At 38.8% G+C, this 144,179-nt stretch overlaps 2 protein-coding genes across 2 annotated transcripts; both read right to left on the bottom strand.

Annotated features, from left to right (window-relative positions):
• Window positions 1-441: 441 nt before the first annotated feature.
• Window positions 442-22,295, bottom strand: hs3st3b1b (heparan sulfate (glucosamine) 3-O-sulfotransferase 3B1b). Its single transcript, XM_058406142.1, has 2 exons — window positions 21,344-22,295; window positions 442-2,952 (listed from the first exon to the last, which is right to left on the bottom strand). The coding sequence occupies exons 1-2, from the start codon at window positions 21,958-21,960 to the stop codon at window positions 2,334-2,336; spliced, it is 1,236 nt and encodes a 411-aa protein (XP_058262125.1). The 5' UTR covers window positions 21,961-22,295; the 3' UTR covers window positions 442-2,333.
• Window positions 22,296-28,424: 6,129 nt separating this feature from the next.
• Window positions 28,425-71,703, bottom strand: LOC131363520 (protoheme IX farnesyltransferase, mitochondrial). Its single transcript, XM_058406141.1, has 7 exons — window positions 71,584-71,703; window positions 68,677-68,819; window positions 67,920-68,181; window positions 67,265-67,389; window positions 38,335-38,405; window positions 31,247-31,479; window positions 28,425-29,858 (listed from the first exon to the last, which is right to left on the bottom strand). The coding sequence occupies exons 1-7, from the start codon at window positions 71,612-71,614 to the stop codon at window positions 29,419-29,421; spliced, it is 1,305 nt and encodes a 434-aa protein (XP_058262124.1). The 5' UTR covers window positions 71,615-71,703; the 3' UTR covers window positions 28,425-29,418.
• Window positions 71,704-144,179: the final 72,476 nt, after the last annotated feature.

Genomic DNA, 144,179 nt, shown 5'->3' with positions numbered 1-144,179 from the left:
GGTGGTTTGGGTTACTGGGAACAAAGTGGGGGGATAGAAACTGGAGGGTGGGATGACTGAAAGGTCATAGTTGTAGCTTATAGGTTATAGCTGCTGTCACTGAATGAAACTATAAATAGACAAAAATCATGTCATTCTTTAAAAAAATGACATTTTAGTAATTGGGAAATTGCTGTATTATGTGCAGGACACCATCCACTATATATTACTCCTAAGTTGTAATAGTGAAATAAACTCCAGGAAGACATGATTCTGCAGTTTTTGTAACTCAAACACAGTTGATTTGAAACCAATCACAGGACTGACATGAAGAAAAAAGAGAACTGGCAGTGAGAAGGAGGAAAGCAGATGTCCCCATACCATAGGCATGGTCTGACAAATTGCCTGGACTTAATCAGAGGTCTATAAAACATTCAGTGGAGTTAAGACAGGACAAGGTACTTTTGGTAAAATATATATTTTATTTATTTCTTCATACAAAGAAATATGAATGTTCAGTATTTAATTGTCTAGAAATATCTGCTCCATTTTGCTCATTCATGGTGTAAAATTATTTTAGATAGATACCACAAAATACTTGATTTGCTAGCCTATTTATTATATGTGGGGTAAGACAAAACATCACTATCTGAATATAAGGTTGAATAAAACTCAACCATAAACAGATGCATCATGACCGTGAGCAGAGGTTTCAAAATTCTCCCCAACAAATAAAAACTAAGGGCTTCTCAAGTAAATCTGTCAGCTCGAGAAGTGATTTGCAAATCATTCTTATTACTGCTTGAGGTCTTTGTGGAAGAGATGTTTCTGCAAATAAAGAATAGCATTGTTGAGGTAGCAGAAACTTCCATGCTCAACCACTGTACAAATGGCCCACAATTAGGTCCAATCTAAATGCTGGAAACAAGTGATCCCTTTATGGTTCTAGAGAGATTTAGCAAATTTGGTTTGTTTGTGTTATTTTTAATAGAAGAAAATAAGTGATGTTTAAAAATTTGTGCCTTTTCTTTTCTGCTCATTTCCGAAATCCACATGTGGTGGACGCTTAGATTACGTCCTCACAGCTGATTTGTATTATAATCCCCCTCCTAAATGGAAGGATGTGGACTTGAGCGTTATACAGAACTAGTCAGAGGCACAAAATTCACAAAATCATCAAACATAAAATCAATGAGGCATTGCTGACCACATTTGAGTTCCACACCCATCCTCTGTGTATATATATATATATACATATATATATGTATATATAAAACTTAACCCTGCCTTATGAAAAATCTCTTCTTTCAAGACTAAATTTCTCTAGATTTCCTCTGCTGATTTTTCGTTTAAATTTTTTTCCCAAAATCTTCCAAAGTCCAAACCCTCAGGCTCAACCAATCCTGCCACATTACTTGTAGTAGATGCCTTTTGCATAATGGTTTGCATTTAAGAATTAGACACAACATTGTGGAGTTACTGATTCGTTGTTTTCATTAGACTGAGGAGTAGCAGATAGAGCAGGGCTATGTTGAGGTCTTTCTTTCAATTTGGAGGCTATAAGATATATAACAGATGGCTAGCTAGACAGTTTCTTCCTCTTGCATAAAAAAGTATTCAAGTAGAAAGAGAAAACGAGGTTTAAAATATGCAACAAAAAAAACTGAGACAAAAACATGAGGCTTTATAATGAAGTTTCAGATTTGCAAGATAATTTGGCAACATAAAAGTTAATCGAGTATTCAACAGAATATAAGATGCTCGTTTTTTTGAGATGTAGATGCTTATTGGTCCCTTCCACATTGAGATTTTATGATAGAGGAACCAGATCATCTACTGACTGCACTTTACATCATATCACACCATCTGCATGACTGCATCTCTGGCACCCACCCAATCTGATTCAACTCATTATCCCAAGAAGCAACGAGACCTGAGAAATCGAATCAGGTTCATGTTATGTAATTAGCATAATGACATGTTGCCTCAGTGTATTCCACCACACAATTGCTCCTTTGATAAAATGCCTATTCATAGAAAAAAAATATCTGAGGGATACACTATGCATGAATCAAAGACACTGTGAGTAGCAATTAGGTCTATTGATCAATCCGTTGTTATTTAGCAGGAGGAAGGAAAACAAAGTAGGAATGTTGTGGGGCAGGGGTGTAAATGTGAGCCAGATGCACTGTACAAATATGGTTAGGCAGCTTAGTGAATTAATTGCTTAAAAATTAAAAAATAAATTATTATAAAATAGATTTCTGTACATTTACATATATATAGATAGATAACAATTGTCACATCTTTTGCCATTACAAACTCAAATAGTTTTCAGTTTTTGTAGTTCATTTTCAATCCCAACCAAAGTTGTGTCCAGTCATCTGGTAGAACTTCATATTAAAGGGCCGGTAGAAGTCTCGTAACCTCTGCACCACCTCAGGGTCGATGTTGGGGTGTGTTCGGCCTTTGGTTTTGCCCAGGCAGTGAGGCTTGCTGCTTCCTTCAGCCTTCTTCAGGCATGGAAATCCCTTGGTCTTGTTGAAATAGAAGTGTTTGTCTGTAATGATCCTCTTCAGGCCCAGGAAGTCCTGCACACGGCCGAGCTCTCCGGCTGGGTCACTGATCAGCCGCTCGCCGCTCACAAACAGGATCTGCTGCATGGGGAAGAACTGGAGCCAGTTGTCAAGGTGCTTGGCGTAGATGCCGATCTGGATGGCACTCCATGAGGTGTCGATTAGGCCTGTAGTCCTGTTTTTGAAAGTCAGGCTCTCAAAGGTGGGAATGTCTGGCTTTTTGGACAGTGTCTGTGTATAGTCTGAGATGGCCCGGGTGACCGGATCCCTCACCACCACTATGAGTTTGGTGGAATGCGACATGGAGTAGATCCGAGCTGGAGCCTCACGGGTCACAAAGTAGCTGGGCGTCTTCTCCATGGTGATCTGACCCTCCAGGGTTTTGGGCATCAGGTCTCTGATGGCAGAAGACAAAAGGTTAAGATGGCGGTCTAATGAAAGCAAAATGCATGAGTCTATAACCATGATGGAGTATGCATGGTGACTATCAATGAGGCAATGCTTCTGGGTTTAAGGCAATTAGCATTATTTGATCAAAGATCCACTAATGAAAGCTAATAAGATGCATGCTATCCATTTCCTGGAATTACTGCCACTGCTGTCTGGACCACAAAGGTCATCAATATAGAATTTATGCAAACACTGTTATTTAAAGAGGTCCATCAGCACACTCCACTTTGTGGTTAGCTCAGTGTAAATTTAGCCAGAACTCTTTACATTATTAGCCACTTAAGAACATAAAGGGTAACAGACTCTTTCCAGTAGTTAGCCAAGTTCTTAGTCTAACCTTTCATATTCATTTACATTACAGATGAAAGCCGATCTGCTTTGTTTAAGCAAAGAAATCCATTGCTTGGAGTGGTAAGCGGGTGAAAGGGATATGTTACATGAGTACATATAATCAAGGCACATTTGAGAACAAGTCTTTTTAAATGAAAAGGCAACATGGACCAAATGCCAAGCAGAGTCAAGTTGCAGATTCGGGTAAAGTAGGGAAGAGTGGATTATAGTGTAGTGATAAGAGTAAGCTTTGATAGATAGTTATGGATGGAGGGGGGGACGTACCATTTTTCTTACTGCGTGTCTGTATTCAGAGACTCAATAAGCTGAAGAATAAAATTAAACATGCCTGCTTTACAGGAAATTTTCTATTCAACACCCTAAAGATACCCCATAGAACCAGACAATGGGGGTTTCCCTTTCCAAGCAGAATCACTTTGAGAATATAATAACCACTAACCAATCCCTGAAGTGCACATTAATACAGCAATGAACCTAACAAAAGAAACAACTTGCTCATTAAGATTTAGCCTAAAGTGGCTAAAATTACACATCAGGAACCTCCCAATTAGTTCATAGTTTTGCAACAAGCAGGCAAAATATATAAGATTGTGTTTGTCTGAGAAGATGTGGTAAGCTAGTAAATCTCCAATTCCCATGGATGGTGTGTTCAGTCCAGATTTGGAGTACCCAGTTCTAACCAGACATCAACAAAACCAAAATAAGCCCCACTTCCCTTAGAGTATCGGAGCACACACACCAATAGGACTTGTTGGTTTATTGTCTCAGGGGTAACAGGCAATGTTCTCAGTTCCGGAGCTAAGTTACAGACGTATTGTCAAAAGGCTTGTCAGTGTCTAGTGTAATCCTGCTTTGTGTGTTTACACCCTGCAAAAGCAACACTACATGCCACTTCAAGAGGCCACAAACAATACACAAGTGGTATCTGCTTTCCCCACTTCAGTAGCTAGCAATTCGGTTTATCTCTTTCAGCGATCTCTTTGCAAAAGGCTTGGTTAAGAACATGTCTGCTGACTTGAGAGGTGAGAGATTCCACAGAAAGGAAAAGGTATAGTTAATCACATAGGACATAGAGAAGTCTTGAGTGGAAATTTTTGTATGCTGCCATTTGGGATAAGAAGTTCACCTAAAATAGATTTGGAGAACATGTAGCGCTAGATATCCTCAGTGAACCAGGGATGGAAAAAAAAAATCTGTATCTTTGCAATGTGAATCACAAGGTGTCAATCCCGAAATGGAAAGCAGCCAAGGGCAGAGCGAGGTGAACTAATGATGCAGTGCATTTAATAGGAAGCTGTTGGCAGACTGGTGTATCCAGCCTCTTAAAAATAGTCAGCCACTGATCCAATTATGATAATGTCCGGGTGATTTCTGCTGTCTCACAAAAGAAGAGTGGAAGAGAAGAAAGGCCGGCTAATTGTCATTAATAGTCTGGTAAACAGATGAGCTTAGCACCTACTTATGGCCCAATGTCAAGTGGAACCCCAGGGTTCAGTTTGTCTTAGAGTAGCTTAACATTAAGAAACTTTTTAGACAACTGAAAAACCCAGCAGAGGTTTATTGGTTTACATAGCCCTCAGACAAGTGTTCAGGAAATATAAACTTGATGTATGACTAGTGTTAAGCTCGTAAGCTTGCGGTTAGGGGGTAAGAGTCACGTATTAATTCCTAATTATCAGGAGTAGAGGAAACATTTGTGTTTGTGTGTGGGTTTGGTAATGAATGCCAACATTGGTGGTTTCACTGCTAAATGAACCCCCCACAAATTCATTCACACTAATGTGTGTTCTCAGCCTCAGGGATAGAATTGCACAAAAGAACACCACAAGCAGTGTTGAATCCATCCTGTAACCTTTCATTTAACCATGTTTTTTTTTTTTTTTTACTTTTACCTAAACCAAAACCCTCAAATAGAACTTTTTTCTCAGAGCACAAAAATGATTTAAATGACTAATATTGAGGCTTGAAATTTCAAGATGTGGAGAAAGAATATTGATGGTGGGTGAAAGGTTAGAAATCCAAAAGAAAAAAAGGCAAACGGGGAGGACCATGACAAGCCTCCACCCATCCTCTTATCCCTTTACTGCTTCTCAGAGCAAAAGGAAAAAGAAGGAATGGAGAGAAAAGGGGGTTGAGGAGGACAAGTGGTCGAGCCCTTGGAGGAACAATGCCCATTCTCACCCATTTTGATTTATGAGGTGGTTCTTTTTGGACGTTCCATCGGCAAACAGGCCACGCTCTGACACCGGCGCCCTCTTCTTTCCCCCCTTCTTTACTTTCAAACAGAGCATTGTGCTCGAGTGATCTGAGAGAATCAGGGCCAGAGCAGAAAGGGGGAAGGGGCACTCACAGAGGCCTGAGTGGGGCACTTCTCGCTCACTTTGGGGGAAGAGAAAGAGAGAGGAAGTGGAGAGCCCTTGAGTGGAGTGCACAGCAGCTCGAGTGCCTCTGGGGGAATGGCCCAAGCGCAAGCTGCCAACAGAGAGGGTTAAGATATTGGACTGATTAATTATTTACCACAGGATTAGAAAGGGGATAGGTGTGCTTGAAAAAAGATTCTCCTGATAAAAGAGGGGTGTACCTCTGAACAAGGCAAGGTCGGAAAGTGGTCATGTTACTTGACGGTTTTCTAAGACTTCTAAAGCATTTATTTTCATCGTTTGTAATTTAAGCATTGCTGTATTGTATGCATCAGACAGGCAAAATCATATCATCTTTTTTTTTACTTTTACCACCTCCAGCTTCATCAGTGTTGTTAGAGAACAATCCTATCCGACCTTTCCTAACTCTCGCAGTTTGTCCTAAGACCTTCATCTCCCATAAAAACTCCGCTTTGGACAGCTTCACACAGGCTGTATGTGTTTATTCTCATAACACAGCTTGCTCTTTTCAGTAGCAAGGTCAACTGCCTCTTGTGCAGCGGAAGACTCATCCAAGTTGAAAGAGATCCCAGAAAGAAGGAACACAGTTATCTACAGTCTCCCTCTTTCACATTACTTCAAATGCAGCAATAAAACACTCCTGAGGCCTGACTCGTGAGATCAACAGAGATAAAGTCAGGAAAAGAGAGCGGGCGGGAGGATGACAAGAGCCGTTATGTGTTGCATTTCTTCTCCTGTTTCCCATTTCATGTCCTGATGTGCTGATAAGACGGTTTTGCTTACATAAGATGATGACAGCTTTTTTTTGTCTGTAAGATTTCATGCACAGCTTTCAAGAGACATATAGCTGATTTTACATTTCGGTTTATTTATTACAGCAACAATCTGAAGGACAAAGAAATTTGCCATCCTTAAATGTATGACGGCTATGAAGTTCAGAAAGAACAAAAACACACAGGTCTGGGTGCTGTATACACAAGGTATGGTATAACTCAGCCAAGCACATCAAATAAACCTAAAATCAGGCATGCAACAGTGTGTCCATCATCTGAAATACCAGAAGAGACAAAGTCCAGAACCATGGAACACTTACATACTCTCAAATTGCACTCAAACAATCAACACTGCTCTGTGTGAGCGAAGTGACAGGGTGTGTGACAGATACTCTCAAGCCCAGATACAGCTCTTTGCCATGGGTTCCCACACTCTGGCCTGGTTCCAATAATCAGGCTATTGATTACAGTGCCTTAACCCCAGGCTAGTGGGGCCATAGAGATCTAAGCACTTGACTGACACTTTACCCAACCAAGAAGGAAATACATCCCTTCTCCCAACTCCCTTACTCATTCGATAACTTACTATTCAGAGGAATAAGAAATCTCACTCATTCCTCTGGTAACGAATCCCAAGCCTAGTTTTCCAAGTTAAAAAAAAATAACCATTAAACCATTAAATGTACGAGACTCTGGTCCAAGATGAAAACCACAGAGCGGTGCTTTATCTCTTAATTATGTGTCTGTCTTTGTCATGTGCAAGCTAGTTGGCGATGTATGGCACAGAGCCCATATCAAGCAGTCTTCCTTTGGCGTCTTTTAATCGCTGTTCCAGTTTTGTATATAACGGCATTTCCAGAACTCCAGATTCATAATAATTCAATCAAATTCAAACAAAATACTAACACGGCAGTCTTACTGTGTCTATTTCCTATACTCTTGGCTGCACCGTGTCTTGTCTCCAGTGTTAGTAATCACACAGCCAAACCAAGCCCTTTGTTTAAAAAAAATTGATTGTTATTGCACAGGACAAGCTAATAGTCTACGAGTTTAGGCTCGCCTTTGCATCAGTGAATAATCTCCTCTGGATACTGTTAACGTGTACGTAAAAACTGCTGGTGTCATCATAAAGACTGCCCTGTGTTCATCCCAGGACTCCTGTAAACACAGGCAGGACTGTTCACTGTTCTACTCCTAAATCACACTATCCACCTGTCACCTAGAAGACAGGTTCCATTTTAAGTCCTGAAAGGGTTCTTCCTCATGAAATTTCAAGAAATTCTTGGCTTGTTCAAGGATCTAAATCTTGGGTATATATGGTACAGAGTATATAGAATACTTTTGACCCTTTCTTGCAATGGAGGCATCAGGCATCCATCCACTTAAAGTCTCCTGACACGTTTCCAGAGTGAAATAAACCAGAGATCTGCTCTTCACCTGTAATGCCACAGCCAAGCTACTCTACAGGGCACACTGTCTGTGTGTTTGTGTGTCCTGTCTTTGTTTTTGTTTTTTTCTCTTCTCCTCTTGGCTCTCCGTCTCCTGCTTTCTCTCTTTCACCCATCCTTGGCATGTAACCCTTCCCCTGGAGTACGGTAAAGAGACGTAATAAGTTACCTTTCCTCAGATGTGTGTCTGATCTCTGGCCGTCTCGGGTGCAACTGTGGCTGAGTCGTGTTTCTTTCTCGAGAGTTCACTCTGCGAGCACGTCACCCTATCTGTATCAGCCACACTCACAGAGCCTCTTTAGGAGAGTGTCTGCTCCGAGGGATGAATAATGGAAGAACATGGAAAATCAGAGATGCTGACCTGGTGTTGTCCTGCAGCTGACACTGACGCGTACGCGCACCGAGGCTCTTCTGACAGAAATACTTTTGCACTTGGCTAGGATCCTGAAAACAGCATTAGCATTAACCGGTGCAATTTTTTTCCTGAAAGTTGGATGGTAAAGCAATGCTAAAGGAAAACTCAGTACAACAGGACCCTATTGAGGTAGATGCAAGCAGCTGTAAGTATCATTTAAGCTGTATGTTTTGTCTAACAGCCTATGTGGCATGTGGCCCAACGACTAGCTTCGGGCTAAACAGTTTATCTCCGCTGGGAAAACACAAAGGATTTACAAACCAGAAAATAATGAAGATAGACAGGCACTACGCAAATATGCGCATTGACAGATTATATCTGTAAAAAAAAGAACCACGACCTGTTTGGTGCTGTGGTGCACTGTGCCAGCCACAATTTCAGCAATTTCTCTCACACAAACTCAGAAAAAGACACGCACTTTCGGCTGCGAGTACAAACTCGCTCTGAACCGCAGCGGTCTCTGTGAGAAGTGCATAATGACGTGCATAAATCACTGGCTGCTCAACTTGAATAACTCTCCATCTGCAGCGAGTTTGTTTCAGGTTTATTTGCTGCTCTTCAATGCCTTGTGAAAGCTCGCTAAAATAAAACAGGAGCTCCCGAGCACCACGTCGAGTTTCAGCGTCTCAGCTGCGCCAGCTGAATGGAATTACTAGTCGCGAGCGGCTCGGCATGTGCTCTAAATAAAACATGCATAGAAATGAAGTGGCACTCGTGCCTAGAGTTCAAACATCAACTCTAGCAGTAGTGTGTGTCTGTAGGTGTGCACCGGCTGTGCTGGATATATCGAAGTATTGGGATTGTTTAAAGAAACTGTAGTGGATGTGGATATTTAAACAGAATGAAAGAAACCAGATAACAAAAAAGTATGACTCAATGACACTGAATCATTTTTAGTTAAGCTAACACTCTTCGTAACTTTTCAACATTTAGGACCGAAACTGAACTGAACTTGACTTTCAGCGCTTAAGTTTCCCAACTCAGTAGAGCATGCAATCTTGGAGTAATTAATCAGCCTGCATAAATAACCTAGCAGATAATGGCCATTTGTGCTAATCTGGCTTCTTCGCTCCTTAGCGGCCATCAACCCAGAGCTCTAGTGTTTGTCCTGCTCAAGTAATCCGCTCTGATAAGCCTGTTTGCTCGGAGTGTTTGTGCAGGGTGTTAACGGACTCCATTCAAATTCCAATAGAGCAGTAAAGCAAGCCTCCAATGTAGCAGCTTGATCAGAGAAATGCAAGAGTCTCAAAACGTTAAAAAGTGAAAAGCCATATAGGTGGCAGCAAGACTTTTTCTTGAGTGATCTTCAATGTCCCGCTTTTCAAAGCCAAGACGCAAATCCCCCCTTCTTCTGAAGCGAAACGCTCTCGAGAGAGCATCCTGTTTTGCTTGGCATGCATTCCTCCCCAGCTGAAGTGTGTTTGAAGACAGGTGAGCGTTAAGCACTGGGGATTTCCTGTGTCTATCTGTCCATCACCACCAGGCTCATGCTTAAACATTTCAGCAGTCTGCTGGCATTCTCCTCACCCAGCATATAATTAGCTAAATTGTGCAGGAATAGCAACATAAGTGACATTTAAACTGCTTGGTTAATGCAGGAAGAAGCACAGTAGTGCGCTCTCCTCCGCCCGTCACGAAGCGCCTTCGCGGGTAGCGATTTCCATCGAGGGAATACGGGCCAGTGCATAATAAAAAAAAAGACTGGGTTTCACTTTTCGAGCCTGTGTTATTACGGAAAGGATGTCCGAAATATCAAAATCTCAATGACAAATGTTTTCACTTCCCTCTCTCATTCTTTTCCCCACTGTCCCTGTTCCAAGATGCCTCACGGTTCCACGAGAAACAAGATCCGTACCGCCCGTGCCAGGAAGACATGCCGTTCCAAAACCACAAAATGCGGACGCGAGTAGACATTTGAGAAATGAGCTATGACATGAAGAAAAAGAACAAAAACTACCGCTTGGCTTGGCTTGTTTTCGTTACGACTTTAGACTTACATATCGGGGAGTGAGTCAGTAAATGATTTTAATGTCTATAATCGCGCTCCTTGATGTTCACTTATGAATCCAAAGTGCTATAAATGGCTAATGGAAACAGAAACAGTTATAATTCAGTAATGTTGCAGCGCAACATGAAAAACATACCAAACAAATGATGATCGTTTTTGGTATACTGGTAAGCACAAGAGCAAAGGAATGGTTTAGTGGAGAAAAAAAGTTGATAAGTTGGGTGTTTCCTTCTTTAGTTTTTCACCAGAACTTCTTTTTGGGTCAGAAAAAAAAATCTGTATTCAAATCTGCTAGCAAGAAAATATTAGCTTGCAGAAAAGTGCAACATGACTTATTGAATGAAGGCAATTTTATTTTATATTTTATTTTATTTTATTTTATTTTATTTTAAATGTTCACCAAGCAACAGTAAGAAAAATATCAATGCAAAAGTACTTAATAATTAATCACCCCTCGATCTTTTTATATTTATTTATTTATTTATTTCCAAAGAAACCATAGTCCCACCTTCTTCAACAAATCAACACCTGTAATTTCTGTTTTCTTTCTCCTTCAGAAAGTTGCCTCATTGCTAAATTTTTTTGATATTTGGTTTGTTGATTTATATGAAAAAAAAAAACAATAATTATTTCTGATATTGCTATAGCAACAGTTTGAAGATCATCCGATCATGCCACGGCTAAAGCGGAAATGTTAACATCTCTATTGATCAAACATCTTGGTCAAACTTCTGCCCACAAATCTGGGAAACTTTTTCTTCTCAAAATGCCATGCTTTTAAAAAAAAAAAAAAAAAAAAAAAAAAAAAGTGTCAGTATTTATAGACTCTGCTTCTTTTGATAGCAGAGAGGGAAAAAAGATGAAGGAACATGAAAAGAGAGAAAAGGAATGAGTGAAGACACAAAGGAGGAAACAAGCCCTGGGCTCCAAACACACACCAGCTCTGTTGCCTGGGAGCTTCATTCATCTGTGCTCCAGCAAGCACATCAACACTCGTTTGTGTATGTGTGTGTATGTGTGTGTATGTGTGTGTTCCCTTAATCATCTGCTCTTTCTTGCAGGGGTTAATGGAAACCTCAGGGGGTCTCCCCTTTCCCCCAATCCTCTACTTTTTCCTTGCTTTCATTCACTCTTCATCAGAAACACACAGACACACACACACAGACACACACACACAGACACACACACACAGACACACACACACAGACACACACACACAGACACACACACACACAGACACAGACAATTCTATAACTGACACTGTCGCATCACCTCACTACGGAGATTCAGTTCAATGTGATCACTTTGCTCTCACAGCTTTTTCTCACTGATGATCCCACACACATGGGGTTTCTACGATTACAGTGCAATTTGTGTTCCACTGATCTTTCCAAATATGGAGGTCAAATAAATCTTAAGACATTTTATACACAGATAAAGTGTCCTTAACACTAAGCTATATTTATATTTCAGATAAATAACTTACAACATGAATCGAACATCTGCAGTACTTGTGCCTTTTCCAGCCCATGTTGATAGAGCATATTAGAGCTCTAATATTTCACTTTTATTCAGCAAAATACTTCAAAAATCTTGTTTTTATTTATTTAGTTAGTTAGTTAATATCTATCTATCTATCTATCTATCTATCTATCTATCTATCTATCTATCTATCTATCTATCTATCTATCTATCTATCTATCTATCAATTATTTTAAATAGTTAGTTAATAGTTATTTATTTATTTATTTATTTATTTATTTTGTTGTTGTTGTTGTTTGTTTGTTTTTTTGTTTGTTTGTTTATTACCATCTTCAATCAGACCTCCATTACAGGTTTCAAAAAATTCCACATTTTAGTTTCAAAATATTCCCTCAACCCTGTTACCTGTAAAAAGTCAACGGGAAATTGCGGAATCATTTCCTGAAGCTCATAAGCTCCAGTTTTTTTCCAAGTTTTTTTTTCATCCGACATCCTCTCCACCATGTCATATAGAACTAAGGAAGAAACAAGGTCTTTCTCTCCACAGGCTTCTGGATGAAGAGACCCGACTATCTAACTGCCTGACTTTTACACTTTTCCAATTTGGGGAGTAAATAAACTTTTTTTCTAGAAAGAGTACAAGAGAGAAATATATATATATATATATATATATATATATATATATATATATATATATATATATATATATATATATATATATATATATATATATATATATATATATATATATATTATATGTGTGTGTGTGTGTGTGTGTAATAAGCATGAGAGCCTTCAGCATTCAAAGGAGAATGTCTTACGTGTAAATTTCCATTAACACCAATCTCGAAGCTCACAGTAGTGGCTGATATGTAATACGATGACCATCTCTTTCGTTTTCTGAAAACTTCTGTCACTACGTTGTTTAAAATTAAAGTTCCCCTGAAATCAAACGTAATGTTTCTGAGCTTTCAGTGTCAGTCCTTTAGCATTATGGACACAAATACTAACCTATATCTGGGAAAAACTTACTTATACCCTTAAATTAGCTTCAAATTACAGTCAAAACACCGTCACTGGAACTTCCTGTCAGGAAACAAGTTCAAAACAAAATTTTGACAGTTCTTCAGGACATAAGATGTGACGTTGGCATGCTTTAACCCTGGGAGCTGTATTAGTCAACATTACACTTCATAACCTGAGCCCACAGTGAGCCAGCATTTCACTACAACATTGGCTCTATTAACGATACTTGATGCATCGCTATTGACAGTATAAAGGAAATAAACCTTATAAATGCTTCTTTACCGGAACTTTTAGGCTTGTGGTTTTTTTAACCTCAATGGCGGCTGACCACCTCAGTGGCCCACCAGACTCTCCTGTCCCCAGGCTGCCCCATTGCATAATTAGCCAGAGGTAATTTGGGGCTTTTTTCTGCACCCCCCCCCTTTGCTCTGGCCACCCCTGTAGTACGGCCATGCCAGCTTAGGCAAAGAAACTGGAGGCCCTTTATTTCCCCTCAGACACAATTTCTCTTTCTGTATGCTGAACAAGCCCCAATGATCCATTGGCGAGTCGCATACCCATACATATACCTAACGTACACATATACTTATTCTTCCTCAAGTGGAAGTTGCACCTAATGCTTCTCAGTGGATGTAAGGATAAATGCAGGCGTGTGAGAACAAGGGGACGGTGGGAGGAGACGGAGAGAAAGCGAAAAGCGAGGACTCAAAAGAATAGTAGCTGCTCCATAAAGGAGGTGTTGGGGATGGGCTGCTTTGGGGGAGGAGAGGGGTGGCGACGAGGCCACAAAGGAGAATAATCTGCCGGTTAGGAAGACGCTGAGCAGTTTAGCCAACACTAAAGCGTGCTTGGGAGCAGCTCTTTGAGTTTGCCCAGCGAGCACCGAGCCAGCCTTTCAATAGAGGATGTCAACCTGCTGACTGCTGAAAGGCCCAGCGGTCAGGGTTCAGCTCCAGCTGAGCGCAGGAAGTCTATTTCACTCTCTGAAAGCACGGCGCTTCTGCTGGGAAGCGATCGTTAATGCTGACCTGAGATCAGCCTCTGACTCGGAGTCTAATGTTATCTTCTTTTTGAGCAGAGGGTCGCTGTGAGGCTGAACTGTAGCGTGGAAAATGTTACAAGAAATACGTTCTTTGAAAGGAAACTGGCAGTTGACTTGCTTGTGTATGCAGTGCTGTAATTACAGGGGTCACAGGTCATGGGGTGCTGAGAATCAGTTACCTCCACATCATTTATTACAGGGGTTCTAAAAGAAGTGTTCTTTCTTCTTTTTTTCTATCTATCTATCTATCTATCTATCTATCTATCTATCTATCTATCTATCTATCTATCTATCTATCTATCTATCTATCTATCTATCTATCTATCTAAATAGCATTTGTTGTTTTAAAATGGACTTTACAAATAAATTTGACTTGACATTGACTTGAATGAATGAATGAATGAAAAAATAAAGATGTTTATACTCGTCATACAAGTACAATAAAATTAGGATTGCATCTCCACGTAGAAAAGCTTTAAAAAAGTAAATAAATAAAATATGGATTTTAAATTAATTAATTCAGAAATTTATTTATTTATTTGGTTTTGCATTTATCCATTCATTTCATAAATAATTTATTAAAATTATTTATGTTATTATTATTTATTACACATTTAACCTTTTACTCATTAATTTAAACAGAAGAGTAACAGTTCAATTAAATCCATCTGTATCAATCCGTATTGATAATACGATTTTTTTTTTTTTAATGTAACAGTGTAACGTTTTAAAGTTTAGGAACAAAAAGCTCTTAACAAAAAGTTCGACTACATTTATGACTGATATTATTTTTGCATTTTAAGATTTTATTTCTGCTTTAAGAAGAAGAAGAGTGGAATGGTATGAGAGTATTCATGCACATGACCAGTTTCTGTACAACGAATAGCGTTCGAACGGCAAAGACACTAAAAGGAAGTGTGTGGGTGTGCGTGTGTGTGTGTGTTGGGCATCTGACAGGTCTCACCTGCTGCGCAGATGGTCTTTACACAGTCAGCGCTGTATGACGGACTGCCTGCTGACCCTTATCCACACAGCATTTGACCAGCCGACACACACCACCTACTACACCCCGAGCTAATCGATACGTTTTCTCCCCTAAGGATACACACCGGCTTGGGTCATTACTGTGTGTGTGTGTGTGTGTGCGGTACCAATCATCAGACCCCTGTGCAAACATCACACGCTAATCAACAAAAATAGCGTCTAATAACAAAAGAAGCAGCTTTGTTTATGCATCTTTATGATTCGCACTTCCGCTAATCTAGGCCTACCATGAAGGCAGGAAGTGTAGAAGTGTGTGTCCAGGTCAGCTCCACTGTGACCCTGACTTCCTGAACCTGGTGGATAAAAACGTCCCGAACGCTCGGGATGGATGGATGGATGGATGGAGGTCCTTGTCTGGATGATACAACAGGAGGGCTTTCAAGCAAACTTTCAAGTAACAGACCTCCAAACACTTCCTGAGGCAGATAGCAGAACGCTTTTTCTCCTTACAGTAAAACAACGCTCCGCTTGTCCTTTCGTCAGGTGGCGCTAACCAGAAAGCTCCTCTTTAATCACAGCATGGACTCGGAGAGTGCACACTAGACACGCTGTTCTCTACCACATCTCTCTTTCATGACTTTGATAGGTCAAGGCTTAAAAAGCTGAGAAAAGAGAAGACTCGGGGGGGAAAGGGGATGAGGGGTGATTAGACATTCCATCTGATTTGATACCTTCAAGCCACTCATAAATTATTGTACAAGGACTTTTAACATCACTTCAGAACCAGGACATTAAATGTCACACGCGTTAGTCACTATCTGAGGCTCCTAAAACTTTATCTACAGTTCGAATCCTTATGAACACAACTCAAATTCTCGATTCTGGTCAGAAAGTGAATCATTTTCTAGACCGACAGCTGATCAGTTCCAGCTGTGAGGCAGAACAGATGCTCCACATTATCTCAAAGTAACAAAAAAAAGTGAATTTTTGAAAATTGAATGAATGAATGAAAATGAATTTTTCCTTTAAGAAATTATATATATATATACATATATATATAAATTGTTGACATTTAAAGTTCAGTTCTGAAACATTTAATGAAAGGAGTCTCCGGTGTCAGTGCTTTTCCACCACAGATGTGAACTTTTCAATGATTTTCCACAAGATTAAATGTACTTACATGGATAAAATCAGACGTTCTCTGACGTTTATTAACAAACATCATTGTCAAACATTTAGCAAGAGGGCTACAAAACTGTTTTATTTTAGGAAAATAATCAACTCTGCTTCACATCAGGTCACACCACACCATGGCATTATTAATTATTTTCCTCTAAGCACATGCCCTGTAGTGTTAAATTCCTCACTCGTATTGATTTTATCACACATCAGTATGTTTAATCACGTGACATCACCATGTACAAAATCACTCTTACGACACTCTTTTTTTTTTATACAGAAAGAGTTCTGTATTAAGCATTCCTTCACACTATGTCATTCACGGCAGCAAGCCTTCCAAAACATTCGTCTCGTCCGAGTCTGGGTGGAACGTTGGAGAGGTGAACTCTGGATTATTAAATGCTCGGAGTGTGGAGTGTGAAAGCAGCAAATGCAGGTTCCAGCAGACCACACAGAGCAAAAACATTACTGAAATGTTACACCACTAAAGCGCTGGGATTATTCAACACACTCCACAATACACACACACACACACACACTAACACATATTCCCACAGAGATGTGCAGAAAATTGGGTTAAATGCCAGTGTAAAGGATTGCGCAGGAAATCGCATTGTCGAAAAGCCAAGTAAGGCCGGGATCAGAACTCTTTTCTCAACTCAGGTCTGTACTATTCTTCAAAATATACATTAATTAACATATTATTATGACTTTTCGTTTGCCACATAACTTGTCTATCAAGATGTTCTACATTATTACATGTAGCTATAAATGGATTAAAAAAAATGTAAAAATTAAAATAAAAAATGTTGAATTTTTAAACTGCTCTGGTCAAGAGGAATTTGACGGTTTGGGATGTTATTTTGTTAAATAAATAAATAAACACTAATAATAATAATAATAATAATTATTATTATTATTTTTATTATTATTATCCTTATACATCATGTTTAATTCTTTACCAAAACATCTCAGAACGTTTTTTTTTTTTTTTTATTTCAAGACTTTCTCCATAAGGCGTCTATGTCTTGCCAAGAGTGCACTGGACAAATGACTTCAATAAAATGAGATTTTTTTTTTTTGTTAACTCCGCAACTACAGCCGAATCATGACAAGGGAAGTCTGTCTCACCATAAAAAGTGTTTGTTCCCTTTTTATAGATTACAGTAAAGCCATGAGGCAGATATTCCCAGAACAAAAAAAAAATTGGGTGAGACATTTCCTTAACATCTCAGCCACATTAAACTCAAAGCTCTGGTGTAAAATCAAGAATCCTGCTAACAAAACAATGGCAAATCTGTCTTATAGACAAAGTGTTGACTAGATTTTGCAGTAGTTTAAGTTAAATAAATAAATAAATAAAAGTTTAAATGGCAAATGTTTGGGGAAATGTTTTAAAATGTTCAGGGAAGGAATTAAACGTGATGGGTTAAAATAATCTTCTTTTTTATTTTTAAAAAATAAATAAATAAATAAATAAATAAAACAACATCCCAATCTGTTAAATTCCACCATCTACAGCAGACAATAACATTTATAGCTACATGTAACGATGTACAACAAGCTATTTTCAGTTGAACAAGCTATAAACACTATCTCCAGCCACACAGCAAAAAAGTGAAAACTTCCCCTGTCATAAAAACTACAAAACTCTGGTACTGGAGACTCCTTCTATAAAAGTTCATAAGTGTCTCATTACAGCAAACCTCACCATATCCAACATCACCAGTTCTCTTTGTTAAGTAACAGTTTTAAATCAATTTATTATTAGTCTTAGATTATGAGGATGGTCTGTCAGGTAAAATCCCTGTGTATGCGTTGCTATAGAAACAATCACAGATCAGCATGATTTAATATAAACCTGGGATTTGTGTAAGAGCTGCTTTTATAGAAAATTAATAAGCACCTACTGACTAATCAGAACTGAGAATTTAACAGCGCTGTGGTCTAAAAGTTAAACGTCTGCAGCTGTTCTTTGTCTCACACACACACACACACACACACACAGTGTGTCAAGGTACCCTTAGAACAAATAATCACATTCATACGTATAAAGTGACATGATAATTAGCCCGGAAAAGTTAACAAGGATTTAACAGTCCAACCCAATCAAACATCTCTCTCTCTCTCTCTCTCTCTCTCTCACACATACTTTATAAAAACAGATTTCTCCCCAACACACACCGTATAAAGTCATCACCTTTCTCTCCATCCCCACCTTCTGTTTCAAACCCCAAAATCACTTCATTTATCACACGTGTTCTACAACACTGCTGGATCTCCATACGCAATCAATGGGGCGACGCTTCACGAACACCAAACTGCGCCCAGACAGTTTATCTCCCCTCGTGACAGAGCTCTAGGTTCAGACGTTCTGATTGGACCCGGAGCTGAGCGAGCAGCTGTGTTTGAGCAACGCTCACTCATGAAGAGTCTGGAGAGCGTCACTGCCCTTTTTCTCTCCTCTCTCTCTCTCTCTCTCTCTCTCACTGAGCAGCAACATAAAAAAATGAATAAGGGTGTGCATTTTGTTTGTGCGCTGTGCTTTCAACCCAAACAGCAGCTATAGGATTTCAGTGGTGTCGCATGTCTCGGTCAAAGCAGCTGCAATGCATGAGAGATCAGTAAAGCTACACACACACACACACAGTAAATAAAAACACACACTCCTTGGAGCACTTATGTCTTAAAGTCATTAATAAATTATATCTGTCTGGTTCTGGTCACACACGTTTTTGTTAAATCTAAAATATTCCGATTGTTTTTTTATGATCTCAGCTATGAAAGTTTACCTTGATCTCTAATTAATTCCAGCTAAGAAAACAAAGTGAAGAGGTATATAAACCCTGAAGGAAGGTTGTATTCAAGCTGAAAAAGTTTTCAAAAGATTTTATTTTAAAACAAAAAAGAAAGGCTGTTTGTCTCATAAAGCCACACTTGGTTGCGAGTGGTCCTGTCACGGCACAAGAACAGATAAAGAAAAGCCTGGAGGCTGAGATTTGAAGCAGATTTAGTGGATCAGAGCTTCAGCCTTGGTGTTTTCTTTATAAATAAAGGATTAAAAAAAAAGGCCTCTTCTTAAGCGTATAGGGCTATGGGAATGCACGATGCTCCATAATCGAGGCCAGCTTGACCTGGAGCATGGTATCAGGCATGTTTCCGCACACGTCGATGTTGTATTAATTCCATACCACTGTAAGGATCCGAGGCTACATTTAAGATTAGGAATTAATTTCCATTCAACCTACGCTTACATGCGAGCTGATCTCAGTCTTCCAGACAGGCTCGGTCCTACCCCAGAGCAACAAATGAGCTGTTTCTGGCCTCAGGATCCGTGATATGCATGACCACAGTCTTCTTTTCATCTCAGCTCGATCTCTGTAGTGCTCGACTCTTTCACTCGGTCCCGTTCCTGTTGAGGGCCCCCGAATGAGGCGCATATTGAAGGCGCTGCACTTTCTTCTCCAGACTTTGACTAAATCCCCAAACTTTAGTAAATCCCTTTATTGTGACAGGCGTGCTGCTCGAATGCTTTAGCAACTTTGTCAAAGTGAAAGAGTGGCAGAGAAGATCACAGGTGCTCTAATGTTCCCAAAAAATGACCTCTTTTTTTTTTTTTTAACCAGACATTAAAAAGCAATATGCAAAAAATCATTAAGAAATCATTGAGAATGTAAAATGTAAGTGAGAAAGAGACAGGGTGAGAGAGACAGGAAGAAAGAGACAGAGCGAGAGAGAGCGAGAGAGAGAGAGAGAGACTCAGTACAGAGACATACAGCTAAATCAGTCCAAGTGTCAGATTTAAGTGAATTATTTAAAAACTGCTCGGCTCGTTGGATTTTAAAAATTCTCCTATACCTCAAATTCCTACAGTAAACCAAAATTAGGAGAGACACAAACATGGTCTAACCAAGCTTCCTTTATAAAAGGCGTTAGCTAAGCTCTTTGTGAGGATTGTTTCAAGGCCAATTTGAGACTATTGTGGTGTAAATTAGAGTGAGTTTATTATGCTGTTTATTTATAGCCTGGAGAGATTGAAAAGGCTTTTCAAACTTTGAAACGTTCAGTCTGATTCCCTACAGAATAGAGAAGCTTTATTAAATTTAACCTTCACATTTTAGACAAAGTCTCAGAGTCTCTCCCTTCACATATTCTGGCATTAAAACAGTTGTGGGTGTATTTCTGTTTAGTTCTGTTTATCATTTTATACTCAACAAACCCACAAACAAGCCAACAGCTTCTCGGAAAATAGCACTGAACTGAATTTACGTGACATTTTGAAGATTTTTCCGGATTGATTAAACTCTCGCTGAAACCGAATGGAATTAACGGGAAATATTAAAGCAGTTTCTAGAAAGTTTCTATAAATTTACTCTTGCATGGATCTGAACAGCAAACAGATTACGTGGCGTGTTTCATAATAACAATCATAATAATCTGCAGTTTCCTAAACGTTTAAAACACGTGTATAAAGGCAAGAAAAAAAATACTAAAACCGGATTATTATAATATCGGATATCAGCATTGCAATGGACGAGCACATATAAGCGAATAAGGCCTGGTGCTCTAAATAAATAAATAAATAAATAAATAAATCAATAGGACAAACCTGACGTATATATTTCACACTGTAGGTGGCATATTTTAGATATTATCCGAATATTGCGGCAATTACGTATGTATGTATGTATGTATTTATTTATTTATTTATTTACTTGGTTAGTTAGTTGATTAGTTAGTTAGACAGCTACTTAGCTGTTTAAAATAATTTGCTCTGACGGTATATTCTAAGACAGTATCAGCTTTTCACAACCCCAGTTTTCAGTAGAAGAAATATCCAAAACATTTTTTTTTTATTTCTTCCGTCTGCAGCGGCAGTTCTTTTTTGTTTGTTTGTTTTTTCGTTAGTCTGTCCATCGCTAGCTAAAGCATGTAAACTTGCTTAAAAGATTGCAAATAAAAAGATAAAAACTCCAACCAAATCCACTGATATGAAAATGTTTGCTTTTGATGTTAAAACCGGGTCATGACGGGATCAAGGAAAAGCTTAAGAAGAAATAGGCTTAAATACTATATGTATATAAAATCTAAGGAAGGCAGAAGTTTACATTTCTCTTTCTCTCGTGCACCTGCGTTCACGTGCACCAGCTATCAAAAATATTATAATGCTTAATCTACAATAAACCCTTTAGAAACCTTTTAAAAAAAAGTACACAAAAAATGAAATAAAGGTTCTGATTGGAGCTTACCTGTACCAATCCAAACCGTTGTCATAGAAACGGTCGAAAAAGTGCGGCTCGGCTCCCGCCGCCCTCACGTCCGGGTGCACGCGGAGAAACTCGAGCAGTGCGCGCGTGCCGCCTTTCTTCACCCCCACGATGATGGCCTGCGGCAGTCGCTTGGTCCCGGAGCCGTTGGAGAAAGTGGACAAGCCACCGCTGTGCACCGGGGACCGTCTCTCTCCTCCTGTGTCTCCTCCTGCGTCTCCTCCCCGCCGCTCCGTCTCTGTCTCCGTCTCGGCCTCGTTGCCGTTCAAGACATCACGAGGAAACGTCCTGACATCTGTTCCGTCGTCGCTTTTGACGTTGTTCAAGTCTCTAGAAAACACCCCGACGCCCGTTTGGTCGTAGTCCTCCCAGCCGCGCGCTCGTGGAACTAACCGGGACTCGATTCCCGACATTAAGCCCGCGTCCTCGGGCCGGCGCCGGTTTGCGCGTAAACTCGGCACGGTGGCGCACGAGCCCACGCACGAGTACAGCACGTAGAGCCACAGCACGAGCATGATGCCGAACAGCGCGAGCTTCCGCCTCACCGGACTCGCTGACAGAACATACGGATGATGTGTGCGAAGCAGGCTATATTCCATAAGCCTCGACGGGTGCGACGTGGACCGTGCTCCAACCGGACATTTTCACACGGGAGGGGAAAAAGTCTCTCCAGGGCGCGCGCGCGCGTCAGGATGCACAAGCCATTTCAGTCCTCACGACGAATAAATATCAAAATACAAAATGTCAAACTATTCTAAAGTGGTGGGGAAAAAACGAGGGGAGAACTCCAGAACGAAACGACTTCTGATCATAATGTCCCGAGGAGAAAAGTGAAGAGTAATAAGTGAATAAACACAGCGTGCGCGCGCTGCTCTCTCTCTCTCACACACACATACACACACTCTCTCCGTCGTTTTATTCACGCTTCAGGCTTCAGCGCTGGACCTTTATAAAGTACTGAAACATTTAGGCATCTGTGATAGGCTGGGGCGGTGGCCAATCAGAGCTCCAGGATCCCATAATTGCAAGTTTGTTGACATAAACGGACCAATCCGAAAACGGCAGGGGAGGAGCTTTTGAGAGAGAGAGAGAGAGAGAGAGAGAGAGAGAGAGAGAGAGAGAGAGACTTGCATCGAGAGAGACATGCTCTAATACCAAGTTTTATTGAAGAGAGAAACTTTGAATAGAGATAGAGTCCGCTTTTTCTTTATTTATTTATTCAGAAAATCCGAACTCTCTTTAAACTGTAAATAAGAATACAATATGAAATACTTTTACCTTCGATTTAAAATAATAAACACGAATACATTAATAAATTATTAATTAATAGCATAAATAAATGAAATATTTCCTTAAAAAAAAAAGTAAAAATCAGCGCTTTAACTTAGTATCTATCACATAATCTGGCAATAATAATTCAACTTTTCATTATTCGCATTTAAAATGCAAACTGTGTGGTTTAAAGTATTCAACTGGATCAGGTCTGGGTCGCATAATATTTATTCATATTTATCATAAAAAATAATTTAGGTTTTTAATAAAAACGCAGAGTAATCATTTATATAACTAATTGTTTTATAAATTAATAGGGAGTCCTGTTTTTGAGTTTTCTTACCCATGAAGAAACAGAAAGGTATTGTTAGTTTAAAAAAGCAGTCTATATAATATAAGAAAAGGTTTTTCTTTCTTTTTTTAATTTCACCCCCATATTTGTGACGACCACTGGTCTTGGACTGGAGAGAAATGATTAAATATCTATTACAATATGTCATTTAACCATGATTTTTTTTTAAATAAAAAAATAAAAAAATAAATATATAAATAAATAAACTGTGTAAAAATGGAGCAACTTTAACCCACACTCCGCTCAGTCCCGATATTTAACTTTGTGGGGAAAAAAATGATTAATTTTACTTAAAAACTTAGATGTTTAGAAAACTGAGGCTTGACAAATAATCAGGCAGAGGAATAAAAATATAAACTCATTTTTAACAACGATTAGACTTTATTAGAGGTTTCATTAAGTAAGTAAATAAATAAATAAATAAATTCAAAGTTTCCGCAATTACCTGGTTTCTATATTTCAATTGCCTAAATTATTTTCCAACAAGTTAATAAACTTCCAATATCAAAGTGAAGTCTAAAGGTCAGTAGAGAACAAGCTGACATTTCTATTATAGCAATGGGAACGCATTATTCATAAACTTATTATGCGCTGTAAACTTAATAGTACTTAAAATACTTATTTTAAAGCAATTAATATCTTCAAACTACCTATTAAACTCGAGCTGTGCTTTCTGAAATGGTCCTGTGGATATTTCTGAAGTTTTAAATTATATTATATTATATTATATTATATTATATTATATTATATTATATTATATTATATTATATTATATTATATTATATTATATTATATTATATTATATTATATTATACTGTATATACCCGAACTATTACACTTTAGCTAAACGTCATGTTAGATATATTAATAATTGATTAAAGTAGATAAATAGGAAACACAGACTCAGTCGCTAACAAACAGAAATGAGTGAAGATGTCAAGTGAAGAAAATAATTTAGAAGCTATATTGAAAAAAGTGGAAGTCACTGTAGTAGATGTGCGCTTTACTATTATTATTATTATTATTATTATTATTATTATTCAAGCGTATATAGATTATCTGCGACTGGGTAAACCATAACAATCGATGTGTGTGACATTAAAAGCCACTTCCCTGAACAGTACTGAAATACAAGTCAGTGCTGCGGAGAAGCTGTAAATCACATGGAAACTCTGATGTAAAGCTCTACACAGATAGAAGGCGTGTCTTACCTCGGACCTGCCTGTCCGGGTGTCAGTGGTTCATCGTGGAGATGCTGAGGTCTGCTCTGAGGGCCAGGCAGTAGGAGTGCAGGTGAAGATTAGACTAGACCACGTTTCTGTGCAACTCTTAAAACAGCTAAGAGATCAGCTCCAAACCAGCCATGTGGACAAGGAAAAAATTAAATGTTAAAGAGCTAAAGAACAAAAACCTCAGTCTATAACATCCATGAAACTTACAGAAGTAAATAGGTGAGTAAAGAAGTAATTCAGGTACATTAAACCCAGGTAATTAAAAATTCACAAAGTAAGTAAATAGCTGAAGTAAGTGAGTGAGTAAACAAGTAAGTAGCTAAATAAATAAATAATTAAGAAAGAAATTGCGTAAATATGTAAGAAAGTAAGTAAGTGAATAAACAAGTAGGTAAATAAGTTGGTAGTAAATAGGTATGTAAAAGTAAATAGGTATGTAAATAAGTAAGGCTGTGAGTAAACAGAAACAGTAAGCCAGAACACAGGTAACTGAGTAAATAAGTGGGTGAGTAAATAAATCAGTACATAATATTTCAAAAAGTAAATAAATACGTGCGTACAAAAGAAACAAGTAAATACATAGGTAAGTACGCAAGTAAAAATAAAATGTACAAGTGTCTATTTATTTATTTATTTATTTATTTGTCAATCTATTTTGTTAATGTTTTTCTAATGTTTTTCTCCACACAGCCAGAAACTCTGAAACTATTAAAGAAAGTTATTAAAGAGAACCTCTGTTGCTGCTGAAATGAATAAATAAATAGGTAAATAAATAAACAAACAAACAAATAAATAAATAAATAAATAAATAATGTACATAAATGTAAATAAAAAATAATGTACATAAACATAAATAAAAAAATTAATAATAGATATTCAGGATAACCATGAAAACCAGCACCACCACTGATGTCACCAGGCTTACCTTATCACAGAACACAGAACTGGGACACTTCTCCTCCTCCTCTTCCTCCTCCTCCTCCTCCTCTTCCTCCTCCTCCTCCTCCTCCTCCTCTTCCTCCTCCTCCTCCTCCTCCTCCTCGGGTTCATCATAAGACTTTTATAATGTGGCATACATCAAAATAAAAAAAAAAATCATAACCTTGTATAGTGAGTGAGCTCAAGCAACCAGTGTGTTTGCAGTCTACAGAAAACGAAGAGCACCACAGCACTGACCCGTCTGCTCCTCACCAAACTACAAACTAGTCTCATTCTGGTGTCGACATTCAATCTAGACACACAGCAGGAACAGCTGCCTCCATCTCTCTTTCCCTCTCCATCTCACCCTGACACAAATCACGCTGCATCCGGACCAGGCCTTTTTATGAGGATACGTCTCGCTCACATCCCTCCATCCGGGTTAAATTCCTCCTGTGGAGAGCAGAAAGGAGGAGGAGCAGTGAGGAGAGCAGGCCGAGGTGCTGACGGAGGCTGCTCCATGTGTGTGACCATGGAAGAGTGGATCAAATGTTGCAGTTGGACAGGTGCAGAGGTCGATCCTCCACTGATCCCGAGGGGCGACATGCTACCCGAATGTGGCTAGTGAACCCGGAGGCTTCTGCAACCACAAAAAAAGGAAGGGAAAATGTATCAGTGTTGGGGGGAAAAAAAGCTCCAAGGTCCAGGAAGAAGTGAGGAGATTAAAGGAGAAGTTCAGCCAAGAATGCAATTTTCACAAACGTACTCCACCAGCCAACACCCAGCAGTTTTCAGAGCACATGCTTAAATTGCACATTCATTTCACATCAAGATATTTAGCTCAATGGTGGCATTTAAGACTAAAAAATTAAATATGCAAATGAGATCAATATCCTAATGTACAAGTCCACTGAGGAATGAACATCAAACTGTGCACTGATTTAATTTAATTTAATTTAATTTTTTTATAATAAGCACAGTCAGAGATGAGCATGTGATGAGTTAGGTATATAGTTTGCACTATACTAAACATAACTTCCTATTTGTTTTATTAAAACTCCAGAGCAAAGACAAAAAGCAAACATTACACACTATGTACACTATAAGACCAAAAGTTTGTGGACACTTGACCATGACCATCCTCAGTTGCTGTTATTATAATAATAATAACAATAAAATAAAAATAAAAACAATAAAAAGTTGCTTCAGTCATCTCTTCTGGGAAGGTTTTCCACTAGATGTTGGAGCGTGGCTCCAATATCTACTGAGGAGGTCTGGGGTGCAGTCAGTGTTCCAGTTGATCCCAAAGGTGTTCAGTGGGGTTAAGTCAGAGCCAGGGTTCTGTCCAGGACACTTTAGTTCTTCCAGTCCAACCTTAACTTCTACACCATGTCTTTATGGAGGACAGGGGACTTGTGCACAGCTGCATTGTAACTCTACAGCACTTTCAAGACAACTGTGTGCGTTCTACTTTGTGATAAAAGTTTGAGACAGGACCTCAAACTGGGTGTGATGGTCAGGTGACCACAAACTTTTGCCCATATACACTATATTGGCAAAAGTTTTGGGACACCCCTCCAAATCACTGAATTCAGGTGTTGTTTTTCAGGAGCTGGGCTTGGCCTCTTAGATCCAGTGAAATGAACTCTGAATGCTTCAGCATACCCAGACATTTTGGACAATTTCATGCTCCCTACTTCGTGGGAACAGTTTGGGGATGACCCCTTCCTGTTCCAACATGACTGCACACCAGTGCACAAAGCAAGGTCCACAAAGACATGGATGAGAGAGTTTGGTGTGGAGGAACTTGACTGACCTGCACAGAGTCCTGACCTTAACCTGATGGGATGAATTAGAGCAGAGAGTGCGAGCCAGGCCTTCTCGTCCAACATCAGTGCCTGACCTCACAAATGCGCTTCTAGGAATGGTCAAAAATTACCATAAAACTTGTGGAAAGCCTTCCCCGAAAAATTGAAGCTGTTATAGCTGCAAAGGGCGGGCTGAACTCCATATTGAATTCATGTGCATGTAAAGGCAGACGTCCCAAACCTTTCATCTCGGAGTTTTTCCTTGCTGTCGCCTCAGGCTTGCTCATTAAAGATGTTAGGGATAAATAGTAACTTAACATTAAACATTTTTTTCTGTTTCTATACTTCTGTAAGCTGCTTTGAGACAATATCCATTGTTAAATTGCTACACAAATAAATTGAATTGAATTGAAATATATACTGTATTGTGCATATTTTTGTCCACTAAAAATACCAAAAATTTCATTATATTCGTGGATATGTTGGTAAATGCCAATCACCCATATTACAGTGTGTTCACTTCACAGCTGATTAACTTTTAATGACAGCTAAAATCTCAAAGCAAAGTCTAAACTGTGAAAGATCACATCCTAAGTAATGTGTGTGAAATATTTCATTATATGTTTCATTAGTTCTGGTTTCCATCATCTATATTTTAACCATATAGTACCGAGTTATAGAAGAGAAATGATGGAAAGATTGAAAATCACACTCTCCGGTATCTGAAGCATGAGGCTGGGTTTCCTTACGAGTCTGATTCCTCTCAAGGTTCCTTCATTATATCGTCTTAGGGTCACTTGTCACGTCTGGCTTGCTGATTATGTTGGTCCCCCTTCTGTTGCCAGAACAGCCCTGACCCGTCATGCACTGTGTATTCTGACAACAGAACCAGCATTAACTTCTTCAGCAATTTGAGCAACAGTAGCTCGTCTGTTAGATCGGATCACACGGGCCAGCCTTCACTCCCCACGTGCATCAATGAGCCTTGGCTGCTCATGACCCTGTCGCCGGTTCACCACTGTTCCTTCCTTGGACCACTTTTGATAGATACTGACCACTGCAGACCGGGAACACCCCACAAGAGCTGCAGTTTTGGAGATGCTCTGATCCAGTGGTCTAGCCATCACAATCTGGCCCTTCATCAAACTCACTCAAATCCTTACACTTGTCCATTTTTCCTGCTTCTAACATCAACTTTGAGGACAAAATGTTGACTTGCTGCCTAATATATCCCACCCACTAACAGGTGCCATGATGAGGAGATTCACGGCACCTCTCACTGCTCATAATGTTTTGCCTGATCGGTGTATGTTACTACTTTGGCCTTGACTGAATGATACTTTAATCAGATGTTAATGTAAAAAAACAAAACAAAAAAACTTACCACTAAGCAGCATGAACTGCAGTAATGGGTAAATAAAATAATTCAGCAAAACAGATTGAGTTATACGCTCATAAAACCACAAAAACATGAATGATTAAAACACATTTATTTTAAACACCACAGATTTTTTGTTTCAATATCACACGCAGGTGATTCATTTCTTCATTGAGGTCAGATGTAGACGTTACACATCAAGAGGTGTATACAGTATGTCGGACGGCGTGAAAGCCAACGCCAAGGTGCTCGCTCTCTCTCTGGAGTATCACAGAACCCGTTTCCACCTGGTAGGTCAGTGCTGCTTCTTGATTAAAGTAAATAAGGACTTCTGGAGTGGAGACTCTGCAGCAAACTGCTAGAACTCCTGAGAAAACGTCCAGGTTTTGCGAGAGAGCCTGATACAGAAGTCTCTTTAATTAAGGTTTATAAGGGAGGGAAGTGGACAGCCAATCAGATTACAGTATTCAGGATTCTGAAGTGTACAAAATGATTGTGATTGAAAGACAGCATGAACAATGAAAAACAATTAAAGCAGATCAGGCACTGAAAAAGAAACATGTTGAATAGCAACAAAGTGAACGTTTATGACATTGTCTGGTGTACTGACTCCTATATTCAATCACACACCGGATCATGTCTTAACCTGGTGGAAACATGGCTCAGTTGTTCCAAAGACGCTCCAACACTCCAGCACCAGTGGCAAAGGCAGGGTGAAACAGGCTGCAGTCATGACACAGATAAAATATAGCAGCGTGGCTGGCTCTGTTAGCATACGAATCACAGGATTAATGCATTTTTGGCTTTACATCTGAGCTGCAACTCAGGACAGTGCAGCATGACATGCACTCCGCATCTAATTTCCTAGAATTTTATTTTGGTAACTCAGAGTCAATGCTATAGTGGCTTCTGCTATTGTGTAGATGAACATTTAATTAAATAATTAACATATTTACACACTTTTCAATACCTGAGTGAGTCCAGGAATTTTATCTTTTTATCAACCGTATATATAATCAGACCTTTACTCGGCGTACGTTCTTCCTCTGATCGATCCGAGCTGCCATTCTCGATGGAAAAATAAAAATCAAGCTGATTTAAGAAGAGGAAGCGTGTAATGTGATAGCTTTCTCAGTGGACCCTGTTGGCCCCGCCTCCTCGGCCGGGCGTCTCTTCTTGCAGGTGAGTGCGAGGAGAAGCAGCATGGGCAGGTGCCAGAGGCTACAGAAGAAGAGCTTGCGGGCGCTCTGGCGTTCCCCACGCTGGTAGAAGCGGAAAGCCAGGTAGCTGATGTACAGGTTGATGGGCAGAGAGACGAGTGGGAAGGTCCAGGTGGTGACGTCCAGCACGGGTCCGAGAGCGGACAGGCCGATCAGGGCCAGGCTGTGGCGGAGTGCCACCTGCTTGCACAGGGTGGGGTGGGTGACGGACATCATGCGATAGCCACCGCGCGAGTAATCCTCTCGTAGGTTCCAGCTCAGGGAGTTGAAGTGAGGGAACTGCCATGAGTAGAGGAACGCTCCCAGCAGCAGAGCACCTAGAGAGCAGAGGAGAGAGAGGGAAAATGGTCAGATACATCAGAATAAATATCCATGACCCACAGTATCAAAGGAGGAAAGAGTGTGAAAGAGAAAAGAGATAATATAATAAAAATTCATATGCTCAAATTATAAACGTAGCAAATGAATTAGATACATGGCAACAATAAGACAACAATAGACACTGTCTAAAACGCTTACAATCCAAACTGCCTACATCACACCTGTCAGCCAATCAGAAACCAGCACTCTCATTTCATTAGCATATTTCCAAAGCCCAGTAATAAGCTAATGCCTAAAATGTAATACAAGCAGCCTAGGGACAAATAAAAATAAGTTATTAGACACATGAAGAAAAGACAATTCTCTCACTCTTCCTGTGCTAGAGATGAGAGAGATGGGACAACCGGGTTTGTGTTTCAGCTCCTGTGTTGGAGAAAAGCAGCAGCAGCAGAGCAGCGGCCTGGGCATGAGCACCAGAGCATGAAACGTTGCATCGCCCCCGTGTGTGTGTGTGTGTGTGTGTGTGTGTGTGTTCGGCTCTGCTTGTGTAAACACACGCGCAGCTTAAACCCTCTGGGAAAACAAGGGATCTGAAAGAGTAAGCTCATCTTTCCCACCACAAAGCACACAGCAATTAGCAACACAGGCGCTGTTTACGACGAGCCTCGTGTCGCCCTTTACACTGACCACCATTAATCACCATTTCTTTCCATTTAAATAAAAAATAAAAAACAATTTACTGTATAATTTGTAGAATTTTATCACATTTTATCACTTTTTTTTCCTAAATGAGTTTTTTAATCACTATTTTTAAATCTGAATTTAATCAGGTTTATATTCATAATTTTTTTCTTTAATTATCAATTTTTGAGTGCTGGTGAGCGACGGGACCGCCAATCACAGTAAAAGAAGCAGAACACATCACAACACACCGCCATGTTGACCATTCATATGAACTGCTGAGCCAGAGATGTACACACTTCACTAGAATCCTCCAGCTGGAACAGTCAGTGTTATGGTTTAAAAATAAATAACATAAAACTGAGACAAGTATCAGCTAAGTGCATAACCATTTTGAAAGTACTTCCTGTTTTGGGGAAAACGTTCCCAAAATGGGAGTCGGAGTCCTCGACGGAACAGTTTTTCCCTTCCGCAGCTGCTGATGTCATTAAACATGCAGTAAATGGGTGTGGTTTATGTTAAAGCCTCATGTCCAGATCATGGATGTTTGCACCACATGACACATTTCAGCTGTCTGCTCTCAACTTATGGCCGTCATGACACACTTGACTCGCAGCAGGCCAACACTTGTGTAATATGTACATACAAGTGTGTGGGGTCTATGTGTGTGTGTGTGTGTGTAGTATGTGTGTATTGGTCAAACCTGGATCGAGTGTGCCTGTAGCAGCGGTCCAGCCCATGATGGGTGGAATTGCCCCCACCAACGAGCCCACCCACGTGTTGGTGATGCTGAGCCGTTTCAGTGGCGTGTAACAACATGTGTACAGGAAGATGTTCAGAGCCCCCAGGAGTCCTGTGAGAGGATTCACAGCCACGGTCAACAAGGTCACACCAGGGATCCCACAGGCAAGAGCGAAGGATACAGCATGGAGGGGGCTGTGAGAGAGAGAGACAGAGACAGAGAGAGCAGGGGAGAGATATATGGGAGGAGAGACAGAGATAGAGTGACAGAGAAAGACAGAAAGAGAGTGAGAGAGAGAGAGAGATGAGGGAGAGCGAGAGAGAGAGAGAGAGAGAGAGAGAGAGAGAAGAGGAGAGGAGAGGAGAGGAGAGATTGAGCAGAGGAGAGACAGAGTGACAGAAGGATAGAAAGAGAGTGAGAGAGAGAGATGGGGGAGAGCAAGAGACGGAGAGAGAGCGCGAGCGACAGAGAAAGACAGAAACAGAGTGAGAGAGAGAGATGGTGAGAGCGAGAGAGAGAAATACAGAGTGATAGAGAAAGTTGGGATTAGACAGAAAGGTTGGGGGGGCAGATAGAGAGAGAGAAACGAGGAAGAGAGATGAGCGAGAGAAACAGAGAGAGAGAGAGAGCAGGGGAGAGACAGAAAGGAGAGGAGAGGAAGGAGAGAGAGAGAGGAGAGAGAAATGATTATTCATCTTAGGCAACTTTATTTATATTCAATTCATATGACATGGTGTAATACACACAGGATACAACCTCAAAAAAGGATAAATACCGGTAAATAACCTGAGAAATGAAGCGCATCTGCTGTGTGTGTGTGTGTGTGTGTGTGTGTGTGTAAAACAAAGGTTCAGGCGTGTGCTGCAGATCAAACCCTGCCTCACCACACTTCTACTAGTTAGGCACGTCCGCTAGCCCTTTTTTCTTCCCTTTCTTCATAGAAACAGCCGAAGCCTGGTTCAAATTCACAGCTTAAATACTCCATAAATTAAAGGGAGATCCAGATAGAGACCAAAGGAGGGAAAAAAAGAGCCTTAGAGCTGGAAATTCCACAGAACTGTGATTACTGCTCTTATAAGCGTTTTATGTGGTGCTTTTAAGCGGGTGTCTGAAGAGCGAGGGATCGGCGATCACCGATGGAAGAGAAGGCACTACGCTCACTTCTATACAATTCTATTGTGTGTACAGTTCCTTTAACAAGAGACTGGGACAATGCAGATTTACAGAAAGCAGATCCCTAATTAAGTTAAAAATAAAACAAAAAACATTTTAATCACATTTTCTGTTGATATTTCAGAACGTTGGCTTAACTTTTGTGAAATACAGGCATTTTATGTGGAAAAACATCTTAGTGTTTTAAATATTTAAGCAGGTTAAGTGATGGATTTATTTATTCATTGTTCTTTGAATGCCACGTCAGCGTCGGTGTCCATTTTCATAAGATCAAGGAAAGTAAAACAGGAATTTTTACAATATTACAGCAATAAAATCTTTAACCGTGTCAACTACAGCAGCAGCTATATAAAATCCTCATCTTTAATCCCCAAGGTTCTTTATCATTCAGTAGGAATGCCGGTGTAAGTCCTGAACGTCTTGTGCACTCGGTTCGAGTGCGTCAGGTAGTTTTTAGTGCATTAAACCTGCAGATATTTGCATTTCATTCATAAATAACGACACTATATTCATACACCAATCAGCCATAACATCATGACCACCTGCCTAATATTGTGTTGGTCCCCCTTTTGCTGCCCTAACAGCCCTGACCCATCGAGGCATGGACTCCACTAGATCCCTGAATGTGTGCTGTGGTATCTGGCACCAAGATGTTAGCAGCAGATCCTTTAGTTTGTGAGGTGAGGCATCTATAAATCGAACAGCATATCCCACAGACGCTCGACTGGATTGAGATCTAGGGAATTTGGAGGCCAAGGCAACACCTCAAACTGGTTGTTGTGATCATCAAACCATTTTTGCTTTGTGGCATGGTGCATTATCCTGCTGAAAGACACCACAGCCATCAGGGAATACTGTTTCCATGAAAGTGTATACATGGTCTGCAACTAGGTAGGTGGTACGTGTCAAAGTAACATCCACATGGATGGCAGGACCCAAGGTTTCCCAGCAGAACATTGCCCAAAGCATGACACTACCTCCACCGGCTTGCCTTCTTCCCATAATGCATCCTGGTGTTGTGTTCCCCAGGTGAGCAATGTACCTATACTTTTTTTTTTTTTTTAATATTTTGTCTATTTTTTTTAGCCAATTCCATGTAATTGCACATTTTATTTCCACTTTATTTTACTTTTTAAATCCCATGTTTCACGATCTTTAATTTGACTCCATTTTCATAACATGGACAGTCGTTAAAAGCATTCCACAGCCTGTTATAATGAGTACGATTGTGTATGTGAAATAAAATTGGAATTTGAAGGTGGGATTTGACAATCTGTAATTCTCAGGCTGAAAGCTTCCTTAGCAGCAATGCCTGCTTGTTCATTGCCAGACAAAATGCCAGATAAGTGATGGGAGAGGGGGGAAAAAAAAAAAGCATTATGAGTAATATTTTAGAAAAAGTCTTACTTTGTTCTGCTTTCATTATTATAGTGGAAACTTGAGAAAAATTATATAGAACAACTAGAAAGCCATGCTACATCTGGAGTTAACAGGATATGCCACTAAAGCACATTAAGATGGAGGATTATAAATTAAAAAATAAAATGAATTAATGAAATAAATAACAAACAAACAAATAAATAAATAGGTAAGAGCGTGTCTGGTATTCTGAAAAAGTGTTTAAAAAAAAAACAAACAAAAAAAAAGTGAAAGTCTTGCTTTGTGATTCTGAATAAAAGCAGCTAAAGGAGCCCTGGTCTTAATTTACAACTATTTATTAATTTAATAGTAAAGGTGGGTCGAGGTGATGGAGTTGCTCAAACATCAGCGACTGTTCTATTGGCCGATTCATAGTGCCGTCGCTGGAACCACTCAGGGTCCGATTGCATCTCCAGTTGGAGAATATTTGGACTCCTGATGCTGCTCCGGACACACGGATTCGGTTACGCCTCCAGCCACAACACTCGTAAAGAAGTTAGCCGGCTAATTCGATTTGAGCGGTATACTGATGTCCTTTTGTCCTGCACTAAATCTCATGGACTGCCTTCAATCACGGGCTTGGTTGAAGTTTCATAAAACAATTCCATAAAACATGTTAAACACTACCCTTACTCAACATACTGAATGCGTTCATGCTGCTTAAAGATTTGTAATATTACATGTGGAAAATCCATTTCCTCTCCTGCTGAGAGGAGGAAGAGGAGATGGTTACTCTAAATGTACCTTTTATTTTGGAAGGGTTTTAAACAACTTTGAAGCCGTATTAATCTTCACACATCCATCATCTGAGATCTCACAACAAGATAACTTAATAAAAGCGAGTCTTTAGTGACCATTTTGGTGATTAGTGGTCTCTGAAATACAAGAAACAACCTCCAGATCCAGAACATCACAGTAACTGTTCGGACCACAAAGAAAAAAAAGATAGCGATAATGGCTCCATCAAAGGTTTCAAGTCATGTTTTGCTTTTTATCACTGTTAATATCTGTGGCTTTTTTTTTGTTACAGATAATATTCAGTGAATATTAAGGCTGGGATCTATGACAAATTTTCCCTCTCAATTCTCACACGCATTTCGTTGATAAATGATATGCCTCACAATATACAGGCTGTCAAATTATTTCCCTTCAAATGCTTAGTGTTTATTTATTAAAAAAATCCCATTGCTGCTATTTTATTATGTCTACAAAAATGACTTCTTTTTTACATTAAAAAAGTTGTTTTTATATTTTAAATATTTAAGATTTTTAATATAAAAAATAAATTAATTACAAAATAAATTAGAGTAAAAAATTAAAAAAATCTCTATAAAATCTTCCATTTTATAACTTAAAAGATTAGGTACCTAATTTCACTTTAATATCAGCTATTTCCAATAAAATATTAATTAAAAACAATTAAATAAATAAATAAATAGATAAATAAATAATCAATTATTGAAATAAATAAATAAATAAATAAATATTTACATTTATCTGATTGCTATTATATCATATCGTGTCATAAGTGTCTTGATTTTTCAACCTTATCATGAGTTTCAGAGGTAAAAATGTTAAATAAGTCCTGTAACTAAGATCAGACAGCTGCTATAACAAGTGATGAGAGGAAAAAATTGTCTTTTTCTGGGATGTAATGCAACTACAAATGGATAAAAAGTACAAAGGTGTCTTTTTTTATTTTTAAATAACAAATGCAAAATTTATTTTTTTAATAGACACTTCAGGATATGATTAATTGACTTGGCTGAAGGGTGTACAAACTTTTGCAGTTCACTCTAGCCCACTAAAGGCGAGTAGTAAATGAGTACGGAACATATTACTGCATGATACGGAGTATCATTACAGCAGTCTGATGTAGAGCCGTGCTGAAGGACGTTCTCGGCTTGCACGCTGGTGTAACGTGGCTTCACGTGTCACTCCTCGTATCAGAGTAAAACTTCAAAGCTTCCGGAGGGCATGATGCTCAGGGCTGACACAACAAACACTTGACGAAATGTTTGTGTTTGAGGGAACAAACGGCTCGCTCCATGTCAAGGCTAATGGATCTAAGGATGGGTTTGAAAGGTGACGTTTGTGTTTGAAAGCGTGGCTTTGTTTGTTTAAGGGTGTCGGCTGTTCGTCTACCCGAGCTCGTTATATACATGCCGACTCTATGGCTGAAAATCTCAACAACAAGCCTTAAATCAATTGATTTCTATTGTACATCGAGTAAAAATTAGCTAACTGATGGAAATATTGTGAAATGCCATAGGCAGAAACAAACTCTCCGAGTTCTGGATGGTTCTAGCATTGTAAAGGTGTTTGTCTGAATTTCTCAAAGAACTCTGCATCCTAATTTCAAGAAGAGAATTCTAAAATGTTGAAAAATAAATCACACAACATAGGCTAATTCTAAGACCTTTCTAAGACGTGTGTCATCAGCCATATTGAATCACAAACTATAATGTGGTCTAGAGTAGTGTATACGTATGCGATTTGGGATACACCTGAGGGAAAAGGGATCTTCACTTTGCCAGTTCCTATGCAGACACAGAGAGCAGAACTTCCAGGCTTGCTTTTCAGAAAAATAAAAAGATTTTAACCAAGCTATGAGAATCTGATGACCACGCCATATTCTGTCTATTGACTCATCTGTGGCAAATTGTAGAAACAAGTAGAACAGTTGCAGCTTTATATATAAAAACAAACAAGGCTTTGGAGTAGAACTCTGTTATAAAGCTACAACTTTTAGGAATCCAAAAATCCAAAGCAAACCTAGGCTGTAGAGTTCTACACCTACAATCTTTAGGGATGCATTTTAAACGGAATGCCGCCAAAAAAAATCGGTCATAAAGTTGCCTTCACGGATTTAGCTTCCAAGTACATTTCCCAGGAGAGATGTTCGAGCTTAACTTTGAAACCTGGAGATTAACAGACGCCAGTTATCAGCCATCAGCTCGCGTCTTTATCGGCGCTCTGAGAAACGCTTTGTCACTGAAGCTGGAGGTGTTTTCACACAGCTGCTCTGGATCCAAACTACAGCTACAGAACTACTCAACCCTGCTGTGTTGACTGTGAGAGACAAGTAAATGAGCCAACACACACAAAAAAAAAGCATAAGTGAGTCATCTTGAGCATTCCGGCACATGATCCTACAGTGTGAAACGTGTTTGCGTGTGTATTCACGAACAATACGCATGCACTGAGCAGAGGGATTAACTAGCGGTTTGGGTTGATCTGTTTGGATTCACTTGACTGCTAATCTTTACCTTGTCATGTTGACTGATTAGCTCTTTGTTGTGGAAAGTGACTCAAGCGTAGGTCAGGGGGCTTTTTGCTATCAGAATCTACTAACAAACCTGATTAGCGACCAGCAAAGGCTGTTAACCTCGAGTGCGTGTTTACGCGGCTTTACGCAAGCAGCGATATTAGCTATATAACGGTGAACGGAATAACAAAAATACAGTGTCTACCAACAATCTAGCATCTGATCACAGTGTAAGACACACAACTGCACTCGACTTGAGATGTATGGAATAAAATCGTCTCCTAAAATCACGTGTCAAATTAAAAAAAAAAGAAAAAAAAAAAAGGCTATTTTAACATGAATATGGCATTAATATATGGCATGCCATCATATCAGACCCCGAATGCAAGAGGAGACAGCAGCAGGTCAGTGACGGCTCAGGCACCTGGATCAGGTTCCGCAGGACAGGTGTGTGAGCGGCCATCAGTAGATAAACGCTGGCATAGGGCCGCTAATACAGACAGGCTCAACCTTATCCAGACATTACACCGCCTGAGGTCTTCAGAGTGTAAAAAGAGAAGCCGACGGCAGCAAGCTGACCTTAGCAATGTGTCCAGACTCATAGTTTATTCACAACCTACTTATTATAACGAGAGCCCCGAGAGCAAAAATGACATTGGCTGTGAAGGTTTAACAATGGCAGATGGGTGAACAAGAAAAGTGAAATTACGGTACTTATCAAAAAGCATGACCAGATGCACATGCTATTTTTGTCCGTTTTTGAAGGGCATACATGCAGACTATGACAAATTAAAGGAAAAGCTACAATGCATGCATCTTGGCATTGATTTTCAAAATCCCTAGAACTGCAATCCCTTTTAGAATGGTGTTGGACTGTGTTGTCAAAAAAAAAAAAAAAAAAAAAAAAAAAAAGATGCTCCAAAACTTAAAACTGTTCAATGTGGATGAGATCTAGTCTTAAGGACCTGGAAAACATCTTTATAAACCAATTAAAAGAGTCCTGTGTGTGAGGGGGTGGAATCATTCTGTAAGAGAACAGCCACAAGTCACACCCATCGGGATATAAACACCATCATAGAATAAAGAAAGAAGACAAGAAGCTATGACAAGACAAGAAACTATGTCCTGTGGCAGAATAATTAAACAATACAAATCCCAATCCAGGGCTTTAAAATTCAGTAGAACTCACCTTATTTGTCCTCGGACCAACGGTCTGTTTTTCGTACGGTTCATGTTGGAATCAAACGGCACCTCGAAGTACTGTGGAAAAACAATGAGGGAAAAATCGGTCAGGACGACGATTAAGACAAGACACTAGACAGTAATACAAAGTGATGAGACAAAATGTGAGAGCCTTTATCCAATAAACTAGTGGTCACACACTGATCAACTCATAATGCTTTCACATACTGAAATAATGTGGAGGAAAGACACAGCAGCTTTGGAAACACTAGTTCATGGCAGGAAATGCAAAGGAATGCTTTAAATTGTGTTCATTTAGACTTGAAGGCTGCAGAAACCATGTAAGCAAAAAAGTGTTGTCATTTCCTTGACAGGAACCCTTTGTCCTCTGCCAAAATACAAACAAGAAGGCTTCAGAAACAAGACACTTATCCCTCAATGCCAAGAGCAAACATCTGTTCCCACCACCATTCTGTCTCACACCAGTGAACGAGAAGTTTATTGAACTGGCACAAACTGAATCAATGGAAAAAAAACTGGATCAATCGGCCGGTCTGTGGACTCATCAATGCTGCACTTACTGTGGGAGAATCGCTACAGAGGCAGAACGCTGCGAGCGATGCATAGTCAGACAGTTACATGTGTGCATGTGGGGTTCTCGGTGGTGCATAAGGGGACGATTATGACGAAAAACTGCTTATTCCTTTTGTTTTATGGCCTTCTCCTGGGGAGTCTGCTTAAAAGCCACCCCTGGGAAACCACAATGTGTGGCTAAAATGCAAACACATGGGGTGTCTGAAGCCAGGAACTAGTTAATCTCGGTGTGCAAGTCCACACCTAATGAACAAAACAGATAGCAGACTATTTCAACCAGTGAATCCCAGGATGAATTACACATGAAATACAGCTCATATAAAAGAACTAATAAACAGTTAACCCACTTTTCTTTCCCCCTCTTTAATTTACGGTCACACATAGGAGAAGGATCTGTGGTCAGGAACAATTTACACTGAAAGCGCATGTTTTTTCTTGTATGCACGTCTTGGAGAAATGAGACCTAACACTTTGCCATAGAAAAGATGATGAGATATATGACAAGTGTTTGCTGCCATAGGTATTCTTCTGTAATTAACTGAAACCTTGAAAGAAAACTCCATCCAATAAGTTGCTTATTTATCTATTTATTTATTAATTATTCAAAACCACAAAATGTTCATTATTGTCTTTTTATTTATTTATTTAAACTTCATTCACCATCAATATTAACCACACTGCAAATACATGACCACCAGATGATGATAAAGGAATTTGTCCCCTGGTTCATATCCACCTAAAGAGAGCGATGCAGCAGCGCTTTAGCCTTTAAACCTGTCCAGGTCTCTCACCTCTTCATCTGTACACTCTGCTCAAACAGATCAACTACCAAATCTTCAAAGTTTGATGCTAATATGGCTGTTATGCCTTCATACTCATCATCCTGTAGCAAACTAAATAACCAAGCTTAGCCTCTGCCATAACGCTGTATAGTTGCTATGTATTGTGGAAGACCAAAATTTGTTCATTAGTAAAACATTAAAAGTGGCTGGAAAATGAAAATGGTGAAAGTCTCTTGTTCTTATTCGAAGCCAGACTGTTAACACTTGTGTTTTAGTTTTCATCTCCTATTAAACGTCACTGTGACTTGACTACCTGTTGATAGTGGTGTACTGGGATTTAGCCCTTGCTTCTTGCCACCTAAACAATAATACCCCCCGCAATGTTGTGTGATGGGTAAAAAACTTCTCATAATACAGCACCAACAAACAAATTCCACCAAAAATGCCCCAAATATTTCACCATGTTTAACGTATTTCAGGATGAAGTTTTCCTTTAACAAGAATGACAGGGATTGTTTGTCTGACATGTCACACAGATGGCTTTAAATTGTATAAGCAAGCCAGCACAACTTCTCGAAAGGAAAAAAAATGAACAGTGACAAACACGTCCAAGAGGTGACACTGGAGATTGATGGTTTTTCATTTTCCCCTCAACAGGCTTTGGCAGCTCCATCCAACATGGACCGATGTCATCCGAGATGACTCGGGGAAGCTAAAGCCCAACATCTGCTGTGTAAAAGTGCAGTGTAGGATCTGCAAAGCCTCAGTTTTATTCTTTCAGCCATTAGAGGCATGGGGCAGGACCGCAGCAGCTGCGGCCCACGCTGAGGGAGCTCAGTTTGAGGGCCGAGGTGTTAATTCTATTTCCTGGGTCAGAAATCGCGTCAAGAGGTCGGAAAAAGAAATGGGGTGAGGGTTCTGGCTCGGGCTTGATCCTCAGGAGTGCTGGCCAAGCTCTAATAATGCCTTTACTTGAAGAAAAAGGCTCAAGGCCTGAATGCTGATGTGTCCATGGTGGTTTTGGAAAGAGCGCCTAGCCCTAATAGTATGTAAGCATGTGTATTACCAGCATCTGAAATATTTGAGAAAAAGCAATAAATCTGCACTGGGTGGCTCAGTAAACCCAAAAGACATTAGTGTTAAATTAGGTATGGGAAGGAGTACAGACCATCTGACTGTAACATAACGAGCCAATTCAACTGGTAACTTCAAAATATTTTGAGAACAAATATGGCTTTCACACTTTGAGCAAATAGCCCCAAGTTCAGGGGAGGGAAAATAAAATCAAAATCAAAGTGTGTGGTACGTTTGGTGGAGTGTGAAAGCTGTATTTAAGCCTGGAAACAGTCCAGACGCCACCACAGATCCTTGGGTCCTCTTGAAAACAGTGGTCTGGGGCACAATTCGTCCCCATTGGGGTGCGATCTGCATCATGTTCAGAAGCTATCCACTCTTGGCACTGCAAAGCATGTAATGTGATTGGATGTCTACTTACGTCATGTTTCAGGGATTCTTAAGTGTGGGGAAAGGGTTATGTTCAGCGGAGGAGATGGAATGCCTGATTGATATCTAAAAACTTTCATAGGGCTGGAGTGCTGTAATTTGGGGTGCGAGATCTTGCAGTGAAGAAATAGTAAAAATAATAATAATAATAATAATAAATAAATAAATAAAAATAAAAAAGTAGAGCTTTTGTCTTACAGCTTGGCTAAAAACATTATTTAAAAAAAAAATGAAAAAATGAAATAAAAAAAATTAAATTAAATTATTAAACATTATTAAAGAACAGTAACTCGTTACGGTATTCCTGCAGATTTGTTCGTCACTTCTAGATCGGTGGTAACCAAAAAACCACACAACCCTCACTATGCCTACCAGTTTGTCAACCATAAAAGTGATAAATTGTGCAAATGATCCCCAAAGAATTCTTCTAGCAAGCAACTTTGTTATAAGCCGAGCCCAGAATCAGTCCTGGGTGTGGACTAAAACTTTCAGAAAAAATAGGAAAACTCCTTTGCTGCTTTCAAACAAAAAATGCACTACAATACTAATTAATTAAAATCCAATAGAAAAAATATTATTACTTATTCTCATCAGTGAATATATTGGGCAAAATAAGGTAATAGAGGCAAAGGCAAAGTATTTTGTTCAATATGAGTTTCCAAACCTAATAGGTGGATAATTGAGATATACAAGTTGAGTGCTTCAACATTTAAATAATAAATCAGTTAATGGAAAAAAATAAAGCAGTATGATGCATGTGAAGGTCTCATGCTTGGATGCCAACATGACTGTTGGTTGGCAGCAAATGAAGAATGAGCAGTGTGTGACAATACAAGCCACAGAAAAGCAAATTTATGGAACTTTTGAAATGAGCATGGCTCCATTAGAGACTGAAGATGTAAGAAAAACAGCTGGATTGCAGCTCAAGCATTCTGCTATTTTCTGAGCTAGACAGAAACTCTAAGCATCCTGGCAGTGTGTCCTCTCACTTTGTCCATTCTCATTCTTGCCTTCAGTCATTTAAATGTATGGATCATCTGGTTCAGATCATCATTCACTCAGACTTACTGTCGTTCCCCTTAAAGCTATTCCATCTACACAGTACTCCCAAAAGCAAGGCCTTGAGCTTAGGACTGGCCATTTTTTAAAAGTCTATAAGAAAATGATCTTTACTAAGCCTGAGACAGAAACTGATGAAGTACGTGTCTCTTCTTATTTGATTTTCAGCTAGCTTGAAGGGAAACAAATGTGTGTACATATGCAGTGGAGCCGTCAACTTGATGAAAAGCTGATTGATCAATGTGACAAGTGTGAGCCAAGTGTAGATATATTCTGCTTAAAATTGCAAGCACATACACGCAAAATAAAGAGCATCCAAGAACAAGCTGTAGGACGTAGTCTGCAAACAACGTAACCATATATGCTGTGTTCACCTGGGTCTTCATATCGACCAGGTGATCAAACAGAAAGAGAATTTGTTGCTCAAATAATTCATTTACTTTATAACAAGAGAATCCATCAATCCATCACAGATCCCACTGAAGTCATAGAACAAGCCCATGGAAAGTCTAAATCTCTTTGTCAACCATACAGACAAAATTCCTCGGATGTACATGCTAGCGAGCATAAATAAAGTTCACAACAACTGTGTACATTTGACCACCTGGCACATAGCAAATACATCAACAGGATCTGGAAGATCTAAACACCAAGTGTGGAGACACATCTCCATTCACACAAGCTCAACATGAAATGATCCAAGAGTTTAAATCAACAAAAAACAAGGATCAACAATCTAGAGCTGTAACCAATCAAAAGCCAGGTGCAGGGACCAGTTTCTGGAGTTTCATGGGTAACAAACACAACACTTTCCTGATGTGTTTCCAAGGTTCACAGCAAGCAGCAATCTGGCAACAAGGTCCAGATCATCTGGACATAAGATCAAATCAAAAAAGTCTGATACAGTGTGTGTGAACCAAAGCACTGAAGAAGAAAGCTTCCAGATCTGGAGTCTGTAGAGTGAAGTCCAACATGCACAAGAAACAAGAAGAAACCAAATCAGTGGAAAATGGAAGTGATTATACTTTAAAACATGCATGTTAGATCTTTACAGACCCAAACCCCACTCTCTGGTAGTCAGCTGTAAGCACAGATCCCATCCACCTGTTAACAGTTGTGAACAGGATAGAAGCAGATGTTCCATCACTCAACCAACATGTTGACAAATGCAGTAATCAATCACAATGAAACTCTGGCCTGGTGTAAGCTTTTATATACTGATTAGTCATACAATATATTGCCAAAAGTTTGTGGACACCAGGCCACTTCTGCTTTTCAAACACCCTCCTTTGCATTTATAAAAACCTCTAATCATTTGGAAAAGGTTTCCACTAGATATCTTCTAGTGTGGATGTGAAGATCTGGCCATTCAGCCTCATGACCATTAGTGTTGTCAGGTTTTGGTTCCACGGTACAACAAAAAAAGACTTCCTATAAGATTATGTGCTTCTAACTTTATGGCAACAGTTTGAGGAAGAATCTGATTGTCAGGTGTCCGGATACTTTTCTGCCATTTGGTGGAAACTTTAAGGGAAGCAAAAGCACCGCTTTATAATAAAAAGAAGACAAAGGACAAGACTCAACCTTGGTATTCTATATGATTTATATTTATATGATATATATGATTTTGCTTTCACACTGACATCTGTGGTTTTCATGGTTAAATAAAAAGGATATGATTGGACTGTTACCTTAAAAAACCTTGATTAAAACCTGTTACCTTAGGATATTTAGCCTATTAGACAATAGATATTAGTAGAAGACTACTGGCCAATGCCTACAGTGGACATGAATTTGTGTTTAAATACAATCAGACTATATTAACCGAACCATATGTTTGGTGCAATCCAGCTACAACACTGCTACAAGATCACCAACCTCCTCCATCCCTCTCACCACCATGAGGTCCATAAAAGTTACAAACCTTGAGCAAGGAACAAAAAACACAAAAATGGACTGAGAGCCAGTGGGAAAAGTGTGGTTCAGGTTTCTGGTGCCAAAAAGAAAAGAATTCTTTGCAGGGGAAAGGTACAGTAAACATTCCTTAAAGGGATCAGGCCTTCTCATAACAGTGAGTTCACTAATGAACCCGTCTCCTTGTGTTCCATACAATAAAAAAAGAAAATGGGAAATTATCAGCGCTCCCGGCTAACTTCACAGGCCAGGAGTCAAATGATGTTAGACAGTCTCTCCCAGCACTTTTGAACTTTTGATCATTTATACAGAGCTCTCCCTTGAGCCTGGGAGCACTGCTGTAAACAACCTGGCAGAGGGTCAGCTGGCATGCTGACAAGCCTGATTAATGGTTAGATTGATGTGCTAAACAGCCGACATGCTAATAAGCCAATTACTGATGTCCGGGAACATGTTATCGTTAAGTCGATGTTAATCGATGTGTGTAGCCATCGCCAAAGTTCAGCTTAAATTAACATCAAGGAATGGAATATGCATGCAGAACAACTGCTGTCATATAGATACAAATGACAGGAAAAAAACCCTGTATTTGAATAATTTGACATGTTCTTCTGGCTTCTTTCTTGTTCTACTCAACAAGACAAAAGCTCCACATTCCTCAACATGTCCCATTTTCTCACCCTTGCCTCTTGATCTGGTTCCAGCTGCAACATTTGCAGATGTTTTCCCCGCACTTGCTCGAGTTAGGACAACATTAGCATATGTTTCAGGATGACGACACAAGATAGATCACGGCAGTCTGTGCTGGTCGGGAGCTGGACCTGAAGGATAAGCGGTGTTGCTTTGGGGTTCATGGGGTTAGGAGACTTGCATGGGAGAAGGGAAGCAGTTCTTCATCCTTAACCTGGATGTCATCTTAAATCACTTGGACCATCTCTTAGAGTAAGCCATGTTACGCTTTCTCACCAAAAACAGACTGTTTGGCGGTACTGTAGGTAGCACAGCCATGCCGTCTCTATAACTGCTCAAGCACATATACAACTCTCATAGTTCATAGCACAGCTTCCCAAACTGGTCCTTTAATACCCTGTGCACTGCATTACTTGGTTATCCAAACACATCTGTTTCAAATTACTAGCTTATTAACAGCCTTCCTAATTTGAAGTGGGTGTTTAAACAGGAAATGTGGAGAACAGGGGATACCCCAGTTACTGGAATTTGGAATCCAGGACTAAAATAGCTCTGCTTTGCTGTTCTGGCACTAATTTGTTGGTTGGTGCTGTATTTGTATCATTGCCAGAAAAGTTAGTAGCTGAGTGCTGTACACTTCACAGGTTTACTTTGACATCATACGCTGACTTACAATGCTGAGTCACAGCCGAGATCCAAGAAATGAGGAAAGTGATGGTTTAGAGGGCATAATTAGCATGAAGGCTGTAGAAACTGATCTGTTTGCAAAAATTTAAAGAAACAAGAAGCTGACCACACTAAAGGACTCATCACTCTTTTTAGGTAGACATGAAGCAATGGCGAAATCCCACTGGCACCCCTCCGTAACAGCAGGTAGTCGAACAGCATTGTGGGTAATGCAGAAAGCCACTAGCCATAGTGAAGTGGCCCAACATCTCAATAAAATAATCAATGCACTTCTTTATATTGTAAGCCCTTTGAAAAGCATGTGGTGCAAGGTGGGGGTTTTTTCTCCGGCAAACACTATTGAGTCAAACATTGTTCAGTCTGCTTTTAACACAAGAATTTTAGAACATTTTTCATTCTCAGACTATAATAAGAGTTCTTCATGTGCCACGAGACAGCCCTGAACATGCAATGTGTATAGTGAGGTCTTTCCTAAGAGCCCCATTAATCACCAATCCACCGATCAGCCCAGTGCTGAAGTCTCTCTCAAACAAAACACAGACGCCAATTAGGTGATACCATTATTTTCACTCTCGAGGTAAACACATCCATTGCGCTAAAACGACAAGTTCCTTTCTGGGAGAAAGCTCCAGTTGTGTGTGACAAACCCTGATAAGTCTGCTGGCTTTTTAATGAGAACATTCCGAAGCACTTTCAGATAACCATTACGGCTGTGTACACTGGACAAGTTCATGCCCGGTGTTTCACTGGATAAGCGAAATTATTATGAATCTTACGGGTAGGCGACAAGGATGTGGTCGGAAATCAGGGCGCTCGTAAAAGTGGTGGGAATGGAAGTTGGAAGCTGAAAGCTTGCTTGCTCAATAGGCAAAGCTGTCTCGTTTCAGCATCCACGAGGAGAACGTGATGAGTAAGCAGGCATGTTTATCCGACAGAGTTTAGATTATATTGGGATATTCCAGCTGTGCGCTAGAGGAAAAGGCTCGGGAGAAGTCGGAGTGTGGTCCTTTAAAGATAGTGCTGTGAAGTCATCGGAGATGTGGGTTGTTTTGAGACCAGCAGTACAAAAGATTCTAAAAGTAAATGAATATTTTGCAATGGTCCAATCACCAGAATTTACATCTAAATTCCAGATGCGGTTAGAAATATTCAAATGGAACACAAATGTAGGTTTAGACATCTTCCTTATGGATCATTTAAAGACGTCTGGATTTTCTTATCAGCACCCGCTCCATTTACAGACCAGTGTGATGGAAGGGTTTGCTGACGGAACCACTCCATTTTTACAACCCATTTCCAATCGGCATTTCAGCAAATGTGTTGCCCCACTAATCCCCCCCCAACACACACAGCACAATGTTATGTTACAGAAGCTCCTCTCAATGTGTAATCTTGCTTTCTCCCTCTTCATTCTTTATCTGCTGTTTTGAAGACGTGCTGAGACACGGGTCAGAAGCTTTTGCTTTTTTCTGCAAATCATATCGCTTTTTCTCAACAACCAACTTGTGCTTCAGATCCAAGACCCTGTCATACATTTGCATTCCGTAATCAGACTTCCAATTCAGTCCGTTGCCATCTTTAGGCCACCTGCGTACTCTGTACCGCAGACAACTGATAACATATACAAACATGCGGCAGACAGGACAAAGACGGGAGATAGCAGGAAAAGACATCTTCAAAGACAAATCCCTTTTAGTGTCTGCCATAAAGCAGGCTGGGCAGTTGATTGAGTCAACAGGGGATTTTTTATTTTAAAGGTGTGCAAGACAAGCCCAGATCAGCAGCAGAAGGCGTTACAGATGTGTGTGCATCATCTTCAGCAAAACTGTCACCAGCTGAGTGTAGTGACATCGCAGTAAAGTGTGTAAAGGAGAGGAAAAGAAAAGGCTGTGTGGAATAAAAAGAGGGAGACACCCCTTCATCCTGTCCAGCATTAAGCCAGCAATTATACAGCACGCTCTAATTGTGGTTTCTCAAATCCATATAACAGGCTTCTGAGATGCAGACCTTGTGGTCTCCTACCCTATTATTAGCTGTGTGCTAATGGATGAGGTACGGGCCCAGTTAAAAACGTGAGGCCTGCTCGAGCGGGGACCTCACATTAACCTAGACATAACGTGACGCAGAGCATCCGCATCCTCTTTGAGCTTTGAGGACTTGTAAAAGCACAACTGTGAAACAGAAAGATGAATAATCCATGTTTTAAGTAATGCAGGCACGAGCGGCAACAGATGGAGCTGGGGAGGCCTTTCGAAAGAGCTCGAAGACGTGTTAAGAGTTTCCTGTCATTCTGTGCTCTCCCTGGCTCCATGCTCTGGGCCTCAGAGAGCCCCCATGCTCATTTTTCCTCATCCCTCACTACAGCGCAGCCCTGTTAGCTCCTCCACCGGGTCCTCGGAGTGAGCAGTCAACCATCTGCCCGTAAAAAGGAGCAAAATGGTTCCTGTCAGAACATACGCAGGATACAGACAGGCTGAGATGAGGGAATGACCTGATGGCCACAAATAGCATAATACAAATGCCAGCCGAAGGACAGCAGCCAAGAAAGCCTGAACGAGAAGAAACATGGGGAATATTTCGATCAACAAAAACAAAAATATAGCACTTTCCAAATGACATTCCCTGGAATGTCTGAACCCCCACCTGGTGTCACAGACCTCAATAAACATATATTCACAAAATGTCATGCTTCAGTATGCTTTTTAAATGGACAGCTTCATCATCCGTTAAACTTTGTATCAGGGTTCTCTTCTATATTTCTCTTCTCAAATCAGATTGATCAAAATGTTTACTACTTTTAGAAGCATCAAATCTTGTAGAACAGCAGTATTTTCTACTGCATGACTAAATGACATCGTATTAATATGCTTGCTATGATCTGTTTTTGTAGTAACAACTCATTCACAGGGATTTCTATGGAGGATAATTCACGTCATGTTTTCTTAGACTAATAAACAAACTGAGAAAACATAAATCAAAGTATAATTGTTGGCACAGGGAAGCTTTTGGTGTTGCTGTAAGAATTAAAGTATAAGACACATGAAAATAATCAAAGAATTTAGAACTAACACCTTAAACCTAATAAATAAATAAACAAGTAAATAATTACATAAATAATTAGATGAAATTAAAATAAAAGAACCATTAGTTAGTAGGCAACCAGGTAAGTGAAATATGCAATTTTTTGGTGGACTTGTTAAATTAAACAAACAAGAATGACTGAATAAATAAATAAATAAATAAATAAATAAATAAATAAATAAGTGCTGTGATGTTCTTTTTTTCTCACAACCAGGCAAAAAAGAAACCTAACAAAAAAAAAAAAAAGTCCCAGACTTCTTTAACCAATGGTTGACAGTGGTAAAAGCAGGTCATTTTTTTTATGTAAGAAAATGTCAAAGCTGTCAGACTAGCAGGACTCTAGATACATTCAGTTGTAATGCATCTCTAATGAAGATTCATGAGAAGACAGATTCCTTAAAGTTTCACCTGAATAAACTTTAAATACTTTCTTCATAAACCAGTGACTGCAGCAGCATCCTAAACTCAAGTTCAGGACAGTTGATTTACTTAAGAAAGAGGGGATAAAAAAAAAGGAAATACCCGGAGGCTTGAAACACACTCGACATGAGCAGCTGTAGCACCCAAAACCATTAGCTTTGATTTGTGAAATTTTCAGAACACCATCTACCGTGGTAACAAATCAGTCAACAGGGGAGAAGAAGAAAGGAAAATGGATGTCAGAGCTCGATGCACTTGAGAAACCTAATCCTCAGATTCAACAAAAACAGGCCCTGAAAACTTGGAGCTTCAACTTTAAAAAAAAAACAAAAAAACAAGCAAACTTGTGTCTGGATGCATCACGGTAATGTTTTCCCAAACTACTGTTTCTGATCAGCCAAATCGTCTGTGCACTGCTACTCAGCTCTGGTAAGTTGGTAGTAAAAGCAGCTGTTCGGCGGCACACAAAGGCACGGCCACCATCGATCACTGCCACCCGCATTTCCACAACAAAGGACACACTGCTAACAAAGTGCTTCCGCTTCCTACACAGGATACGGCTGCCCCTGACTCCATCATCTTTTAATCCCAATAAGTGAGGGAGGAGTGTGACTTCTGAAGAACACAAACAGCAGAATAGGGAAGGGGAGGGGATGAAAAAAAGAGAGAGAAGCCTGGAACATGTATAGCTCCAGACGTGTATATGACAAGGTCAAATCCCAGTCTTGAAACGTATCAGGTTTACACTGGCTATCCATCTGGCTATAGATACAAAAAGAAACAGCGAAATGGCTGCGGCGCAAGACTAAGCCGTGTTAATCTGTTCGACTACTGGGCTGTTTTTCAAAAGGTTACTTCCTGACCTGCCAAGTTAATGACGGTTCAGAGCCATTCAGCCGAGTCACACCCAGTTACAAAAAAATGACATGCTTCACTGTTTTTCTGATGTTGATGTATTGTTGTGCGTAGCAGCCCATCCTCCTGTCACTCACACACATTAATCAGTAACTACACTGTCTCAGGATGCCGGAGACCTCTGGGCTAAGGCAGTCACGGTACACAGTAACCACAGACACAAATATTCTGCATGGCAACTATTCACAGTAAATGTTAGCAAATAAACGATCACAACTGATTGTTTTGTAGTATCAGGACCTCGTTATACTTGATCAGAACTAAGAGGAAAAACTTTAAAAAGCCGCCGCCCTTTCGTAAATCCTTTAAATGCGTCAGAGAATTTTAGCAGCCCATTAAACAATGGGGTGGAGCAAAAAAAGAGCAACAAAGGAAAATGCCTTGGTGTTGTCCATTTAAGTATAATGGTTATGCAGTGCAAAAGAGATAAGGATATCATTATATATATCTATATATATCTACAGAGAGAGAGAGAGAGAGAGAGAGCGAGAGAGAGAGGAAATCGTTTAAAAGCATGGTTCTTAAAATGACTTCCAGCTTGTCACATAGTCTTGAATATGAAACATAAGTTTAAATCCCTAAACACTGATTGCTTGCAGCTTTACGCTGACCAGTAAGAGAAAAGCAGCTGGATAAACTCATTTACACCACAGCACTGATGAATTATGATACTGACAGTACCGTAGTTCTGACTGCAAGGCAAATCAAAGCTTTCATAATCTAATACGCTTTAATTTAACAACTTAGACAGGGAACAGTATGGTCAGATCAATGCTTCAGGTACAAATATCTAGCATTTTTAAGGAGTCTCCAGTGTCCAGATGTTTCATCTACTAGTCATCTTTTTTTAAAACATGTAGAATAGATAGAAATAGAAAAGCAGAAGCTTTTCAAGAAGGTATTTCACTGATACCTGAACACAGGCTAGACTAAATCTGTACCTAAAACCTCCACAAACACACAAAGGTGTGTGTGTGTGCATGTGTGTGTGTGAGGAGAAACAGCTATAAACTGCATCGCAACATGACCCATCTTACACATGCTTAACAAAATTAGTTATTGGAAAAATAACCAAAATGTAGCTTGAAGAAACACTGCTTGAAAATGCACCCAAAAACTGAAGACATTATGGCAAAAATAAAATAAATAAATAAAATTCACTCAACAGCTTGCTAACACTGTTTGGGAAAAGCCCAAAGGCTGAGCAATGCTTTTCTTCCACTTAGCTTCAGGAGGACTCGAACAACTTGGCCCTTAAGTGTAGTGCTCGAGCCGTGCCTAGACTTTCAGGCGAGAGTTACTATTAGTGCACAAGCAAAGGGCTTGCGAAAGAATGCTTTTAAAGACATACCGGAATGTGCCTCCTCATTTCAGGGTGGACAAGAAAATGTGCAATTGCAAAGCTTAAATGTATGTAAAGCTGTCAAGACCTCTGGGCTAAAGCGGTCTTCATAAAGAGAGGCTTACCTTATAGCATCATATGAGAAAAACAGGTGGAGAGAAAAAAATCATGATAACAGCAGTTTGATAACACACTTGATGTTAGAGAGGAAAATTAGAGGACAGAGCAGAGGTACTTGCGTAAACGATACTTAGCAAGCTGAATGAAAACCATAATCTATAAGTTCCACAATAAATGTTCGAGAAAAAAAAAGAAATCTGAAAGACCGCTTCCTGCTACAGAAAGAGAACTTGCCAGCAAGCTTGACCCCTGTAACTGGAGGCTGTTAGGACATTCTTACTCACGGTGAAGCTCCATTTCATTTTTCACCAGTAATGGCCCTGACCACAAACAGCTCCAGTGGGTTAAAATTAACATTCAGCGCTAGCTTGCAGGCATGGAGCTAACAGAGCTGCTTTTGTTAATTAGACACGCATCTCAGAAGTAAATAGAGTGTTCCGATTGCCATTGAGCGTCACCTCCATCAAGTGATGGAGGGAGGGTGATGCACAAAAGGAGGCTCAGTAAACATCTACCTTTAACTGACTCGAAGTGGGGGGAAAGGCTGGAATTCACACTTTTTACAGCATCCTAATGCCTGCTCATATATTTAAGTCAACATGCAAATCCCCCTGAAAACCTAGCAAAGTATGTCTAGTGTCTTGGAAGAGAAAAGAGATACTGTTGTTTCCTTACGTTTGCATTATTAAGAAAATGAAAAGGTACCATTTAAAAAAAATAAATAAATAAAACTCAGAAATTGACAGTTAAGGCCTGACGGAATCCAGTGGTTAAGCTAAAGTTCTAATCTACACAAATCTCAAATACAAGAACCATTTCCAGGCATATCAACTGTTTAAACATACTCATTGCCTGATGAACCAACAATGTTAATGGTGAGGAAACTGGGTTAACACTGCAATCTCCTCATGTTGAGTTCCACTGTCAGTGTGCAACATATCCCCTTTGTAGATCAGATCACAGGGCGTTTTTTTTTTTTGTGGCAGTGCCTGATCCTTGCACAATGTGCCAAGAAACTGAACAAAGAGCTTAGCTTTCAGTTTGGTGAGGGGGTTGCTGGGTGCATGTTTACCTGGCCCCAAGAGACAGAATACGGTCAAGAGGTACCCTTGATCAAGGGAACAAAAGTAAAGGCAAACTAAGGAAAGTAAAATCTGAATATTCCGGTTATAACTGACTGAAAATGTCAGAGTAACAGGAGATAGGAGTGGAAAAAAAGGTGAGAGGGGATTAAAAATCCACCATCTACCGTTCTCAAGACGGATGTGTACAACAAAGGCCATGAACTTTTGCCTTGGGGAGTGGATCAGATTAACCCAGGAGGTCATGAAAGACAAGAGCGTGTTGCTCCGCTGGTATCACAGTATCCTCAGGGAGTCTGTCTCCAACTCTAGCTTCATCAAACAACAGAATATATATACTCACATGATTTTATGGGGGGAAAAGGTTTGGGCAGATACCTGTCTGCATTAAGTTTTCACCAAGTTTAGTAAAGTATGGTGAAGAAACCTTAGATCTCTAGAACCTGTAGATCTGGAGCCAGGTTCTTGAATTTGAAATGAAAGGTACCTTCAAGACTAGACTGTCTATAAGTTCCAATGGGACCAAGGGGATTTCACTGACTCATGGAACCAGACAATGGCAAAAAAAATGTGGCTGCAAGGATTATGACATTTAGGCATCATTTTGAAGATGCTTCAAAATTGGTTAAGGTGTTGGACTACTGATCAGAAGGTCAGTTCCACCAAGCTGCCACTGCTGGGCGCCTGAGCAAGGCCCTTAACCTTCAATTGCTCAATTGCATAAAATGAGATGACATGTAAGTCGCTCTGGATAAGGGCATCTGCCAAATGCCAGAAATGTAAGTGCTTTGATATTCATCTTTTCTGGTTCTAGAGATCTGCAACAAATAATGAAAGTTAACAGAACCATATAGAAATCCTAACACTATGTGCTAGGGTTTTTAGATCTATGAAATCTGGCCCTTCATCTTTAGCCCTACAAGATCTGTTCTCTACAAACATCAAACAGGTAGTGATGTGCTACACTACCTCCTTGACAAATCTCTCTTTCTGGGAGGGGTCTGGGTAAACAAAGGCTAGTGATGAGACACATCTCATACAGAGGCACAATCCTTACAGGCAAATACCTTTGATCATGAAAAGAAACGGCACACGACTTCAACCTTGGAGTCTGAAAGAAAAGGATTAGCCGAGAACATCTTTTGTCTGGTTTGCCAACTGCAGAGGAGACGAACTGAGGAAACTTCAAGAGATGCAAACAAGACTGGCAAGGCAGGTTCTTAAGTTTGAGTCCAACATGTGTGGCAAGAACCTGGAAGGGGGCAGAGGGGACCACAGACGCTGAAAATCTTTGTGAAAACAGGCTGAAAAACAGCTTGAGGATAATAAAGACCACAAACCGGGTTTAAGAAATAATCTTGACATGATTGGCACTACATTTGATACAAAAAAAAAACTGAATCAACTTATGCAACTGCATTATCAATTTAAGCCTATTTTATCAATTTTAGTTCACATCATTCTCCTGCTTCACCAACCCTGTAGCCGGACTTTTTCCCCCAAACGGTGATCTCGAGTCACAGCATTTGACAAAAAGCCAGCTGCATAAAGATGCAACAGTGCATTCATTTACCAGCCAATGACCTTTTTGTGACCGTGGCGTGCAAAAGACTAACAATTTTAATCAGGAAAATGTTCAGGGGCTGCAATATACATGAGATATGGCTGTGATATTGCCCGGACGTGATCCATGCTATAATTACGTCTTCTCAGATTTGCCCCTGCTGAAGCAGTGCTGCCAGAAGCAAATCTACATCATTGCACACATTAGGGATATAGTTGATATTTTATTCATGTACACGTACCGAACAGAACAATGTTATTCCTGAAGAATAGGGACTTACTGTACAGACGCTATTGTTCCCCAAGAGACTGTAATGCAAGTTTCTTTTCAATATGATAAAAGGGGGAAAGGTCAAAGATGATGTCCCCGACTTTAACCTTGTTTTATTCAAAAACGCATCGAGCCAACTGTACCGCTGCCAGTCAATGCCATAACTTAAAAAGCTTAGCAGCCAGCTTCAAAATGTGTCTTCTGCTGAGAAATTCACAGCATCGAAAGCAAGGATTCATTTGCTGCTCATTAGACAAAGCACCGGGTTCCATGTGGAGCTAGCAGCATAATTTGCCAACATGTCAAGTTTGACATAGATTGCCACCGAGAGGATTCTGCCACCAAAGTCTTGCAGAAAATAAATTATTAAACAGCCCCATCTGGTTAAATATTAATTTGTATCCAAACTCTATGAAAGTCTCCCACCATGCAGGATCCTGTTCCACGGTGCCAAGTGATTAGAGGAAACCTGTCTTTTAATGCCATCTATAATTGCGTTGAGAGACTTAAGCAGAAACTGGAAAGTCAGTTCTCTGGAAACAGTGCTGGCAAAAGGTCTACTCTCCCAACTGTAGCTTAGAACAAGGAGAGCCAATTTGTTTTGGGGGTACACACCTGTTACAAGGCAACCATCATGCTTCCTACAAGCCGTTTAAGTGGATTAAGTGGAACCAACCTGTTTATTGATAGAGTTAAATGATTAAAGATATAAACAGCAAATTCCGGTTGAACATTTTGGGCAGCTTTTAATTTAATCTCAATCTCACCTCTAATGGAGACAAAGAAAAATAAACTGGGTTAAAACAAGGATGAGGATGGAAAATTGACCGTGAGTGTGACAACTGCAACATCCAAATAATGTCCAGCAAAGCCATGTTGCCATGGCCATGAAGTTTCAGACCAAGTGAAAGCTCTGCATCTCACTGAGTAACCTCGTTTTTGAGGCTTATAGAGAATAAGGTGCTTTTGAATACAATTTGGGGAAGTGAGGCTTCTAGCAGCTGATTCAGAACTAATACTGGTCCCATAGACACCAGACGAACATGAAGAGCTGACAGAGGAGGATGAGCTGGAAAGTGCACTAAGATATAGAATTTCTCAGGAGGCAAAAGAACAATGTATGCCAAAAGAGCTTCTATTTACAAATCATGTTTAGATTTGGATCGCAACTCAACTCAATGCAGCAAGAGAGAAGCAAAGGAAATAAAAATAAAAAGTCATTAAACCTGCTCCACATGGTTGGCCAATTTTCAGGCCTGTGCCAAGGTCTTAAACATAAAATCATTAACTTGTCACACACACTAAACATGTAATAATGTACATTTACAATGTTGGAACTAGTAGTGGTATGGGGGTGATGCAATTCCAGCAATTTAACTGCAGCAACAAAACAGCATGGCTGATTTATTAAAATTGTAATTCACTCCAAACAATCGCTGGTGACAAATTAGAAACACAAATTACAATACAAATAGTTCAGAATGTATTCAGAGTCTTATTGACTGTAAAGGATATAAAAAAAAAATTATTCCAGGAACTCAATTTTTGTTGATGTCCAAAAATCCCTACTTTATCTTTGCATGCAAATATGGATTACAAAAATGTATTTGAGCAACATTCGAGGCGACTGCCAGTCTGCCTGTCTATGACTAGCGAGATCAAGTAAGAGATGCTTGTCATCATGGAGAATTCTCATGGGATGTTAGACTTCGGTTTTTCTAGCTATTTGAAAGCCAAAAAAAAAGAAAAACACTCCAGATGTCAATGTACCAGAAAACAGGAAAAAAGACAAACGCCAAAGGGTGTGTTCTCATCAAGCCGCCTTCTCTGGAGCCAACTACAGTTCGAATTCGTACGCTATGACTGTATTCGCAGGACTGGAGCTGCTCCATATTATCAAAAAACATGTTGGCATGTCAAGCAAATGATAGATTAACAAACCAAGGATTTTTTTTTCCCCCCAAATAACAGCAATCGTGCTTTAGTATTCAATTAATGATTAGAATTCTCAGTAATGTCTGCCTTGGTTCATTGCTATTAAACAAAACAGGAATTTTGCTGCACATTAAATCGATTCCGAGCGTGATTTGATATGCTTCTTTTTTTCCCATGGCAGGCTTTCAGATTTGCATTATAATAGCTCCGAGTGCTTCTTGAGTCAAACGCTCGAAAGGTGGGTTCACTTGGGGGCAGTTTAAAACATCTTATCACACAGGGCAATTTCCAGGCAAATTCCATTTTTTCAGCTGGAAATGTGCCAATTTAAACCATGTGAATGTGGGAATAGTGAAGAGTAATGGAATGGTTCATTTAGGAATAAAGTATTTTAGGGAAATCGTTATCACCTAATCAAGCATAGCTATAAATGGCACTGTTGCTGCATCAATGTATACTAAGGACTGCTTGGGCAAAGTGATTAAGCTGGGTATACCCTATACGTCTATATGCGGTAGATAAAAATCTGCACATCATGAAAGAATTCTTTGAGACCAGCAGTCTTAAAAAGCCTAATGTAGAGCCCACATGCAAATGTTGAAGATTTATTGAACAAACTTTTTGATGCTAATAAGCTGGTTATATTATCCATATGGCTCAGTACAGTTTCATATAAAAATTTTTTTTTTTTCCGAAACCATGTGTACTTAGGGAGCCTGGCACAACACAGGAAATGTCTATCATGAGTATAGTGTGAATAGAGAATACTGATGTTTCAGCACATGCACATTAATATATAGGGCATAGTTTGTCAATATTTGCACACGACGAAAGACAACATTTGAAAGAATTTCGACTTGTTTGCTACACCTGCGTGAGAAGACAGGCTGTCACTGACATAATACTTCCATGTCATTAGTGGAGCTTTCATAACCCTGGTGACAAGAAAACTTTGGAGAACCTGCAGTCGTGTTGCATTCTGGTGTCGACTACGTCTTAACCCGCGTTGACATGTTCAATCAATAACGACTTGCTTCGTCCCACAGCTGCGCGAACACAAAAAAATACCAGCCCTAGAGCAAACAAACACTGCATGAAAGACTGCAGTTGTGCCTCAGGTTGAAGAGAGCAAATCGAACAAACTGCTTGGTATGGAAGAAGGATAAAAAGAGGGAAAGCGGAAGAAAAAACAAAGTTAGTCAGACAAGCAGTGGTGCTTTGGTTGTCCAGAGGGCATAACGATGTGCTGGGGCAAGCAATAGTGAGGTTTCTCTAATTTATGCATAAAAAAAAATCAAAATGCTTAGAATTTGTTGGGGACAAATTACTGAGCTGGAAAAGCTGATGCTTTATAAACAGAAAACAACTCATGGCACAGTATTTCAGGCTTTGCGAGGAATTTTAGATTTTTTTTCGGGAATCAATTCCAGCCTGTCCTATTGTATGCCAGCAACTAAATGGAGAGGGTGATGGCATGCTTCCTGTGAGACATGACAAGCCTGCTGCACTCACACAATATCAGCTGAACAAGTTTGGTAGCGGACGGTGACTGCTCTGTTCTGTATTTATGAGCTAATCGAGAGTAGTCGATGGTTAGCATCGCTTGGATTGGCAAGGCTAAGAGGAAGGCAATCTCTCCCATCAAGACAATGGCCATGGCATCCCTGGGACTGTAAAATCCAGTCACTAAAGTCACTTTCATAGCTACCATTAGACGGTTTGCTTGGTCTGACTTATAATACCAATAAAAGTAACTGATGCGTTTACTTTTGGGTTGGTTTCACACTGCACATGATGAACCAAAAACAAAGTACCTTTCCCTGAGGGGTGTGAAAATAAACCCGCTTTGTCCTTCGGCTTGGTTTACGCCTCGCAGCTCGGTTTTACATATAAAAGCGTTCCCCAAAGTCATGTTTGTTTTATTCTCTGCACACCACACTGGAGTTCAGCTGGAAGCAGATCAAAACCACCTCGCTCAGGCGGTTTTGGAAGAAATCTGCTGCTTTGATCTGTTCTTTGGTGTGATTGGCTGTGTTCTCACCTGCCTAAAGAACCACACTAAGGAGGTGAATGCACCATCACCTTAAAGGGACAAAACACTGCACAGGTGAAAGCACTTTTAGAGAGTCAAGGGGGTTCTCAGGGTACCTGAAATATACTTGAAAGAGTTTTACTCTCCATTAAGAAACTGGATGCAGGCTTACACATATAGAGAACATTTAAGGTCCAAGATTCTAGATTTAAACCCACACCCCAGAGCATAAGTGTAAATGACCAATGGTAAAGATTCTGGTAGACCATTTGGACATACACTGAGTAAAGTCATTTTTTATGTAGTCTAGATGCGTTTAGTGGTTCACCCAAAAGTACAAGCCAGAGAAGTGTGCTACATGGAACATTCTTTGCCACAGGCGCATGAGTGGTGGTGTTTTGCTGATCGCTTCATGCAATATTTCATAACAGCAGTTAATGGAAATCCACAAAATTCTCATTTTCTTTCACCTACTTATTTGGAAATTTGGACAAAAAGATGTCTCATGAGAATATTTGTACTGGCGTGCTTTTTGGCACATGGTCACTTTCGCTAAAACCTGAACCTAACCATGAGACATCAATCAGTGGGGAGTGACATGGAATACATTGAGTGGCAGGAAGGTTGTGTACATACTGGATCTACTGCGCAGAACTGAAACCAGACTCCACTTCTTCCCTGCTTTCTCAAGCATGGGGTAAAGTCAGACACAGACATGCTATCGTTCAGTCTGTGGGCTCTTGCACCATCCTTGGCAGTTTCTTTACAAGGATCTACTTTTAAAAAAAATAGAAACCACAACATTACTGTGTGGCTCCAGCCAACTCCCTAAGGGTGTTCAAGCAGCTTAAGCCTCCTCAGCAGGCATGAATGTATGGGCCTCTGCTTTTCATGTTGAGTGATGACAATGAATGCACGCACACTAACGTGACTCGTGGGATACCGTGACTGATTAGCAGTTAGTATTTCAGCACCCTTAGTGTAAAGACACACAAGCCAAAGAAGCACCAATTATTTAGCTGGCTGTCACACCGGTGACTCAACCACAACACCTGAGCACTAACTAACTGAAAACCCTTTATATAATGGGAGGGGTAATGTGGGCAATTATCAAGCCAGAGGTCAGCAGTTCAATTAGAAGCAGTCAGAAGGTACATGAACTTTCTGTTGTTTAGGTCTGGATGAATGGATTAAATGACCAGATTCTGATCAAACTGTTTGGTCCCACATGTCAGGGGATCCTTGTTCAGGCTAGTCATGGGGCAAATCCCTCCCTTTTCCCCTGCCTTGGCACTAGGGGGAGCAATATTACATTTAGACACCCTTATCAAGAGCGACTTACAATTATCTCATTTATACAACTGAGCAATTGAGGGTTATGTGGCCTTGCTCAGGGGCCCAGAAGTGGCAGCTTGGTGGTCCTGGGATTCAAACTCACAGCCTTCTGACCAGTCCAACACCTTAACCACTGAGCTACCACATATTGACAAAGTTCAAATCCCAGAGGTTCCAGTAAACCACCTCTGGTTCCTTGAGAAATGCATACAACTGTACAACTAATGGACTCATCCATACAATCAACAGGCAGTGCCTAAGTTTGATACTGATCCAAGCAAGTACCATTTAGCACAAGCCACCTTTGGTTTGCTCTATTTGTTTTAACGTTTGCAGCATTCCAGGCTTTGATCAACCAGACTGCACGAAAGCGGTGGCAAACAAGAAAGGTGGGATGGAAGGAAGGGGAAAAAAAAAAGCAAGCTGGCACCACATCAAAGGGTGTCTCTTTCCACCTTGTCTTTTATTTTCTTCTCTGGACATGTGAAAACAAAACACAGAGCGAGTGAGTGAGTAAGGTGTGGTCATTTAGCCAATGCCCAGGTAAAGATCTGTCTAGGTTTGCATGGTGGAGGTGTCGGGACAGCGTGGCGCACTTCAAAGAGTGCCTGTGTCGCTTCGCAGCAGGTGATCGGGTGTCGCTCGATGAGTGCCGAGCCTCTGTGTATGTAATTATGCCAAAAGAAAATTGCACTCTTGGCCAAAACAAAAAGGAACAAAAACAACTCGCTGCACGCACTGTAAGCAAATCTAAAACGCATACTGCCTTAAGGGTGAGAACTAAACGTCCTTTTTTTTTTTTTTTAATTCCTGGCACTTCAGTGACTTAATTACAAAAATATTTCCAGGCACCTATACATTTTAATGTGTTTGTTAAAATGAATAAACATTATATGTGAGATGTAATTTCACATAAAGCTAACTCGTCCCTAGAGACATCAATACGGAAGGTTTCGATGATCATTAGATCTAAGTGCTTGTACACATGGAGCAGTAACTGAAGGAGCAAGATAAAGGAGCAGACAAGGTCTCGGTCTAATCCCACATGTGTGGAGTGAAGCTTTGCTGCAAATGTTACATGGCCAACCACAAGAAAGCTTTCTTCAGAACGCTATACGTCTAAGATTGAATGACCTTCAACATCAAGCACGGCATTTTAGTCTGGAGCTCCACAAGCTTGGAAAAGGCCATCTCTGCAGAATAAAGCAGAGCTAATTAAAAGCCTTGTAAACCAAGATCGAGTCCAGTTGTTTGCAAGAGGCTATAGCTGACAGCTCGGACCGGCTGGGACTTTACGTGTAAACTATCGCTTTGTTTAAATATAGTGAGTAGATTTCACTTCATTTGTCAGCGATGTGCTTGCTGGTTTTATAACAAATGATTGACGTGGAAAAATTTGTAAGTGTCGCTCCCTCTCAGTGTTAGTTCACAAATACTCGAGCATGTCATGTGACCAGGGTGGTTGTTCTTGGGTTCGTTCTCATGGATCCAACACTTACCTTCACTTTAATTTTCCTCTTATTTTAAATCAGTAATAACTCATACAACAATACAACAATGCATTTCTATAGAAAAAAGTTATTATAGTTGCAAAAGTTAAGGAATTTTGTGTCCTGTTTGTCCCTGGAGAAGATTTATTATTCAATCCGTATATCAGGCTTGAAATTTCATCGGGTGTGGGGGCCCTTTCTTCACTTTTTTCAAATAAATTTATAGTTTAATCCTCCCTTTATATTTGATTGGTTGGTTTTCAAATCTTTTTGTTTAGTTTTTTTCTCCTCCCCCCCACCTTTCTTTACATACCCTGACTTCCAGCTCCAGTTTTTAATTTTTTTTAATCTATTTATTTATTTTTCCTCTTTTAATCTTCTTGAGTTATGTGTGGTGTTTAGCCTCTCTAAGACATGTAAAGCTGGCTTGGAGTGGTGGTTGGAGTGGGGGGGGGTATAGGGGTGTGTGTAAAGGGTTTATAAACCAGATAATACAATAGTGCCTTGAAACACACACTACACAATTTACCTTGTATGTCTCTGTTTAAAAATCAATAAAGATATTATTGAATCAAAAATGTTAAGGAATTTCTGCTTTAGTATTCCAATGACCAGCGTTTGAGAGCCTCAAAGCCTCAGGTCACCAAATAGTTTTTTGTTGTTGTTAATTGATTCATCAGCAAGCTTCTGATTGATGACCAGATCCAGCGGCAACACTAACAATCATATCACGAAGATAGATAATTCAAAAAATTACTAATTTTGTTATCGAATGAGAGAGCAGCTGATAAAATGATGACTTGATTTTATTATTTCAAGGTGTCTTGAGACTCTGTGAGCATGTGCTTTCTCCACATTGGACTGTAAATGCATTTTTTTCCACCAATTTGTTTTCCAACTATCCATTAAATGAGGTCCAAAACCCAAGAAAAGTGAATCCACAACCAGAACTTTTCTTCCACGTTTTGGTGCCTGGGCTGGAATGATAGCGTTTCCCCCCGCAGTCTTTAAAGACCAATCTCTTCTTTAAAAGACGGATGTAATCTGGCTTTATAATTAATATTCCCTTGTATCAATATTGACTCTTGTTCTTGGCAGTGCCTTAGCTTGTCTGTGTCTTTAGACTCTGGAAGATATAAACTAGCAGACAGATGTGTTTTCCAAGCATACAAGGTGATTTGAATACAAGCGGCTGCCAGATGCTATTAAAATGTCTTCCATGCTTGGAATTGGATTGGAGATCACAGTCATGCTCAATATCCAGGATATGGCTGAGCATGAACAAAGTACATGTTGTATTGCTGAGATGTCGTCCAATAAAATACCAATAATGGCTCCAGCATCACAAATGTGTGTTTATTTGGAGAAAGAAAAAGAAAAAGAAAAAAAAAAAAAGGGCCCTGCCTGATTCATCCAGATGTTCTAGATATGCCTGGGTGCTTCGGCACTTTGGACCGACTCACCTTCGGCTGTTGTGGTTGCACACAAAGATGTCTTCCCAAGAACTGCTGCTGTATTCATAAGACTTTAAGACTGTATCTGCTTAAACTCAAAATCCTTTCAGCACACCACACATTAGTCCCAAATGTTCCAAGTGGTAAAGATTAAAGATTGATAAACGCATGATCCAGGGTCGCTCACAAGTTCTGTCTGGAGTCTGGATCCTCTAAAATTGACTTCCTCATGTCAGGGAAATTTTTCTTCCCCATGACCCTTTTACTTATTAGTGATCACAATCTATATCCTGTTTTGTGGAAGAGGAAAAGCGCTACATGAACTTACATGAACTCTACCGTTCTTTTGTTTGTCACTCTTTCAGGCTAATAATTTAACTAAACAGAAGATACAACACATGCAGAAATCTCCATTTGCTTCCCCTAATCCCTGAGGCATTGGCAAGCTTTTAAGTAATAACAACCTCAACTTTCATTTCAATTAATCTTAACCCGAAGCCCCTGAAGCCAGGGTGGATTGTGCCATGCTTAAGGCATCGCAGGTGACAGGTACGTTGATCTGGTGATATTTGTACCTGTGGTTAACAAGATTGCGTGCATGTGGATTAAAGTCAGGCGTGATTCACATTCAGACCGCTGTGGAGTCAATAGCACCAAACACAAGATAATGAGAACAGCCGAACGGGAACTGCTTTAGCCACCCGTTTTTTTAAACGGATATTTTTGTCATAGCCGACACCTATTTACACACCGGTACATTCAACATTTTAGATTTAGATTAATTAATTAATTAATTAATAAAAAGACAGTGGTTAAAAAGAAACAATGGTAAAAAATAAATACATAAATAAATAAATAAATAAATAAATAAATAAATAAATAAATAAATAAATAAATAAATAACACTGGTTTAAAAAAAATTGGTAAAAATAAATTAAGTGAACAAATAATTAAACAAACAAACAAAAAAAAAAAAGCAGCCAGACTGGACTCAAGTTTCATTATCCGTTGAAATTAAACATAGAAAAATACAAAGTTTTGTCCTTAATCTGGTAATATAATACAGCGATAGGTTTTAGATGTGAATATGAAGTTTTTGTTGTTATAAATACTAATCAGGGTAATTATCAAATTAGTTTGCACACATTTACACCACACTTGTTGAATTCTTCCTTTTAAATAAATAAATAAATGAATTTTCTAAACAGCGGAAGTTCATGTGCCCTGGTATTAATATTTAGCACTGTTATACAACAAAGAAAAGATATATATATTCTTTGATATGACAAAAATTTCTATAATAAATACACTTAACATTTTTAGGAGTCTCCACTGTCAGAGAACTTTCTGGATTCCTGATTGCAGAAAGTTAAAATGACCTTTTCTTATTAATATACAGAGAGAAAAATCGAGCCTGGTAAAAGGAAGGGCTGTAAGTGATTGATGAATGTAATGAATTTGATTTTTTTTTTTTTTTGGTGTTTCATGACAAAAAGCAACTACAATCAGATGAAAACAAAAAAACTCATTTAACCAGACTTTTTTAAATGAATTTTTTCTATTGCTATTTTTAATTCATTCATAAAACTGCCAGTGTCTGCAAACTGCTATAGAGTACAAGAAATAAAACCTGATACAGAAAAATAATTTGCAATAAAGCAATAAAGCAAAAAATTCCCATCATGCCCTGCCATTTCCTACAACTGCACAAGCCCAAGGATTTCATTACTAATGTTTCTGAAGAATAACTAGAGCAGGAGACGGAAATTGCAATTGAAATGTATTTTCCAGCTAATATAATTTCCAGTTACATTTGGAATTTGTACATATTTTCCTGGCTAGCAGAATGTTAGATAAAACATTAATTCATGTTTATAAACTGGATCAACAGAGTTAAGTCACATGATCCTAACAAGCGCAGATTTAGGTATTTTACTTACTCTTTTGTGTCTAAAGACAAGACCGCTAAAATATTCATTTAGAAAGACAGGAAATGACCTAATTGTGAGATAGCTGGTGATATGAATTTCTCCTTGTTTCTTAAAGTGATGCCGACAGCGTGAAAGAAAGAAAAAGAAAGAAAGGAGAGGCGAAAGAAAGAAAGAAAGAAAGAAAGAAAGAAAGAAAGAAAGAAAGAAAGAAAGAAAAATTTGATTTGAATATAGTTAAGGGTGCTTTCCTGTATAGGGTTCAGGGTTCAGGGTTCAGCACATACAGGAAGTTCAGGTGTAGTGGTGATGTTTCAGGGCAGTAATAAGCAGCTACAGTTGCATAGCTGAGATGTTGCTGGGGTTGAGGATGAGGAGTAAATAGTGAATGCAGGAACTTCTCTGTGCGCTCAGAGTGACGAGGTGAGCCGCTTTCCACCCCCGAGGGCAAAACGTGGCGTTCCAATCACGACCTTCTTTTAAAATTACAGAGCACGTCCGGGCCTTAATGGAGTTCAGACCGGGGCTGACGCGAGTGCCGGCTATTACTCTGATATTCTAAAGGCGCGGATGGCATTTCTGTACGCAGCGACATCACGGCGATGAAAGAAGCTCGCTGATTGCGGTGCAACTGAACATGCTGCTTTACAGTCACAGTCTCTGTCTTCTTTATTTTTTGTCTGGCAAAGGCTTTTAGAAGGGGGGGAAAAAAATAACACAAAGCGGCGCACCATAGCGCGGCGCACATTTCTAAGCTCCGCAGCAGGACAGGAATGCAAACGAGTCGGTTAAAAAGCAGAGAATAAGCTCCCCTGTCCGCTCAATCCGTCTGTCTAAATTAAATAAAAATAAAAAAGAGCTCCATGAGAGGCCACACGGAGTGTTTGTGTTTGCGTAATGCGCAATGAAACTCTATTGGGCGTTCAGTGAAGTCGTGCCAGCGCTGTAGCGCCGCTTCATCCATCTCGCTGCGAGGGAACAAAACAATACAGAAATCACAGCGCTGCCAGAGGCTCATTACTGCGGCGGGAGCGCTCGAGCAGAGTCGGGGTTAAATACAGGAGAGACGCTGCTTAAAAGCAAGGCTTTTGTAAACTCCAGCTCATTACTCAGTGTGTTATTAGCTACGGTACACACAGACTCCGACCATTCACAACACAGCTCTGACACACAGCGCACTGAGAGCATACGACTGATCTGTCTCATGCTGTACTTCAAATTTTTTAATGGGAAAAGGGTTTTCTTTAAAAGGATTTATGTACATAAGGGGAGATGATGTTAGACTAGTGCAGAGAATTATTATTATTTAAAATCAATATAATGCAACATATCCGGTAATATCAGTATAACAGACTACAGTACAGTAATGTGATGTTAGAATTTTACTGAAATATTTTCTTTACATTTATTATATGCTTTTTTTTTCTTCTTAAAAGTGCAATACTACTTTTTTCCACAGTTTTATGGTGCAAATGATCCATCAGAGTATCATATATAATATATTTTGACTCATATCGGTTTGAATTCTTTTCCAAATGTTCTGGCCAAAGCAACTCAACCAAATCGATCTCAGGGCATTTATCTTAGAAATCTGAATGAATGATGCAAGAGGAAACACACAAAAATCATTTGCTGATGACAATACATCTCTAACAAAACTTTCCTACTGGTCTGGAGCTCATCTATAAATGACCGTGTAATAAATATTAAATAAACACACACTATATAATGATCAGGCATAACATTATGACCACCTGCCTAATATTGTGTTGGTCCCCCTTTTGCTGCCAACACTGCCCTGACCCGTCGAGGCATGGACTCCACTAGATCCCTGAAGGTGTGCTGTTGTTTCTCACACCAGGATGTTAACAGCAGATCCTTTAAGTCCTGTAAGTGGCGAGGTGAGGCCTAAAGGATACTTACAGGACTTAAAGGATACTTTTGAAAGATTTTTCAATATGATCAGATTTTCTGCAGATTTGGGCAGAGACCTGTCGTGTGACATCATGGCAACACACACTCAGCCAAAGCCCTCTTTCATGCATGTGCAGCGAACATGAGTGCAGCCATCACAGAAAATCAGGTAACGAGGGGATTAGTCATTTTTTCTTATGCAGTTCTAGGATTCCTTATGATGCACAACGCTGCACTTTGCATGTGTGATGCACCAGAAAACAAAAACTAATAGTATTCTTAAATGTCCATCAGAACTTTATTCCCATATACACAATGCAAGTGTTATTTTCTCGAATGCTTCTGCGATGCCGAGACAAGGCATAACAGAAATTTCCTAGGAACTGTTGAGTTCTCTAGTGCTGTGTTCACAAGAAAGAAAGCACGCCCACAACTCAGAAATCCTACTCAGCCTACGTCTACACTAATCCGGATAAATTTTACGACCTCCGTCATTTCCACCTGGTGTTTATTTACTTTCTGGCTCTTCGAAACATCGCGGCAATATGTAGAGGAGAAGCACAAAGTCGCCCACCATCTTAGCTGACTAAAAATGTGTCATCGTTTTCGAAAGCCTCCGTTCTCACAGTCCACACTGCGATGCAATTTATCCACTTTGGAGAGTGTTTTTCTGGCCTGCCTGCTACAAAACACACAACAATAAAGCCTTTTTCCTTTCACTTTGTAAATTAAATTCATGAACTTCAGAAACACTGCTTTCTGAATGCAGCAGAGTTCCCTGATCATGACTAGATGTGAGTGGTTGATGTTGTATAAAGTGACTGACCTGGTTAATAGAATTAGCCATACATGAAGAGAGACCTGTTCCAACTGTGGCCAGCATGAAGGTGATGGGGTCAAAAGGTACGGGAGCCATGGCGTATCCCGCCGCTGCTGTCGTGACCACGAGCGCTGATGTCATCAGGATAGAGAGAGAAAAGAAAGAAGAACGTTGGGACACAAAAACACACATGTAACAATCGGCATTTCAATAAAATGTCATTTTAACCAAAAAGAAAAACAGGCCTGCGCTGTTAAGTGCAGCTAAACATCATCATATTGCGATGGAGTGATGCTACTTGTTACCGTGGCAATACTGATTACTTTCCTATCACATCACATCCCTAGATGTCTTATTCTTCTTCCTCCCTGTAAAGCTTTACCTCAGACACTGGAGACTCCTTACACAAGGGCAATAATACTGTTACTATAGCAATGTTAGTGCATCAAAATGACCTAAAAATCTGTTTATTACAGTCAGAGTTGCAGCTTGAGATTTTTTTCCCCCATCTCATAATCTCATAATAAGAATTGTGATTTCTGGCATTAAAACAAAATACGAGAAACCTCCTACACATTCGAAAACTTTCTAAAAGGAGAAAAATTCTTTTCTCCAGATTAGGCCACATTACTCCAATCAAATCTTCTGTCTCCAGTCATACCCGTGAGTTTGATTTTCGAGAGCCGAGCGTAGATCCCCGGTAACTCCGAGTAGTTGACGCTGAGCTCCTTCCACTGCCGTGCCTCGATCCGAGCCTGTCTGACCGCCTCGGGCTCGTCATCCGTGCTTGGAACTGCCACGTGAGGCACAGGCTTAATGTCTGGGATCTCCGGAATCTGTCGGAGCACCGCGTCTTCTCTTTCTTCCAGCGGCTCCTGCTTCGGCCGAGCTCGCTGGCTCAGAACACCACTCGCCTTCACATACTGATGGACAAAAAAAAAAAAAGAAGGTGCAACCTGGTATGTTATAATTTAGTGATTTAATACATGAAGATTTAGCAAACAATATAATAATAATTTAATCTAGAGACATTCTTTTCTGATCAGTCTTTCACAATGACAAACTTATTCATTAAAAAAAAAAAAAAAATTAATTAATTAATTAATTTTAAAAAGCCAAACAATTCTATACATGTCTACTCTAGATTAAAAACATAAATAAAATAAATTTGATACAAATTCTAAAAAAAATTCCTTCTTGTTACAAAGTCTTTCAAAGTTTCCCAATAGAAGGTGTTGAGTCATGACATTTAAATTGCACTTAGATAAGTTCTCTGTGAAGAGACAGTAACCTCTATGACAAGTGCCCCATGTCTTCCCCACTTTACTAAACTCATCCCTGGTCTTAGTGCTGAGAAAAATGTGTCTCCAGTATCAGTGTATGAAGGTGCTGGAAGATGAAAACGCTGGAAATCGTACCTGACGCTTGAGGAACCGCAGATGCTGGAAGGTGATCCATTGCGCCGGGTCGCTCCTGCAGAGCTGCGCTAAAGTCCGGACGCTACGCTGGTTTCCGCCTACGTTTATTAAGAGCGTGGGGGTCACGCCGGCACAAACCAGACCTGCAGAACGACAAGACTGTCAAAGTAAATAAAGTGACAGAGGTAGGCTGCATGGGGCAAAAACCCACCATTCTTTAAAAAAAGAGTCAAAAATTCATTCTATTAAATTAATAATAAAAATTATTCATAATTAAGGTTAATAATAATTACATGCTATTAATATAAATAAATAAATACATAAATAGATAAATAAATAAATGCAAATTAAAAAATATATATTTAGTGATACTTTAAATGTATATAAAAGAAATTATTTAACACTGAAAAAAGGGAAAATGTGAATAAGAAACACATGATTTTAAAGATACAGCATGAATTTACTAAATCAGCTTCTTCGAATAAAAGAAAACTTTACGCAACCCACCATGTCTAAGAAACATGCGTCATCAAAAAAATTAATATACCTTTGTGGAAAAGTGAACAAAATATAGTCCTTCACAGATTTCACAAAGTTGCAGTCATAGAAAAGACAATAAAGCAAACTCTGATATTGTGAGGATTTTGCCATTTTTCAAAATGACAGCATTTTTTATAGACTTGGGCTGAGATGCAGCGTGTGGCGTCAACACAACACAAGTTCAGCTGAAGCTCTCTCTCCAAATGACACGTATGGAACATGAGTACAGCCATTTTAGACAGTCATTAGATTAGATTAGATATTGTCATTGTGCAAAGTTCACGTAGAAAAGGGAATGAAATGCATCACGTACGTTTCTTCAACTGTAGGAGTTTAGAAGATTCCAGTGCTTGCAGTTTAGCCAGTTCAAGTTTGCCAATTGAATAAAATAAAATAAATTAACAAAATACAATAAAATATATATATATATTTTTTTTTTAAATGATGAAGTTGAAAATTGTGGGGAAAAAAGCCACAGCAAAATAATTTATGCCAATAATCTCACATGCAATACAAACCTCCAGAATACATATTTTTAGATTTTTTTGGTGGGGAAGATTTTGATGTGGTTTCCTATTTCCAGAAATAGTATTTATTTTTTCTTAAATGCAGCACATCTGGCTCCTACATACAGACAACATACGGCTGGGTCTAAAATTCCGAAAGCAATAAAAAAATTTCAGTTTCATAGAAAATTGCTAATTAAATACAACATTTTCCGTTGCAAATTACACCACATACTGAGCAAAAAGTAGAATCTTATAAATACTTACATGAATTTCAGAGTTTTTTAAATAATGTTGTGCATATTTTTTCCATCATTTTTTCCATCTCTACTAGAGCATCATCTGAGATACTGAACATTTACTTTCTTAGTTTTAAAATATTTAAAATTTCTAAAACCTGTTCAATTTCATTAAAAAAAATATCCCAGATTTTCAACACAGTCTCAGAATTTTGGACCTAATTTTATTTTACTAGTCACAGTAAGAAACTGGTTGTATACTGTTATTTCATCAAGCCCATGGCGCAACATACAGTAGCTTGTTCAACATGAACACAGGAACACAAAACACTAACACACAGGAGAGACGAGCACTTCAGTCAGATCCACTGATGCAGTCCATACTGCGTATGTGTGTTATGATGAGTGCTAATACAATATTAGAACAACGCTTATGGAGAAATGACAATTTGTTCCAGTGTGCAGACCGATGCTGATTCTCACAATGTCTGTCATCTGATACTCTGTAGGACAATGATGTGACTAGACTATGATGTCTCTATACTATGATGAGACTATTCTATACAAGGATATGACTATACAATGATTACTCTATACTATAATGACCATAGAATGATGTCTCTGTACTATGATGTGACTATACTGTGATGACTCTGTACTATATGATTATACAATGCTGTGACTATACTATTATGACTTTATACTATGATGTGACTATACTTTTATGACTCTATACAAGGATGTGCCTACTACAATGTCTCAATACTACAATGTTACACTATACTATTATGTCTCTATTCTGCGATCTTACTATACTATGTGACACTATACTATACAGGGGGCGGTATAGTATATAGTGTGACACTATATAATATCAGAGGATCTGCATGGTGACTGTAATATCTAGCAGATGCCTCCAGCTCCAGCAGGGTTTCCTCAGGTCGACACTGACAGATAAGCATGAAGCTTACTATAAATACACTTCCACATAAACGCCTTGTGTTTCATAACAGGAACTTAAGCTATACCTGATCACTACGAAACTTCTGCTCTCGATATTACCAAAAAGGAAATAATTTCGTTCACACTGTTTAGATTATGGTAAAAAAAATCTTTAATTGTCCACTACACAGGCGTTAATAAGACGTTTTCAGCCACAAATAAGACGGTCGAATTAAAATATATTTGGTAAATATTAGCATTAAACACAAAACAAATGATTAAGCTAATAAAAAAATGTGTAAGTGATGAGAAATAATGGTTATAATTAAGAAAATTCGGTCATAATTCTCCTAAAGATACGTGGAGTAAGGTCAGCTAGGGCTGAATTACAAACTACTCCTTACGTCCTGCACAGCTGCACTACATAGAGTATGAAGTAATGGCGTCTGTCGCCCTATGTAGTGCACTACAACAAACAAGAAACGCATTCAGGACTCAGCCCCGGCTCATAGGAGAGAAAGCTAAACCGCAAACTCCATCCCAATACAGCGCTATGGCGGCTAAGCTAACCGGCTAACACGCCACCCACAATACATGCTATTTCTGCGTTTCTAACCGCAGATATAACTTCGCATGGGCGTGATTATAAAGGCCGTGGCGTTACACAGACGCTCACCCACCTGCCGCACGGCTACATGGCGTCTTAAACATGTTCTCCACGTTCCAACCAGCTAACGCTGGTGTCCTCTTCACGCACTGTACGCCGCCATCTTGACCGACAAGGAAACGTCGCTTCCTGTCACGTGACTTTAAAATAGACCCCGGATACTCTGGTAGTGTGTGGAATATGGAATATAATAGAGCATGAAAAAATAAATAAATAAATAAATAAATAAATAAATAAATAAAATAAAATAGTAAAACTAAAGTAGTTGTATCAGTATTACTGTTTAATTAGAATAATAAAAAACATCTAATATTGTTTAAATAAAAACAATTATTATTATTATAATTAGTATAATAATAATAATAATAATAATAATAATAATAATAATTATTATTATTATTATTATTATTATTATTATTATTATTATTATTATTAAATGTTAAAAATAGAGTAAAACAAATAATTAACCATCAATATCTAAATATAGCAACATTGTTTTATATCATTATAATTAAGGTTTAGGTAAAAAAAATACTTTAAATATTTTATATTTTTTGTATAAATATAAAAACATTGAGTGATGATTAAAAGATTATTATTATTATTATTGTTGTTGTTGTTGTTGTAGTGTTGTTGGAAGGAAAGAATGTGCATTTACAGTATACAATGAGTTTAAGGGTCATAGAGGGTTTAGGGTCATAGAATTTATTTATTTATTTATTTATTTATTTATTTATTTATTTATTTATTTATTTATTTCCATGGACTGACCTTGGTAATTATGCTTGATGGAAATTTCCTATCATAAACTTTTTTGTAGCTATTTTATTTTAGCCATGTTCTTATTTTTTTCTTCATTGCTGCTCTAAAACTTCGGCATCAAAGCCTGAATAGTTAAGTGGGCTATAAATCCTGCTTTCAGTGATCCATGCTATGATTCAATCCTTCACAGTCATAACGCCAACTCATAATTAATAGAAGCTCATTTCCCATGCCAGCATGTTTAATCTGCACTCTAGATTAGGACCTTGCCATTTCTACACAGCTGGATGTGAAGGTTGCGATCTAGCAGTTATGTTACTTTTCCTTCCTCACTTTATCCCTCACCACATTACAGTGGCCTACCGTGCGGTTATCCGAAATCTGGGCTGCCAGACAACCCCTGTCGCGTGCCAATAAATCTGTGTCGCCGATGGGATTCGTTTAACTCTAAATTGCCATCTCATTCAATGTCTGGCCCTTTGCCTTGATGCCCTTGCCTGTCCTCTGTGTGGACAGTTATTTATGTGTGTGATCACGCTGGTGGCCAGAGCTGCCAATAGACCGCTTGCTGATTACTTTGACTTTGTCTTTCTGGTGGACTCCAGCTGTGCTGATACACACTCATGTGGTGTGTATAGGATCAGATCAACTGTACGGTAACACACTGTTTTTTATTTTTTTCAACTGTTTACATATTTCTGCTTTAATTTATCAAAACAAATCATGATGCTGTTCACTGACAAAGTCAATAAATATTAAATTATGCACATATGTGTAACATTGTAACATATGCACTCACTCACTTCCAGAGCAATTCCTGCACATCTGCTCATTTATGTAGTTAATAAATCAGCCAATCACATGCTTTCAATCTAGGGTGAAACTCCGCCCATTGTAGTGTCAGATTCCAGATATCATGTATTCTCCTGCTCATCTGCCTCACTGTTTAATGTAATCTACGTCCTGAGATGCTTTTTTGCTGACTATATTTGTAAAGAGCAAAAGAGTAAAATCTGAGTTGCCAGAACCTTCCTGGTGGATTAAATCTGATTGGTCATTATTCTCTGACCTCTCACTTAGCAATCTGCTTTAATGTTTTTTTGTTTTTTGGCACCATATATGAAAATCACTGGAGAATTTTATTTATTTATTTATCTTAAACCGTCTTATATGGCACTAAAAACCATGCCACGGTTATGGAGATTTCAATTTTTTTCCTCAATTCTGGAAAATTCTTCTTCCTTCTTTTATTGGGGTGAGATTAACTTAAGCTCTTGAGCCAAATCTGCATGACTTCCTGGACTGGCTGATTGACCAACTGCACAAATGACTATGCAGTTAAAGTGATTTATTTATTTCTGATAAGGACACACCTCTTTTTCCACCTACATTTTCTGTTTCTCTTCAGCTCCTACACACTGCCTTACTTCTTATCATCACTAAAATACATGAAGTTGTGCTTTTATGATCCTGGACAGCTCCATCTCGAATAAAATGCTGTTGAGCCCAGACATCCCATTTCCCTGATTCATCTCGTTCATTACAGTGGCTTCCTGCCCAGCCCTTTGCTCTAGTCAGATTATACGCAGTAATCTCACGCTTCCATCCAGATGCAGGACTGATAAATGTCAACGATGCCCAGCAGCGGGCAATAACATCCCGCAGGCTCCTGCTGTCCTACAGAATGCCATTACAGCCTCGACGGTTAGATTTGATTTGGGCTCTGACCTCTTTGACCTCTTCCTGGGGGAAGGTTTTCACGTGCATGCCGAAAGGTATTGTTTGATTTATCAAATCCCATTGTGGGCTAAAAGGTGAAAAATGCTCCGGTCGACTGTCTGTTCCAGTGCACAGATGGCCGTGAGCGTCCTTGTAATGTTGCTGTTTGTAAATTGTTTGCGCGTGTGTTTACATGTGCATGTTTGCATTACGTGTCGTCGCTGTAAATGTGCTGACATTGTGCACAATGCGAACGGATGCAACTGAGGATGTGCACAAAGATGGATAATGGGGTGTTTGTTGAGATAACCACACAGAATTGTCCGTGTTTATGTGTGTGTGTTTATGTGTGTGTGTGTTTGTGTGTGTGTGTGTGTGTGTGTGTGAAAGAGAGAGAGAGAGAGAGAGAGAGACAGAGAGAGAGAAAGAGAAAGACAGAGACTATATTAGATCAGACCTAAGATCCTACTGGAACTAGCAAAAAAGTTTATTTATTTAAATTTACTTACTTATTTGCTTATGCTTGATTATTTATTTTTCATTTATTTGTTTGGTTATTTAAATGTTCTTACTTATTTGCTTATGCATAATTATTTATTTATTTAGATTTAGATTTACTCAGTTATTTGCTTATTAATGCTTAATGAAATTTTTAATTTATTTGTTTGTTTACTTACTTACTTTTTTATTTTCAATATATTTTTACTGTGATTCTTTTTTACATGCACCACTTTTTTAACTTTACAATTTCATATGTATGTTTTATTTTTTCACACCAGATTTTTATTCATTATGTTTATTTGATTATTTATTTTGATTTTTTCTTCTTTTTTTTAAATTTTTTACTAGGCCTCTAGGACTTGATTGTGTTCATGAACTTTATGTGATTTTGTAGTAAGGGTGCAGTTTTAATGGAGGCTGTCGGATACAGTGTAGCTGCTCGGGTAACATGGTGGTGTTATTTTATTTTATTTTATTTTATTTTATTTTATTTTATTTTATTTTATTTTATTTTATTTTATTTTATTTTTTATTTTTTTTATTTATTTTTTTATTTATTTTTTTATTTTTTTATTTTATTTTATTTTATTTATTTTTTTATTTTTTATTTTTTTTGGAAGAGGGAAGTAGCCATGGAGCCATATATTAACATATAGAGGCCACAATGTAACATTTCAGCATATTGTTGTCCCTGTCCCTGAGGCCATGTCTTCATGCATCACTCTACGACTAAACTAAAGTGCAATAATACCAATCATCTCACTGTTTACGTTCCTGTGGTCACAGGTCTATTGATTTATCGTTCATCATTTCATATTACAATAGCTGGCATGACTTAAGTACTTTGTGGCCATGAAATAGATTTCAAGAAGCATAACTTGTGGTCTCAGTATTATCCTGTGGTCTCAGTATATTGATTTGTGGCCACGTGCTATTAAAACACAACCTCTCTGTTACACCGTAAGACATTTCAAGATGGTTAAAATAAGTAACAAAGTAAGTTCACCTGCTGCCTGAAATATATGTCAAGAAAATAAGCTTTGTTTCAACTCACAAGTCAATGAGGTACTATAAGTTTTGATTTCTGAGAATGTATAAACTTGAGTTCGATATCCAAAACTTGTCATGAGAGTTGGAGTTAAAGAGTAGAAATAAGTTCACATTGTAGCTTGCAGCTCTGTGACACACAAAGAAATGCTACATTTATATAGATAGATAGATATGTCATAGGTGTATATTGGGGCAGTGGTGGCTTAAGTGGTTAAGGCTCTGGGTTGTTGATCAGAAGGTGGGGTTCAAGCCCTAGCACTGCCAAGTTGGGCCCTTAAACAAGGCCCTTAACCCTCACTGTTCCAGGGGTGCTGCATCATGGCTGACCCTGTGCTCTGATCCCCAACTTCCAAAGCTGGGACATGTGAAGAAATAATTTTACTGTGCTGTAATGTATATGTTACAAATAAAGGCTTCTTCTTCTATATAATATGATATATAGGCTACTTTTCCTTATTAGTTGCACCAGTAGACTGTGAAACATATTTAGGTTTATGTTTACAGCTATAGATTTCACTCCCTAGATGACTAGTGGTTAGGCCTCGGTGCTCCCACTGAGATGGCTCAGGTTCGATTCCCAGCCAGGGAACACAAGACGACAGTGACACCCTGAGTGACGTTCTCAGGCCTGGAGAACTTACAGATGGTTGTGTAAGGAAGAGTATCTGGAGTAGAGCCTGTTCTGATTCAAATATGTGGACCAATGAGCTGTTATGGCAAACACAAACAACAGAACAGGAACAAATATATATATGACAGCTATAGTTGATAAAGCAACTGAAAAATATTTGTCATCACTGAGTCTGAGATTTGGTGGAGAAGCTTCTCTGTTTCATCCAGACACAAGTTGAACCCTGACCAGAAGACCACACTGTACTCATTGGAGAAATTCTATTTCTGTGTGAAAGCCAAAGACACACCACTTTAGAATTATAAATACTGGGCTTAGCAAAATTTCTAAGAAATGCATAGCAACATAGCAACCTTCAGACACCCGGGCATTTAAACAACCATCATTCAGCAGAGAAACAAAACAAATTCCACCATCAGGTCCTCAGGACTGTGAGGTGTGCAGCAATAAAGCCTATTGTGTGATGAAGGAGTGTGATAATTGAATGAGATGCTTCAGCAGAAGAGGACTAAAGATGAGCAGAGGTCATAAACTGAGACGTGCCTTCACATCGTATGTCCTGAGCACGGAGACAATGCAAGCAGCAGATGGATTCATTGTGGAAGACGGGACTGTAGAACAATATGGTGGCACTGAGAAGGTCTGTTCGACATCCGTCGCTGTGGTGGTCTCATCGTGCGGCTCTTTCATCACATCGTCTTGAAAAACGACAGTAAAAACATTGTGTGTGTGTGTGTGTGTGTGTGTGTAGGGTCAGCTGAGGGTTACTGCTTTTAACAACATTTGCAGATTTCTAATTGAAACATACAGTAAATAGGTGCACAACTTAAAATAATAATTATGAAAAAATAATTATGTATGTTGGATGCATATATAAATATGTATGTTAATATTTATATTTGGTATACTGTATATTCCATAAATAGATAAAAAATAAAAAACAATTTTATGAAAAAAAATTCATTTTGATTAAATCTTTTTTAAGGCAATCCTATCATAATAAAATGATTGTATGTCATTGTTAATTATGTGTGTGTGTGTGTGTGTGTGTGTTTCAGCCATTTTATCTTAAAATTTCATTATAATATACAAATGACACAAGAGAATATTAAATCTATTAAATGTGTGTCATTTTTCATAACACAAATATATACAATACAGAAATCTATACAAAAAAAACTAAAATTGTATTAGAACTATATTCATTTATATCAGCTATACTGTAAGTTTTCTGAGGAAAAAAAAAGTCATTTAAACTGAAATCTACTCCTATAAGATATTACGGATCGGCTCCTACGTTAAGGTTTGACTTTAAGACAGATGATGTGGAGTGTAAAATGTCATGGCTCATTGAAAACAAGTCATTTTGAGTAAACGCACAATAAACATAATACCAGTAACCACTGCAACGGTTTCAGCATGAATTACTGAGGCACTGATGGAAATCTCATGTAAGCAACATAACATTATCCCTCTATCCATTTCCTGTACTCTGTAATATGTACTATGAAGAGTTGCAGGAAGTCTGGAGTCAGTCCAGGAAGCTCTGGGCACAAGGTGGCAGGGGATGTGCTAGACGGGGTATCAGTATGTAACATGTTTTAGAAAAAAAAAGAAATTCAAAAAAGAAAAAATGGCACCAGTATGGAATACTAGGATTAGCCAGCTGAATGGGATTGGTTTAGAGCGCACATCTTTAGAGATTTGGTGGAAAAACCCTGTCTCCAACTCCTCCATGGAATTTCAACTATTCATATAGATCGTACATGACCCTTCACCAGACCAAAACTAAGTACAAAACTAAAGAAAAGTATGTATCATCAAGCATCGGAATTTTGGGAACAAAAACAACCTTTAACCTGCATAGGGATAACATTTTAAAAATAAGCATGGATCTTAACAAGCGTTAACCTTTTGTAAGATATTATAGCTGTCTGAAAGTACACTGTAAACCGTTCAAACTCTGTAAGGAAAACCGCTTACATTTTTAGCTTTACTGCCCGAGTGAGAAACTTCACACATCAGGTATATCCAGCAGCTCAGCTTCTACGTGTGTTTTCACTTTAAACATTCGAAACGAGCCGCGCTTTCATAAAAGATGAAAAACCACAATCCTCGCCGAATGGGAAAAGTGCTTGTTAGTGGGACTGATGTCCAAGTGCATGCTTAAATTCTCTGCAGTTGGCAGAGTTGCTGTGAAATTGGTTCAGTGCAAAGAGAAAAAAAGAAACAGATCTCGCCTGCCTGGAATTTGCCGTTACTTTTTAATGTAAACACCAGACTCCGGCACTCAGTGGTGTAAGGGTGACATACTGAAACAATTGAGAGTAACTCCAGGCTCTGGGTTGTACCAGCTGAGGTCTGAAGTGCCATTAATAGACATCACTAAGTGTGAACCAGGGTTTGCATTCCTCTTAAAGCTTGGCGATGGCGTTTTTTATTACGGTCCGGCACAAGCGCATGGTGCTAAGCAGTCACAATGAAAGACTACACAACTGCTCCCATAAAACTGACCGTCCACAACAAGTGAAGGCACCATGACCTGTCATCACCCCTGCTGATTTATATGCTATGTTCTGGTGGGTTTCAGGAGGAGCATTATTTCTCGAGAGATAGCCAATTGAAAGGCAGCAGTTGAGAGAGAGAGAGAGAGAGAGAGAGACAGACAGACAGACAGACAGCCAGAGAGAGGATCAAAAAAGCATGCCTAGACAGACAGTGCCAGGAACAGTTGTGGTGGCACTCCTATGTTTATAATTGATTTTCAAGGGCAGCATTCTTGTTGTCAGAGTTTGGTTAACAAGCTACAGACTGGCGCCCCAAATGCCTGTCAACCGCCGAGTGTCCCGAACCCCCCTCCCTTCGCACCCGGATGGCACCAGTGCGGAATACTAGGATCAGCCAACTGAATGGAATTGGTTAAAGGGATTGTCTTGAGCGCTCATCTTCAGAGATTCGGTGAAAAAAAACCCTGTCAGCAACTGCTCCAAGGAACTAATTGTAAAGATGGTACAACACCCTTGACCAAACCATTGAGCAAAATAACAAAAAGTATGCTGAGACATCAACATCAAGCCTATCACAGATCAGAATGTAGGGAACAGATTGTAGGAACATCAGACCTGGATATTATCTGATAGAGAACTTCATTCCACTTTGTTGCCCCACAGGTATTCCCTTTCCTTCCTTTTTCACAGTCTACAGTATGTTTACATCTAAAGCTCCGTCTTTCTTTGTGAGACTCAGAAACTAAGCCAGTAATTGGCCACGCATCATCAATCTCGCTAAGCCGCCCCTTTCACCAAAAGTCCCATCCGAGTTTCAAGAAGACAAATGGGACCGAGTTGACTCCCAGTTGCCAGCAAGCAGACCCTGGGTGGAGGAAGCAGCCATGCGGTCTGTGAGAAACCACAATGTGAAGTGTCCATCTGGTTTATGTCACCAAGATGGACTTTGTGTCAAATCCAAAGGCCATGAGACTTTATTTGTCCTTTCGAGGAAGGGAGGCACGCAGAGACAGTAGAAAGGATGGGTGGAGAACAGGCATATTTTGAGGCCTGTTGCAGTCATTAAACATTTCTTCTCCTCCTGTTACGTAAACTCGGTTCTGTGGTTTAAGATCTCTGCACGATATAGAAAGACTCCTTAGGAACTCCTCTTTTAAGAAAAAAAGACCTGCTATCCACTTCCAGCCTAGACATCCTTCCATGTTGTTGCTCCTCAAACATCTCAAATTGATTTGTCTGACAGGTTGTTTTGTCTGTATTTGCAATTGAAAAATGAGTGGAAATGTGTGTCGTTTGCTGCAAGTCTGAATGACATTCAGCAAATCTAGATGCCAGAGTGAGGTCATTGGGGGCTCAGTGTCTTTTGCGCAGGGTGTGCTTGGTTTGGCTTGCCTCCATGTGTCCATGGTTTGGCTGTAAATGTATGGGAATGAAGGCTTTGTCATAAGAAGAAAGGGTTTGTCGAGAGGCTTCCAAAGACATGTTTCTATAGACATGGGTTGGATATACTAGAGTATAGAATACTTGTACCTGGAAGCTTAGGTAGCTTAGTGGTTAATCTGTTTGACTACTGATCAGAAGGTTGTGAGGTTGAATCTTAGGTCCATCAGTTTGCCACTGCAAGGCCCTGATCCCTAAATTGCTCGGTTGTATTGGATAAGGGTGTCTGTGAGATGTAAATGTAGTGATGTATTTTCTCTTGTATTTATCACCAAAGTTGCCCATGTTGATTCCACCGTTGCCGTCCATCAGTTTATCCCGTTGAATCAAGACATACAGACCCATATTCAGACCTGGACTGTCTTCTTGCATGTGGGAACAGACAAGGCTGTTCATCTACTGTCTAACCCTGTTGTAAAAGATGAACAGTCAGAGGGGAAAAACACTGTCCAATTCTCCTTGGTGTCCGAAAGTAATCAGGTATGTCACTGATGTTGTAAATCTGTGTTCCAGTGGTGGCCTGAGGCCCGGACGGGAATGCGGTCCCTCTGCGCTCCGTACTTGTCTCGGTGCTGTAAATCCTGAAGCATCTTCACAGAATTGTCCATAATTCAGAGCGAGAGCTGAATAGTTCCAGAGACACCAGAAGACTGCAGTCTTGCAAAAAAAGCCAATTTGTCCATGTCTATGTTCTCAAATTGAAGATGATCTGATTGAAGTTTTATATTTCACTTAAAGTTTATGTAAAAGTCAGATACAAATTGCCATATAATCAGCAGCAATCCTTTTCAAGCATTTTCCATAGAATGACCTTTTTGTTATTGTAAGCATAGACGCATTGTGGAAAGTAAAAAAAAAAACTGTGAGGAAAATCAGATCTGCAGAAATTCCTACAGATTCCTTCGTGTGAACTAGGGACTTTATTGAAGTCTTGCTCCGAGTAGCTCTGACATTTATTGGTTGGAAATTGAGATAATTTCCGATCAATAAAAGCAGACAACCAAAACATTATCCCGCTCAATTGGAGAACCACAGCGCCATTTGTTTTTACTCAATAACCTCATTTTATACATCTGAAATGCAGGGTATTGATTGTGGAGACACGCAACCCGACTGTTGGAAAGCTTTTTGTCTCCTAGAACTTTCCATAAGACTTTAAGGGGTTCGAAAAAAAAGTCTATATAAAACATATTTGAAGCCATTGAAACAACCTAAGACACATCACGTACCAGTAACAAGCCGTAGAATAGGCCTCTGGTGTATGAGGGGTGTAAACACTTCAGAAAATTTGCTGTTACAGAAAAATTTTGATGGAATCAATAAAGGAATGCAGTGATCACATGACACATCAGACTGTTTATCTATTTATAGATACGTTTAATGCTCTAGAACGTCCATGAATCAAGTTCGTTCTCTCATCATGCTCTCTTTTTCTTCTCTTTCATGACATTAATAAGATAATGTAGCTTGTCATCTTACAGAGAAGGATCTGAAGGTCTGGCAAAAAGCGTTGATATTAGACACTCCTTCAATCAATGTTATATAAAAAGTCTCCTTTTATAAAAGTCTGTCAACATGTTAACGAGTAAATCCATTTTTATTCTTATCCACCATATTGTTTGTCAGTCCAGAAAGTATTAAAGCGCTTTTTAGGGTTAAAGAAAACTAATGATTCCTTAGGTACTATTGGTCCCATAGGACAAATCAGAATTGAGAATTCAGCACTCCCATGATTTAAAGAAAGATTTTTCAATTTTAATATTGCTTTATTCAGATTTTATTGCTGTTAATTGTATAGCAATAGCATATCTCCTGGATCTATAAAGCACGTGTCTCTCAGGCAGGAGGAAGGATCAGGCATAGCTCCAAGATCAACGCTATACTGTATAAATCGTCACTCTGAGCTCAAGGTCACAGTCTGCTGTATGTCTGGATACTGAAACCAAACAGCTGGGATACGCTCCTGGACAGACGCGTTAGAGAACAAGGCCAGATCACGTTAGCCATTTAAACTTTCCCTTCCTGACTCCAACAATATCAGTCCAGGTTTCCTTATTATCCTCCAAAAAAATCCTTAACACACACACACACACATCCAAAGTGCTAAAATGACCGAGTGCAAACAAGAAGCACAGTGTCAGAAAAAGCGCTGGTTCGCATCAGTGCATGACTTTAATTATCAAACCCACGCTTACGTATAATAGGGAAAAGGTGGCTATGCAAGAAGCCTCTATCATTCATTTCTCTTCTCCCCCCCAAACCCCCCCCCCAAACCCCCCCCCCCCCACACACACACCTTTGAAACTTCTTTTCTTGTTCCATCCAGGTTTCTGCAATTTGGGGACACTAATTTCGTTTTAACAAAAAACATTTGCATAGCAGGAATTATCTGAGCGCTACGTGTCACACAGAAAGAATGTGCTCAGCTCCGGAGCACAGGTGGTGGAAATTAGTCTTTATGTGCTTCTCGCTTGCTCTCTCTCCACTCCGTTCTCTCTCACTGTCTCTGCATAATGGATGGCAGAGTGCTTCTGCAGTTTCCACCCTAATACTGATGAGCAGAAGCTTCCACAACGGAGCAGGTCTTGTGGGTATTTTTGTGCAGCCCGCATGAATTCCGGTACAAATGAAAGATCATTATGATCTACTCTATCGTTACATCAAGAACACTTTAATTAAATTTACATAATCGTAGTCATTAGCGAGATGGACACATCCATTAAGTTCAGCTACGTTATGAAGTTTTGTTCTTGTTTATAGATTAAAGTTAAAAAGTGTTCTAATACACACACACACACGCACACACAAAGATGAGGTTTGAGAAAGAAAGTGATGGAAAAGATTTTTTTGTATTCAGGAAAAAGCTCTCAGATGTTATAAGTTTTGAACCAAATCTCTGCCAATAACATACAATATTTGACATATTTATATTTTTTACTTTCTAACCTGTCTTCCAAGAAATCAGGTTTAAGAAACGTTGCTGTAATGTAAGTCTGCTTAAAGATGTGTTCATTGAATATGTAGCTAGCTTTCAGTGGTTTTTGCTAACCCGGTGTCAACTTTCACTGTTATTGCTTCTATGCCATAACAATTCAGTCAGTAGTCAAATCAGTTCAGTTTGTAAGCCGTATAAATGGTTACTACTGTATTTACAATGTTAGCCTTGGTGCTTGGTATAAACTTATTAAGGTCCACCTCTAAGCTGATTCTGATAATTATTATTAATTATGCATACTCAAGATGGCCGCCGAAGGTATCCCGAGGCATATCCGCATATTTCAATACCAATATTACATTAAAGAAGCGGTGTAGTGATACTTCTGACCATTCCTAACGGAATAAACAAACAAATAAACAAACAAACAAATCGCAGATTATTATTCACTGTTACTGAGTATAACGTTTTCTAGCCAATCCATTTTGAGTCCCATCTATCTATGTACTACCATCTACACAGGGTCACAGGAAGCCTATCCCAGGGGTCTCAGGGCATGAAGCAGGGGACACCCTGGACGAGTTGCCATCACATCACAGGACACACACACGCATTACAATCACACACACACACTGACATACTACAGACAATTTAGAGATATCAGTCAGTACAACAAGATATCTTTGGACTGTGGGAGGAAACCAATAAGCCACCTAAGCCACCATGCCCTACCTACTCATGGTTTTGAGTGGATTTACTGGTTTAATAACTTTGTTTGAATGTAAGGTGAAGGTTTTTGATTTGACAATAAGATAGCAGAAAGCTTAAAAGGGAAATTCATCAGTCTGTTGTTGTGCGTGAAATCACTAAACAATACAAGGAGGTTTTTTTTGTTTAGTGCTATATGAGCTGCATGTACATACACATGAAATAGACTATATTGCTAAAAGTTTTGATTTGGAGGGACTCCAATGATTTGGAGGGGTGTCCTAAAACCTTTGGCAATATAGTATATGTTTGCACCAATAGTTTTAAGATCAATCCTTCCTTCTAAATCACATTAGAATAACTAACCGAAAGGCTTACTGAGGCTGTAATTGTTGTTTTTTTTTTTAAAATTTTCATGTCATGTTATCTAAAGAGCTCCTGCTTTCTCATGACAACACCTTCGCTATTAACAAAGCGTCTTTCTTTACATGAATGACAGACAATAAATCATTTTAAAAGCCACAAGCATACAGGTTTACAATTCATCGCACACGGTGACGCAAAGCGAGTAAGCGAGCTGCTGTCATCCCGGGTGTCACATCCCGGAGACATTAGAACAACAGTCTGAAGTGCTAACAGCAGTTCTCAATCATCTCTTAGACGGCTCTGCTCTTAAATGCTGGCTCCAGTTGACCTTATTTATAGATCATTAAAGGTTTCATTAGACTGAATCCCAGCCCTTGTTATAATAAACGCTCAGTTGCGCACAAGAGCGCATTCTCAGAAGACACAGTCATGTGACGGACCTCACTATTACGTTTGTGTGTGTGTGTGTGTGTGTGTGTGTGTGTGTATGTCAGCACATATGTGCTGGTGAGGGCCAAAGGTGACTATTTGAAAATGGATACGGTGCTGTGTGAAGAATTCTTCTGAAGGATCTTTTTCATGCGGCGTGTCCACTCTGAATTAATGTTTGCTTTCTCAAACCGAGTGAAAAGCTTCCTTATGCCAAGTGTTTACTTATTACTTAGGAATATTAAACAAGCTTGCACTGTGTGTGTGTGTGTGTGTGTGTAGTCAAATTTTATGTGTGTATGTACATGTGTGTGTGTGTGTATGGTCTCTGTTTGTGTGTATATGTATGTATGTATGTATGTATGTATGTATGTATGTATATGTATCTGTGTGTGTCTGTGTGGTTGTGTATGTATGGATTTATGTGGCTTTGTGTGTGAATACTGTATGTATGTATGTGTATATACAGTATACATATATGTACACACACACACACACACACACGTGTGTTTATATATATATATATATATGTGTGTGTGTGTGTGTGTGTGGATGCCGCTATTCTAGCTAGGTAAGAGGAGGAAATACAGCATCTTCTTAAAGGAGGTGTAACTGACCTCTTAAACCTTACATCATAACAAAAGGAGCATTATCATAAGCAGTATCATTAAAGCAAACACTGAACACTACCACAACAGCACCTCCTTTCCCTTTGCTCGCCAGCTGCTAGCTTTTGCTCATAGGTTACGGTACAATGATCAGAACATAAAGCCAAATGACATGTTTTTGTGAATCTAGCACATACTTTCCCCAAGCTATTGTTCTTACATTGTAGTATTAGGCTAAAGAATTGCAGTGTTACGCTAATGTAGTCATCTGCATAAAATTCAAACAATAGATGCTGCAGAACATAGTGCATAGTGTAAGTGCAGGGTGTATAGTATGGTGTCATTTGGGATGCAGCTATAGTCTGGTTGTAATTTTGCTAGATTATGGTATGAGTAGCGTGTAAATTACAATGAAGTAGCTTCTCTATTGTTTGTAATTGAAATAATAACTAAGTATGTTTTTCTGCCAAGCTTTGGTTGACAATGTGTGCTCTTAAGCTCCATCATATTTACATTGTGTGTATGTAGGCTGATGCTTTAAAAATTTAGCCTGGATGTTGATGCTGTGTTGCAATATATGATCCCGAGACTCTGGAGTTTTCATTCGTTAGAAAAACAATAACTCATATGATGGCATTAGAGAGTGTATAGACTGTATGTGCAAGCACTTCAGAGCCTCTAAGGACGGCTCGATTGTAGAGCGAAAATATTTACGCAAGTGTTCAAATGCGATTTGGCCAAAGAAGACGTTCAATAATTTTGTCAGCTCCAACATTAGGCTTTGATCATAAGCACAAAGAGCGTTAGTTTGCTGAATTCCAGAGCTGCGATGACTGGCATGTGGATCAAATCTGAAGCAGAACTTCAGCACTGTGGTGTGGTGTGAATAAAACAGGCTTTGAAGTCAGGCTTTACAGCAGGTTTTGCTGCTTATTTGCATGTTGAATTAGCGATCCTCCCAAACCTCGTACACCTGTTGCATGTCTGCGTATAAAAAACAGCCTATAAATAGCTGATGGTCAGTCTGATTTAAAGCGAAATGGAAACATTGTGTGACCTGTAAATTGTGAGCGGCTGTCGGCCTGGTAGCCAGGTTGAGCAGCAAATCTATCTTTCGGGCATGCAGCCTCTGCGGTCTCCAGCTGTGAGGACACCTGTCTGGGTCTGGAGAGCATTTATTTATACGCCCCTCCTGAGACGGCGTATTTCAAAAGTAGTTATTTCTGTCTGTATGACATATGTATACGCGGGCACTCTCCGGGTCAGTGTGTTTGGAGTAGGAATGTAACTACGACTAGAAACACGTCTACTCGTTCAACACTGCTGAGGTTAATTGCAGGAGTCATTAGTCATTCAGTCCTGTCAGGGTGAAACCCAGGCTTCAGATACACTTTGTTAGCGCAGGTGATGAAGGACTTGCATGCAAAACATCCCTTTCTCAAGAAATTTCTTCCAGTGTAAATAGACTATGGTAAAGTAAATATATAAGAGACAAAGAGGTGTGAAGTTATGGGGAAATAATCAACAGTGAAATGGTGTGATGAAGCCTGACAGGAAACAGAGCAGCCACCCTGATGTTTATTAATTTCTTATAACATCATGTCCTGATGCTTTTCTATTCAACTTATACAACATCAATTTGGCAGTGGTATTTTTTTATTATAGGGCCACATGTAATTTAGATGTGGTACCTTAGTGGTTAAGGTGTTGGACTAATGATTGGACAGTTGTGAGTTTGAATCCCTGAAACACCTTGCTGCCACTGCTGGGCCCCTGAGTAAGGGCCTTAACCCTCAGTTGTATGAAAAGAGATAAAATGTAAGTTGCTCTGGATAAGGGCATTTGCCAAATGCAATAAATGTACCTAGATTTATCCATTTACAGTTACATTTAATGTTTGTGAAACAACATACACTATATTGCCAAAAGTTTTTGGGCACCCCTCCAAATCATTGAATTCAGGTGTTGTTTTTCAGGGGTTGAGCTTGACCCCTTAGTTCCAGTTAAAAGGAACTCTTAATGCTTCAGCATACCCAGACATTTTGGACAATTTCATGCTCCCAATTTTTGTGGAAACAGTTTGGGGATGACCCCTTCCTGTTCCAACATGACTGCACACCAGTGCACAAAACAAGGTCCATAAGGACATGGATGAGTGAGTTTGGTGTGGAGGAACTTGACTGACCTGCACAGAGTCCTGACCTCAACCTGACAGAACACCTTTGGGATGAATTAGAGAGGAGACTGTGAGCCAGACCTTCTCGTCCAACATCAGTGCCTGACCTCACAAATGTGCTTTTAGAGGAATGGTCAAAAATTCCCATAAACACACTCCTAAACCTTATGGAAAATTTCCTAGAAACACTGAAGCTGTTATAGCTGCAAAGGCCAACTCCATATTAAATTCATGTGCATGTAAAGGCAGACGTCCCAAAACTTTTGGCAATATAGTTTAGTTTCTATTATTGTCAGTTAAGTTATAGCAGCTATTATATCTGAAAAAACATGGAATGTTCCAACTTTACCATTGACTGTTACAAATCACTGACACTGGAGAATCCTTCTATAAATCAAATGGAAAAGAAAATGGGGAAAAAATGAATATTGTCCAATTTATCCAGTATAACAATAAACTAAATTTGAGATTATTAATCTGTAAAAATAAATCACTTATAAACATTTATTTATTTATTTATTTATTTATTTATTTATTTATTTATTTATTTATTTATTTATTTATTTGCTTGCTTGCTTGAAACAGTTTTGCTCTATCAGCAGATAACTTTGCCTGAGCATTTATTTGTAGAAAGAATCAAAATTATCTGCCAATAAAATAAGAACACTAAAAGCTGAAAATGTTTTAAAATCTAAGCATTAAGTTTGAGAATTATATTTGGTTGCTATTATAATATTAGAACAGGCAACATTAGATCATTTTTTACATTTAGTATAAAATATAATTTGTTTGCTTTGATATCATTAGATATCATTTGTTTTGAAGAGTAAATATGTTAGGAAGTATCTCTGCACAGAAAAGGAAGTTAAACATATTAGAGTGTAAACTTTAATATAAACCTGTGTGATTTGTCACGGCTGGACCTACTGTCTGAGGAGCTGTAGATAGATAGATAGATAGATAGATAGATAGATAGATAGATAGATAGATAGATAGATAGATAGATAGATAGATAGATAGATAGATAGATAGATAGACACATATAGATATATAGACAGATAGACAGATAGATTGATCGATAGACAGACAGATAGATAGATAGATGGACAGACAGAGAGAGATAGATAGATAGATAGATAGATAGATAGATAGATAGATAGATAGATAGATAGATAGATAGATAGATAGATAGATAGATAGATAGATAGATAGGTTTTTCAGGAATATTCTCTGGACTCCAGATGAACTTGACCAGGATACAGTAGAGTGTGTAAATGAATAACTAGCGTAAAGCAGAGTGCAGTATAACATCACATTCTGTACATGACAGTGTTCCGCAGCAGAGAAGAAGGATGAGGCAGCAGGTGGTGAAGCTCTTTACACTGCCTGTGTGGTCCACAACAACACACTTCCCAAGGTGGATGGGAAATCGCTTCCCACTGAACTCCTCCTCCTCCTCCTCTTCCTCCTCCCGAAGCAAAATCTCCTGACTGGATGGACTCGAACCGTTTTGTTAGGTTTTCCACCCCTGCCTTGTGACCTTTGCTTAGAGTGAGAGGGCTGTCTGTCATCCGTCTGTCTCCGTGTTTGATTTATCCAGCTCAGGGAACGCCGTTCTCACACCGGCCACAGTTTTGCTTTCGCTCTCCCTGATGATATCAATCATTTCTGCGGGGGCATTCCGGGACTGGGAACGGGATGATTTGCTGACATTTTCACCTAAGGCTATTTTTTTCCTGGAGCTCAAACCGGGGCAAGGTGAGACCCGTACCTGCCGAGCCAAATCAAAACAACAGATGTTGGAGACTAGAGTGAATAGAAAGGACATGCTGGTGAACCAGTTCATAGTTTTAGATTAGGAGAAGGATTTAAAAATAAATAAATAAATAAATAAATAAATAAAAAAAAACTGAGGAAAAAACACACAAACTTCATGCTTTTGTTATTTTCCCCATATGGACTTTTTTTTTTATCCATACAATTAATTTATTTAGTACATTTTTACTATGAATCATTTATTTTATATTTATATTATATATTTAATTTATATTATATTATATTTGTCAGCTTTCCATTTGATTCATTTCTTTATATGATTCATTTTTCACATGACTATTTCTTTATTTGTTTATTTTCACATGAGATTTTTCTCCCATGATTTATTTCTTTCACAAATTGATTCAATTATTTTTGTTTGTTTTCATAGTTTTTTTCCCCACATTTAATATATTTTTTTTCCAGAATTCATTCATTTTTTTTTTTACACATTTGATTCTTTATGTGATTCATTTTCATTATGTGAGTAGATTTTTTGTTCAATTATTCATTTATTTTCCATTTGTTTTGTCACATGATTAATGTTTTTCTTTCCAACATATGTTGGATCCTGTTTTTTAGATTTGATTCTTTACATAATTGTTAGTTATTTTCATGTTTTATTTTTTACATGATTCATTTCTTTTTGTAATCCCCTCCCCACATAATTCATTCATTCATTTCTTCACATGATTCACATATTTTCTCATTTTATTCTTTACATTATTCATTTATATTCATAATTTCTCACATTTATAAAGTTATTTTTACATGATTTTTTCACAATCCTTACATCTTTACCTGATTCTTACACAATTAGTTTATTTTAATATATTTTAATTTGTTTATTTTAAATGATTCATATTTAAGAGATTCTTTTTCTTCACATGATTCATTTCTTTTTCCAACCTGATTCAAATCTAATTATTATCTAATTATTATTCATATATTTAATTTCTTTCCATATGCTAATTTATTTTACATGTTATTTTTTCCCCACATTTCTGACATGCACTTCATGATTCCACATGTGTTGAGTCCACATGTGTTGAACCTTCAGGCCTTGGCATGCTGAACTACAGTTTTTTACTGTGTTTTGCAGTCTATTGTAATCGCTTATACCAAATAATGTTACTTGCATAACCACATGATTTATACTTAGTGCCCACTTTAATAGGAACACCTGTATGTCTGCTCATTAATGCAGTTATCTAATCCTCCAATCATGTGGCAGCAGCACAATGCAACAAACATAGAGATCAAGAGCTTGAGTTAATATTCACATCAGACTGGGGAAATAGTCTGATCTCTGTGACTTGAACCATTTGTCAGACACTCATATATAGAGCAACTTTATACAAGAGGGCAATTCAGGGCAAGGGGCCTTCCTCAGGGGCAACTGGGTGGTCCTGGGATTTGAGCTCACAACCGTCTGAGAAGAAGGTCAGTGCCTTAATCACTACCACTACCCCATGGCAAGGTCTTAGTGTCAGATAGGCTGGTTTGAGTATTTCATAACCTCCTAAACCAGGAGTGTCCACACTTATCCATAAAGGGCCAGTGAGGGTGCAAGTTCAGTCCAACGGAGCAGAAGCTACACCAGAGTCTACCGAAAGCCAAAGATCAGTTGATTAAACAAATAGTATAACGTGTGGCTCCTGCTTGATTGGAATAAAAACCTGTACCACACAAGGCTCTTTGTGGACAAGCGTAGACACCCCTTCTCTAGAGTTTACAAAGAACGGTGTGAAAAATGAAAAACACTAAGTGACAGTTCTGTGAGTGAAAAAGTCTTTTAGATAAGAAAGGTTGGAGCAGACACTGACCAAGCCTCCTGGTGGCCCAGCAGCAGGATCCTGTGCTCTCATTGCAGTGGCCTGGGTTCGAATCTTGGGCAAGGAGCTAACCTAGCCACTGAAAAGTGCTGGACCCAAGCCTGGGTAAAATGGGAGGGTTGAGTAAAGGAAGGGCATCTGGTGTGAAACCTGTGCCAAATCAAAAACATGCAGACCAAATTATTTGCTATGGAGACCCTGAGCAAGGAGCAGCCGAAACAACAACAACGACAGAGCAGAAAATGGCCAGGGCTGGCAGGAAGTATATAGTAACATATGTACTGTATATAATATCATTGCTGTTTACAACTGTGGTGAACAGAAAAGCATCTCAGCATTCACAAAACATTGAACATTGAGATGGATGAGCTACAACAGCTACATCAGGTTCCTCTCCAGTCAGCAAAGAACAGGAATCTGAGGTTGTCTTCATCTGGGTGAGTTTTTTTCCAGTCTCTAAAAAGGAGAGGTGGATTAGATACCACAAATTGTCCCCAAGTGTGAATGTGTGTGTGTGTGTATGTGAGAGAAACTTAGCATCCAGTTCACCTTACATCCAGTTTTCATGGAATAGTCTCCAAATCCACCATAACACTGATCAGGATAAAACACTTACTGAAGAACTGAAGATGAAAGACCAAAGAGAGAGAGAGAGAGAGAGAGAAGCATATAAAATGTTCATTAATACCTTCATGCTAATTAATTATTGTGCCATTTATTCCTATAGGCACATATTCATTACAAAGTTAAAATGTCAACAGATGTTTATATTCCAGCACCGAACAGATTAATAACTGTCATCTCTTGTAAGTAGAAAGCTCCTCTCTGAACAGCTTAGCATTTTTAATTAGCCATGTAGCCAATTAGCTGAAGAGTTCCTGAGTACTGCTATTTATCTTTACTAGAGATTGTGCCAAAGCACTTAGGCGTATCCCAATCAGTAAACTAGAATTCAATGGCTGAGCGCTTCGATTGTTACGCCTGAGAATAGCCGAGGGGACTTATCTTAGGTTCCTAGGGTCTGGAGAACACTTCAAGTAATCCTTGACACCAAAAATGCTAATGTGAGTAACGGGAGTTGAATAGGAGTAAGGCGGGACCTGTTTGCTCAGATACGATAATGCTAACCATTAATTCCTTCTTAGTAACGGTAACATTTTTGTTGTGCAGAATTAGCATTTTTTTCTGTTAAAAAAATGACCTCTAAAGCTCCCCTGCGAGTACATGCAGGAATCTTCCAGCATTTTAAGGTTTTAAGAGCCGGCACTTTTCCAGCTAGCCCCCCCCCCTTTTGAGCGCCTTTCAAGAGTGCGGCAGAATGGAGAACATTGACAGCGTGCACTTACTTTTTCAGGCACGGACTGAGAGCATGGCATGGAGCCTAAGTAAACCCTATAGCAACCTGCCTCATTTAACTCCCCCATGCGGCATCGTGTAATTGAAATTCTCTCGGAGGAGCACAATGGCTTCCTTTGAGCAGAGCTAAACCTTTGATGAAAGAAATGTCATTCTCGAGTGTCGGCATCACCGAGGGCGCCCCGGGATTCCCCACTCATTGGGTCATTTTCACACAGAATCCCGAAGACTATAGATGTCCAGTTAGGGGTGTGTTCGATTCCGGGTTCTGAGAGAAAGAGATATAGAGAGAGAGGTACTGACCAGAGTGCTAGAATATTCCTGCAGAAAGAAACACATGAGAAAGTCATCTGTGGGCACTAAAAGATCCTGGTGTCTCACATAAACTTCCCATGGAAACCACAGAGGCCCCAGCCTAAGGAAAAAATGTGCGTCGGCTTCAGGAATAAGCGAGTCACTTTAGAGGCTGTGGCCAGTTTGTTGAGTGCAGTTTGGCTTTGTGCTCTGATTCAGCTTGATTCCTTGAGGCATATCCTTCCTCTCGTTTCATCTCATCTTCACTCCTCAGATGTTTTTTATACACAAATCCCCATTACATAACGCCGGAATCACGATACATACATAGCATGTTCTCGCTTTGGGTTTCATTGAATTTATTGATCTATTTCTGCAAAAAATCTACATTCTTCCAGTTAGAGATACACATCAGTGTTGAAGCTCTAATATACATAATAAAAATATGTTCTACATAATAATCTAATAAATTAACCACTGACCAAAAACCTATTAATGGTTAGAAAAGTTAGCTATGCAGTTAGGAGTAGAGCTTAGAGTTTTCTGGACAGATTTTTATTTTGCATAAAATTGTCATTTTAGGAGATGTTTCAGGATTTTATTGTGTCGTGCAAAAAGAGTAAAAAAACAAAAAACAAAACAAAACAAAACCAGTTACTTTATACAATTATTCCAGCACATGGACACTTTAATGATAAACACTGGATCACCTCAATATATGCCATATACACATACATCCCTTCATGTTCATGTCTGCATTTATGTGTATATATGTGTATATACCACTTTGTTTAGTATATATATATATATATATATATATATATATATATATATATATATCTACTTACACCTATATTTTCATATTCTTACACCTATTTTCATATTTTTATTTTTTTATTTATATTATATTTTTATTTACACCTATATTTTCATATTTTTATTTTATTTATCTATATTATATTTTATTTTACTTTATTTTCTATTTTCTATTTTTATACTTTTAAGATACTCTAGTTTTATTTTTATCTTTATTTTTTATGGATCTCTTTCTCACATACTTTTTATAAATGTTTACATGCCGGACAGTCGAGAAAAACATTTGACTGCATGTCGTACTGTGTACGTAAATGTGTGTGACAAATAAAATTTGAATTCGAATTTGAATTAGATTTTTTCTTCACACAAATGTCTTCTATGTAATTAGAAAGAAAACTAAAGGTTTGGTAAATGACCGAACACGGTGGCAACACACAACCTCAACATCAACAAAAGCTGGACATTAGAGAGTGAAACACAGGAGCTTATATAAGGCTCCTCATCAGGGTGAAACAGGGGCATGATTGAGGGTGAGTGGGACATGTGATGTGCTGGGGCTGATGGGAAATGTAGTCAAGCGCTGAGTCGGCGTAACCATCCATCAACACGTTTGTACTGTGATTTCTTCCATGTTTGAATTGTTTGGGTCTGGTTTCTTCTTTCTAAAATTTAATACAGAAAATACAGCTAACAGAGTTGTAGAGAGATAGATAGAGAGAGAGAGAGAGAGAGAGAGAGAGAAAGTTGTAGAGATATATAGAGATAGATAGATGGAGAGAGAGATGTAGACATAGATAGATAGATAGATAGATAGATAGATAGATAGATAGATAGATAGATAGATAGATAGATAGATAGATAGATAGATAGATAGAGAGGGGGGGTTGTAGACATAGAGAGAGAGAGAGAGAGAGAGAGAGAGAGAGAGAGAGATGTAGATAGATAGATAGATAGATAGATAGATAGATAGATAGATAGATAGATAGATAGATAGAGAGTGAGAGAGAGAGAGAGAGAGAGAGAGAGAGAGAGAGAGAGAGAGATGTAGACATAGATAAATAGAAAAAAGGTGAGAGAGAGAGAAACAGAGAGAGAGAGAGAGAGAGAGAGAGAGAGAGATGTAGACATAGATAAATAGAAAAAAGGTGAGAGAGAGAGAAACAGAGAGAGAGAGAGAGAGAGAGAGAGAGAGAGAGATGTAGACATAGATAAATAGAAAAAAGGTGAGAGAGAGAGAAACAGAGAGAGAGAGAGAGAGAGAGTAATTGTAAACATGTAAACATTCTCATGGACCTTTTACATCCTGTATTTACAATCATTCTAATATTACCATAGAGACACCATCTTTAAAAAGATAACTTCTTGGAGAGATCTCTCTCTCTCTGCAGTCCTCCCACTCTCCCATTATCACTGAGATCACTGCTTTTATACTGTTTCCTCCTGCTGGAATGAACCGGTGGAAAGTTCATGCAGTGATGGTTCCAGAGCCCGTGATTAATAAAAGTAATCAAACCAGGAAGAAGCCATCGTTAAACCTAACCAGCTAATATGATCCATAAATTAGGAAAAAACACATTCGAGTCAATTCAATTAGCGTCTTTTAGCTGTGCTTTGTATTAGTCAGACTCTTTCCTGGCTGTTTAGAGTCCTGCTTCCTCCACACGCTGTAAGAAGAGGCCAGAAATGTAATTATACACAAGAAACGGCCGGGTTAATGTAAAGACACCGTTCTGTCCGTCTGGGTGGCCCGAGACCTCAAAGAAATGGAGCTCGCAGATGCTGCCTGTCAGGGTGATGGAGGAAGAAACGCTGCTTAAGTGCTGCTTAAAAACTAGTCAAGTGGAGTAAAGGAAGGAACAGTTTGACACCGGTGTCGTCTTTAATATGTGTCATATATCAATAAGTAAGCAGGGGAATGAAAGAGAGGCGCCATATGGAAGGTAGGAAGAGGCGTCGTTTTCCGGCTGGGTTTTCCAGATTCTTCCTTTGTAAGAGTGGACGCCATAAATCAGATGCAATTACTAAAATAACTCAATCCCACTGGGTCAAAGAAATTTTTATTACGGATCCTTTCACCTTTAGGAAATAAAGCTAGTGAATAAAAGAAAGTAAAAATGTTCGTATTAGTCACGTGAAAGTGTCGAATTAAGCCAGATTTGGTTTAACCCTTATTACCAGGACACTGGGGTTAAATCAACTTCTGGGACATTTTCAATCAAATGTATAATTTTCTGGCTGTGAGTCTGATATAAAATGAGTCTGTTGGCTTTCAGTGTGTTTTTAGATGTGTGTTTTTCCTTCTGTTGGTTAACCTTACACAGAATTTTAGGGATTGAAGGTAAACACCTTCACATTTTAGCACTTTGGCACCTCTGGGCAGGAATGGGTTTGATATCAACATTTACTTTAAAGATAGAATCATTTGTGTGAAGAAAATGTTTTTTGGAACTTTTCTATGAATATATTGCTCCTAGTAGGCTAGATAGTAATACTAGAAATTCTTAAAGCCCTGAGTGTCTACTTTCATATGAGCTTCATATTAACCACCACTTTAACCCCAAAAGCAGGAATTAAATGCCTAAGCATTGGGTTATAAGCATCATTTAGCCAAAAAGTTATGTTTCAATGTATGCAGGTTGTATGATTAACAATATTGGATGAACTGAAATTCTGTAATCACATACATTAATGTCTGATCTTCAGGGTTAACATCATCATCATTTTTCAATTCAGTTCAATTCAGTTTATTCGTATAGCCCTTTTAACCCTGGACATTGGGTCAAAGCAGCTTTACAGAAGCATAGAAAAATGATAAAGTTAAAAGTTGTTACTATTTATCCTTAACATTGATCTCTAATTAGCAAGTCTGAGGCGATGTTGGCGAGGGAAAACTCCCTGAGATGATATGAGGAAGAAACCTTGAGAGGAACCAGGCTCAGAAAGGAACCTCATCCTCATTGGACAGTAGATAATATAAATGATGATAATGTCCTTTTCTTCAACAGCAACCAAGAGCTCTTGAGAAACTAATAGGTCAAGTTCATTATAGACTTAGCACTAATTCCTTCCTGCTGATTGATGCAACAAAAGTTCAAAGACAGTGTGATAGTCTCAGAGTGGTTCTGTCCACAGCAGTCCTCCGGGTCACGGGCAGTCCAAGCGGATCTATCCCCAGGAGCAGTTAGCAGCACCAAGTGACCAACCAGGGGACCAACCAGGGGTAGAGAGTCTGGTTGGATCAGGGAAGTCCAGAAAGAAGACGTGGTCACACTGGGAACTCAGGGACACAACCAAGCGCATGGTAAATATCAGCACAGATGCTCTAAATACCATCCCTAAACCTCCAACCTTCGTGCCTCCATCTTTAATCACAACTTTTTTCTCTCTCTCCTTGATGCTACTGTACCAAATCTTTCCAAATCCCCATTCTCTCTCTCTCTCTCATTCTGTCTCACACACTCCTTGGCAATGAATCAATCATTTTTAATTGCTCAATTACTCTAGGGCAAGGCCTGACTGGCTGTAAAAGAGAGAGAGAGAGAGAGAGAGAGAGAGAAACAGTCAGGCTTCATATTTTCCCGGCCAGATTGCTTTGCTCTGCTTTAATAAACAGATAGGGCTGCGGCGATAAGGTGTCCTCCTGGAGGACGCTGCTGGAGGATGAGGACATCTAATTAATCCCAACACTTGGCAAGCATTTCTGCTTTCTGCTATATATGAATGTGAATAACTAAAAAAAAATATTAAGACATTCTAAAACAAAAACATTATAATAAAACTACAGGCAAAGTGCTTCAGCTGGTTGATTAAGGAACTTGACAGACGATAAAAGCAAGGATGAAAAATGACTGTCAATATCTCTCGTCCTTGAACGAGCTCGGCTTTCAAGGAACAAACCGGGTGTGTACGGCATGATTAAGGGTTTAGGAAGATAAGCAATGAGAAAAAGACTCTAATTATTGTAGCGAGCTTTATTTTACATCCATACACAAATTAATAGCATATTATGGGGAATATACAATGCAGTGTTGATTAAGCACAATATCAGAAGCTGTGAGAGTCTACTTACAATATGAATCATTAACATTAATTATTGTATTTTTTTTAATTATTTTAATATCAGTCAAAAAATAAGGAGGTGAGAAAATAAACAAACAAACAAACAAACAAACAAAGTATCACACAAAAGTAATTCTCAGAAGTTAAGAAGTTGTTATATTATTATTATTATTATTATTATTATTATTATTATTATATAAATATTCTTAACATACATAATTATACTTAATATACTTAATTATATTATTTATATTATATATAAATATACTTAATAATTGTTGTGTATATTTTCTATTCATTTAAACACAGTGCAATCTTTATGTGACTATGTGAAGTCATAATTTGAGAAATTAAATTAAATAAACAAAAAAAACAAAAACAAATGAAACCGTGAAATAATAAATAAAATAATACATGAAAATACCTCCAAGTTTAAAAACAATCAATTATTATGACTGAATTGTTAAATGCAACAACAAATGGATAAAAAGTACCATATGTCATCTTTAAAAATAAATAAATAAAATAAATAAATAAAATTTTGTGGAAACAGTAGACATGCTGTTCTTAAAAATAATCAAATTATTAAAAGAATTAAAATATTTATACTTATTAAATCAATCAAATTTGGTGTGGTCATAAGCTCCTCTTCATGTCAGGCTGCATCCCACCACATTTCCTATAACTGCATACATTTAAGTACTTTATAACTTCCATATCCCATATTTGTTTTTAAATGTGTAATCCTCACATTATAAGTATGATAAGAATCATTTGTTCGCTGATTTCTCATCAATAATAATGTTTATTCTGGTCAGGGTGACAGTGGATCTGGGATCTATCCCAGATATGAGCTGCTTCTTTACACTGGTTCCGAATCCGTTACCTGGACATAGATATATCAGAAATAACACACACCACGTCTTTTAACATGTTGCAGGCAGACTTCATTCAATCTTTAAAAAAGACTAAAAATAAGAATCTGCTTTTTTCCAGTAACCTGTTACTGGTTCCTGCGGTGGTGGTCTGACAGAATCCCGGCGTCTCACAGCGCCGTGCTGTACGAGGATTAATCAGGGAGGTTCTCTCTGTCTTACTGTTAATGTCGTATTGTCTCCTCGCCCTTCAGCTGTCTTTTACCAGACATGCAGGTTTTGACAGGAAATTGCTTTCAGCTGCCATTCTCGCCGGTGGATGCCTCACGTCGGGATTGTCATTTTTCATCCTGTCTTTTGTGCAAATGAAAAGAACGACAAAGAAGCTACAAGAAAAAAGGAGGAAAGGACACACCTTATGAAGACGGAGGAAGAAGATGCGTATGACAGAGTGTTGTTAGATTTTTAATATAAATGACAGGCTAATATTACTAGGTTCTAGCGTTTAGTAAATATAACAGAACAGTAATGACAACTGATAAAAAAAGAGGCGGCAAAGTAGCTAATAACAGAACAATCCGCTGTAGAAAAGATGGCTTGGTAACGTTCTATTTAATAGCTGCTAACGATAGCTAGTGTCATAGCGAAACATGCGAGCATGTAATGTTTAGCTACACACACACACACACACACACACGTGTGCAAGCTTAAAGCACATTACATTGCTAAATCACATGCCATCCTCAGGACTGCATTTAAAATTTGTTAGCATGGAGCTGTCCCTTCAACCATATGCTAATGTTTTGAGGTCAAATTCTTTACAATTCCTCTCCACCGGATTAGTCTCAGTTCAACTGTCATGACTGTCTAGCTAATTATCCAGCAGCTCGGTCTTAATTTTATTTAAATGATCAAATGGCTAGCTAGCGAATTAATTCTCCACTACATTGCTCTTTGGTTCATTTACATCACAGTACTGCTAGCAGGCTAATTCTCCAGCAGCTTGGTTTGTATATTTACTTATTATATATTTTATTTTCACCGTGAATGTGCAGGTAATTATGGAGACTCACTGCTGCAGAAACATTTCAGCATTTATTGTTAAAATTGTTTAACATTTTTCACAACCTTGAGGGTAACTTTTGCTTTTACAGGATTGCTGAGGTAACTAAGAATGGGGTTATTTTATTTATTTTTTTTTAATAAGGTGTAACCACATATTAATATGTCAGGTCCAAGATGTAACTTCTCAATCTATTCTTGCGGCCACGAGGTACTTAACTTTTGAAAAGTTTGTGAGACCCTGAAATCAACTGAATTAGAACGCTGTGGTCACAAAAACCTAAACATGGAGAAAATTGGTATTATTAAAACATGCTTCAATCTTGGAATGAAGCTAAAGGAAATACTGAAGGCACTGGCATTGCTACATGAATATACATATAATTGGAGCTTTTTAGCAAATTCTGAATTATCCTGTTCTCCCCAAATAATTAACTTTTGGCCACATATTAAGTCCGATGTTCTAACAAGATGTTACCTCCACAATTTGTGGTATCTTGTGGCCACAACATAATCATTCCATGAGATCCTAGCCTGTGGCTTTAAAATATTATTTCATGGAATCAATTTATTCATTTGTGGTCTAATAAAAGAAAGCATCATGTCGGCTCGGTTTGGGAAGTTGTGTATTGTCATGTCTTGATTAGAAAAGTTAAATCTATAGTGGCTGAGAAGTGCAAAGCAAAATCTGAAAAAGCAAAATAACAAATATTAGGTATAGTTTGTGAATGGAATTCTGAACACTGATTGGATGAGACATCTATCACTAAGGATACACAGGAAGTCCAGCAGGCTGCTGCAGTAGAAAGCGAATTGGTGTGTGTATGAACGCAGCTCTGCTTTTATAGCATTCCTTACATCCTTTAATCTGGAATAGAGAATGAATTCCATGAAATGAATTCCAATTTCTTATAAATATACATATATATGTTTGTTATTTTCTTAGATTTAAAGTTGCACTATTGAAAAAAATAGTTTTAAGTGAATGGTACGCGTACAAGAAATAAAGTTAGATACACAATTTCCTACTTCCCGTATATCCCGAGTGACAGATGTCTCGTCCAATCAGCGGTAAGAATTCTATTCACAAATTATACCTACCTTGTCTGAATTGTTGTTGTGTTTTCTGATTTGTTATTTTGCTCTCAGATTTGTTATTGTGTTTTGTACTTCTCGGCCACCGTAAAAATCCTGTAAAAACCACGAATGCTAAACCAGCTTAGGAATTCTGTCTAATATTTACCCAGTTAGAACAGAAATGATTTCACCTTTACGCTTTACAAGAAAACTCTCCCCACCTTTCCATGGTAAATATACCAACATATTTAAGGCTATGGATTTGCAAACAGGAAACTGAGTCGTGTCTATAGTTTATGATGCAATAACTATCACCTATGGCATGTCTGAAAATATTAATGATGAAAAATGTCATAAAGTGTAGGGGAACTTGACCTGTGGATTGAATTTATAAAGTTGAATTTCAACTTTGATTTGCAGGCCCTGTGACCCATTCAGCTCCAAGGCCTTGTTCCTTTGTAGCTTGAATCTACAGGTTAAGTTCTCCTAAACCTTATACATTTTTTTATCATTAATAATTTCAGACATGCAATAGGTGATTGTTATTACATCACAAACTATAGAAGTGAATCAGCTTCCTGCTTGCAAATCCATAATCATAAACTGTTGGCATATTTACCAGAGAAAGGTGGTAAGAGTTTGGTGCTTAAGTCTTAGAATAAAGGGAGGGTCAGCTGTGCTAGCTTTAATGCATTCATCCAGAGGGAAAAAAAATCCAACAAAATCAAAAAGTTGATCCAAACTGGCAAGACAAACTCTATCAATATAGATCACTTATCCCTCTCACCTCATTTCTTTTTCCTCCCCAGCTTTAAAACAATATTGTTGCTTTCCCAAATTTACCATTGCCTTCAAGTTTGGCCAAAGATGTGGCCAATGGCCTAAGATAATACCAATATGTGTGGTTCTTCTAATCCAAATTCTCATCCCAGTACGCAGGAAATGTTGAGGTTTGGAGAAGAGGAAGTTGTCACAGACGCCATACATCTGTCGCACTAACTTCTACTGCTCCTCAGATCTTGCAGTATTGATATTGAGCCTCTCAAGTAGCTCCAACATCTACACAGTGTTTCATAAAGCTGATGGAAATCCGAGAGTGATTGAGAAGACTGCACTGCGAGCGCAGTGTGCTGATGTTGGCACGTCTTCCTCGCATACGTTTTGGTTTTTTTCTGTTCCTCTGGACATCTCTGTCTTTCTCTAAACCATCACAGCATCCTTTGTGACTCTAAAGTTTCCACAACCTCCTTCTTTTAACCATATCCTTCTTGTGTGTTCTCCAGACTGGACGCTCTGTCCATCCTGTGGGACCTGTAGCCATGAGAACATCCTTAGCTTGTGAGGTTCGAATTAAGCGTTACGCTCGTTCATCATGCTTATAGGAAACCGAGTCTGAAATGCTTAATGTGGTGTCAAATACAAATATTCAGCACAGGATACAGATGTTTAGGTGGACTTTTATGTGCATATTGCAAACGGTTTGTGCATTTCAGTGCTGATTTTCATCAAATTGACTTTTTTCCTATGAAATAATTCTTTACATAATGCTGTTAGCCGCATAAACAAGCTGCTGCGCACTTTTTCCTTTCCCTGGCCTACTGATAAAGGTTATGGTCAAATCTATAAACCACAGAAATTGACCAGTTTCTTCATTTTTATTTAAAATACTCCAGCTGGACTACACCATGTACAGCGCATCCGGAAAGTATTCACAGCGCTTCACTTTTTCCACATTTTGTTATGTTAAAGCCTTATTCCTCAAAATTCTATGTGACAAGTTTGTTTGAAATCTTTGCTAATTTATTAAAAACAAAACACAGTGAAGCATGGTGATGGCAGCATCATGCTGTGGAAATGTTTTTCAGTGGCAGGAACTGGGAGACTAGTCAGGATCGATGGAATGATGAATGCAGCAATGTACAGAGACATCCTTGATGAAAACCTGCTCCAGAGCACTCTGGACCTCAGACTGGGGTCATCTTCCAACAGGACACTGGCCCTAAGCACACAGACAAAATAACAAAGGAGTGGCTACAGGACTGTGAATGTCCTTAAGTGGCCCAGCCAGAGCCCAGACTTGAACCCGATTGAACATCTCTGGAGAGATCTAAAAATGGCTGTGCACCGATGCTCCCCGTCCAACCTGATTGGAACTTGAGAGGTCCTGCAAAGAAGAATGGGAGAGACTGCCCAAAAATAGGTGTGCCAAGCTTGTAGCATCATACTCTACAAGACTTGACTTGTAATTGGTGCAAAAGGTGCTTCAACAAAGTGTTGAGCAAAGGCTGTGAATACTTATGTCCATGCGATTTCTTTTTGTTTGTTTTTTTTTATTTTTAATAAATTTGCAAAGATGTCAAACAAACTGTTTTCATGTTGTCATTATGGGGTATTGTTTGTAGGATTTTGAGGAAAATAATGAATTTAATCCATTTTGGAATAAGGCTGTAACATAAAATGTGGAAAAAGTGAAGCACTGTAAATACTTTCTGGATGCACTGGACTTTTTTGTCATGGAAGACAGTTTAGGGGGAAAAAACCTAGCCAACCATCTGTATTTCAGCAGCTCTGTGGTCAGAGTAATGGTCTGATGACCTGCTTGCTTGATTTTAATTGACTCCAAAGCTCAGTAACATAAAAACAAAAAACAATTAGCCAAAATTTTTTCAACTTCTACCTAGTTTTGTCGGTGCAAATTTCAGCAATAGAAATGAAGAAAACAAATTATTGTGGTGGCTCAAGTGGTTAAGGCCCGGATCGTTGACCAGAAGATTGGGGTTCGAACCCCAGCACCACCCAGCTGCCACTGATGGGCCCTTGAGCAAGGCCCTTAACCCTCTTTGCTCCAGGGGTGCTGTATCATGGCTGACCCTGCACTCTGACCCCAACCTCCAAGGAGGGGATATGTGAAGAGAGAATTTCACTGTGCTGTAATGTATATGTGACAAATAAAGTCAACTTAACTTAGAAATAAAATTTCTAATCAATAGAAAAACTATGATATTTATGAAAGCTGTAATGAGGAGGAACATTGAAGCTAATTTACATGAATAACCTTCGTATTGTTTTTCTGGGTCAAAAATTTCACTGTTTTTAAAGCATGAAATTTAAAATTATCATCTAAGTCTCTATTGCCCTTTTTAATTAACTTTATTTGTAATTATTACCGCAAGATTTGCTCTTATAAATGTAAATATCTTATATTTACACTTATTACCACAAAATACACAATTTATTTTGTTATTTAAGGTTAACAGACCTAATTTACATGAAATAAAACCGTATATTTGATATATAAACATTTGAAAACTGAACACATTTGCCTCTAAGGGCAACAGAAGGGTTAAATTTAAAGCCTTACTTGGATATAAAAACTTGATAACCCCTGGTATTAACACTAGAACATAAACATGACCTATAAATGTATTCTATTTCTATTAAAACAGGTATTTAGATCACCAAAGACCACTGATAGAAAGCTGACCCAAGCCAGATAGGCATGTAGGTGGTCCTTTAATCCCTCTATTAAATGATTTAAACTATATTATCCAATCTTGACATAATCAGACTATTATCTTATATGAGTGTGCTTAGGACACATTTATTACATTTATGACTAGCAAGCTTGCTGCGAACTCAATCTCTACCATCTCTGATCAGCAGTATGGCATTTATTTATGAGAAAGCTTCATGTGTGGTTGATGCATCATTACAGGTAATAGCGTTCATTTCCTGAGCTCAGAGCTCTTCTGTTTGCACAGGTTGGTAATTGGACTTAATTGGACAATTTCAGTGAAGCTGAGGTGTATGATAAGCTTCATAACAACCGGATGGAGAGCTGTACCTGATGGGTGGCCAGAAAGTGGAAAATTACAAAAAACAAAGGACAGCAACAAATCAAAACTTTATTTATTATGAATTTGCTATTAAACTATTAAATAGAAGGACTTTTGAATTGTAGCTAATCCTCCAGCATTGCAGTGTATAGCCAATGTTAAAGTTAAATGTTACTACGGAAACTTCTAGAAAATTCTTATAGAAAGTCAGATCTTTCCTGAACTGAAATATATTTCTTTTTTTAAGAAATAAGAAGCCTAATTTAAGGGATACACTTCGTTGGATGCCATGTTGAGAACACTTCGAAACAAGTCCAGACCTTTTATCTACTTAATTTTTCATTATATTTATGATCTCACTATCTATCATTGCACCTGGTCTGCTTATTAGGGATAAAAATAAATTACAATTAATTTGAATCTTTCAGTTGTCCAGTTAATTTTGAGCCTGTGACAACAGAGAGTCTATCTATAAAATAACGGCTATAATTACCAGAAGGTTAACATAATATCCCTTGGAAATCCCTTTAATTAAAGCGAACAGTCTACACTTCAATGCCAGCTTAATTGGTTTATTTTAAAACCATTAGTGTTTTGCACAGAGACATCATTCGAAGAAAGAAAGAAAGAAAGAAAGAAAGAGAGAGAGGGAGGGAGGGAGAAAGGTGAGGAAGGAAGGAAGGAAGGAAAAGAGAGAGAGAGAGAGAGAGGAAGGGAGAAAGAAAGAAAGAAAGAGAGAGAGAGAGAGAGAGAGAGAGAGAGAGAGAGAGAAAGAAAAAGAAAAAGAAAGAAAGAAAGAAAGGGAAGGAGGGAGGAAGGGAGAAAGAAAGAAAGAGAGAGAGAGAGAGAGAGAGAGAGAGAGAGAGAGAGAGAGAGAAAGAAAGAAAAAGAAAGAAAGAAAGAAAGAAAGAAAGAAAGAAAGAAAGAAAGAAAGAAAGAAAGAAAGAAAGAAAGAAAGGTGAGAAAGAAAGAAAGAAAGAAAGAAAGAAAGAAAGAAAGAAAGAAAGAAAGAAAGAAAGAAAGAAAGAAAGAAAGTTCTAATAGTTCTAATCTAACTGTTCAAATACTTACGAACCCAGTTCAATATGTTAAATGTTTAATATTGGTGGTTCTGCACTATTACCATGACCCTGTCTTTCACTCTTTTCACATCCGGTTATTTCTCTTTCTGTTGCCACGTGCTTTGGTTTTTGCCACATTTTATTTTCCAAAGCCTGTTTTTCCCTTTTTTCAGTGTTTTTGAGTGTTTGAGTTAATCTGTTTGAGTTTATTAATAAAGACCCCTCCTACACTTGAGTCCTCAGCCTGCTCCACATGATATCTATTTCTAAACGTACACAAATGTGTGATATTGACCAAGCTGAAACAGATCAGATTTCCTCTACTACTACAGAAGCGTGTGTTTAAATGACACTCAGATGGATTTCTTCTGCAACCAAGTCTGATCTTATTCAGAAAAATCTGCAGGATTTCATCCCAATCACGCAGGAGACACCTGATTCCACCTCATTAATCAGTCCATCTCGACTTTCTCTGGCATCTTGTGTGGTTCCTGCTTTGATTGGATTAATAACCTGCACCCGACATCGGACAACTCCTGATCTCAAATGTCCAGGGCAGAAAACAGGAACATCTGAAATTCATCTAAAAGTCATGCATGTAAATATTTCAAAGAGTCGAATTTCACTCGAGTAATAAAAGGTGTAATGAAACTTAAAAAGTTTTAAATAAAGTATTAAATTAGAGAAGTATACAAAAGAAAGAAAGAAAGAAAGAAAGACAGACAGAAGCTATGTATGAAGCTATGAGCTATATATGTAAGAAATCAGATGGTTCTTCGAGGTTCTCCCAGCTGGTGTTAAGAAGCTGTGTCCAATGGTGAAAATGCCGACTCAACATTGGCGCAGAGTGGGCGGGGTTTTTCCTGGCAGCAGCACATGGCATGCAGCCTAATAGAGACATCGCGGACACTATTAGCACAGATGGTTGTCAAATGTATGCAAATAAGGTGCTCTCTGAATCAGGCACCACCTGTCACACACACACACACACACACACACACACTATCCTGCTTTTACACACACAAAAATCCCTGTCTGTGAATAAGATTTTAGCTCTCTGCTACTAATCAGGTCGTTAATTAAAGCCAACACATTAATCCTAATTTGTTGTGTTTAAGAGCCAAGTTTGAGAGTTTAAATGATTGCAGAAAAAATATGTTTTATTTTGAGAAATTAAAAAATGTAGTATGTTAAATATTATTAACTTTTTACATTTTCACTGTTATGCCATTCAGATTAAAGAACTGATAAAGATCTCTCTCCCTGTCTATCTCCATCTCTCTCTCTCTCTCTCTCTCTCTCTCTCTCTCTCCATCTCTCTCCATCTCTCTCTGTCTCTCTCTCTCTCTCTCTCTCCATCTCTCTCCATCTCTCTCCATCTCTCTCTGTCTCTCTCTCTCTCTCTCTCTCACTCTCTCTCTGTCTGACTGTCTGTCTGTCTCTCTCCATCTCTCTCTGTCTCTCTCTCTCTCTCTCTCTCTCTCTCTCTCTCTCTCTCTCCATCTCTCTCTGTCTCTCTCTCTGTCTGACTGTCTGTCTGTCTCTCTCCATCTCTCTCTATCTGTCTGTCTGTCTGTCTCTCTCCATCTCTCTCTGTCTCTCTCACTCTCTGTCTGTCTGATTGTCTTTCTGTCTGTCTCTCTCCATCTCTCTCTGTCTGTCTGCCTCTCTGTCTGTCTCTCTGTGTCTGTCTCTTTCTCTCTCTGTCTGACTGTCTGTCTGTCTCCCTCCATCTCTCTCTGTCTCTCTCTCTCTCCATCTCTCTCTGTCTCTCTCTCTGTCTGACTGTCTGTCTGTCTCTCTCCATCTCTCTCTGTCTGTCTGTCTGTCTGTCTCTCTCCATCTCTCTCTGTCTCTCTGTCTCTCTCACTCTCTGTCTGTCTGATTGTCTCTCTGTCTGTCTCTCTCCATCTCTCTCTGTCTGTCTGCCTCTCTGTCTGTCTCTCTGTGTCTGTCTCTTTCTCTCTCTGTCTGACTATCTGTCTGTCTCTCTCCATCTCTCTCTGTCTCTCTCTCTCTGTGTGCCTCTCTGTCTGTCTGTCTGTCTCTCTCTCTCTCTCTCGCATCTCATGCATAGCACTGTTTCTAAACTAATTCCCATAAGGGACTGTTGTTTTCACAGCGCCGCTTAACATTTTAAAATATCTGTCAGGAAGGTATTGCAAACAGATGCGTAAAGCATAATATTTACAATACTCTCCTGAATGGCTTTTCACAGCCAAGTGCAGCGGTGTTTACACTGTAACACTTTTTTGTTCTGGAAAAACACGCCATCTGTCCAGCTCGCCTTCCCATGCATGCTTGTCATTTTTGCCGAAAATGACCTGTCTCTCATGCCGCAGCTGGCATCTGTGGTTAAAGCCCAAACAGAAGGCAGTCAAACTTGGGCAAAGGGTAATTATGCTGTGTAAAAAAATAATAAGGGGTTATAGTCACTTAATCCTTTTTTTCTGTAAGCGAAGATCATGTCTAATGAAAACAACTGAAGTAAAGCATTACGTGATAATCATTGCTTATTTATTTAAAAAAATATAAAAAAATAACAGTGCTAAAGTTCGAAAACCATATTTACATCTATTCATTTTCTGTAGAGCTTTTCCTATACAGGGCCTCAGGGAACCTTGAGTCTATCTCAGGGGACCTCAGGGCACAAGTACTGCTTATAGAGTGTGCAGAACCTAGAAAATATCCCAGGGGGTTCAAGACACATCCTAGGGGAAACACTGGACAGGGTGCCAGTCCACTGCAAGACACAATTCACTCATTCACCCATTCACACTTAGTGGGACATGGTAGCTTATTGGTTAAGGTGTTGGACTACTGATTGGAAGGTTGTGAGTTTAAATCCCAGGTCCACCAAGCTGCCACTGCTGGGCCCCTGAGCAAGCCTGAGGTGTATTAAAAGGAGATGACATGTATGTTGCTATGGATGAGGGCATATGCTGTTTGGTGGAACCTTGGCAAATGAATGCCCTCCTTTACAAATCTTTGCCTTAAGAATTGAAATTTTGCAAGAAATTGGCATACAAAGCATTTTCTGCATAAATATTGAGCTGAATGCCGGCTAAGTCATGCATACATCCGGGAGCTGTTCAAAACTTGTTTGGAAAGCCAAGCGAAGCCAACTGAAGCGAGTTTATGAATTTTAGGAATTTTTCAGTCAGCAAAATCTGCTAATGCTGAGCCCTTGAGCAAGGCCCTTAACCCTCAATCGCTCAGTTGTATAAAATAAGATAAATTGTAAGTCGCTCCGGATAAATGCCGTAAATTTAAACGCTATTTCTAATATGTTACAGTTCATACACCGGGATTTGTATAGCAGATTCTCATCATCATCCTTGAATACTAATAATAAATGGACAACAAAGTGTCACATATAGGAGATGTTTATGCAACATGTATGGAAGGAGTCTTCAGTGTCAGTGCTTTCCTGATGTGGGAACGGTTTCTCAGACACAGTAACACACACTGAGAATTTGAAAATAGAAAAACAATGGAGCTTGGTGAGGGAATAATTGTTTACAACCACTATAATGTACGCAATAACAGGAACTAATGAGTCTCATGGACATTCCACAACATTCACTGTAATAATAAGCTAATAAAAAGAATGACATCATTCATTAATAATAAAACCATGTTATAACACATCAGAGTATCGTTTACTCTTTTACTATGATTATATCTTATTATCTTAGTGTTATAAAGTTGTGTCTTCTATTCACTCTAAACCTAGATATCTCAAATATATTACTCATATAACCATATGTGGAAAAACTTGAATGTTTTTCCATGAGCTTTTTTTTTCTCTTTCAAATATATTGCTTATAACTGAGAGAATGATGCACAAGGGACCGAAAAAAAGCATTGCACTGAGACAGACCATTGTTGACTAATGAGCATAACAAGAGGTTGAAAACAACCCCACTTGCTTTCTTTGCAAGGAAAAATCTCCGAAGTGGCACTTGCACATCACATTATAAAGCAGTTAGGACGTAAACGCAAATTTGCATTATTGATGCAAAGATAAATGCCTCCATTGTGCCGTGTAGAGGCTTCAAACTGCTCGGTTGTAAATGTTCTCGGAACAGATGTTGCCCTTATTGTGTCTGCTAACAGCTTCACTTTCTCACTCATAAACTTCAGGCACATTTATAACACTGCCATCTTATATAAGAACAGCACCCTGCAGACGTACCGCCGAGGAGCACCTCACGTTCATAAACTGACGTAATTCTGAGTAAACGGTAATGAAGAAACGTTTGATGAAATTACATGGCGAAAACAGCAGCCTCTTTTCCAGCCTACTGTGCGTTTTTCTATATGGTCCCATTGCGGTGCAGTAACACACGCAGTAACGCATGCAGCCAGTCCGTGCTGCTGGAAAAACCTTTACATCATCAGGCTGCTCGCCACATCAAAGCAATCGACTGGTCCAAGTTCTGCTTTTTACCTCACACACCCTGCCATAAAATGCTGCACCAGGACCAAAACATCACAGCTTATAAGTACAGCCTAGTGCAACATGCACTAGCCAGGCCTCATTCCCTCCCCCTAGGTGGGAGCTCTGCTCCATTACCCACAATGCTGAGTGTAAGAAGAAAACCTGACTGCTGATGACCACCGGGTAGAAGGGGATCACTTCGGTGTAAGCCAATATAAAAGTTTACAGAAAAGTATTGCTTGATTTCTATTCATTTACAAACAATAAGATAAAGTGTAGCTCAAAGTCTTTAGCGGAAGGGTCCTTCGGAAAGCTGCTCAGATGTCTGCATTATAGGTTTCAACCCAGACCCTTGTAGAGTTCTCATTTAGCAGATAATCAGATTTTAATATAAAAAAATATACATTTACAGCATTTATCCTTATCCACCATCTCATTCTATACAGCTGTGCAGTTGAGGGTTATGGCCTTGTTCAGGATCCCAACAGCAGTAGCTTGGCAATACAGTAGAATGTAATTCATTCTGGAGGCGAATTCTTAAGGCGAAAATTTGTATTGTGAAACAAATTCCCATAAGAAATAGTGCAGATAATCTGTTCCAGCCACCCAAAATATTACCAATATTCCCAATACGAAGCGTATGTAAACTGCATGGCTGCTTACAAAGAACTGACCCAAGCCAAGCATTCCATGTCAAGGGTCCTCACAGGAAGTTGTGCCACCAAGCTTAAAATAGCTAAAATAGAACAGACCACGCACGCCACCAATCTGTCAACAAAAAAAAAAAAAATGCCCGGAAAATCACATTGCTTTTAAATGCATGCCAAAGGCAACGTTGGTATCAGGTTGACGGTTTGGAAACAGCTTTCGCTGACTGAAAAAAATTGTAAAATTTGTAAATTCACTTTGGTTGGCTTGGTCCTCCAGTCAGTCGCAAAATAACCACAGTAACCGTCATTTCTACTTCCTTCCGTTGCAGATCTAAGGGTGGTCTAGTCCATTCATTTCTTTAATGCTTATACTAAACAAGATTGTGGAGAATCCCAGGTAACAAGGCAGGAAACCCCCCCTCACAGGGTACCAACCCATCAAAGGGCACAATTGCACAAATACTATGGACAACTTAGGGATACCGATAAGCCTACAGTGCATTTCTTTGAACTGGGGAGGTAACCAGAGTACCCTGAGGAATCCAGAAGAACATGCAAAGCCTGGACACACAGAGTCAAACCCCCAACTCCAGAGGTGCGAGGCAGAAGTTCTAACCACTGAACCAGTAGACAACTTGAATAAATAATTAAATTAAAAATGTATATAAACAAATAGACCTATAATGCAGATATAAATGTAGACATAACCTCACTCTCAGGTCCAAATATCATTTAAACCCTGTCTCTCTCTCTGGAGGTCACTGGAGTCCCACAGCAACACAAATCACTTTAACAGACCTGATAAACAGCAGAGCAGAGGACTGGAGGAAAGCAGTATAAAAACTAGGATTATTGAAGGGTTCTTGTTGAGGATGTGGTATAGATATTTAAATGTGGAAAAATAATAATGTGAGAGGTTAGATCATGCTTAGATATCTGAGAATGTCTGGCAGGATTTTGGCTTGCAGTTACCATATCTGAACATCAAACAATCCCTTATAACCACTTAAACTCCCAAGGTCTGTTAGTGAATTGAGAGCTACATGTTGAACTCCTGGGGCCAGTGGGTGGGTCTAAAGCCCTTTTTTATTTATTTGGAAAATAATTACTTTCACATTATTCAATTAACAATATGTGTTGGTGCCATTGATGCTGACTACATCAGTATGAAATTAAGGATTGAAGATTACAGAGAATGCAAATACAAAATGAGTTTAAATGGAAAAGCCTTTAGGTTCTATGGTTTGTCCCATTGGAACATCTCTTGTGCATTCTTGAAAAACACTCAAATGAATCACAGAAAGTCTGAAGCCTAAACAAATCAAAGGAACATTAGAACTTTAAGGAATCAAAGCTAGAATGTTAAAGGAACTGAAGGATGCCAGAACCGTGAAGGAATCAATGGAAGCAAGAACCTCAAAGGAAGTGAAAGAAGCTAGAACCTTAAAGAAACTACTGGAAGCTACAAACTCAAAGGAATTTTAAAAAGGCTGAACCTTATCAAAATTGAAGGCTTGAAAGGAAGCTAGAACCTTGAAGGAATCAAAGGAAACTCCTAGGAATTTTAACCTTATAAGATTCGAAGGGAACAGAACCTTGAAGAATCAAAGGAAGCTAGAACATCAGAGGTCTTGATGGAAACTAGAACATTAAAGTAATGAAAAGAAGCAGAACCTTGATTAACAGAAACCAACACCTTGAACCAACACCACACACTTTTCATAGAACCAGATACTTTAACATTGAAAACATTTGGCTTGTAGCTACAGTACTATATTGTTATGTTTGTATTGATTCTTATTAAAGTGCATTTCTGTCCTCTAAAGTGTTCCTGAAGACATGAAGATATCCACAAAACTCAGGTGTATCTAACTTTAGCCTGATCTAACTTTAATAATAGATAGTTGCATACAGATGCAGACTTGTACAATTTCAGACTTGCATTCCACCACAATCATTTCTAAAATCACACTACTTTCCATTCTTCAGGACCCTAGTGAACACATACCCACAATGCCACTGGTGTGACCTCATGCTGCAGCCTATACCATCCAGATTGTTCTTGCAAGACCACAGCTGCACAAACATGTCAGGCAATGTTCAGCTACTCTACTGAATATTTTGGTGTGTGCCCACATTTCACAAATCAACAAGCAGACGTGTGTTGTCATTTTCAGGCCCGACGGGTCAGCCTGCACTGGCTGCTTTCAAACCCGTTCTGGCACCGTAACACCATGGTTCATGGCATTTGTCTGAAATGAGCTCACCTTCGCTGCCAAGTGGAAATTGTTCACTGATTGAGTCGCAAGTCAAGCGACGTAAAAAAGGACTGTTATTCCTCCTCGTTCCTGAGGGAATCCAAACAGCCGATGTCTACTCAACAAGAAATATGAGGAATCAAATTTGCCAAATTCAGGGTTTCTGCAATTAGTCTGGAGCACAAGCTGGAGACACTGGAGGCAGAGTGGGCCAGTCAGAAGGTTTAATTAGGGGAAACGAGCCTTCAAGTCATGACAGCCAGACAGTGATTCATGAGAGAGGTAATTACTTCAAGGCAACATCAAATCCCATGCAACAGCAGGTCAGTGTCCTCTTCGAGCATTTTCCTGCCGCAGCAAGTTGCTCCGTCTGATCCTACTGCTGCAACATTGATACATGACTCCACAATTGTAGTGCCATTTAGCCCATATTAATAAACTTAGTAAACACACAAAATGTGGTGAATTAGCATTCATACAAATCTCAAGAACCATTAAGGACATTCTAATGATTTTTTTAATTATTATTCAAATGAAGTATTTACGTCAGTCTAACCTGTGGCTAACCTACATCATACAAGCTAACGTCATCAATCAATATCAGAATATCATAAAAATAAAGAAAAAATAAAAAAATATGTGAGAGAATGTATGTTTCTTTGTCCCATGGTTCTGGTGATGCAACTTCCTGTTGAGAAATATTTCTTATATTAATAAATGATTCATTGAAATGGATGTCTCAAGAATGAGATGTTATATAGATTCACACACTGATGTAGTATTTTAATAGAAGGAAAGATATAGTTTTTTAAGATTTCAAAGATTGTATTAATGTTTTATTAATTAATTTATTGGAAACATACAATACCTGTGTCTAATGTTTCCTGTGTATTTAATTTAGATGCATATTTGAAAGTGTAATATGAATTGGATACAAATGTCAGCTAAATAAGATAAGATAAGATAAGATAAGATAAGATAAGATAAGATAAGATAAGATAAGATAAGATAAGATAAGATAAGATAAGATATACTATATTGCCAAAATTTTTGGGACATCTGCCTTTAAATCACATAAATGTAATATGGGGCTGTCCCGCCCTTTGCAGCTATAACAGCTTTGAATTTTTGACCATTCCATTAAAAGTGCATTTGTGAGGTCAGACACTGATGTTGGACGAGAAGGCCTGGCTCGCAGTCTCCACTATAATTCATCCCAAAGGTGTTCTATGGGGTTGAGGTCAGGACTCTGAGCAGGCCACTCAAGTTCCTCCACACCAAACTCACTCATCCATGTCTTTATGGACCTTGCTTTGGTCACTGGTGTGCAGTCATGTTGGAACAGGAAGCGGTCATCCCCAAAATTTTCTCATAAAGTTGGGAGCATGAAATTGTCCAAAATGTCTTGGTATGCTGAAGCATTAGGAGTTCCTTTCACTGGAACTAAAGGGCCGAGCCCAAACCCTGAAAAACAACACCTGAATTCAATGATTTGGAGGGGTGTCCCAATACTTTTGGTAATATAGTGTAAGATAAGATAAGATAAGATAAGATAAGATAAGATAAGATAAGATAAGATAAGATAAGGTAAGATAGAACTTTATTAATCCTGAAGGAATTCTGCCAGAGACTGCTTAAGATTACAAGAGAAATAAATATCGGAAGGCTGTGAGTTTGAATCCAAGCTGCCACTGCTGGGCCCCTGAGCAAGGCCCTTAACCCTAAGTTGCTCAGTTGTGTAAAACGAGATAAAAAATGTAAGTCGCTTTGGATAAGGGCGTCTGCAAATGCCAGAAATGTAAATATATATTCAATATATACAAAAATATACAAAAGTACAAAAAAGCTGTTATTCATTGTATCACTGATTTAGGTTTTTATCAGTTGTGTTAATATTTAGTGTAAATACGTGATATAAAGATTTTTAATCAAAAGCACTTGAGACACAAAAAGAGGAAATCGTACAAAACCAATGCTGGTTTTTTTTTTTCCAATTTTTCCCCTCCTGGTTCTGCAGGTCTTTAACGCCATGAATTGCCCTGAAGAATTCGCATAAATGCTCCCATCTTATGGAAGCATGACAGAAAATCAGCAGAAAGGAAGCGAAAAGTAATAAGTGCTCAACGTTCACGTCACACACACGTTCACAAGAGCCAAATTGATTTTGCCACACCGTCTTTTCAAAGCGCGCAGCACATTTGTCACCGTATAGATGTGTGTGTGTGTGTGTTTGAATGTGTACGGCAAGAAGAAAGAATAATGGCAGTCTCGAAATAACAGAGTTACGAAAGAATGTGCCGCCTCATTGTCTTCCTTTAAATGTTTTAATTCGGTTCCCTTTTTTTGCGGTTTGAGAGACAAGCGCACCCAAACAGCCCTTAAGCAATTTAAATGCCATCCGCCGTCACTGTGACTCTCGTATAAACTCTGCAATTAAGTGCATGCCTGCCGCTGAATTCCACTTCACGTCCTTCCAGCGTTCCATGAGAAAAGGGAACAAAACCAATAAGAAAAACAAGCAGGCATTGGGAGCTTGACACAGCTCTGGTTGTGCAGCTCGGAGTTATTGATATGTCATTAGTGGACGCTTTTCTCTAATGGCTGACAGGCCGCAGAAACGTGTCGCCATGCTAATGAAAAATGACAATCGTCCGCATGGCCTCTGATTGATTGCGGCGCACCATTTCTGTCTGTAGAGCAGCAGCCGAGTGAAAAAAGTGTGGTGTGGAGATGAATGAGCTGTCAGGACTAGATCGCAGCCGTATGTGTAGCGTTTTCTCTCTTTACAGTAGGGTTGAAAAGTGCACTAGCTCACTGTTTCCACTGTTTGTCTTTCATTATATGTCAAAAACTAATTGAATTTGGGTCAATTATATTTCTCAAGGAGCACGCCATTATTTCTGACTAATAAAAGTCAAACAAACTTTGGTAAAAATGACATTTTTTTGACGGAAGAAGAAAACAATATGTAACGTCTGTCAGGCTGTGGTCATACCGCAATCGCTGTAATATACACAATATATGAAACTGAACGGAAATATGAGTCAGGAATGTTCGATAAAAGCTACTATTTATAATGATGGATGAAAAGAATGATGTGATGTATATCAACATATACATTGAAATGACAGGAAAAACCAAACAGAAACTGTATTAATAATGTGTTTAGCCACCACAAGCCATCAAAACGGCTTCATTGCACCTTGGCATCGATTCTCTAGAAGCTGGATCTGTACTGGAGTGATGAACACCATTCTACCAAATAATTTTCCATCAGCTGATATTATGATGATGATGATGATGATGGTTCCGGAGAACATTGTCTAACACGTCACTCTGTGGTTCAACAGGATTGAATGGTGGTGAGTGGGAAGGCTGCAGTGTATAAATTTACATTGTTTTCATCCTCAATAAACCATTGTGTCCTTTGAGTGTGGGGGGGTGGAGTTATACTGAAATAGACCACGCCCACCAGGATAGAAATGTTTCAGTGGAAGATAGAGATGATCAAGCAGAAGAACTTCCTGTTTAGTGGACAAGTGAAAGCAAACCATCATAGCAACATAAATAAACGCCACCCCATGCATTTGTGCACATACACACACACACACACACACACACACACACACCAATATAACAGAGCTTCTGGGTTACTTTTCCTTCAATTTGTGGAAGCAAACCATCCTAGCAACTTAAATAAATGCCCCCCCATGCACACACACACACACATCAATATAATAGAGCTTCTGGGTTATTTTATTTTAATTTGTCACTGATGCACATGTAAGTCAGTCTGCAACATTACATCAGCAATTTTTATAAGTATAAAGAGAAAAAGTCCAAAAATAAATCAATAAAAAATGATGCATGTAAACGTAAAGTGGATACATGCACAGACATTTTTATTAAATAATAAACAATTACTAAGAACTACTCCAGTACTGCATCCCTCCATCATATATTACAACTGAGTATAACCTTGGCTTAGATTTGAACAATCTCTATGAAAAAAAATGTAGAGAATCTTAATTAATCTTAATTTTAGATGAATTAATTGTTTCTCATCCCAGCTTCAACCATCTTTGGGTGTGTGGGTGTGTTATATGAAGAAAAAGCCAGCTGTATATGCAACACAATGCTGTAAATGTGGAGTAGTTGCACATCCCTGTCTGTAAACACATGGCATCAGAGTGAACCTGCTTCACAGCAGCCCTGGAGATATTGCATTGCAGCCTTCAGCCACGCTAAAGTGTATCGGCAGAGTCGAAACGAGGGGGGAAAGCCCCGCTGATTTATAGCCGGACTTTAATTGGGTTGTAAAAGCAAATCCAGAGGACTTTTTTTTTTTCAGGAATGTTGAGATGCGATTCCTGCCTCGCTGTTTACACAAGGAACCCGACAGTCAAGGACACGGAGAGAGCGTGGGGGTGTGTGAGTTTGTGTGCGGATGTCTAAGAGACAGACAGGGAGATAGGAGGAAAGAGGGGGAGAGGGCAAGTTATGGGTTTTACTGTGATTAAAGTAGTATGCAATGTGGTGTAAGCTGCAAGCTGCCATCATCACACTGAGTGCTAAGCATAAAAAATAAAGCATTACAGCTTCAGACGTAATGATGCGATGAGACGCTGCTTTATTCACGAATCGTAAACATCGATTAAAACTGAGGCAGTGACTGAAATATATGTCAAGAGACATTTGGGTGTAGCACTGTGATTATGAGCTACTAGTACAGGCAATGCTTGAGTCAAGGGTCAGTGAGCAAGATGTCTGTACATGTCTGTGCTCTAGAGGCTTTATGTAGCAAGAGTTTTCTGCAGATTTTATAATTAACTAGCTGGAAGAAGTGTGCTTCAGTTAATAATCTTATCAAGATACTGAAGAATTATGTATGGTGCATATCCCAGGATCCTTGTCTTCATCTAGCCAATTTTCTCTCCAAACATCAGCTACCTTTACAAAATATACTTCACATATACAAGTAAAGCAATTCAAATGAATGTAAAGAAAAGAGGATGTCAAAGGGGCTCGCATCGATCAGATGTCCTCCATAGGTAAGTTATAGAAAAACTTCACAGTCTGTAAAAAGCCACTGGAAGAAGGTTCGGGGAGTTTGGATTGGAGGAGCACACACTCTGTGTGCAAGGCGTGTTATAGTGGCGGACAGTTTGTGGGATTGTAGTAGAGTAGTGTGGTTACCACAGTGTTGTCCCAAACAGATGGAAAGAAAAACAGAGAATGCTGCCAAATGCAAATCTCACATGAATTTAAGTAGTTATAGTAATTTAGTGTCATTTTGTGAAATTGAAAGAGAGAAAGAGAAAGAGAGAGAGATATGGGTGTTACTGTAATGAAAGCAACGTATGACGTTATTCGTGCAGTGTAGCTACAAGAGGGTGTGTGTGTGTGTGTGTGTGCGAAGGAGAGAGATAGCGAGAGAGAGAGAGAGATAGTGTGAGAGAGAGAGAGATAGCGAGAGAGAGAGAGAGAGAGAGAGAGAGAGAGAGAGAGAGAGAATGTCACTTATTCTTTTATTGGGAAAGTGACTAATGCATGCTCAAATAGTCACCAGATGATGTCATAGACTAATTTGCATATTTATTGAGTTATCATGATAATTGACCATTTAGAATGTCTTGCATGAACAATGAAGGGTTTCTGAAGACAGTTACAAAAAGTGAGCGTGTTGGTGGGACAAAGAAAGGTGATCAGTGATTGGTCATTGGGAACAGTGGTGATTAGTGATTGGTCATTGGGATCAGTGATGATAAGTAATTGGTCTTTTGGTACAACAGTGATCTGTGATAAGTCATTGGGAACCACGGCGATTAGTGATTGGTCATTTGGAACAATGGTGATCTGTGATTGGTTGTTGGAAACAGTGGTGATTAGTGATTGGTCATTTGGAACTATGGTGATCTGTGATTAGTTGTTGGGAACAATGGTGATGTGTGATTGGTCATTGGGAAGAGTAGTGATTAGTGATTGGTCACTGAGAAGAGTGGTGATTAGTGATTGGTCATTAGGAAGGGTGGTGATTAGTGATTGGTCATTAGAAACAATGGTAATCTGTGATTGGTCATTGGAAACAATAGTAACAATTTGATTTTTTAGTCTCAATCAGTAATCATGCTTGCTCTCTGGACTCATATAAGCAGCAGCTGGAGAACTGTATGATGTGAAGGATGATTGCCAATGTCTGCTCAAAAATTCACTAAATTTGTCTCTAGGCTCTCTTTTGAAAGAAAACATCTTAAGAGGTCTAGGTTGGCAACCCTTGTGGGAGACTGAAAACAAGACTGAAACTCTTAGAGCAGTTACATGTTACGCAATCCCAAATCACAAACACTTTCATAAAATAATACTGTAATTAGTTGATTATAATAATTGTGGATTATAGCTAGAGAAAAAACAACAGCTAAATTCATGAACTGATGCCAGAGTTTAAAATGTTAAAGTGCTACAGCATGACTGGCTGGAGAACCCAAACACAACAAGAGAACAAGATAAATCTGAACAATTGCTTTGTGATAACAGCCCAATTAAAACGTGATTAAAACACAACCATGGCCTTCGCAAAGCATTCAAGTCTCTTATATTCATAGTGAACTCCTGAACTCTCGTTATCCCTCTCTCTATAAAATGCAGCTCTCTCTTCTTGATAATTCACATCCATGCATGAGATGTTGCAGCACTAGTGCTCTCATTATTCTGGACCATTAAACTAAGCTTGATTACTGAAGAGAGTTGATCTAACTGGATGCAGGGGCATGAGGGAAGCTGCATCCTTTTACTGTACATGCTCAGTGGTTAAAATTAACTGCATAATAAATATGTTTCATATCTCATAATAGTGGAAATTGGAAACATTTTTATTGTCAACCCTAGAATTATAGGAATCCTTTAAAAAGAAGGTAAAAATTATTGTACAATATAAACCTTATGTGCATATAACAAAATTTGAGACACCAACAATTGGAGAAAATACATTTTCTCTCTCTCACAAAAAACATATATATATTTTTAAATATATTGAAAAAAAAAACATATATGACAAAATTAATGGCACCCCCAAAATATGTTAATTAAGTGTAAAAAAAAGTGCCAGCTTGTATTATTTTTTAAATTTTTAATTCTGGAAATACACTGGAAATAAAATCCAATAAAAGTACAATTAAATTGTTTACAATTAACCAATAGTTAAATCTATAGTTTAAAAAAAGTATATGTAGCTTGTTGCTTAAATTGAAAAGGGGTGCCAATAATTCTGCAGTTAGATTAGATTGTGTAAAATTAGATTGTGTCACTAGAATTAACAATAAATCAAAATGAAAACCTTTTTAAGTGAGATGGCTAATAGATGGCTGTTCATTACCCAAATACCCAAATTAGCCTTGTAGCAAAGGATTGGTCATTGGGAAGAGTGGTGATTAGTGATTGGTCATTTGGAACATTGGTGATGTGTGATTGGTCATTAGAAACATTGGTTATTAGTGATTGGTCATTTGGAAGAGTGGTGATTAGTGATTGGTCATTAGGAACAGTGGTGAATAGTGATTGGTCGTTGGGAACAATGGTGATGTGTGATTGGTCATTGGGAACAGTGGTAATTAGTGATTGGTCAATAAGATGGTTGAGATGGCTAATAGATGGCCGTTTGTTACCCAAATTAGCCTTGTAGCTTCAGTGCAATACTGAATAAACTTCAGACAACAAATATATATGTTCTGAATCACTTTATGAGTGAAAGTGAGGCTAGGTTTTAAACAAAAATAGCACCAAAAGCCAGAGACATGTCTCCTAGTATTAAAATCCAGACCCTAATTATAATTAAGGGCTATTTGGACATTGCTTTAATCCTCCATTAGCCTGATTGTTAAGAGTCCATCGGTTTGCATCCATGTTGAAGCAAAGTACCATAACCAGCATGAGCAGAGGGTCTGATGTCAAACAAGGCTATTAGCAGGTGCAGTAGAGGTATACTTACTTCAGGAATTCATCTTTATCAGCATGGCTTTACCTTCACTGACATTACAACAGAAGCCTTCATGTCAGACTGGCAGAAAAGAGGATAGAATAAGAGGAGAGGGGGAAGGATGGGAGGGGAATATGAAAAAATATGACTACCACACTTTCTAATTAGCCATGCAAATCCTCAAGCTGGAGGATTGAGTTCAGAAATGAAATTGCGCTTTGGATCTTTCGAGCAGAGGCTAATCGCTAGCTCAAGGCAGCCTGTCATTTTCAACAGTAGAGCTTTGCTTGGTGTCAGAGCTTGAACTTAACACTTATCCCCAGCTTGAAAAAGTTCATGCCTTATTTTTGCCTACGCCAGTAACAGCGCCGTGTTTCGTACCTTCACATCCGATGCTAGTTTGAATCGATACATTAAGCCTGGCCACTAGACATATGGGCTTCAGCTGATGCCTTTGCTTTAAACCTTTGCTTTAAGATGAAGACGCTGAACTTTAGAGAAGGCTTTAATTGAGGTTTATTGAAGAAAGTGCTGCAAAGTGAGATTAATAATAATACAATAGAAAGAAATTTTGACCCGAATTAAAGAATATACAACAAGCCTTACAATGACAGCTAGATATGCAATAAACAGTAGAAGACTAAGTTAAATTTGCAGAATAAACACAGAACAACAGTGAGTGCAAAAGTTTTCACCCCCCAGAATTTTTAAATGAGAAAAAGGAATTATTCCTATATTTTACAGAGAAAAGAAAAAAAAGTTTAGCATAAAAAATGTGAAATACAGTTTTTCTTACATTTTATTATAATCTATAATGTCTATTATGAATCACATATGATATCAGCAGTACAAAGAAAAAATATCTTTTTATGCATTATGTCCAGTATTTATTTATTTGTTTGTTTATTTATTTATTTATTTATTTGCCAAGGGAATGTGTCTTGATGTATAAAGCTACAAAATATAGTGGTTATGATGCAGTACATTTTATCCTGTTCATTTGTACGAAGATAAATAGATCTTTACCATCATATTGCAATAAACGACATGATCCCTCACTCACTCTATTAACCAGGACAGGATATACCATTGTGTTCTTTATGCATGAGAACAATGTAAAGCTTTATGCATCATTCCCTCCAAAATCATGCTCCGCCTTTGATTTGGAAAACACGTGATGCATCGATCCGAGTGGTTTGTGTAGCTTCTTTTGTTTTGTGTGAGCACATCATGTATTCCCATGTACCGTAAGAGGCACTGAGGTCACTTTCATCCGCATGCCAAACATAGCTTAACGACTGCGGGAAACCTTTGAAAGGCCTGTTGCTTTAATATGCGTTCAAGTCATAACGAATATTGCATTCTTGCAACAGCTGTGGTTGTGCTACTATTGTTTTGCCGAGGTTTTATTTGCCATATCGTAGCCTGCATAAAGACGCCACTCTTAAATTGTTTTTGTTTTCAATTACTGCATGAATTTAAATCTTCAGTACAAATCTTGAATGAGTTGTGAAAAATATGGGGGAAAATTGGTTTCAGCATTTGAATCCAATAATAATTTTTTTACAAAGGCTTGCTTGTATTAAGAATATTTCCATCAAACTACGTCTTTATGATGTGCCTATGCCTGCCAATTTAAAAGGTTTACTAACAACATAGTAATGATTATTACAACTGAGCAAACCCTCAACGGGTCCACAATGCAATCATTCAACATTTAGTACTTGTAATCTGTGCTGCCAACAATCTGAGCTTGTGTTAATTGTCGTAATTCCCTTCTTACTATTTACCCAGGCTCAAATGACTGTCTGCATGGAAGCGCCACCCAAAGAAGGCCTGAATGACCCATTCCCACTCTAATAAAAAGCTTTCAATAAACTGAGGTGCTAAACCTGCACTAGCAGGCAGCACTCTTATCATTGCCTGTTTTACGGTCGAGTCAGGCAGGTTTGAATCGATTCCCTTTACCCAGCCAGAGCTCCGATATAACACTTCTTCTGTTCTCAACCGAGCCAGGCATTATAGCAGGCCGTATATTTCCAGACAAGACCCTAAAATAGTGAACCATAACCAGCCATCACACAGCGAGGCTGAATGAATACAATGGAGCAGGGCAAAATGCATGGCAGACTCATGGTATGTGGTACTGTGGTATATTGCATGAGAATATAGTAAAAAAGTATAGAATATAGAATTAACAAAATTCAGTACAGTGTGGTCTACTCTACAGAATATAAGAAATGAGTTACTTTATATAGAATACAGTAAATACACTATAGTGATTATAATACAGTATATAAAACATAGTAATATAATAGTACAATATACAGAATATAGTAGGTACAGAATGAGTTACAGTTTTATTTGTTAATAATTTGCTACGTAGTATACCATAGTGGGTGCAGTATAGGCTATAGTTATTTATAGAGTATAGTAGAGCATAATACAAAAATATCGATTATAGTAGTGCAAGGTAGTAAGGTATATACTGTATAGAATGTTGTAATATATCCCACTGAAGTGCACTACTATATTCTATATCTTTATAGTACACTCTAATATACTATAATATAATTTAATGCTATATTTATTATATTTATTATATATTAATTGTACTATTACTGTATTTATTATTATTATTATTATTATTATATATTTTATATAGTATACCCCATTATCCTGCTCTACTATATTTTATATACTTATAATATAATCCAATATTCTAAATCCATATACTGCTCTATCTATCCAATATACTGCTCTAGTATGCTATATAGTAGTATACTAGTACATAGTTGGGTGTACTACCATATCCTATTTAGAGTAGTGCAGTATACTGGAGTATAGTATGAGGATATAAAATATAGTATGGAAGTATAGTGGGGTAGACTATATAGGAAATGGTAGTAGAGTATATTGGAGTATAGTATAAGGACATGGTATATCGTAGTGCAGTATTGTTCAAGGATATAAAATATAGCAGAGTATATTGGAGTATATGATATAAAATATATTAGTATATAGTATATTTATAGTGAAATATAGTAGTATAGCAGTAGAGTATATAGTATCGATATAGAATATAGTAGTACAGTATATTGAAGTATATGATATATACTAGTATACAGTATATTTATAGTAGAATATATGAGTATAGTGTAAGGATATAGAATACAGTAGTAGAGTATATTGGGGTATAGTATAACGATATAGAATATAATAGTGCAGGAAAGTAAAGGCTTATATGTCAAATACTGTAGTACAGTATAGAGGGTTATGGTATATAGAATAATAAACACACTAAATAGATAGTGTAAAGATATAGAACATAGCAGTACAGTATATGAGAGTATAGTATAAGGATATAAAATATACTAGTATATTGTAGAATATTGGGGTATAGTGTAAAGATATAGAACATAGCAGTACAGTATATGAGAGTATAGTATAAGGATATAAAATATACTAGTATATTGTAGAATATTGGGGTATAGTGTAAAGATATAGAACATAGCAGTACAGTATATGAGAGTATAGTATAAGGATATAAAATATACTAGTATATTGTAGAATATTGGGGTATAGTGTAAAGATATAGAACATAGCAGTACAGTATATTGGGATTTAGAATATAATAGTACAGGATTGGCTTATAAAGGCTTATATGTAAAATACTGTAGTACAGTATAGTGGGTTATAGTATACAGCATATCTTCTTCTTCTTTCGGCTTTTCCCTTCAGGGGTGGCCACAGCGAATCAACTCTCTCCATCTGTCCCTATCTTCTGCATCCTCAACACTTGCACCCACTAGCTTCATTTCATTTTCATTGTCTGTACCGCTTATCCGATCTATACTCAGGTCACGGGGAGCCTCAGGAGTCCACTAGCTTCATATCCTCATTTATTCCATCCATATACCTCCTCTTTGGCCTTCCTCTTTGCCTCCTTCCTGGCAGCTCCATGTCCAACATTCTCCTACCAATATACTCACTCTCCCTCCTCTGAACATGTCCAAACCATCTTAATCTGTCTCCCTAACTTTGTCCCTCAAACGTTCCAACATGAGCTGTCCCCCTGATGTACTCGTTCCTTATCCTGTCCAACCGTGTCACTCCCAAAGAGAACCTCAACATCTTCATCTCTGCTACCTCCAGCTCTGACTCCTGTCTCTTCCTCAGTGACACTGTCTCTAAACCATACAGCATAGCCGGTCTCACCACTGTTTTGTACACCTTCCCCTTGATTCTTGCTGAAATTTTTCTATCACACAGAACATAGTATACAGCATTTAACAGAATAATAACAGACTATAGTATGATATATAGAATATACAGTAGAATATATATATATAGAATATACAGTAGAAATACAGTATAGTAAAGCAGAATATAGTATTATATAGTAGAATAATAAGTGTAATGGGGTATTGTATACAGATAATACATAATGAACATAAAACAGTATAACCAGCTTGGTTGTTGCTATAAAGCATCATATATGGTCATTATGACATCTTATGTGCAGATCACCAGTGATGTGTGGCATGGCAGGAATTCTCTTTATCAAGACTGATGTTTAAGTAGACATTTTAATTATCTGTGGTCTCTGTCTCTCTCTCTCTCTCTCTCTCTCTCTCTCTCTCTCTCTATCTATCTATCTATCTATCTATCTATCTCATGAACGTACAACTTCTTTTAATTATTCTCCCATTACCCTGCTCTAAATCATAAAAACCTCTCTAAGCCTAAAATAATCAAAACTCATATGCAGTGAAGGATAAACGCCAGAGAAAAGTAGGAGCTGTCTACAATCCTGATTACAGGAACAGCAACTGAACAAAAGCAGACAACACCTTTGATGATCTAGCTAGCAAAAATGAACTAGTCATCTCTAAAAGTGCAGCAAACATTAGAGAGTTGCCCAACTACACTATAGATTACCTACCAATACTCATGGTGTTATATTATTAATTATGCGAATAATGTTTATGTTTATGTAGCATTATAGAAGGAGTCTCCAGTGTTAGCTCTTTGTAACAGTCTGAGGTAAATCTATAACAAAGGTTTTATTCACAAGAGGGTTTTCAATACAGTAGATGATATGTGGACTCTAGGTAACATTGCAAGTTGCTTTATTTACTTAATATTTCATATCCCAGAGGTTTAATATCTCATATATAAGAGGTTTTAATGGTAGCTTGTACTATAAAGATGAGTTCATGTGTTGCTTTTGAAAGCTTGCACTCAGATCAGTCATGTGTCAATTTTGTGGGGGGAGATATGCTGGTCAAGAGCAGTTACTTCTAAATAAACAAAAAATCGAAGATTTTTCAATCATTTCAGTAATTACATAGCTCGAAGGAAGCTCTTGCTCTCAAGATTGTTTCGGTGAAAGCCCAGAGATGTTGGAGTGCTTGTGTAAAGGTTGTGTAGGGTTTCTGGAATGGAGACAATGTTGTTACAGCCCAGCTGGAGCCCAAAAAGCCTGGGGAGGTCTCTGACCCTGTCACAGCAACAATTAACCTGACTGACTTTGTGACTTTGTGCGTCTGAATTGCAATCGCATAACCATCAAAGTTGTCAAAATATGGGGTAGGAAAGAAAAGGCTGCCTTATTTGGTGACTTTGGAATCGAAACCACTAACAAGAAAGACAACAATGTTGATGATGGAATAGATGTGAAAATGTATGTGGCATTGCTTCAGCTTGTAGTAGCTAGGAAAAGAAAATGATCGGAATGAAAATGTTGTTATTAAATTGTTCTTGTTTATTAAACAGATTTAATGATTGGTGTGTGTGTTCTCTTCATGTCTCAACCAGTCTCATTCTCTCAAAGTAGTTTTAGTTCAACTAGACATTTTGGAATTTTAGAGTGTTGGAAGTGGACGAATGATAAACGAAGCCCAGACACTCTTGAGCTTTTGTAAGCAGATGTAAAAGCCACTAGATAGTGTTTATAATGATTAGTGTATGGCATTAATCATCCCTAACAAATCAGGTCAACTTCAGCATCCAAGGGCCTGGAGCCATGCAGCCGAATCTATCACAATGCAATGCCACATCGTTTAAAAGAACTCCAAGTTGTTCGTCAGCCATGACATCAGCTGCTCTAAGCACAATTACCACTTTGAGAGAAAAGGCAACAACGGTCCAGGACAAAACGCAGACACTTGACGAGCTTTTCGACAAAACACAGAGCGACCTGAATGTGACTTCATGCGCTGGACCGTGACTCGTGCTTTAACATGTACAAGTACGGTTCAAAAGTCCACTACCACAAAAATCTCTGACTTCATTTGCAGGAAGTCAAATTGTTGTACAGTTCTACATGGAACCTTTGAGCAAAGCTCAGGATCGAATAGGATAACTTTATTAATTATTTATTCATTAACTATACATTATAATTAGCCTTATTATCATCCGTGTCCATGCACGTCATATAAAATACCTGTAAGTGACCAGTAAAAAAAATGTTGCTGTCCTTCAGCTGCACCCTGTTGGGAGTCGCCACAGCAGATCATCCAGAGTTAACCCTCTCTGTGGCTGGGCCAGTTCCCTACCCGGGAATCGGACCCAGGCCATGGCATTGAGAGCACTGGATCCTTCGGCACTGAAGCACCTGGAAACTTGACAAGTAAAAATAATAATAATACATTTACTTTAAAAATAAATAAATATTGCTAATAAAAAATCATTAATTGACAGGACATCCTAGTAAAGAAGAATAGTCAAAGAAAATATATTGATATGATTTAAGAAATATATGATTGTAGGTTTATGTATTAAGTACCGTGAAAAATTCTCCAGAACCTAATGCTTTCAGGTTTCTGTTAGAAACCGTTTGCTCAAAAAGTGTGGTCTAATTCCTTATTCCCTGAAAGTAGTAGGGGCAAGAACTCATAATCTAAAAGTGCTTACACACACACACACACACCCACACATACTATGAGATGAGTTTAGATCTCCAATATATTAAAACATTTTTTTTCCTTTTAAGGTTTCTTGAATATATAAATATGGAGTGAGATTCAGTGAGATTCACTCTTTTAAAATTTTAAAGAAACACTTCAAAAAATACTTTAATAGTTTTAAATTCATTTGTTAAAGAAACCTGCCCACAACAGCTACCTAAAACATAGCTGAAAAGTAAATTATTTCCATCATGCTAACAATTCATTCCTTCAGTAAGCATTTCATCTTGGATCTTCTTCAATATCCCAGTGGATCTAGAGTCTTTCCCGGGAATACTGAACACAAGACGGGAATACACCCTGAATGGGAACGCACACACAAATTCACCCACACATATGAACTTCTCTTAGTGGGAGTTTAGACTGGCCAACTCACTTTTATGGGTTGTTTTTGGTAGAACCTCTTGGGAACCAGTATAAAATTTAACATATTAATTTTTTCGTTTTCCATATACCTTCTGCCACGATCTTTTTTCAGTGTTGTAGAACACAGATTAAGCAATGTAACACATGAAAAATATCTTGTTAAATGAAATTAAAACAGTTCTAGGTCGTACGCTCAGACTTTCCGAACCCTTCTGTATGTTGGAAAAAAAAAGAGAGGACGAGAAACAGTGCAGCAGCTGCATCCAGTCTGGACCTGAAAAAACATATGAGCGCATATAAATGACCGCTGGGACAGATTTTGGGACAGTTTTGCATGCATTATAGGTGTATATTTGTGTGTGTGTGTTGGACACATACAGGTGGGGGTTGCACATGCTAAAAAAACAATGCCTTTTTCCCAAAACCCACCCAGATTTTCCAAGCTTGGTCCTGTCCCGCTTGAACAACTCTGTGTTTGTGGTGAAGCCCGAGCCGTCGCTCTGCAGCTTATTAAAACGTCACTGACCCTAAACTGCATATTTATGCTTTGCTAACTGTGAGGCTCATTGTAAGCAGGCAGGCCTGAGACAGACAGACTGTGGCAGCCTGAGATAAGCGCTACGGCATAAACGCGTGCCAAAGACCCCCTTTATGATTGATGCTGGCTCTGTTATTATGACGCCTGCACGGGGTAATACTTTCAGAGGGGGAGGTCGTAAAAGCCGGGATCTAAATTAGCTGTGTGTGTGTTAAACTGTGCCTACTGTAGCATTCCCTGTATCGCTTCATTGAGATTGAGGAGGCAGTAACATGTGAAGATGTCGGGTGTAAATAGGATTGCTTTTTTTCTTGCTTTGTCTTTTTCTTTTTTCAGAACGCAGTGAATAACATCAAAATTGCTGAAGCTTGTTTCACCTCAAAGAGACAGTGTGTGTGTGTGTGTGTGTGTTTGTGTGAATCCTCCTTTCCTCATTAACAGATAGGAGAAAGGCCTGGAGATGTACTTTATCATCTCACAGCTTGACTGGAGGAGACACGCTATCTTTTTGTTTGGATGGATGGGCGCGGTCAAAAGTGCGAGAGGAGTGTTACATGTTCATCATTCACGCTTCTAATTATTCGCTTTAGGAGCAGCTGCTTTTCATCAGAAATAAATGCATTCTACATGGAGATTTCCGTTTTCCCCCAGAAGTACAAATCATGACCATACAATAAGGTGCGTTTACATTCAAGCAAATAATCCGGGTCTGTAGCTTCAGTCGGATTTGAAAAGCCTTCGTCTGAGCTGCTGAATTGATCCGAGTGAGCTGAAACACGATAGGATCGAAAGGCTTCGTGAAGATCGGAAATAAATCTGGTAAATAGTGGGAAAAAATACATGTAGAGTAAATAGATATTTGAGTCACATTTCAAGGCTTAAGGTACATGTAAATGGTACATTCCGGAATCTGCAATTGGATTGAATTCATTTGGATTTAAAAACAGGTGAATGTAAACATACCTAATGTGTCTTTGAATAGGTTTTAATGTGATATTGTGTTATCTGGTTCCTCTAGCTAATAATACAAAAATATGGCTGTTTTTATTATATAGATATAATATCATAATATATTATAATTATATTGTAAAATAGAAATATAATAAAATATTATACAAATATAATATGTATTATATGGCAAGTACTTTGTATTTAATTTAGTTTTTAATAGCTAAATATGTGGCAAAAGCAACTAAAGTCTGTTACATTTTCTACTTTGCATATGGGAAAGGTATTCAAATATCTTTAAGCTGCTGACAATGTCATTAACCCTTTTTTACCAGTACTCTGGTGTTCCAGTCTGCCGGAGGAATGGAAATCCACTTATGGGACATTTTCAATCAGTGTAAACGAATGATTTTCTGGCTGTGAGTCTGATATAAATTGAATCAGGACCCTGTTGGCTTTCAGTGTGTTTGAGACGTGTCTTTTTCCCTCTGTTGGAGAGCCTTACACAAAATTTTAGTGGTTGAAGATCAAATTAGAGCTGCTTTTTAGATGAACAGGCACTTGGGGCGCCTCAGAGAGCAGAAATGGGTTTGAGATCAGCATTTAATTTGAAGATTTGGCACAAAAGACAGGTTTTGTCTTTTATTATCCTAGTATGCTAAGGATAAACAGAAATACGTATGAAAAACTACACACTCTTAAAACCCTGAGTGTCTACTTCCATATTAACCACCACTGTGGAGTGGGACATGAAGTATAAGTTGGAGTATGATGTATAAATTGAGTTTTAGATCACTTTTTTACCCTGTTTTTTATTGATTGTTTTTTTTTTTGTCTTGTTCTTGTGTGAATGCTCTTGTTTATACTGTATGGTGCAAGCAAAATGACAAATTAAAGTATCTAACCAACCAACTAACTAACTAACTAACCATTGTATCCGCTTTGCATTCAGAGCTGCAGTCTGACCAATCAGAATTGAGATTTCAGCAACACGATGGTTTAATCCTCATATTCTAGTAAATAAGCGCAATACAGGAGCCTTAGCCTTCAAGGACATCTGTATATCTGGTATTTTTAGGTTACCGAGATACCAAGGATTTCCAGCATTTCCAAGACAAAGTGTGTTTAAGTTAAATACAGACTCCTGAACTTTATAATCCAGTAGTTTTCATATGATGTTGCACATAAATATCAGACATACCAGGCATTATAACATTATAACATTATATATTTAGCTGTTAAACACCAAGCAGTTGCAGTACCGTTATGTAAACATACACATGTAAGAATCTCATCATACTTCTGTACCTTTTTTTTTCCCCCTCTGAGAGCGCACAAGTGAGGCAGCATCTAATCCACACGTCAGGCTGTTGAAGAGGTGAACAGTGACACAAGACCCAGTTGTACAATAACTGTAAGAAATCGTTTAGGATTGGAGCATATGGAGAAAATCTGTGTGTGATTTGCACTGTGTGTGTCGCTGAGATGTACAGAGGGCCTGAGAAATGTCAGCTTACCTAACTGCTCAGCCAGATGTGCAGTTGTGAAGGGAACACATCGCTGCTTGTCTTAGACCCGTCATCCATAGAGCCTGGGTTGACCAGAACTGTGTGTATATGTGTGTGTGTGTGTGTGTGAGAGAGAGAGAGAGAGAGAGAGAGAGAGAGAGAGAGAAAAAGAGATTGAGCAAGATTCCTGCTTATGGTAGCAGATTCAATCTTGTGCTTCGCTAACAGGGGAAACACTCGGCTAATAGTTTAAACATTCTTCCCGTTTACAAGCAGAACTAAGATATAAAACCCGAACACAGAATAGGAAATGCTTAACAATGTTCTTTCCAGAGATTACTCTAATTCTTTAATAACGTTGAACCTTTAGAAATTTTGTCCAGCAGTTACACTGCATTCATGATCTGCTCTCTCTCTCTCTCTTTATTTCTCTTTATTTCTTTCTCTCCCTCTCTCTCTCTCTCTCTCTCACACACACTCACACACACATACAATACACAAATAATTACCTTTTGACAGATAAAACCCTGCTGTTTTAAACCCTAGCACTAAAAATCCATTCTATAAAGAACCGCTGATTTTCCAACATGGAGGAGGACCACCAGGGACAGTAGACCTGTGAACTCCCTTGACATTTCTATCTAAATGTGTAAAATCTCTATGGACGTTTCAGTATCAACACAAGTATACAGAGGGAGTTTAACAAGGACATATACCACGGAGGTGTACCTAATAAACTGTCAACAGTCTAAATACCTCCTCACATCTGTGTATACGAGGCTAAGCGGCAGCTTTGAAGCTTCAGCAGTCAGCCTGTCTGGTCTCTCACTCATCCTCCTCATACCAGAGACTAACACATCAGCAACAGTTTGCGCATAATGACGCTGTACCATGACAAAAGACACTCGTCCTGCACCAACACGCCGTACAGCTAAGTACTGCTATTTAAGGATTTGTGGGAGACGTTAGCTCAGCTAGGAGATATCTGATGTAAACACTTACTTTTAAATGGAACCTTCGCTTGTGACACTGGATCCTTTTTTTTTATTTTAATCCTCCTTTCTTTAAAGTGCTCTTAGGCTAAATACTGTTAAGAGTAACGAACTATGGCATCACGGTGTGTATAAAAGAAGCGAAAGTGTGTGTGTTTAAGAATAATTATCAATGAATAGTTTATGGAGGAATCTGCTGGATGCTCGACTCTTGCTCTGGTTTTAGACTCACTTGATTCTATTGAACCCTGGTGCATTTGCGTTCCTTTTACATCAGCACAAACATACACTGAGAACGCAACACAACTCTCTACACTTTTGCTGATACACATGATACACATGTTGTGGAAACTAGTCATGTCCTAATCAGCTAAAACACACGCCGGTGTAAAAAAAACTGGAAAAACATGTACTCCCACAGCAGATCTTAAACACCTTCAGACGCAATCCACAGCAGAAGAAAGAGCCTCAACACGTCTACATTCTACTTTCTCACTATATCAGATATACAACATTTAAATTTTTCCATCACACAGGTTACTTTACTTCCTGAATTGGAGCAGACCCGGGTACAAGTCATGTTCACGTTCTCGGGAATCGTGGTATAGTCCCAGTGCAACCAAACTCACACCACCTCTACAGGAAGTCTCAAGTGTAAACAGTGGTGCAAAATTAGCAATATTTCATGCACTGCTTTAGGCTCAACTGCCAATGTGAAAGTACCCTTACTTTAGCTCTAGTACTAATACCACGTGAGTCTACACTACAGTTCAAAAGTTTGGGATCACTTGAAAATCCAAAGAAAAAACTCATTTTTATCCATTTCAAAAATATAAAATGAATCAGATGATTTTTAAAGAAAGATCTTCATTGTCACACAGAGGCACATTATCAGCAGTCCTCTGTTTCAGTCTCATATCATGTTCATTAATCCTTAAGTTAATCATTTTATAAGGCTGAGTGATTATTAGAGGAACATGTTGTAACTGTTGTAGCACAGCTGAAAACTGAAGTGATTAAGGGAGCAATAGGTTAGTTAGTATCTGGAGCAGCAGGAGTTATGGGTTTGTTTACAGACTTAAAATGATCAGAAAGACAGAACTTTCTTTCTTTTCATGGTAAGAACTTATATTTACCATGCTGTGCAACTACTGACTTCATAGAACACCACAAACTGCTTCTATCCAGAACAGAAAAAGGAGTGGGAGGCCCAGGGTACAACTGAAAAACAAGGAAATTTCCATGAGATCCTAAAGTTCTGAACAGTAGTGTATTTGATATTCCACTCTTTGAAAATATCTTATGGCATTTAAATTGTACTTTATCTTTAATAGAAACGAGAGCAAGCATAACCGCGAGCACAGAGCAGTGAGCAGTGTGAGAGCACAGAAGCCCAATGCTAAAGATACAAAAAAAAAAAAAAGCTAGCTCTTACCAAGCTTTAAGGGAGTCTAAGGGAGTTTTTCTTGCCCCAGCCACCTCAGGCTTGCTCATTAGGAATAAATACAAATAAATTTAAATATAAGTCTAATATTAATCTTGAACTTTTTGTCTAATATTAATCTTGAACTTTTTGTACTATATTTCTTATGTTCTGTAAAGCTGCTTTGAGACAATGTCCATTGTTAAAAGTGCTATACAAATAAAATTGCATTGAATTAAAACGAGGTACGAATGCCAACCCCGCCCTGTATCTTTTCAGACCATGTTAGCTAAATTTGCATTCTCTGCATTGGCAAATCTCAAATATGTATGCTAACCTGACAACAGGAAGCTAATGTCAACCTCAGTTTAACTCGTACTCCTAAAGTGTTTATACCACAGTGCTGTTGAATTCTTCTGCTTCTCATCACGCTCGCTTCTGCTGAGGATGGACCACATGAAGAGACGTGAGATTACTGAGGATAGTTGCACTTGGAGACCATGAACCGTTTTCAACAAACTTCATATTAAAACTGGTTTGTCACCATGTAGTTCACAATTATTGAAAGGATTTCAAGGTTTCTTCCTCATATCATCTCAAGGAGTTTTACCTCTCCACCATCGCCTCTGGCTTGTTCATGAGGGAACTTAATCCATTTAAAATCTATAGCATGAATTTATACATTTCTGTAAAGTTGCTTTGTGACAATACCCATTGTTAAAAGTGCTACGCAAATACAATCTAATTAAATTCACTGTCAGTTCTGGTGTGTTAGACACCAAGACTGTCTTTATTACTCCTAAGATTTCCCCATTGCTTCTACCAAGCACTGACATTTTTGGCACACATCCTTATCCAGAGTGACATATTTATCTCATTGAGCAATTAAGGCCTCAAGGACTCGGCAGTGGCAGCTTGGTGGTCCTGGGATTTGAACTCACTTTGGGATCAGTAGTCCAACATCTTAACCAATGAGCTATCACTTCCCTTCCAAAGCTATGACTGATCACACACAAGGGGAATGAAATCGAAGAGAAACCAACCTACCTTCTGCTATTATGCCTCTGTTGTTCGGTTCACCAGTCGTGATTCCCACTGTGCCTAAATGACCATCCTGAATAATCAGCATATAAATCTAACACACAATCATCAACACTCAGGATTTATTTTAATAAAATCCAAGTTGACTTTCTCAGTTTAAACTTGAAATGTTGGTCTGCTTTCACTACCTACATTACCCACGATGCTGTTTGAGTACCTCCTGATTGTTTTGTGATCGGATCTCTAAACAGAGTGATGCAGCAGAGCTTTAGTTCTTCAGTCTGATCAGCTCTCATACCTCCTCACCTGATTCAACAGATTCATCAAGAGCATCATAAGCAGCTGCATCACTGCCTGGTTTGGGAACTACATCATTTCGGGTTGAAAGATCCTACAGCGGATAGTGAGAGTCTCATCAGTGTCTCTATTCCTTCTATCAGGGACATTTATGCCACAAAGCCAGCAGCATTGTGGACGACCCCACACACCCCTCACACACACTCTTCACCTTCCTGCAATCTGAAAAAATGTACTGAAGCATTCAGGCCCTCACAACCAGACTGTGTAACAGTTTCTTCCCTCAAGCCATCAGATTCCTTAACACTCAGAACTGAACTGCATTAAACTGACACTCACACACCAACACACACATTCATTTAATGTACATCTATGTTTACATCACCACGCATATAAGCACTAATAATATGCTGTTTATGCAACGACACTTTAAACACACAGACACAGGCCAAAACTGGGATGTCTGCCTTTACATGCACATGAGTGTAATATGGAGTTGGCCCACCCTTTACATCTATAACAGCTTCAACTCTTCTGGCAAAGCTTTCCATAAGGTTTAGGAGTGTGTTTATGGGAATTTTTGACCATTCCTCTAGAAGCACATTTGTGAGGTCAGACACTGATGTTGGACGAAAAGGTCTGGCTCTCAGTCTCCGCTCTAATTCATCCCAAAGGTGTTCTATGGGTTTGAGGTCAGGACTCGAGGTTTATGGACCTTGCTTTGTACACTGGTGTGCAGTCATGTTGGAACAGGAAGGGGTCATCCCCAAACTGTTCCCACAAAGTTGGGAGCATGAAATTGTCCAAAATGTCTTGGTATGCTGAAGCATTAGGAGTTCCTATCACTGGAACTAAGGGGCCGAGCCCAACACCCTGAAAAACAACACCTGAATTCAATGATTTTGAGGGGTGTCCCAATACTTTTGGCAATATAGTGTATTTTTACAACTCTCTTACTGTTTATTTATTTCTTATTTGGACAGTACCAATACAGTCTGTACTCTTGTCTGTGCTATTTTATGTATCTGTCTTGTCTTTTAGCTTACGCTGTTTGCACTAGGTTGAACACCTAGTGGCTAGGACAACTTACTCCTTAGTCCTTAGCTCTCTGCTGTTTTATGTAGCTCTGTGTTGTTCTTTATAGCACCAGAGTTCTGGAGGATTGTTGTTTCATTTCACTGTGTACTGCATCAGCGATATATGGTTGAAATGACAGTAAAAGCTTCCATTGCATCAACTGTTATGCTCATGATGCATTCAAGTCATGTCAGAAAGATTGTATTTATGAGTTGAATTCACCGGAACACCACCATGAAGTCGTTATTACGAGTGAGATTAAAATTCTGCGTTTTCTTTCAGCGCTGAGTTTTCCAGTCTGGGGCATGTCAGTCAGAAACCATACCAGAATCAATGGATACAACCAGATAAATTGGTTGAAAATGAACTATTAATTAATAAATTTATTGTTAACATAATTTCAATTTACTATTTACAATAAAACAAGCTAATGAGCTGCACAAAATACAAAAGGATTGTACGATTACGATATAATATGTAATGATTTGTATGAGAGTTTGGTTTCTTCATAATTCACACACAATTCCATCATCTTGTAGATCAAAAACTAAATTAGCTGAGCTGTCGCCATATAGATAGCATTGCATTCTGGGACTTTGAGTCCATCCTGTTCTGTCTTCCGTAGTGGATTTCTCATTAACGTCTGATTGAAACTTGCTGGACGATGGTGCATGAAAGAAAAAGCTCTTCCTCTTGCTTTTATACTGTCCTTCAGATATTTAATGTGTTTCAAAGTGGAGTTTTCATGATGTGAGAACAAACCAGCCCAGGGAATAGAAACACACATAATTTAGCTAAATTGTACAAACAAGAACAAACAGGGTGTTTACAGTGTGACACCGAGACTTGTCGCGCTCTAATTTATCCCTGATCATCCAGTGTGGCTAACAAGACATCGTTCATGCTCTGGTTCGTATTAACAAGTCACAGACGGCTGAAATTTAATTATCCTGTTGGGGTCCCACAAAGACATGAGTAAATGAGCGCTCTGCTTATGTCCCGGGTAAATAGCATTAGACTTCGACGCTGACGTTAACTAATAGTGTTCATTACATATTTTCCGTGTGGCCAGTCCAGATCTTCTCATGGTGTGGGTATCAGTGGAGGGTGAAACTCATAGTTAAGGATGAAAAACGTCCTGGTGTCTGGTTTCAAATGAATGAAAACTAATAACTTGTTAGGATGAGCTCCAAAGCCAGCATTCGGATCGGATTCGTTTTACATGAGGAGGTACGGAAATGCAATGATTACTGGAGTATCTCAGGAATATTAGCACCATCTCAAATACCTCGATACACTGATCAGCAGAAATGACCCCATCTAAGTATATCTCATCCGAATCAATCCACGGAGTGCTCTTTGTTTAGCAAGACCGTTTATTGGAAAAGATTAAAACACAGAACTATTAAATATACACAACAGTATGCATGTGTGTGTGTGTGTGTGTTGTCTATGGTGGCCATATTTGTAGGCCGCAGTGTTTGCTGGTAGATATTGGTGATGTAACACTCTAAACCCAAGACTTGGCATTTTGTTTTCTCTTTTTTATTTACTGTTTTGTTTACTTCTGAGTCACTTGTTTTGTTCTTTTTGTTAGTTTTTTTTTATAGTTGATGAACTCTATGCTAGTGCATTGTGTCAAGTTAGTAAAAAATGAAGTAATGTCAATAAAATAATAATAGATCGATTCAGTACCTAGAGTATTTGATTCAATACCTACTGCATTCGATTCAGCACCTATTGTATTTAATTCAGAACCTACTGCATTTGATTCATTGGCTACAACATTTGACTCAATATACTTCTGCCTTCAGTTCAGTACCTACTGCATTCAATTTCAGTACCTACTGTATTTGATTCAGTACCTGCTGCATTTGATTCAGTGCCTACTGCATTCAGTACCTACTGCATTTGATTCAGTGCCTAGTGCATTTGATTCAATACCTACTGCATTTGATTTAGTACCTACTGCATTTGATTCAGTGCCTACTGTATTTGATTCACTGTTTGATTCAGTAACTACTGCATTCAATTCAGTACCTACTGCATTTGATTCACTATCTATTGCATTTGATTCAGTGCCTACTGCATTTGATTCACTATCTATTGCATTTGATTCAGTGCCTACTGTATTCAATTCAGTACCTACTGCATTTGATTCAGTACCTACTGTATTCAATTCAGTACCTACTGCATTTGATTCACTACCTATTGCATTTGATTCAGTACCTACTGTATTCAATTCAGTGTCTAGTGCATTCAGTTCAGTACCTACTGCATTCGATTCAGTACCTATTGTATTTGATTCAGAACCTACTTTTGATTCATTGGCTACAACATTTGACTCAGTATCCTTCTGCCTTCAGTTCAGTCCCTATTGCATTCAATTTCAATATCTACTGTATTCGATTCAGTACCTGCTGCATTTGATTCAGTGCCTACTGCATTCAATTCAGTACCTACTGCATTTGATTCAGTACCTACTGTATTCAGTTCAGTGTCTAGTGCATTCAGTTCAGTACCTACTGCATTTGGTTCAGTACCTAATGTATTCACTTCAGTGCCTATTGTACTCGATTCACTACCTACTGCATTTGGTTCAGTACCTGCTGCTTGGAAAATGATACAGTACACACTGATCAGATGTATGAATACAATCTGATACTACACCATGTTGGCATTGTCACTTTTTATGTTAGGTATTTATTAGATTAGGTATTTATAGATTTTTCTGTTTTGTGTGATAATATATAATAAATATGTGAATAATGTGCTAATTATTAACTTGTATGACTGACTATGAAACAGTGTCATATGAAACATGGACCATTTCAGCAACTCTGTTCAGTGGGTAAGGTCTGTGAATTAACCTCTCATGTAACACTATCCACACACACACATTGCCATACACATATATTTTCAGTAAGGCTTCGGTTCCCATGACCTGCCAGTCCTGCTTTTCTGACTCTAAAGTGTGAAGTTCTTAGTTTTATTCCTGCCTCAGCACCCGTGTGTACAATGGCCCTCTTGTCTACTGTCTTTAAATCCATTTTCTGGAAAAAAAAAAAAAAAATCTGCAGCACATCTCATCATCCAGGCTCACACACCCCTCATAAGGGTTTATTACATTACACCAAGATCATAACTAAAGCGTAGGAAAAGTGAGATGCCTCTTGTGTAATGTACCTTATATCATTACGCCCTCAGTGCTTATGGGAGTAAAACTTATTCTCCCACCTTTCTAGAAGAATGCCCCCGGATCGGCTGTGATTGGATAGACGGGGATGTGTGTTGGCTTTGGCCAGGCTCATGTAGGTCAGGTAAATGCACTTCAGTCTGCAATAACAGTGTATCTAAGCATCAGTAGGACATGGCAGTCCCCAACTCATCATTACTAGTATTTATTGAAGATGTCTGGCCTGATTGCTCCATCATTAACGGCTGCTCTGTTTCCTCTAGTGGACATTTTGTCCAGCTCCAGCGCAGGGTCAGAGATGAGTCAGGAGGTAAAAGTGGCTGAGTTTTATTTATCCTGGAGTGCCTTCCCTCTGAACTGAGGACCTCCTGCTAAGAACGTTCACAAAGGATGTTTAAGTGGAGGGGTTAGAAGGAACAATGAGAGAGAGAGAGAGAGAGAGAGAGAAAGAGATTGTTTTTAAGGAACATGATGATCTTGAGACAGTCTTTCATATTTTGTATAAAGGTCATGTCTGACATTTGGGTAAATCATCTTTCTCTCTCTTTCTCTCTCTCTCTCTCTCTCTCTCTCTCTCCTACAAAAATGGTCGAGAACATTTAGTGTCTTTATTTATAATGAGTGAAAGAGCTCCATAATCCCCACCCCCAAATGATTTGGCCCCTCCCACTCAGACTACTTCCCACTCTATGACCACTGGTCTGGTTGGGTCTTGCTTCATCATTGGGGATGGAGTCCAACACACACACACACACACACACAATATCTAAACTGAAGCCTCCTCCTCTACACAACACATCCCAAGTCTACATTTTCCCTCAGCAGGATTCACTAAGCAAACCATATCTATTTGTAAAGCGTAAATATTCCTGGCTCAGTTCCGCACAATTAATCTCCATCGAAACATTTAAGCAGAAGCTCAGCACGCAGTCCTAATTTGATTAAAAGTACGATTTTATTTGCATCTCCGCAGCCGCAACAAAACAACAAGCTCTTCCTGTTCAGAGCCGGATGAGACCACTCAATACAAATCTCCAGCATCATCATTGCTACAGCTGTGTGTATATTGCTACAGTAAATATACCAGCACTCACAGGAGAATGGACTGTCTGGGAGTCTGAGAGTCATCTGGTCTTTAGCTGATAAAACTGCTTCATTCAACCTTGTTGTATTTACAAGGTACCTAAAAGCAAAGAGTGAATCATAGAGTTTATATACATATAAAAATACAGAGCTTTAAATAAACACTCACAGTCATGACTCTGCCTTTTTATTTAGACTTTGTACTGTAGATTATATCCACAAGACCAACACTATCTTTGTTAGAAAGCAATCACAGACTTTTTTATTTACTGTGACTGAGACTTTGCTTAGACTTTGTAAAGGTATTACTTTTTTTGGGAATGTACTTGGATAAGTATGAAGTGACTTTTGGGAAATTTCGGGAATTATTTTGATATAGAAATCAAAAATCGCCCCCAAATAGTCTGAGAATATAAGCAGTAACAACTGAGATGCTGGCTTGTTTCATCCAGAAACTTTCAGTCATCTTCAGTAATCACGTTATCATGGTCAGGATCATGGAGTCTATCCCGGAAACACAGGATGGGAGGCTGGAGTACACCCTGGATGGAATGCTAGACCAGCACTAAACACACATTCACCCACTCATTCAGGAGCAATTTGGAGTCACGAATCCACATACTAGTAACCTGTGCACACGATCGAACCAGGGCTCCACCTTCTGCTCCACCATACCACCCGTTCCAGATCCAGGTTAGAAACAAAGGACTGCACTTATCCCTGCTTTAATCCCGGGTAGAGGAACGTTCACACTTGTAATTTAGAGGTAGCATTATGAAGCAGGGCTTTTTCTCCGGGGTTATGAAACTCTGCTCTGAAGCAGGATCAGTGGCTTTTATAGTGTTAACTCCACTTTTAGTTGGTTGCTTAGCAACAGACACCCAATCAGAACCTTAACATCATGTGAAAACCCCATACCAGGATGTAGCAAGAATTAACAGAACCGGCTCAGTAGATAGAGTCAGGTGGCAAAGTAATGACGCTTTAGCGAGTGTGACACTGAAACACAGGAACATCTCCCATGTTCTCCCATGTTCCTTTCTCTCCAACATCCAGACCAGTGATTCAACACCACTGTGATCCACGTATGCTAATCTAACATTTCCTATTGCTCTGCTTTCCTGAGTTCTGACCTGAGTTTTCCCCGATGCCGAAACTCGGACTCGCTTGCCCCCAGGCTTCATTTCCTGTGCTGGGATTCAGCTTGTGTTCTGGCCCTGCGTATTTTTGGCCTGCGCTGGTAGTAAAGATGTCTCCTTCATGCTGAGATGTCCCTGAGCCACACATAAACCTGTCCACAGACAACACACAGGGCCGTAGCGACTACCCAAGCCCTTCTAACTTTACATCCTGACTCTTTCGTTTGTCCTTGTGGGAATATTTACTGGACAAAAAGCTCTGTGATTCAGTCGTCAAAAATGCAGACGAGCATTCAGGAAAAAATCCGCATTCTCTAGGGTGGTAAAGGAATAGGAACTGATGTATGGGATTCAGAGAGAATGGAAATAAACAGACGTCCAAACGAAATGTTTCGCCTCGACTGCAGCCGTTGTTGAATATCCCGTGTCATGAAGTCATCATCTATTTTCACCCGGATTTAGTGTGTGATGACCAGCCACCATTTATTTTCCATTTTTCCACAAGAACACGAGTCCCAATATATTGCAACATTGAATTTAGGAAAAAAAAAAAGGTAAACTAGTAGTAATTACATTAACCCACCTCCAGCAACAATCTCTCTCTCTCTCTCTCTCTCTCTCTGTCTCTCTCATTCTCTCTCTCTCTTTCTCTCTGTCTTATGTATTTACCCTCTCTCTCACTCTCTCTCTGTCACTGTCTCTGTGTCTCTCTCTCTGTATTTATCTCTCTGTCACTGCCTTTAAGCTCCTCTCTCTCTCTCTGTCACTGTCTCTCTCTTTTCTTTCTCTCTCTCTGTCTCTATGTTTCTCTCTCTCTCTCTTACCACTTCTCCAGTTAATTCCATTTCTATTGTCATTTTTTATTGAAATAAATTTTGTTTTTAACATTTTTGAATATTATATTATAATATTATAATAAGCATAAGAAACACTTCCATTGCATAATCTCCGCCCCTACTTATTAGGCCCCCACTGAGATTTACTCCTCAAGCCATGATCACTGGTTCGGTTGATTTTTGCTGCCTCATAGAGGGTTGAGTCTAGCATGTATTCACATATCACACACACACGCACACACACACACACACACACACGCACACACACACAAACATGCACACACACACACATGCACACACACACAAACACGCACACACACACACAAACACGCACACACACACACAAACACGCACACACACACACAAACGCACACACACACACACGCACACACACACAAACACACACACACGCGCGCGCACACACGCACACACACACAAACACACACGCACACACACACAAACACACATGCACACACACACAAACATACACACGCACACACACACACACACATACATGCACACACACACACACACATGTACACATATATATGAACTGAAAGCTTTGTGTCTAAAGCATAAATGACATCCTGGCATGATGTTCAGAAAATCTGGATGATGCAACTTCCTATTAAAGAGGAACTTTACTTGGGGAAAGAATATTCCAGAAATTTTACAGGAGTAAATGTGTTCATATATCAAGGTTTGAGAGAAAGTAACTTATAACTTATGCATTGTGGAAACAGATGTCCAAGATGTTGAAAGGATTCACACTTTAATGCAAAGATAATCTCTTTTTATGTATTTTAATGATTATATTTCAAAGTAAAGTTTAATTATAGTGGCCTGGGGCAAGTACACATGCTGCAACTTTTTATATTATTTATCTGAAACACGCACACAGGTTGTTAAATGATGGAGACAACTGCATTTTTATGCCACATACATATTTATATATATGTAATATCATTGTCATTGAGACACAAGTGTCACTCCGGTCAGAGAATCACCCTCTAATGCATTCCTCCATCACAAGGCCAATGATAACAATGTAAGACGGTCTGACCTCGGGGGACGGGCGGCCGTGCCTCCGTTTTCTTTCCGCGATTTGTTAAACGTGAGCCCTGCCCCTGCTTTGTGTCACAACATGCAGACATCTGGCATAAAGCGAGCCGTGATTGAGCTCTCCATTGCCATTCTGAAGCGGCAGGCTGTGCCGCATTGAAGCAGCGCTCCGTCTTTCTCATGCTAATGGCCCAAACTACAGGAGCAGATGTGAAACATTTGGTTCTGTTCTTGTTCACTTGTAAAGAAGTAATGTGGCTCTGTTACTTTTATTTCGCTCTGCGCTCTTCCCTAGTTATTTAAGTGAATAGAGCGATCGAGTGGGATCTTCTTAGGTGGCCTCTGAGAGAGGAAGTAATCCGGGTGCAAGGAGGTACATCCGGGATATGAGACGAATGATCCCGAATATCAGAATGTGGAGAATCTGGAGAAAATGCTTACATGAAAATAAAAGTAGGGAAAAGTGTTGCATGCACACTTCCTTTCTCTTTCACCAACACACACACACACACACACACACATACACTGGCAGAGAATTTCTAAAGACTGAGCAGATTATTATCATTATTATTCCCCTGCCGGATGCTGAGATGATCTTATCTTCCGTCATGCCGTAATGCAGGTTGGTATTAATCTCATTAGACCCAGATTTCCACGCAGAAACTCACAAACTCACAATCTGTGCATCTGAGCAACATCAATTTCATGCTCCTGTTTGCTGCGAGATTAGCTATTTAAATGCATCGTAAAAATGATACACACTTGCACTTAAAATAGTCTGCTGCGAAACACAGGCAAAAAAAAAAAAACATGTACTCTGTGCATGCTTAAAGCAAGTTACAGACTCACAAAACATATAAAATTCTCTTTATGATGTTCCTATATGGCAG

Source organism: Hemibagrus wyckioides, linkage group LG13 (assembly GCF_019097595.1).
Source record: "Hemibagrus wyckioides isolate EC202008001 linkage group LG13, SWU_Hwy_1.0, whole genome shotgun sequence".
Classification (NCBI taxonomy): domain Eukaryota; kingdom Metazoa; phylum Chordata; class Actinopteri; order Siluriformes; family Bagridae; genus Hemibagrus; species Hemibagrus wyckioides.
Note: the sequence above shows the minus strand (reverse complement) of the source record. Positions and strands in the feature narration are given on the sequence as shown.

Bases quoted from the DNA above. Each gene is read 5' to 3' on its own strand.
- hs3st3b1b (XM_058406142.1), bottom strand. From the start codon at position 21,960: ATGGAATATAGCCTGCTTCGCACACATCATCCGTATGTTCTGTCAGCG. The intron at 2,953-21,343 runs GTAAGCTCCAAT...TTCTGCCATCAG, and splicing joins AACGGTTTGGATTGGTACAG to AGACCTGATGCCCAAAACCC.
- LOC131363520 (XM_058406141.1), bottom strand. From the start codon at position 71,614: ATGTTTAAGACGCCATGTAGCCGTGCGGCAG. The intron at 68,182-68,676 runs GTACGATTTCCA...TTTGTCCATCAG, and splicing joins TGCGGTTCCTCAAGCGTCAG to TATGTGAAGGCGAGTGGTGT. The intron at 38,406-67,264 runs GTCAGTCACTTT...GTTTTTCCACAG, and splicing joins TGGCTAATTCTATTAACCAG to TACTTCGAGGTGCCGTTTGA.